General features: G+C 40.1%; 5 protein-coding genes and 1 long non-coding RNA gene across 9 annotated transcripts; 3 read left to right on the top strand and 3 right to left on the bottom strand.

The window, feature by feature from the left end:
- Nucleotides 1-2,632: 2,632 nt before the first annotated feature.
- Nucleotides 2,633-6,130, bottom strand: LOC141791880 (methyltransferase-like protein 27). Of its 4 annotated transcripts, none has more exons than XM_074672575.1 (7): nt 5,975-6,130; nt 5,722-5,816; nt 4,956-5,086; nt 4,234-4,362; nt 3,772-3,907; nt 3,469-3,561; nt 2,649-3,360 (listed from the first exon to the last, which is right to left on the bottom strand). In XM_074672575.1, exons 3-7 carry the CDS (start codon nt 5,073-5,075, stop codon nt 3,158-3,160), a joined length of 681 nt encoding a protein of 226 aa, XP_074528676.1. In that variant the 5' UTR covers nt 5,076-5,086; nt 5,722-5,816; nt 5,975-6,130; the 3' UTR covers nt 2,649-3,157. The 4 variants fall into 4 exon arrangements, with proteins under 4 accessions (XP_074528680.1, XP_074528676.1, XP_074528679.1 ...); XM_074672578.1 differs by having other exon boundaries at nt 5,722-5,813; XM_074672579.1 differs by lacking the exon at nt 5,722-5,816 and having other exon boundaries at nt 2,633-3,360.
- Nucleotides 6,131-7,264: 1,134 nt separating this feature from the next.
- Nucleotides 7,265-14,744, top strand: nf2b (NF2, moesin-ezrin-radixin like (MERLIN) tumor suppressor b). The gene is made up of 17 exons (XM_074671975.1): nt 7,265-7,624; nt 7,790-7,906; nt 8,502-8,627; nt 9,244-9,366; nt 9,490-9,573; nt 9,755-9,823; nt 10,007-10,089; nt 10,232-10,307; nt 10,391-10,528; nt 11,718-11,792; nt 11,893-12,006; nt 12,112-12,234; nt 12,484-12,701; nt 13,137-13,239; nt 13,369-13,508; nt 13,600-13,771; nt 13,912-14,744. Exons 2-17 carry the CDS (start codon nt 7,817-7,819, stop codon nt 13,957-13,959), a joined length of 1,782 nt encoding a protein of 593 aa, XP_074528076.1. The 5' UTR covers nt 7,265-7,624; nt 7,790-7,816; the 3' UTR covers nt 13,960-14,744.
- A 7,100-nt stretch (nt 14,745-21,844) lies between these two features.
- Nucleotides 21,845-64,623, bottom strand: LOC141791477 (uncharacterized). Its single transcript, XR_012598324.1, has 5 exons — nt 64,456-64,623; nt 30,192-30,373; nt 28,270-28,307; nt 25,913-26,094; nt 21,845-22,141 (listed from the first exon to the last, which is right to left on the bottom strand). It is a non-coding gene; the product is annotated as an uncharacterized LOC141791477 (long non-coding RNA).
- On the top strand, nt 64,320-100,049 carry caln2 (calneuron 2). Its single transcript, XM_074671985.1, has 6 exons — nt 64,320-65,189; nt 72,016-72,140; nt 81,111-81,254; nt 84,695-84,807; nt 92,888-93,041; nt 97,195-100,049. The coding sequence occupies exons 2-6, from the start codon at nt 72,023-72,025 to the stop codon at nt 97,320-97,322; spliced, it is 657 nt and encodes a 218-aa protein (XP_074528086.1). The 5' UTR covers nt 64,320-65,189; nt 72,016-72,022; the 3' UTR covers nt 97,323-100,049.
- Nucleotides 100,050-101,037: 988 nt separating this feature from the next.
- On the bottom strand, nt 101,038-104,215 carry sdf2 (stromal cell-derived factor 2). The gene is made up of 3 exons (XM_074672609.1): nt 103,975-104,215; nt 103,063-103,259; nt 101,038-102,164 (listed from the first exon to the last, which is right to left on the bottom strand). The coding sequence occupies exons 1-3, from the start codon at nt 104,156-104,158 to the stop codon at nt 101,865-101,867; spliced, it is 681 nt and encodes a 226-aa protein (XP_074528710.1). The 5' UTR covers nt 104,159-104,215; the 3' UTR covers nt 101,038-101,864.
- A 283-nt stretch (nt 104,216-104,498) lies between these two features.
- On the top strand, nt 104,499-117,213 carry supt6h (SPT6 homolog, histone chaperone and transcription elongation factor). The gene is made up of 37 exons (XM_074672042.1): nt 104,499-104,636; nt 105,738-105,848; nt 105,936-106,112; nt 106,433-106,506; nt 106,640-106,820; nt 106,954-107,035; nt 107,234-107,489; nt 107,649-107,750; nt 107,868-107,981; nt 108,086-108,175; nt 108,272-108,414; nt 108,525-108,670; nt 108,780-108,887; nt 109,004-109,284; nt 109,385-109,539; nt 110,033-110,228; nt 110,315-110,454; nt 110,629-110,746; nt 110,853-110,929; nt 111,049-111,184; nt 111,285-111,422; nt 112,175-112,342; nt 112,446-112,573; nt 112,713-112,920; nt 113,086-113,233; nt 113,356-113,498; nt 113,602-113,742; nt 113,873-114,068; nt 114,171-114,316; nt 114,523-114,615; nt 114,708-114,821; nt 114,931-115,055; nt 115,243-115,355; nt 115,448-115,525; nt 115,634-115,812; nt 115,972-116,255; nt 116,438-117,213. The coding sequence occupies exons 2-37, from the start codon at nt 105,749-105,751 to the stop codon at nt 116,628-116,630; spliced, it is 5,271 nt and encodes a 1,756-aa protein (XP_074528143.1). The 5' UTR covers nt 104,499-104,636; nt 105,738-105,748; the 3' UTR covers nt 116,631-117,213.
- The last annotated feature ends 665 nt before the right edge of the window (nt 117,214-117,878 follow it).

Below are 117,878 nucleotides of genomic sequence, written 5' to 3'. Positions count from 1 at the left end.
CCTACGTTAACACCTGTTTCCTGTGTTTTCCAGAAGAACCAGTCACCTGCCGCTCGTACGAGAAAAATGAGGAAATATAGCTTACATTGTCAGAGGCTTTACCTTCTTCAAAATCAGACAAAGAAAGAGAAACTTCTGTGCAAATACAGTCGTCTTCTGCGTTGAGTCTGTCTGATCAGTCTGGTTTTGTGGATCGCTGGATTTCACTTGATGATGTTTTCTCCTCCGTTTGGATAACTCCACCCACCCGTAAAACAAGTTACAACTCATATTTCAGATGCAAATGCTAGGAGGTTTAATCTACAGTCTGTTACATCACACCCAAAGCCCAAGGCTAATTTTTTTTTTCATTTTCAGAAACTGCTGCATTTGAATGTTGTAAGACTCTCTGTTCTGTTGGGTCTGGTTTGTAGCAGCTCTGTGCTTGTTTTCAGTTTCAGAGAGCAGAGGGGGGTGGGGGGTGCATCTCAGTATTTCAGTTATTCAAATGTAATCATCATATTTCAGTCAGGAATTCTGCTAAGTGATTGTGTATTTTTTATGTTTTTGGTCCTTAAACTTTTTCCAAAGGTTTAAAGTCAATTAAGAAAAAAGTCAAATTCAGGGAGAGATCTCAGGGTCCTATTTCTATAAATGACGACTAAATAAAAATTGGAGAGGCATAGAATTATATTACAGAATTCCTCATATTTGATTATTCCAACCCAATCTATGTCTTTTATTACAAATAAATCTGGAACTAATTGACTTTTTATCTTTCACAGCTGGTTCTTTCTGCATGTGTGCATACATGTGGCAGAGGCTGTGACAGTCAGGGACAGCAATTTGTTAACACTCCCTGAAAGTCTGCGAGTGGTTTGAAGCTTTTATCATTGTTTTGAAGTTCAGTGCTGCATTTATCTGTTTCCTGTCATCTAGTATTACTGTTGGGGAAATTTCAGGAATCTTGACCACTTGATGAAGAAGACTCAAAAGACTCAGATGGCTTAATTTGAAATTGTTATATATAAAGCTCGATTGAGGAGAAGTGACAGACAGTACACATGGGTGCACATGGGTATCCTCTCTTTTACTCTTCATTTATTTTTTATTCTTATTTTATTTCTGCTTTAATGCATATTCAATGTTTGGCTCTTTTATTCTTTTTTTATACTGTTTCTATTTTTATGACTGTTTTATTATCATTCCTGGGTTTTTAATATAAAGTGTATGAGAGATTATTTTGTGCCCCTGTACAGCACTTTGGTCAGCCAAGGTTGTTTTTAAACGTGCTCTACAAATAAACTTTGACTTGACTTGACTAAAGAAATGAAAGAGTGGAAATTGGAAGAGGGTGTTTCTGCTGCCATCGTTCCTGCTCTGACTGGACGACCTGTGTTGACTGCGGCAATAGCATCACCAGTAATTCAGTTGAAATTGGAATCGATATAAACGTCAAGTTATTCAAAATGATAAATTAGTTTGTTTTTATAATTACACACACACACCACAGACAATGAGCAACCACACAGTGATTACATCTTATTTTATTTCACTGTTTTATTTGTTCATGTATGTTCATGTCTGAGTTTGTGTTTGTGAGGGTTGTTCTGTGTGTTCGCGTGGCTTCCATTTCATGCTCTCATGACGCTATCACAAACTCTGGCATTATTATGATGCTGTTGAAGGTTCACTATAAAAGTGCAGAGATGGCACAGCTCTGCTCCAGCTTTTTTGCTGGAGACAAACAAAAACAGCTCCTGAATTTGGTCCAAGTGCTAAATGGTTTGGCATGTAGCATTGATGTTCTTGAGCTTTGCGTATACATCTGTAGATACAGTTGACTAAATTTCACTTTCTGAGACAGCATGGAAGTGACCCTCACACTCCTTTTTTGAGGTGAGCATGGAGTGATAAGATGATGTGTCTATTCAAAAAAATGCTTTCACATGTAAGGTAAAATCTGCTTCACACTGTTGTGTAATTTTCTAACACTATAGCTTCTTGTAAAGATAAACAGCACCTGGTATGTAGCCCTCCTCCTTCTCTGACACTGCCATCTCCCACTTGTCTACCTTAGTGACCTCAACACAGGACCAGAATCCGTCTTCCTCCATCTGCTTCAGCTCCTGTTCCAGAGCTGCTTTAAAGTCCAGATTGTCCTGGTTACCTCTGGTGGTCAAGCAGATGTAGCCACCTAGTGGAACCAGGGTGACAGAGCAGCATCATCAAACTGGTCCTGAGTTTGGGGATACTGGTATTCATAACAGTAGAGGAGACATCAAGCTAACAAAAAAAGTCTCACCTGACTTTGTGGACTTGTCCAAATCTCTGACAACACTAACCGGGACCTGACCAACACTGAGAGCTCCAACGATTACAACCACATCAAACAAACCTGAAGAAGATGAAATATAGCACAGTAAACTTTTTCCTTGATGAAAAGGACATTGTTGTCCCCGTGTAAAAAAATATGCTGCATAAATAAACTTTGACTTGACTTGACTAAAGAAATGAAAGAGTGGAAATTGGAAGAGGGTGTTTCTGCTGCCATCGTTCCTGCTCTGACTGGACGACCTGTGTTGACTGCGGCAATAGCATCACCAGTAATTCAGTTGAAATTGGAATCGATATAAACGTCAAGTTATTCAAAATGATAAATTAGTTTGTTTTTATAATTACACACACACACCACAGACAATGAGCAACCACACAGTGATTACATCTTATTTTATTTCACTGTTTTATTTGTTCATGTATGTTCATGTCTGAGTTTGTGTTTGTGAGGGTTGTTCTGTGTGTTCGCGTGGCTTCCATTTCATGCTCTCATGACGCTATCACAAACTCTGGCATTATTATGATGCTGTTGAAGGTTCACTATAAAAGTGCAGAGATGGCACAGCTCTGCTCCAGCTTTTTTGCTGGAGACAAACAAAAACAGCTCCTGAATTTGGTCCAAGTGCTAAATGGTTTGGCATGTGGCATTGATGTTCTTGAGCTTTGTGTATACATCTGTAGATACAGTTGACTAAATTTCACTTTCTGAGACAGCATGGAAGTGACCCTCACACTCCTTTTTTGAGGTGAGCATGGAGTGATAAGATGATGTGTCTATTCAAAAAAATGCTTTCACATGTAAGGTAAAATCTGCTTCACACTGTTGTGTAATTTTCTAACACTATAGCTTCTTGTAAAGATAAACAGCACCTGGTATGTAGCCCTCCTCCTTCTCTGACACTGCCATCTCCCACTTGTCTACCTTAGTGACCTCAACACAGGACCAGAATCCGTCTTCCTCCATCTGCTTCAGCTCCTGTTCCAGAGCTGCTTTAAAGTCCAGATTGTCCTGGTTACCTCTGGTGGTCAAGCAGATGTAGCCACCTAGTGGAACCAGGGTGACAGAGCAGCATCGTCAAACTGGTCCTGAGTTTGGGGATACTGGTATTCATAACAGTAGAGGAGACATCAAGCTAACAAAAAAAGTCTCACCTGACTTTGTGGACTTGTCCAAATCTCTGACAACACTAACCGGGACCTGACCAACACTGAGAGCTCCAACGATTACAACCACATCAAACAAACCTGAAGAAGATGAAATATAGCACAGTAAACTTTTTCCTTGATGAAAAGGACATTGTTGTCCCCGTGTAAAAAAATATGCAGCATAAATTAAATTTGGCTTGATTTGACTAAAATAAAAATTTACTGTAAAAATGTCATAATTGACTGCGTTAAAGACTGACTTCAAAACTTTCATCTAAAACCAAAAATGAGGAAATAATTAGTGGTTACCCCACTGGACAGGTAGTGCTTCCTCTCCAAGCATGCACATCTTCAGATCCTGGTACAGTTCAGTCTGTCTGGCCATATCTATCATCCTTTTGCTTCCATCAACACCCATAAAATGTCCAAACCCATGTCTCTTCATCTGTACAAGAAAGACACACTTGGTTATTGATCAGCATCTTGGAACAATTCAGAGTATGAAATGAGTAAAATGAAAAAAGTGAAAATAAAGAGTTTAAAATGATTGTGATGGTATTCACAGCACCAAGAAAACATGTTTACAATGCTTTATGAGCTCTTAGTGTAAAATGTTAGAGAGAAAAAGAATTGAAAAAGACTTCTCAAAAGTCACATTTTCCTCTTCTTACATTTAAATACTGCATGTTTGTATGTAATTACACTCATCAATGCATCCTTTTTTCTATTCATAGTAATGTAAAGAGTTTGTCCCATTTCCTGCAGATTTACCTGTCGAGCCATCAGTCCTGTCCCACAAGCAACATCCAACACTACAGCTGCTTCACGATCACCACTGAAATGAGATGAGATCCTGCTTGCTGCCACGCACGGTGCACTGTAGCCAAGAATAGCCAGGTCCTATTCAAACAGTTTTAAGAAAGGAAACAGAGAACAGATGAGGAAGCTCTGTAAGACCTTGACTTCTTTGATATGAAAGGACAAAAGGAAGAAAGTGCTGCTAGATGAATCAGCACACTTTTGGACATTGTACTTAATTTCTAAACAATACTATCTATGGGGATGGGTACCTTTCACATCTAAAATGACACAGTACCTGTGCCCTGTACCTGGCAATCGGTACTGGTACTCACTGGTGCCAATTCTCGGCACTTCTCTGTGTTTATATTTAATAAATATTTACTTGCTTAGTATTTGAATCTAAGTTACTCAGTTTAACATATCTATTTATCAATACATAAACGTGCAATACTGTGTTCATGTCCAGTATGGAAAAATGCCTTGTCTTCCACTCATTCACAGTCACATGGATGTGTTTAGGTAGTGAAACATGGTACCATTTAATTTACGTCGATCAGAACTCCAGACAGAATTAAGTTAGTACCTATAAAACTAACTAAATCCGTATCCTTGCCTAAGTATTGATCTTAGTATCCCTCCTAAAGTCTATAAGAGTAAGTAACATAGTCAGTAAAACTCTTCTGCTATCTCACCTGGTCGTAGTTCTCTGCCCAGGAGTCGTAAAATTTCATCTTATCTTGTAATGTACAATTCTCATGGCAAGATAGGACTGCTGCTCTGACATCCTCAAACGTCTTTCTGCTAGCTGACATTGTGGAAAAACCTGTTTGAAAAAAAGAGACCAAATGCAGACCAGTTATAAAAGTACCAGGTATCTGAATTTTACAGATTGTATATTGAAACAGCCATAAATGTGGATGAGACAAATGTTGGATATTAAAAAAAAAAAGACTTAATAAATATATAAATAAATAAAAATCAATAAATCAATCAGTCCATCTATATCTACACCTTAGTACTGCAGTCAAAAAAACAGTTTAAAATTAAATAAGCCATAGAAACATTACTTTCACCAGGTTCTGGGATGAAGAAGTGGTTTGACAGTTATTAGGTATTTCTTTATTGTCTTTTTACTGCTGACACAACCATTTGTAAATTCTAGCATGTATGTGCATTAGCAAGATATGTTCATAAATGTAATGTTAAGTTAAAATGACAAAGCAATATTAAGACAACATGGCACTTTACCAGGAATTGATGACAGGTGTTGAACTTTTCATAAATCCAGATAAGTTTTTATGTAACAGTATAAAGATAAAAGGTAACACGTGTATGTATCTAAGCTGAATACTCTCATCCTTCTAAAATACGTTTAAAAATCACATCAGTCCAAACAGCAGCATACATTTGATTATATGTTCTACACGTGTGTGGCAGGTATGTGTTCAGTAAACCCACCTGTACTTTCAGACAGTTTTTCTTCAACAAGGTCACCACCGGAGACCGTGTTTTTTGCTGCAACGCATTTACAATGGTACGGTTTCCCAGACCTGCTGCAGACACAATATTGAATGATAGAGACCACTGATCCAGTCTGCTATATAGTATGAACCAAATGTGATTAAAGGGTCCAATTAACCCTCAGCAAAGACTCTCAGGGAAACCGCACACGTTCCAACTTTCATGCTTCTCAGCAGCGCCAGGTTGTTACCTTATTTTTGTTCTTAAAAGTCATTGGTCCAACAAAACTTTCCGCTGCGGTGGTTTAACTCTTAGAGACTCCCTACCTACTCTGATAATTAAAAAGTCCATAGCACAATTGCTCCACAATCCACTGAAAGCGGCATTTGTGCTACAGTGATTCATGGGCATGCGCATTGTCGCTGGTAGTGATGAGATAGTCGCGAACGATCCATCCCGTAGAGCCGACTCTCTAAAGTGACCGACCGGATCCAGCTCATGATTTGGAGCTTTTTTCCCTGTGACTGGCCAAGGTGTCTGTGTCCAAACCATAGACTGGGTAATGAATGTAGTCACCATCTGTTTCTGAAACAGAGCCTATGCACTAGCAGCTATAAGGCCCTGCCTGTAGATCAGCTTAGCTATCCATACAGCGTGTGCCTTTAGAGAAAATTAGTAATGCATACAAGAGTCATATTTTGTACCTTTTCTTGTTGTGTTTGCAGTTTCCAGTACTTAAGGAGCCAGCCTCTACATTATAGAATTTCCACATTGCCTCATAAGTTTAGACTAGAGCTTGGAGCCTGGTCCAAATGAAGCAGTATGGATAGAGGGGCCACGAATAAACACACACACACAGGTGCACAGAACAGTAAGCACACCAACATTAGCACATACACAGGACAGTGAGCACATGAACAGGAGGGAAAGAGATGAGAGAGAACTTGTGATACTGAGAACGTGCTGTGAAGGAGAAAAAATTAGAAGCTGAAAATGACAGGACTTATACTTTTAATAGTTCAGATCTCTGTGTTGTTGCAATGTATGGACTCTCACACAGACAATCTTCTCCAGCACATGGTAGATGCACAAAGAATAATCAGGATGAACCTCTTGAAGATGAGGCACTTTGTTTATCTCAATGTCAATCTTCACTTGAGACTAGCTAAAATTGTTTACTGAGATTCTGTTTTTGGTTTTGTATTTCACATTCTAATTCATATTTTGTTGTGTGATTCACTGAGTTTTCCTGTGTTGTTTTACAGTAAATAGTTATAAATTGTACAGTCAGTGACCGGACCATTTTGTCTAATTTAGATGGGTCTTTGTTGTTTTGTACTTAAATTGTTCGCACTTTGCTCCATGTGGAGAATATAACTAAAGCCATTTTTTTAACATTGGTAATTCATTTCACATATAATTTTCCAGTACTATTGGTAATTAATCAACTCATGCAATAAAAACACGAGGAACCACTTTAGAGCCAAAAGAACCGGCTCCCTAAAATGAGTTTAAATCCCCATCCCCAGTCGCCATCCCAGGCTGCTGTTCATGTTCCCACCTGTAGAGTGTTGAGGAGTCAAAACAAACAAAAAATCTTCTGGAAAGACCTCCTGATATTGAACAGCACTGCTAACTAGCCAAAGTACTTAGCTCTCGATAACGTTTGCAAAGTTGTTTCCATGTGTTTTAAATACAACTTCGGCAGTTACAGAGTCTGTAGTTCGGTACATTTCAACATGGACAACTTCCCAAAGTTCCGCTCTTCCTACAACTTATTTTGGTCCGTTTTCGTGGCATAGTTGGCTAGCTAACAGTTAGCCCAGCATTGGTGTCTGTAACTAAAAGCCTGGCCTTCCTGAGCCTTGTTGGACGGCAGGAGTTTCAACATTTACCGCTGGTAACGGGCCTCACGTGTTTAACAGTTGCATGTCGCATTTTGTAAGAAATACTGTCCCAGAAAATCGCTTGATACAATGTTTTCTGTCTGATAACGCATAGTTGAAACGTCCACATTTTGTGCCACAGGAAGTCGTAAGTTTAAAAGCTGAGGTTTCTTTTACAGGTTTCCCTGAACAGCAACGCCCTCAAAATGTCTATCCTGGGACTGAAGAAGAAACAGCCAAAGACTTTTAAAGTCAAAGTTATTACAATGGATGCGGAGATGGAGTTCAGCTGTGAGGTATTACATTTTAAAGCATCGTGAATGTCAGCGTGTCTGATTTCTACCTTTAGTTCATTGTTCACTATATGTTGTATGCATGATCTTTTATGAATAACTTGATTTACTTATTGAAAAATGACTTAAAATATCCTTCAACATCATGGCACACCTTACAGTTTCCGTATATATTGTTTTCTCATTTTTGGCAGGTTTTGCTGCGTTAACTTTTCATCGTGACACTCTCACACAGATTACATGTTTCTTGAAAATGCTGTTGCTCAGCTTTTACCAAGGAAATGATTGCACATCAGAAGCTGCACCTCATCTTGTTGGTGTTTGTGGTTATAAATGATTCTAGATGCACTTTATCACAAAATTCTCTTTTGGTTTTTGACATTTTGTTTGACTAAATCGTTTATATATTTATGTCTTAATTAAGTTACTGTGACAGTAAATTTGTGGCATTAAGATTACACTGTAACCTTTCAGGGATATCATTGGATGGGTTTATTTTAATCCAACATCTGTTTGTTTTTTTCCTTTTTCTTTTCTTTCCTTCTTTTCTTTCATCCTGACTAACTGATTTCCTAATTGCTTGCTATTTTTTCCTCAGGTGAAGTGGAAAGGCAAAGACCTGTTTGACCTAGTGTGTCGCACTGTTGGACTGAGAGAGACCTGGTTCTTTGGACTCAGGTACACAGTGAAGGACACCTACGCTTGGCTGAAACTAGAGAAAAGGGTGAGTCAAGGACTGAAGTTGTGAGTGTCCAACTGGCTAATGTCTTTGAAAAGTACACATGGTTAAAATCCAATATCAAACAGTGTTATTAGAAAGTTTTGTACAGCGGAGATTGTCTGTATTTGTGTACAAAGTAAGGCTAATTTAGATTTCGGTAAAAGCAGCAAAATGTAACCATTTTACTCAGGGTTGCACACCACAGTATTAGCATCAACAGATAAAGTTCCTATAAAAGATGCTCCCTGATAGGTGGTTGGTTGGTTGGTTGGTTGGTTGGTGTTGCAGGTGTTGTTTGTCTTGTTTTTGTCTCTTTCTGAAACAAACAATGAGGAAATTTCAAGTACAAGGTTTAATCACGTTTTTATCAGATGTACAGGCCAGGGATATAAAATAAAAATAACCCCCATGTCTAAAGCGCCTGAATATACAAAAGATTGTGTCATTCCTGTTTGATAAATTATGTATTCATTATTTCTGTGTTGAGTTTTTCTTTCACTAGCAAATATACACATAGACACTGGTCATGCTATTTTATTCTAGGTCAGCTAAAGATTCTGTTTTAACCAATATATGACTGTGAAACCTTTTTTATTCTCTTCTCTTTTTTATCACCAAGGTCTTGGATCAAGAGGTTCCCAAGGACTCTCCCATAACATTTCATTTCTTGGCTAAATTTTTCCCAGAAAAAGTAGAAGAGGAGCTGGTCCAAGAAATTACTCAGCATCTCTTCTTCTTACAGGTAATTTAGCTTTTATCAAACAACTTAACACACTGTCATGAGACCTAGATGACATATTTCAACTGAATATCTGGGATATCATCGACAAAAATGTTTCATCTATGTGTAAAAACTGTTAAACAGGTGAAAAAACAGATCTTAGATGAAGAGATTTTCTGTTCCCCTGAAGCATCTGTTCTCCTGGCATCGTATGCCGTCCAAGCCAAGGTGAGAGACGCCTTTCATGCATATGCTCCGCCTTCAGTATGCTGAGCTTTATGTTTGAAGCATTGTGTACCTTTCATTTTCAGTTAAACTTAGCTTTCAGCTCTTCTGCCATAAAAAATGCAAACTCCCATTTCTTTCTGTCTTTTATTTCCAACCCTCTCCCCCGTGATCTCACTCACAGTACGGGGACTATGACCCAAATTTCCACAAGCCGGGTTTCTTAGCACAAGATGAGCTCTTGCCAAAAAGAGTGAGTTCACCAAACTATCTTTACAGCATATTTTTCTTCATAATGAAGTGGAATAAATGGTTTGTTGACTTGTTTTTATTTCCACTTGTCTGTTTTGTTTACTTAGTCACAGCAGTTGCCAATGTTTGTATGCGTACTCAAAGTATGTAACCTTTTTTCTGTGACCTTAAATCTGTTTCCCAGGTTTTAATGCAATACCAAATGACAGCTGATATGTGGGAGGAGAAGATTACAGCTTGGTATGCAGAGCACAGAGGCATCGCCAGGTAGGTCTAACCCAGTGGGGCTTCTGAAATGCAGCATGCAAACACAAAATAACACCTTAACAGAAGGTGCAATCCTAGATTCTTTGGTGCAGCTTCCTGGTTTGAAACACCTTCTCATCCTTATTTTTCACTGTTTACTCAGGGATGAGGCTGAGATGGAATACCTGAAAATTGCGCAGGACCTTGAGATGTACGGGGTCAGCTACTTTTCCATCACTGTAAGTGTAAATTACTTTGTCCTCATTCTGTCAAAGTTAGTTTAACATGTAACCTCAAATGTAACTTCATGTCACTTTAACAGCAAAATAAGAGGGACACAGACCTGTTGCTTGGAGTGGATGCTCAAGGTCTCCACATCTACAGCCCCACCAGCAAACTCAACCCCAACAAGTCCTTTCCCTGGAGTGGCATCCGCAACATCTCTTACAGTGAAAAAGAGGTAAAAGAAAAACAAACAAGCAGCACATGGTTTTTGGTCAATACTCAGCATTTTCTGTCATTTTGGAGGAATTTAAGCTCAAGCTGAGACTCTTGTGGTTTTCACTTAGCCAACACAGAGCTGGTCATGAAACCTGCAGCCCCCTCATGGTGCATTTTCTCTCAAACCAACTGTTATGCTTCGGCCACACTGGACGTGAATTGGCGAATTTAAACGCACGTCACGCCCGAGGCTGGACGCTGGACTATTTTAAAAAGCTGAGGGGCTGACATCTGTCACTGTGCAGGCGGAGTAGAGAGCCCGCTCATTTAAAGACGGAAAGCCCCAAAGAGCATCTGAAAAACAATGAGCTGTGGTTTCAAAAGTATGACAGGAGAGTGTGTGAAAACTTTGGAGATCACAGTCAAGGCCTGCTGCCTCTCCCTGGTAATCCACCTCCACTGGCTCTGCCTGGCTGTTCCCTGCGACCTCATCCTCGACCCCCAGACCCATGTTCCTGGAGGTCTCCTATGGGATAATGAAGGGGTCGAGGAAAGAGAGGACCGTTGAGAACTTCCATCTTTTCCCTGGCTCTGCCCCTGCCCTGCTCCTTCCTCCTCTCTATCAGGCTCTTCCATCTTTAACGACAAAACTCCACTAAGGAAAACACAGTCGGACTCAGTGATGACCCGTGCCGGCAAATCCAGCTGGAAACAAATATTTACAGAACTTACCTTTAAAACCTGTCACTTCAGCGACTTACACCCAAGCCTGCTCCTTTTTTTCCTGTCTCTGTAGAGTGCACATGTCGTATCCTATAACTCTGGATGATGACACCGCACAGATTATGTTCTGCCCCCCAGCGCCATCAAATCAATGACTTTGTGGGGTAATGTCATCGCTGATTGGCTGCCACGGCACAGCCTAAAGCAAATTTGCGTCGAAAGTTCAATATTTTCAAGTCTGACGCCCAAACGCGTCGATGCTCCAAATGTGCCGACGCCCCAAACGTGCTGCACCAAATGCGTCCAACGCCCCGTCTGGAGCAAATCGGCGTCCAAATTCGTCTTTGCATTGACTTTGTATGTAATCGTGACGCAAATTCTCGTCCGGTGTGGCCCTAACATTAGAGTTTTTGCTTTATTGTTAAAGAATTCCAGAAGTGAGTGTTTGGAGAATAAATTCATGTAGGAACTTTTCTGTCTTTCAGTTCACAATCAAACCCCTCGACAAGAAGAAAGATGTTTTCAAGTTCTACTCATCTCAGCTGCGTGTGAACAAACTGGTAGGTTTATTGTTTTGTCCAAGCAAATGTTCACCTGAAAGTGTAACAGGAGAGTTATATTAAGTGATAAGCCACTTGGTTGTGCTCTCTGTTTCTCTAGATCCTGCAGTTGTGCATTGGTAACCATGACCTGTTCATGAGGAGGAGGAAGGTTGACTCCATTGAAGTGCAGCAGATGAAGGCTCAAGCGAAAGAGGAGAAGGCGCGCAAAAAGGTCAGCATCCTCTCAGTAGTTATAAAAGAAGAGGAAGAATGGATGGACAAAGTGTGTACATTGAGGATTGAAAGTCATAAAATGTGGTTGATCATCACTGTCTAGATGGAGCGGCAAATCCTGGCTCGAGAAAAGCAGATGAGGGAGGAAGCAGAACGGGCAAAAGAAGAGATGGAACGGAGACTTTTCCAGCTGCAAGATGAGGCTCGGCTCGCCAACGAGGCACTGGTGAGCACTTCATATTCAAGTAGTTGTTAAAATTTCTCACACTTCTGTGAGCTCACTTCAGGATGACAACCTTAAAGCTCCACCTGTTTGTAAAATGACGACATTTGCGATTATGTAAATAGCAAACTATGAAGTCAATAAGTCAATCATGTCACTGAGCCGTAGACCCAACATCTTGCTAAGTCTTGGGCACACTGACGATGCATGTGTTGCAAAAAGCTCAAAGTTGTAAATATACTTTTGTTGCAGCTGCGATCGGAGGAGACAGCAGACCTCCTGGCTGAAAAAGCTCAGATTGCTGAGGAGGAGGCCAAACTTTTGGCCCACAAAGCTGCGGAAGCTGAGCAGGAGAGGCAGAGGTTAGAGGTCACAGCTATGAAAACCAAGGAGGAGAAAAGGCTGATGGAGCAGAAGATGAGGGAGGCCGAGCAGCTTGCTGTGAAGCTGGTGGAGCAGTCTGAGAGGAGGTAACACAGCCTTGGCGAATGGTGCATTTGTCTTATTTTTGAAATCAATGGAGAAATTATGGCATTGAATTTTCCAAAATTCGGTTAACAACAACATCTTGTTTTTCAGCAAAATGTTTTATTCCACACACTCTCTTTGTTTGTTCGTATGTCTTTGTGTGTTTTCTTCTTGAATCCAGTGGTAAAACCTGACAGATGAGTTGCTCCACAAGATGCAAAGAGGCAGTCAACTTTGAGTTTGGCTGTAGTTTAAAATTCAAATGAAGTTCAAATGAAATCGATGCATAGAAAAAGGCCAAAGTTTGCAATCGTTAAGCCATGTCTGGGGCCCTTCACTGATCTGCTTACTTACTCTTGTGAATGCACTGCATACTAATTTAGCAATATCATTAATACTTTCCACCAGCCCTGAACTTATCAAACTCATCTTTCCAGGCTGAAGGAGGCAGATCACCTGAAACAAGACCTGACTGAAGCAAAGGACGCTGAGCGCAGAGCTAAACAGAAGCTGCTGGAGATCACCAAAACAACATACCCTGTACGGTGATGATCATACCTGTCTTTAAGCGTACTGTGATGCCTTCTTTTGTTTTGTGAATGATTGCAGCCTCAAACTTTTTAGAGCCACATTTTATTACTTAAGATCAGCAATCTGTCTGTATTCCAGCTCATAGCAGCCTACTCCACACCCCCTGCTCCCCCTGCTCCGCCTGAAGCAATTGACTGTACCTATGAGTCTGCGTCAGCCCGCCTCGACTTCAAGGACTCTGACATGAAAAGATTGTCGATGGAGATTGAAAGGGAGAGGTGAGTTGAAGTAGTTAAAGTACTGGCATAATGCTCCTGTAAAACAGGTAAGCTTTGCTTGTTGACAGAATCTTGCCGTCTCGCCACGAAGGTTGGAGTACATGGAGAAGAGCAAACACCTGCAGGACCAGCTGAAGGAGCTGAAGACAGAGATCGAGTCCCTGAAGCTGGAGGAGCAGCAGCAGCAGGCTGGCCACTACAACCTCCGCAGTGAGGCGAGGGGATACGTCCCTGAGCCTCCTGTCTACATACCTCACAGCAATGTACGTATGATCACCTCACGTTATCTCCCTGTTCAGTAGCAGAAGAGCATCGCAAATAATCAAGTCCTGTTTTTTATCCCCATTCCCAATGATCTCACCCTCATGTGCTCCTCTCTGTGCTCGTTCATTTTGTTTTGCAGCGAAACTCTGCGTACATGTCTCAGATGGCCTTCTTTGAAGAAGTTTGACTCTACTCCAGCAAAATGAGGAAGGAGGGCATGAGCCGTCCTGACTCAGTGCTATGTCAAAATGTTTGGTTAATTCACCTGGATGTGAGTGATGGATGGACTGACAGATACACAGTAACAATGTGCTGTTGGAAAGACTTTGAATTCGTCAGCTTCCCCTTCTGGTGAGCTGTCCTGCTCAGCCAGTCCACCTGCTTCACTCCAGCACCTTCCACGTCACCACCTCAGCTAACACTTTAACACAGCACTATTTCATGATGCGGTGCCGTGGATGGCTGAATGAACAAGCTCTGATCAAATGGTGTTGTATATATTTGGTTTTAAGGGATGGTTAGCTCTAATGTGGTCAAATTTAGAATCATGCCTTTATAACAAGCAGTACAGTAGTACTTTAACAGCATTCTGCCAGTTTTTAGGTGAATGTCCAATACTGGCTGATATACAGTGGTTTAATTGTCCTTTCTTCCAAACCAGCAAAGGGATTCTCAAACTTGGCTTTTAAAAACAATACCTCAAAGAAAACCAAATGCCAAAAGTCACATGTTATCAGCCTTCTCTTCAAGTCAATCCAAACAAAAAAAAAATCCCTGATGAAATATGTCCTAATTGAATGTATTCACTTTGAAATGTACGCAGTTAACTCCCTGATTAAAGTTGACTTTTGTCCTTAAAGGGGAACAAATTAGATGGACAGACACAGGGACATTTCCTGAGAATGACACCTTAAAAACGTTAAATGCAGTGTTGACCTTTAATTTTGACATTTGTTCTATTTGCTTTGTGTTTGTTTTTAACATGCCTTCACTGAAACCACACCGGCGCCTTTTGTTGTTTCTACTAGTGCCTCATCATGACAGTTTTAGAAATGTAAACTAACTCTAACATTTCAACCTTTTGTATTTTGTGCTCCTGTTTTTTCAGTGCCTTAAGCTTTGTTTTATATTGTTATAATTTGAGCTTCTTGGGGTTTATTTTACATGCTGGTTTAATTTTTCCTCGCATTGGTTAGACTCATTCTGGGGTTACTGTCAGGTTCAGACTGAGTTTTTGTAATTTAAGTTATAGACTGATGGCCTGTCTTTTTGCTTTTCATCCTTAGCTCATGAACTTCTCAGGGTTAGTTGGAGACAATCACTGCAGCTAGAATTTCATTTTGTTTTTGTCCTGAGATATCAGCCTGATATCCACTGATGTTTACTTTTTAAAGGCTTCTGTTTTGCCAATTCGCATCAAGTCCAACACTAATTCATGCAGGAAAGAGTGTGTCCTCTTCATTTTACAAATTTTGTGACGAGCAAACTTTGGTTACACTCCTCATTTCATCCTCAAAAAGGTAGAGGCTAAACATCCTACAGATCTTTCATGCTTCCTTGTTTGACCCTGCTTATTAGACTGATGAAATAGACTGAACAGTAAAATGTAACCATAGGTTGATAAGTGAGAGGATGAAGATGATGCGCTAAACTGCCTTTTTCTTTGTTACAAATACAGTTAACATGTTTTCTTCGCATTTTCAACCTTATTTATTTGTGCTATAAGTCCCTGAATAGCATCGCCGTGCATATTCACTCCAGGTCAAACGTTTTGGGAGACTGGTTTGCGTTTTAACTTCTGTTTGATTTTTCTGAAATGCTTCTTTCATACCAAATTCAATATTCAGTAATTAGGGTGATTTTTCAATCTGAAACAGTGTTGTACCTTAAGGGATTTGGATTACTTTGATGTGACCCAAATATTCATGCTCATCTTGCTTCTTAAAAAATGTTTTGTAACCACGAGTTATTTTGTGTACGTCATTTCATTACATCGATCAAACATGTCTGTTATGGTCTTGTGTGGTGTTTGGGAGTTTTTTGGGATTGACGTGAAGACAGTTTCTTCACCAATTTAATGACATCAAGTCGGTCATCTTAACTTCAAAGGTTAAGGTCGCAGGGCGACAAAATTGACTGAATGGGATGTTTTGATTACACAGCAATTTTCAAATTTGCTCAATCAGCTTTTAAATGTCCAGTGTGTCTGATGAAATCTTGTTAAAAGTGTATTTTTCTACTACATTTTCCAGCATAGTTTTTGTACTAGAAGCGTTTTTAAAGAAACCTGCTGAAGACATACTTGTAGTGAGAGTATTGAGTGTACACAGTGTAAAACATGACAAAGCTTTTTTGCCATTTAGAGCTATTAATATGGTCAGTTGACCTAACATCCACCATTACTACACCTCCCCAACTGAGCAATTTATCAAACAAATGCGTTGTTGCTGTCAACACAGTTACGTGTTTTCAAAACAGTGGAACACAAAGAAAGAAAGCTGGCTGTTCAATATTTTTATAATTTGTAGATTGTGGCTATGTGCTCTGCTATAGTTCAGTATTTAGTGTACTTGGAGACACTGAATTTCTCAAACACACTCCTTCAAAATACAAACAATTAGGTGGGACTATTCAGAAAGCATAGTTACATTGACATACTTCGTTAAACAAACAAACCTGTCAAAATTAACTATTTCTGAGACATGTCCATTGGGTAAATGTACTGAAAGGAAAGATAAAAAGATTTTGCATTCTTGTATTACTTCTTCTTTTGGTTTTAACCCCCTGCAGAGTGTCAGTTCTATCTATCTGTGGTTTAGTGAACTGAAAATTATTTGGTTAGTTGGTCACCACCAGAGGGCTCAAGAGAGCTGACCTTAATCTTGACTCCATGCAGTCAACGGGTTAAAAATGTGGCAACCAGGGCTTGACATTAACACCGGCCAACCGGCCAAATGCTGGTGGATTTCGGCAGTGGCTGGTAACACCGCCGCTCCCACTGGCCACTTTGGCGGGTTGGATTTTATTTCAAACATGGAGCAGAGAGACAAGCAAAAAGATGACTCTGATGATGAAAGCTCTGAGGAAATTTAATTTACCTCTCCTTCATTGTCATTCTCATAAAAAAATAAATGATTTTCTTATTACAATTGTTAATAAATATTTAAGCAGACAGTGTCTCTTGCTGAGTTTTATCAGTTCAATTAATCCCCTTTACCATTTTATTATAAGCAATAACAAACTACTATTTTAATTACTATGTCTTAATAGACTGCATATTTTCATATGAAAGGAGCACAATGTTACACACAACTTTATCAGAGCTTAATACCTGATTAAGGACCTGTGGATTTTAACATTGATGTAGTCTTGTTTTGAGTGTGCATAGGGGTCATTTACATTTAGAGAGGTTGTAAATCTTTTTTAAGTAAACTTTAGCACGTCATCATCGGCTTTAATCATATTGAACATAATTATCCAACAACAAATTGTGGCCAGTGAAAATACTGAGTGGCTAGTAACTCAGGGATACCACTAGCCACAGTGGCTGGTGAGCAAAAAAGTTAACGTCAAGCCCTGGTGGCAACAGTCAAAATATTCCACAATGGGACATTTATAAGATGTAAGTAGGAGTGAATTAATGCAGTAAGGCAAAGCTGAAGCTTTTATCAACCTCATCAGAGTGTGTACCTGACTGTTGGTAACAGCATGTATTTTCTCACCAGCACAGAGTTGATATCAAATACTTGAAGGCCTTGAATCAAACTGCTGGAAACAGTTGTTGTATTTCCCATCCATCCTCATAGCTTGCCAAAGTTTAGACACGATATAAAAACAGGTTGACCCCTTCACTGTACCTTCTGTACTGACCTGTGGCTGGATGATGAGGGTTGTCTATGGTTTGCTGCTGTTGTTTCTTGGCCTGTGTGGCTCAGGAGCTCAGGGAGATGAGGGTGACACTGAGCAGACGTCAAAGCAAACCTCCACTGACCTCTGGTTGGAGGTGAGGGCACTGAGAGACATGGTGGTGGAGCTCAAGGTGCAGCTATATGCTATGGAGGAGAAAGTGAAAGACAGTGAAAGTCTGGTGGATGACCTAAGAGCTGAGCTGATCATCACCAATGTGCATGTGGAGCAACTGCAAACAGAGAATTCAGGTACGGGTGGTTCACTATTCTTAGGCTGACATCCTTTTGGATTTGATTTAAAGTATCTGACATATTGGAAATTGAGTTGCACCTTTTTAAAAAGTTTGACAGAGGTAACTTAAGGAATTTTTCAACTGACCAAAAAATCAAACTCACCCTTTTTCCAGCCAGAGCAGCAGAACTGAAATCTTTGGAAATGAGACTGACTGTAACAGAGAGCAGAACAAATGCACTTGAGGAAGAAAACGCAGGTGCTTCAATGACGCATGATCTTTTAGATGTAAAATTATAACTTCAAATGATATTTTATTGATTGTTGAGAGTGACATGTTCATGTCAGACTGTGATGGCTGTTTTTTTTTAATCCTAGTCATTGTCACTAACTTCAGATTTGCAGACCAGGCTGAGGAGCACTGAGTGTGAACTTCAGATTAGTAAATCCAGACTTGACCAGCTGGAGAGAGACAAAACAGGTGATGCACAGTCCACTGGGGTATTTATTGCTAGCTCAAGATTTAAACTTTAAAGCTCCTGTGAGAAACTTAATTTTTCCTCTCTCTTTGGTCGAAATGGGAGGATTTGTTGCCTGTAAGCAGTTTTATTCAATTGTGTCATTTCTTATTTTATTTTGAATTTCAAACATGCTACTCACAAGGAATCTCTGGCATGGAAATTTTTTTACAAAAGGATTTTTGTTCTCCCAGTACGATGCGGCCAACAACACTTGCCCCCCAAATTTTTGCCTATAAAATGAAGAAATAAGGGCATATATTTGGTCTCTAATGGCCTCATTTTTCTTTTTTCTTTACTCATCAGTATTTGTTTCAGACTGTTTCATTGCTGCCTAAATCGCATCACAGGAGCTTTAATGGTATTGAAAGCTTTGTTTTAAATGCAAATACTGGCAAGAAAATATGGCCCTACAATATGTAATACAATAACTCAAAAAAGAAGTCTCTGTGTGTTTGAAACTGTTGAATATTCAAAGAAAACTCAAATTCTTTTGTTTCAGCTCAGGCCGCAAAACTAGAATCTCTGGAGATGAGACTGACTGCCTCAGAGATCACAAACAAGAAACTAGAGGAAGAAACTGCAGGTATTTCGCTGAAAAACTTGTTGCTCATGTTTTTATTTTTTATTTTTAGAAATTGGCTTCTTATAAGAAAGATTTTAACTTAAACCTAACCCTAATCCTATTCTGACACTAACGCTAACCTAGCCTTAGCTTACCTAACCCAACTTAACCTGAACACTATCCTGAGTTTATAAATGATTAATCATTATATAATATATAAATGACCGATATATAAAATGATGTGGCTAAAGAAAAAAAAAAAGCAGTCAAAACCAAAGATCAAATAAAGATTACTTTTAATGGTATCCTAAACAGACCTATTGCAAATACAAGAGTCTAAAGCTTTTTATGTTGCAGAAGTTGTTGCAGTGTGACAAATCAAACATGGTTTGATCTTTTCATGCATGTTCACAGCAGTGCTTTTTTTTGTTTTCCCTGATAACCCCAGATAATGTGACCAGGGGGTTCAGTTATACTCTTGAAAAAGTGTTTATTTAGAAACTATTGTATTTCATGGTTTTTCTCTTTCAATGTTTTCAAATCAGACTTGCAGAGTGAACTTCTCATCAGCACGTCCAGGATTGACCAGCTGGAGAAAGAAAACACAGGTGACAGTGGTGATGATGCTCACACAGAAATCCTACAGTTTTACAGTTTCATTTAGCAGACACTTTTGTCCAAAGCAATGCACAACACAAGCAAGAGAAGTTATTTGGCTGCAGGTGCTGCCACTGAGTGTAAGAAGTGTTTTTTTTTCCTCATGTTGAATGACGTGGCCTAACCGCATTTAATTGCTGCAACAATACAATTCAACCTTCAATGATATTCAATAATCAGTGCTTAATATTCACTGAGAGCTAGCTCTGAGACCTTCTGACTCGTTTTACCCCTGAGGACAAAGAGGAGAAGGGTGAGCTTTCTCTGAACAGATGGGTTTTCAGACGACTCTTAAAAAAATACAAAGGGACTCTGCAGATTGTAAAGAGTAAATCATTCCACTGTTTGGGCACATCAGAGGAGAAGAGTCTGGCTAGAGATTTAGAGCTGCACTGGGCTGGAAGCGCCAGTTGCCTTTCACAAGCAGAGCATAATGGGCCAGAAGGAGTGTAGACCTGGCTAAGGGACTCCAGGAGCTGTTCTTGTCAGTGTTTTGTAATCCAGAAGAAGAGCTTTGAATTTGATCCAAGCTGCCACTAGAAGCCACTGAAGGGTGATTAACAGCAGAGTGACATGTGCTGTTTTGGGCTGGCTAAAGACCAGACGTGCTGCTGCATTCTGGATCATCTAAAGAGGTTTAAATGTACACACAGGGGTTCAATGTTGAGATCCAAATGACATTGTTAGTCCAGCCATATGTTAATGAGACAGCAAAACTGTATTTTCTTCTTTCATATTGCAGAGAAACCTCGGGTGGTTTTCTACACAGCTCTGACTGATTCAGGAATTGTTGGACCAAATGAGGCTGACGTCACCCTAAAGTACAGCAAGGTCTTCACCAACATTGGCAAGGCTTACAATCCAGTCACAGGTAGGTGAAATAAATATGTGTTGAGAACAGTCCACATAAATACAGAGTTCCTGTTTCAACCCATATTTCTTTCCTGCAGGTATCTTCACAGCACCAGTCAAAGGGGTCTACTATTTCCAGTTCACTGTGTCCGGTTACCAAGCAAGTGGCCCGATGGGTGTCTACATGTTTAAGAATAACCAGAGGATTCTCTACAATGTGGAGAATAATCAAGAAACATATCTTGAATACTTTACAAACTCTGTAGTCTTGGAGCTGAATGCAGGTGATGTAGTCTACCTGGTTCTTCCCTCTGGAAAAGGTGTCTATGACAATGCAAACAACCACTGCACCTTCAGTGGCTTCCTCCTCTTCCCACAGTAAGGATGTCAACACCACAGCATGCCTTCTCAATAAACTGGACCTATGTGAGAACATGCCTAGTTATGTTTCCTATCCAAACCAGTGAAGCTCTAAGTGGCAGTGATCAGGTAGGTTTAGAGTTTCTTTGACTGATGCTCTGTAAAGATTTATAAATCGTCATTACAGAAAAAAATAATAATACAGCCTTTTAACGACTTTTAATGGAAATATACTTCACAGGTCAATATGAGTAAGATTTTCTTAATTTATTTATTTTGTGTCTGCAAACAAATTTCTCCTCTGAAATTTGGTTTAGAAGGTGGAAATTTGGTCTGTTACATTTTTATTCTATTATTGTTGAAGTGAGCTTAGTGTTTTGTACAGTGCACCTATATGCCGCAAAAAAACAAAAAATAAATTCCCCTCTTTGGGATCAAAAAGTATTATCTTATCTTAATTTAAGTCTCAAATATATTGACTATTAAACCAGTAAGTTTGTGATAACATGAAAAAAGTTCTGTGAATTCCTTGAAAATGTGAAGTATTTTAAAGTGTTAATTTAGAAATTCAATTTCCTTTTTTTCAGCCTAACATTGGGATCATAGTGTTGTCCAATGAGTTCTTGTATTGATTGGAATTTTCAGCCCCTCTCCAGCACTGAGTGTTGCTGCTTTAACCTTCCATTGTCTTCTTTCCATTTTGAATCCTTGCATGTAAAGTTAGTGGCCACCACCAGAGGGCTTAAGAGTATATGATATTTACTTTCAACTGACTTCACCGACTTCAGTTCGTTAAAAAACAATGTTCAAAGAGGTGGTATTTATGATCCCTCATTTTTATCAGAGAGAATGATACAAGCAGTGACAGAAGACAGAACATGCTAAGTCAGGTTTCTGGTCATGTCTGAAGGCCTGGTGTTCCTGTCTCAGTGTTTGTAGCAGCTTGTATTTTCTCACCAGCACAGACAAGAATTGAGGGCCTTGAATCAAACTGCTGGAAACAGTTGTTGTATTTCCCATCAATTTTAACAGCCAGCAAAAAATTGGAGACTATATAAGACAAGCAAACTTTTCCACTGTACCTTCTGTACAGACCTGTGGCTGGATGATGAGGGCTGTCTATGGTTTGCTGCTGTTGTTTCTTGGCCTGTGTGGCTCAGGAGCTCAAGGAGATGAAGGCGACACTGAGCAGACGTCAAAGCAAACCTCCATTGACCTCTGGGAAGACGTGAAGGCACTGAGAGACACAGTTGGGAAGCTCATGATGCAGCTGAGTGCTATGGAGGAGATAGTGAAGGACAGTGAGATGCTGGTGCATGACCTAGGAGCTGAGCTGATGGTCACCAAGGTGCAAGTGGAGCAACTGCAAAAAGAGAATTCAGGTACACACCGTTTACTTTTCCTGTTTGATGCTGAAGTTGATAATGATTACAATTATCAAAAAATGCAACACTCTGTATGTAAGCTTGTGATGAACCTCATGTAGAAATACCTCTAACACAGAAATTGAATAGTGTGTTGTTGTTAGCATTCCAGTTCATTGAATATGTTCAGACAAATCAGTTGGTACAGTTATGTCCTTCATGTGCTTGTGAACCAAGGGGCAACCTCAGGTCTAAGGAAATGCAGAAGTACTTATATCTATTCGTCCAGTGTCCCCTTGAGACTAGCTCCTGAAGTACCAGAAACCGCATACACACCAAGCCAAAAAAATATATATATATATTCACGGCAGAACTAAACATGCATACAGCCTGGAGGAAAAAATAACTTCAGCCTGAACAGACAATTTCCCTAACGACACACACTGTTCTATATGAAGAAGATACTAAGGTGGCGAGTTTACCCAATCAGAGGCACAGCTCAGCTGACTGACAGGGAGGCGCCCTACCGCTGTTAGTGTGGAGGCTCAAAGCTCACATCATTTCCAATATGGCTCGGTCTGACTTATTGCTTAAGAACTCCAAATCAGAAACAGATGGGTGATGTCATGGGGACTATGTCCATTTATAAAACAGTCTGTGTTGTGACACACACATTTGGTACATGAACAAGAAGAACCTGTTGTGGGCCTTGTTTTAATACATAGGTTAAATATTAACTACCAGTCCTATGTAGTTATTATCAAAAGTTTTTAAACATGTATTTTACTTTTTACCTGCTCCTTACTAATTACAAATAAAATGGTGGCTCTTGTGAAGGAAATTTTAAAAAGAGGCTGTTAGGAGTTGCAAACATATTTGTTTGGCTTTATTTATGAGAACTTGACACAAGAGTTAGAAGTGGCTGCTTTAGAAAGCAGATTGAGAGACCAAGAAATAGAAGTAAGTCACACAAGTAGTTCTAATTATTTTATGGGGTATTATTATTTTTAATGGGATTGAGTATTATTGATGAACAGGGTTAAATTTTAAATTTCTTATGTACAAATTCCAAATGACATAAAATGAAAAGTAGAAAAAAAAGTGCAATCAAAAACAGCTACAATGTTAATCCAGGTTGTTCAGTATTTATCATGTATTGTGGTGTTGTTTTTGTTATAATGCAGGTGTTTTTTCTTTTCCTATCTCTATTTTGACTTATTTTTAAATGTAATTATTATGGTGTAGTAAACATAATTAAACAGCCATCAAAATTTTTATTTATAAAAAAGCCAGTTTGTGGTATAGTTATTGGTTTGATCTTGTCATTTATGTCTACAATGGCTTTTCTTTATTTTTCCCTGATTTTTCCAGATAGTGATGTGATCAGAAGTTCAGCCACTCTAAAATGCATTTTATATGTTAAAAGGTAAACTTCATGGTTTCTCTCTCATTGTTTTAAAATCAGACTTGCAGAGTGAACTTCTCATCAGCTCGTCCAGGATTGACCATCTGGAGAAAGTAAACACAGGTGACAGTGGTGATTAAACTCGCACAGACACATCTAAGTGACATCGATAGTACAGCCATTAATTAATGAGACAGCAAAACTATGATATCTACTTTTACATTACAGGAAAATCTCAGGTGGTTTTCTACACAGCTTTGACTGATTCAGGAATTGTTGGACCAAATGAAGCTGATGTCCCCCTGAAATACAACAAGGTCTTCACCAACATTGGCAAAGCTTACAATCCAGCTACAGGTAGTGTACAGCAGCCCTAGAGATATCAAACATTTGGCACAAAGTACATAAGATAAATCTTATTCTTTCTTTCTTTCTTTCTTTCTTTCTTTCTTTCTTTCTTTCTTTCTTTCTTTCTTTCTTTCTTTCTTTCTTTTTCTTTTAATTTTGTATCCATGCTCTATAGGTTTCTTCACAGCACCAGTCAAAGGAGTCTACTATCTCCAGTTCACTCTGTGTGGTCATGTTTCACACTACTCAGCTGTGTACATGTACAGGGGCAACCAAAGGATCATGTTGAATCATGTTCTGGGGCAAAGTCATATGGATTACTATACCAACTCTGTAGTGTTGGAGCTGAATGCAGGTGAAGAAATTCACCTGGACCTGCCTGCTGGATATGCTGTCTATGACGATGTCAACAACCAGAGCACCTTCAGCGGCTTCCTACTTTTTCAACACTAACTGCTGAGTGGTTGATTTGATATAAATGGCTAAACTGCGCGAGGACACAGTGAAATAATTTCAGATTTTGTCTGTCCCCTTTGGCGAGGAGTTGATTTACAAGCAGGCAGATTAACTGCATTATGTTCACTTATTGTAACACATGGTTACATTAAAATCAATAAATCAACTGTAAAGACTGGTTGTGGTTTCATTTATTCATCCCATATGGTGCCTTTAAAATTGGGCTTTGTTTAGTGTGCTTACAAGAGTTAAACATTTAAATGGCCCTCTAATCATAAACCTGAAAGCATTACGTTCAAGTGTTATAATTCTCCTACTGATGTTCTTCCCTCACATTAAGGGGATAGAACTGTTATTCATGCTTGGTGATGTTATACCGGCTGTGAGGAGTTTAAAGGGGCAGTCAAGCAGGACTGGATTGATTTGTAGTACTTCTGGGTTTCTATGATAACACCACCCCGGCTGACGAAGTTTAGATGTTAGAAAAGAGATCCGTGTTTTTCTCTGCTAAAAACCATTTCTGTGATTAATTTTGTAGTAATGGTGGACACTGGAGCCAAACTGTCAGACAGAAAAAGGACAGAAGAGCAGAAGAAAGCTAAACGGGAGAGCGATAGAGCACGGGCTAAAAGCTAACACAGGGGCTAAACCGTTTGTGATAATGTCCATTCCAACCAGCAGTTATTCTGAAGTGGTCTGTTCGAACTTGAGAGTCTATCAATAAAATTACCTCTTTGTTATGCCTGCTAACAAACTGATGCTCTGCAAGTTGGTGAGATAAGGTGGAAATTTAAGTCCAAGTACTCTGACTTTAGAGCCATTAAATTTGTGGTGAGATGATAAAAGTGATGTCACTTACTTGAAAATATGAAGTATTTAAAAGTGATGATTTATCAAAAAAGACAACCAGAGGCCATAATTTAAATCAGAAACTCAATGTCAGGTGAATATTTTAAAGATAAATGGTAAAGATAAACTCAGTTTTTACTTTTTACGGCCTCACCTTGGGATCATTAAGTGTTGTCACATGAGTTCTTATAATGATTGTAATTTTCAGTCCTTCTTCAGCACTTGCTGCTTGAGCCTTTTATTATCCTATTTATATTTTGAAGCTTTGCATGTAAAGTAAGAGGTCACCACCAGAGGACTTAAGAGTATAAAATACTAACTTCTTTGGACTTCACTGACTTTTTTTTAAAATTTGAAACTGGGAATGATACAAGTTGTGACAGAAGACAAAAAAAATGCTTGGTCAGTTTTCTGGTGTGGTCATGCTTGAAGGCCTGGTGTGTTTGTCTCAATGTTCGTAACAGCTTGTATTTTCTCAAAAGCACAGAGTTGATATCAAAGAATTTAGGGCCTTGAATCAAACTGCTGAAAACAGTTGTTGTATTTCCCATTACTTCTAAAAGCCAGCCAATATTTAGAGACTATATAAGACAAGCAAACTCTACCACTGTACCTGCTGTACTGACCTGTGGCTGGATGATGAGGGCTGTCTATGGTTTGCTGCTGTTGTTTCTTGGCCTGTGTGGCTCAGGAGCTCAAGGAGATGAGGGCGACACTGAGCAGACATCAAAGCAAACCTCCACTGACCTCTGGTCGGAGTTGAGAGCACTGAGAGACATGGTGGTGGAGCTCAAGGTGCAGCTGAGTGCTATGGAGGAGATAGTGAAAGACAGTGAGAACTTGGTGGATGACCTAAGAGCTGAACTGATCGTCACCAATGTGCATGTGGAGCAACTGCAAAAGGAGAATTCAGGTACACGCAGTTAACTTTTCCTGTTTGATTCTGTGGTCACTAATGATAATATCCCTATGATATTATATTATTATACTATATCATAACCAGTTCTATTATTATGAAACTCATGGAAATTCCTCTTATACAGAAATTGAATTTCTAATGTTTTTCAGCTCAAGCAGCAGAACTAGCATCTTTGGAAACGAGACTGAGTGTAACTGAGAGCACAACAAGAGAACTGAAGGAAGAAACTGCAGGTATGTCACAGTCACACATGAGTTTTTCAATGTAAAATTAACCACTTTAAATACCCACATCAAATCTTTACAGCACAGGAGAGTACACATCCCAAAAAACAAAAATTTGGCTCAGATTTCATGAAGAAAATCTCTTGTGTTCACAAGGAACACAGTTATTCAAAATTCTAACATTCATTGCCCTACTTTACCCACTGACTTATCACATGGGAAAACACCTGTGTGTGTGTGTGTGTGTGTGTGTGTGTGTGTGTGTGTGTGTGTGTGTGTGTGTGTGTGTGTGTGTGTGTGTGTGTGACATTTTTACAGTTTCTCTTGTTTGTTTATACACACATTCAAAATTATGATAATAATTATTATATAAAATACATATAAATTATTGTAAGGGGGAATCAGGGCAAAGGTTGACCAAAGGTTGATCACATCGTCAACCAAAGGGGTTCAGTTCTCATCAGAAATCAAAATCCTTGGCCTTCCTTGTCCTCCCGAGTTCACTCCTTTTACTCTCACTTCTCTGGCTCTGGCTCTGCCTTTGTTTCTAATGTTGCCATATGTCTCCAAAAAAAAAAAAAAAATCACCTTTTGCCCTTTTATGCCAAAGCTCTGATAACTACTTGTAAAAATGTGTGACCAGTGTTTGTCCATGTGATGAGTCAGTGTGCATAAAGGGGTAGTTGACTTTAAAATTTTGAATGGCAGTGTGTTCTTTGTGAAAAAAAGAGAAAAAATGAGTCTATCTCCATGAAATTTGTGCCAAAAGCAGAGAGAACTGTTTAGTGTTCTGGAAAAAATGTGTTTTAGTACAGCAAAGCAGGAAAGTGCAAAGCAGGAATTGTGCTTGTAGTATGGTGGGTTCATTGGTTCAGAGGGTTGGTGCATGGGTTACATGTTATGGTCATTGTGTCTTAAGTACTAGTACTTATTTGTAAATAATAGAGAAAAAACTGTAAAACATTAAACGGTGATTAGATGGAAGTCATGTGTATATCTACTGTGTTCTCAGGTATCTTTGTATATAAACTCAGCTAATGTGATGGGAAATATGCATACTGTAGGCTAGTGAAGCACTCAGTCCATTTTTCCTGTTTCATATTTTGTCAGCTGACTCTTGCTTCCTGTTATTACACCAATCTCAGACCTGCAGACCAGATTAGGAAGCACTGAGAGTGAACTTCTTGGAAGCAAATCCAAGATTGTCCAGCTGGAGGAAGATGCAGAAGGTGATGCCCCCCCCCCCCCCCCCCCCCCCCCATAAATAAATAAATAAAATACAAAAAAAACATATTGTTTTAGTTAGAAATTAGAGTTTAGTTTTCAGTTAGAAAAACAAACAAACAAACAAAAAACCCCAGAATATTTAAAGCAATGAAAATGTTACTGAGGAAGCCGCTCAGCAAACCCTGCTTTTTTTGTGATGGTAGGGCCACAGTTAGAATAAATAGAATTATGAGAAAAAAGTTGTCAAATGAAAATTAAGTTGTGAAAAAAAAAATTTCACCAGATTTTTAAGAAAACTATTTACCATGTTGATGAGATAGAAGTTTTTAAAACTTACATATCAACTATGATACGCTTGGCATTGAAAGGTTAAGTCCTGTGCTCTGCAGAGTTTCTATTTCATTGAAAAAAAAAAAAAGAACGTAGGTTTGTTGTGAAGTTATTGTACAGAAACGTGGTTTGATCTTGTCATGTATGTCTACAATGACATTTCTTTATTTTCCTTTGATTATTCCAGATAATGATGTGATAAGGAGGTCAGACTCAATGTTGAGCATATTAAAAAATTGAAACTTCATGGTTCCTCTCTTCATTGTTTTTAACTCAGACTTACAGAGTGAACTTCTCATCAGCACGTCCAGGATTGACCATCTGGAGAAAGAAAATGCAGGTGATGTTAGTGATACTCACATAGACACATCACAAACTATTGGTCCTGCAATAATTAGCTGAATAGTTTTTTCTTTTGTATTGACAGGAAAAATAGAGATAGCATTTTTCTCTGCTCTGGGTAATACTGGACTTGTTGGACCATACAACACAGACACCACCCTTAAATACAGCAAGGTCTTCACCAACATTGGCAACGCTTATAATCCAGCTACAGGTAGTGTACGGCAACCCTAGAGATATCAAACATTATGTACAAATCTAAACTATCAATTTTTGCGTTTTATTACATTTTTTAAACCCTTTCTCTTTAGGTTTCTTCACAGCACCGGTCAAAGGAGTCTACTATCTCCAGTTCAGTGTTTGTGGTTCTGTTCCAGAAAGTTCAGCTGTGTACTTGTATAGGGGCAACCAAAGGATCATGTTTAATCAGATACAGTATCAAAGTCATGCAGATTACTTTACCAACTCTGTAGTGTTGGAGCTGAATGCAGGTGAAGAAATTTACCTGGTTCTTCCCACTGGTTATGCTGTCTTTGACAGTGTCAATAACCACAGCACCTTTAGCGGCTTCCTGCTGTTTCAGCAGGACTAACTGCTGAGTGGTTTATTTGATATAAGTGGCTAAACTGCGCGAGGACACAGTGAAATAATTTCAGATTTTTTTCTGTCTCCTTTAGTAGGGGGTTATTTTACAGACATGCAGATGAACTGCATTATATTCACTTATTGTAACACATGGTTACATTGAAATAAATAGATTAACTGTAAAGACTGGCTGAGGTTTCATTCATTCATCACATATGGTGCCTTTAAAATTGGGCTTTGTTTGCTGTGTTTATCAGAGGTGAACATGTATAAATCGCTGTCCTATCACATTCACATCATAAACCTGAAAGCATTACGTTCAAGTGTTATGATGATTCTGATGATGTTCTTCCCTCATCTTAAAGGGATAAAACTTTTCTTCAAGCTTATTGATGTTGACCTGCTGGAGGGCGGTCTAATGCCAAGCATGAGGTGGGAGACAGCTATATTGTGGGTGATATTTGCGACAGGAAAATCACAGGATACAGATTTTTTTTTTTTTTTTACTATTTTCTCGATTGTTGCATGCCTCATGCTTTCAGAACTCTACACACAATTCCAAAAACACACACACATGATGGGAAGATTCCCTCAATTCTCCTGCAAAATGAAACTTTATATTCAAAACAATGTTATTTCTTAAAATGGTGTTCTGATTTAAAATGAGACACACAAACCACAATATGAATAGGCATTTATAAGAACCAGTTGAACACTAAAGCGCTCAAAACACAATGACGAATGAAAATCACTTCTTCTCCATTTGTCATAATGACTTAGGCCTTTACTATGTTCAGTGTGACACTTACGAAAAAAAAAAAGGATTTTCTTCACCTATCTCAAGCAACACTCACACCGTGCACTGTAAATAACAAGTACAAGGTGTAAACTAAACCAGTGAAGCCCCAAGTAGCAGTGACAGCAGTTACTTCTTTACATGTAAAGTTTAAGGTCACCACCAGAGGGCTTAAGGGTACAAATATTTACTGTCTTCAAACTCTACTGACTCTAGTTTGTTGAAATAATAAAATAGAATAAAATTAAGAAAAAAAGAAAAGCTATGTCAGGTTTCTAGTCATGCCTTAAGGCCTTGTGTTCTTGACTGAGTGTTTGTAGCAGCTTGTATTTTCTCACCAGCACAGACATGATAAAGAATTGAGGGCATTGAATCAAACCGCTGAAAACAGTTGTTGTATTTCCCGTCAATTCCAACAGCCAGGAACATTTTGGGGACTTTATAAGACAAGCAAACTCTTCCACTCTAGCTGCTGTACTGACCTGTGGCTGGATGATGAGGGCTGTCTATGGTTTGCTGCTGTTGTTTCTTGGCCTGTGTGGCTCAGGAGCTCAGGGAGATGAGGGCGACACTGAGCAGACGTCAAAGCAAACCTCCACTGACCTCTGGTCGGAGTTGAGAGCACTGAGAGACATGGTGGTGGAGCTCAAGGTGCAGCTGAGTGCTATGGAGGAGATAGTGAAAGACAGTGAGAGTTTGGTGGATGACCTAAGAGCTGAACTGATCGTCACCAATGTGCATGTGGAGCAACTGCAAAAGGAGAATTCAGGTACGCACAGTTTACTTTTCCTGTTTGATGCTGAAGTCAAAAATGATTACAATTATTAAAAAATGCAACAGTCTGTAAGCTTGTGATAAAACTCATGCAGAAATACCTCTTTTTAAGAAATTGAAACTTATGTTTTTCAGCTCAGGCCACAGAACTTTCATCTTTGGCAATGAGACTGAGTGTATCTGAGAGCACAACAAAAGAAATGAAGGAAGAAACTGCAGGTATGTCGCTGACACAAAAGATGTTTTAAATGCAAAAACCACTTTTGAATACCCACATCAAACCTGTAAAACACAAGTGTCTACACATCCCCTTATTAAGCCATTGAACAATGATTAGGTGGAAATCATGTGTGCATCTACTGTGGTTTCAGGTGTATTTCCAAATACACACTCGGCTAATGAAATGGGAAATATACATACTGTAGGCTTGTAAAACATTCAGTCCATGTTTACCATTTCATATTTTGACAGCTGATTGTTTGTCTCTGTAATTGCGCTACTCTCAGACTTGCAGACCAGATTGAGAAGCACTGAAAGTGACCTTAATGGAAGCAAATCCAGGATTGCCCAGCTGGAGGAAGATGCTGAAGGTGATGATATACCTAAATAAATAAGTGTATAAATAAATAAATAGATAAATAAATAAATAATATCAAATATATTATAAAACAGAATTTTCCCCCCCAAAAAATTACAAATAAAAAAATCTAAAGCAATGAAAATGTTACTAAAGGAAACAGCTCAGTTAACCTTGCTGTATTCACCTGTCATCAGGCTGATACTTGTGTGTGACGGTGAATCAGGGCCACAATGAAAAAATAATAATAATGAAGTAGATAAAGTTACAAAAGTTGCAATGTTATGACATTTTTATGATATTGATGTAATAATTTTACAGTGTTCAAATTGTAATGCAATAGGATTAAAGTCGTAATGTTATGCGATTAAAGTCATATGTTAGAAGACACTGAGACATAATGTTACAAGATATAGTTGCATTGTTGTGTTATTCAAGTCATTATGTTAGGAGATATTAGTTGTAATGCAAAGAGAAAACAAGGGTAATAATACAAGACATGATGTTGTCATGTTGTAAGGGATTAAATGGTTATGTTAGGAATTGATACAAGATATAATATTACGAGAAATAAGTCAGTTAACCCCTTCAGAATGACAAAGTGGCTAACTGTCGCTTTAACTTGCAACTTTTTGGTGTAATTTATGACTTAACTGCTCTAATGATACAATTTTATTTAACTTATATCACAACTTTATTCAAATAAAAATATAGCTATAATCTTGACATAGCATGATTTTGTTCTAATTACATTGAGACTTCAATCTTTTAACATTATGTTTGTTTGTTTGTTTGTTTGTTTGTTTGTTTGTTTGTTTGTTTGTTTTTGTACTTCAAATGCCTGATGTTTATGTTGTGCTCCATCTCTTAAAATCCCATAAACTGTATCTCAAATTTCAGGAAAAATAATTACTATACAAGATTGATGTGTGTTGGAATTCTTAGGTCATGTGGTTTATATCAAACTTACTCTATTTTACAGCCAAAGCAGCAGAACTAAAATCTTTGGAGTTGCGACTGACTGACACCGAGAGCAGAATAAGAGAGCTTGAAGAAGAAAATACAGGTATGAAGAATTATAGTCATTGTTGTTGTTGTTGTTGTTGTTGTTGTTGTTTTTTTTACTTTTTAAAAATTTATTTCTGTCTTTATTTTTGAGCATAATTAAACGATGTGTCCAGGGAAAATGTGCAAGGGCTTACATCTGCAGTTCAGTGTCCACATAAGACTGGCTCCTGAAGTACTAGACCACTTAAACACCAAACCAATATATAGTACGTATTTATATTTTCACAGCAGAAATAAACATGATTATAGCCTGGTTGAAAAAATAACTTCAAAATCTGCGTTTTTTCCTGAGTGTCCGCTTGAGGCTGGCTCTGGAAGTATTGGATGCCACAAACACACGGAGTCAAAATAAAAAACTGTTTTAAAAGCAGAAATAAACCTATTTACAGCCTGGTTCAAAAAAACATCTCCTGTCTGAATTGCTAATTATCACTGTTGGTACACATTGTACTGGGGGTGAATTTCCTCGGCAGTCTAGAGGATATAAAGATTGCAAGCCTGCCCAGTCAGAGGCACAGCTCAGGTCACATGACTGACGGGCACCCTATACCTGTTCTCAAAGCCCTTGCCACTTCAAATATGGCTGCGACAGCCGATTTGCTTCAAAAATCTGTTTCGGAAACAGACGGGAGACGTCGAGAAGACTACGTCCATCAATTGTACAGTCTGTGGTCCAAATAGACAATTTCCCTAACGACACACACTGTTCTATATGAAGAAGATACTAAGGTGACGAGTTTACCCGATCAGAGGCACAGCTCAGCTGACTGACAGGAAGGCTCTCTATAGCTGTTAGTGTGGAGGCTCAAAGCTCACACCATTTTCAATATGGCTCTGTCTGACATATTGCTTAAAAACTCCAAATCAGATAAAGATGGGTGATGTCACAGAGACTACGTTCATTTATTATAAAGTCCATGTTTTTTACACAATCTATTTATTTATTTATTCATTTTTTCAACTCCCAAATGATGCAAAAATGAAAAGATGTGCAAATAAGTGCAATTAAAAATTAACTACAATGTCAACCCAGGCTGTATAGTATTTATCATTTTTTATGGTGTAATCGTTTCATTTGTTAAGCCAAAGCCTTTTTTAACCTGTTTAATTCATAATGATGTGATTAGGATTTTAGATACTTTAAAGTGTGTTCTGTATGTTAAAAAGTGAACTTCATAGTTCTCCTCTTTCATTGTTTTAAACTCAGACTTGCAGAGTGAACTTCTCATCAGCACATCCAGGATTGACCAGCTGGAGAAAGAAAACGCAGGTGATGATAGTAATGCTCACACAGACACATAACAAATAACAATCATTGGTCCTGTCATAATTCACAAGTTGAATATTTTCTCCTTCTGCTTTGACAGAAAAAACAGAGATAGCATTTTACACAGCTCTGACTGATTCAGGACATGTTGGACCCTACAACACTCATATCACCCTTAAATACAGCAAGGTCTACACCAACATTGGCAACGCTTATAATCCAGCTACAGGTAGGGGAGGCAGCCCTGTAGATATCAAACATTTTGCACATTAGAGATGATACAAATCAAATTTTTTGGTTTTTATTTTCTATTCCTACTCTGTAGGTTTCTTCACAGCACCAGTCAAAGGCATCTACTATCTCCAGTTCACTGGGGGTGGTTATGGTTCAAAAGATTCAGCTGTGTACTTGTACAGGAACAACCAAAGGATCATGATGAATCATGTTTGGCAGCCTACTCCAATGGCTTACTATACCAACTCTGTAGTGTTGGAGCTGAATGCAGGTGAAGAAATTTACCTGGTTCTTCCTGCTGGATATGCTGTCTATGACGATGTCAACAACCAGAGCACCTTCAGTGGCTTCCTGCTCTTTCAACACTGACTGCTGAGTGGTTGATTTGATATGACTAAGATAAAATGAAATAATTTCAGATTTTGTCCCCTTTGGTGAGGAGTTGATTTACAAACAGGCAGATTAACTGCATTATGTTCACTTATTGTAACACATAGTTACATTTAAATCAATAAATCATCTGTAAAGACTGGCTCAGGTTTCATATATTCATCACATATGGTGCCTTTAAAATTGAGCTTTCTTCACTGTGTTTATGAGAGGCAAACTTATATAAACTGCTGTCCTATCACATTCAAAACATCATAAACCTGACAGCTTCATGCTTGAGTGTTATGATGCTTCTGATGATGTTCTTACCTCACCTAAAAAGGGGTAAATACAGTGGTCAGTCTTTGTCAGATGATTTGCAAAAGTGACAACATGAACACAGACATCAAAACACAATGAAAGTTCAGCCTCCAAGAAAGTTAAGAGGACAGCTATCTCAATGGGCTTGGAAATGTTGTAAAAGTATACAAATGATTGTTTGCTTTTCAACTTCAGCTTTTCAACTTCAGCTTTGATGAATATAACTATAATCCTTACAACATGACTGATATACACACACAAAAAAAAAAAAAACAAAAAAAAAACGAGAAGACCCATTATCAGTAAAATTGGGTTATATGTACTTTGAAGGATATCACAAGGTGAAGTTAAAAAACAAAACAAACTTTTCTGTGTCTTTTGGGATAAGTGACCTCTTTTAATTTCTGTTGTGGCTTTTGCATTCATGTTTTGGCTTTGCATTTGTGCTGCTCCGTTTGTATTTGTACAGTTGCTTTTTGCAAATCGTCTGACACCTACCGGCCACCGTAGATAAAACAGCTCTTCAAGCTTCTTGACGTTAACCTGTTGGAGGGAGGGCGGTCTAATGCCAAGCATGGGGGAAATGTGAATGATGTGGTGGGAGACGGCTGTATTACGGGTGATATTTAAACATATAGACACTAATAGGAAACAGGAAATTATTTTAAATAGAAATAGGTTAAAACACAATTATGACAATTAAATAAAATACCCAAATTACAGATTTTCTGTCTTTGCTCAGTGCACCTGCATTGAATTATATTTAAGATTATTAAATGACATATACTGTGGTCTCCAAAGGAGCAATAAACACATTTTCCCTCTGATCTTACATTTTCTCTTCTGTATAAACTGTCTCAAAGGCTATGTCTGTTCTCTCAAGACCAGATTGCATTTACACCTGGATACCTGGTGTCCAGCAGCTAGGGATTAAAGTTTGGGGAAAAAATTATACCAATAAATATTAAAAAATGATCAAAATAAGGACAAAAGCATCTGCTAAATGAAATCGTAGAATTGTAAAATTGTAAAAATTAATTTCACTCTCACATTGCAATATATTTGACTGTGGCTGTCTCCTTCTTCACATTTGTTGTAGCAGCAAACTGTCAGATGGCATATAGCACACAGATGAGAGTGATATGAAGGAAGGGGATGGGGAACATTTAGAGTCTTGATTGCATTTGAGGCAACGCTGACTGCTGAAATCATGTCCTACACGGAGAGAAGGAGAAGATGGGTTTTTGAAAGGGTTTTGCTGTGAAGGCGGTTAAAGGAGCGAAATAATTGGGTGCTGAAGGCCTTGTCTCAGCAAAAGCAAAAAACGCAGACCCTGTTCTGTCCGTGAGTGTGTGGCATGTTACAGGGGTGAAGTCAGGTGATGGGGGTCGTCATCCAGGAGAACAAAACCAAACAACTTTTAATCTTTTCTTCCACACTACACCTCACCCTCATTACAAACAGAATCAGTCTCTTTCTGCTTTGTATCTTGGGAAGAATCCAAGTTACACACAGGTACCTGGGGATCTACACTTCTTCAGAGATATTGATCCATTCATAGCTACTCTGCTCCACTGCAGATGAGAGCAAGCTGCGCCCCAGCTCGGGAATCACCCTGCTGAACAAAGCGAGGGATGAATGGAGGCCTTAGAAAGACATAAAAGCAGAACAGAGTGTAATCCTGACTTTCACTCCAAAGCAATTGGGCTACAGCTTAAAGAACAATAGAGGAGAACTGGACAAGCTTATCCTCATATATTCTCATTCAGTTTAGTAATTGACTGGAGCGCGGTTGAGATCATTTGACCAATATTTCATTTAAACATGGCAGTTACAGTCCTCTCCCCCTCTCAGCTAAAGAAACATGTCCAAATGTCTGAATTTGTCCAAATATAAAGGGCATGTCATATAAGATAACTATGACAGTAAACACTGTCTTCATGAATTTGGAGAATGAGTCTTACTGTGTTTTCATTGCTTGAAAGTGGCTGACTGAGACAACGAAGCTTGTTTAGGATAAAAAAATAATCTAGCTGTCAAGATAGAAGCTAACTGAGATATTTTGTGACACTTCTCTTTTTGATGAAGGGTAAAGTTAGAGCAGGCTCAGGCCTGGACCAGCTCTTGGTCATGCTGCTATCAACCCCATCATAGTTTAGGTGGATACCTGCCTAACAGGAGTCCAGAGGTTTCTGCTTTTGTTGCCACTGTAACTTGCTGAATGCTGCAAAGAGTTAGGCTCACAATGAGTTAAAATGACATAATACTCCCTATTCCGTCATAATGTGGGATCTTTCTTAAAAGGGAAAGTAAAAACAGCTCACAGTTCAGTCAAGGTCAAAGTTCAAACAGGATTTGGCCTCTGTCTGACAAACATGGTGTCATCAGACTCAAACTGCAGTTTTAATCTGTCTCTTTTCATCAAACCATTAATCCTTATCTCTAGTGTTTCTTACCTCTTCCTGTGTCTTATTCATGAAATCTGGTTTATTATGTGAGGGAATAAAACTGAGAGGCTTTAAATGATCCCTTAGGAATTGGTATCTGCTTGTTTTGGTCTTATCTCAAGGTTAAGGAGGAAATTTCACACAGGAAGTGAAATCGAGGTGTTAACCTTGGAGTGTGAAAAGCACATTCTGTGATTGGTCTACACCAAAGGGCAAGGAGAAGCTGGTGTCTTGTTTTAACCTGTATTTGATCTTTGATGCATTGTATGTTTGCACCGTAAACATAGTGACAATTATGCCAAGTTTTGTCATGAAAACAACAACAATTTCAAAAAGCAGTTTTGATTTCTGATGCACTGAACATGTCTTAGACTGAGCTCAGTGTGAATGTGTCAAACGTCTTGGATTATTTTCTGCTTTGTTTGATTTGTTGCTCACTTCCTCTTTGGAGCTGTGCATCTATACAGACCTATCAGCATCAAGCAGAGTCTTATAGAAGACAAAGGACAGGACAGTTAAGACTTAAAGGTCCCATATTACGCAAAAATCACTTTATTAAGTCTTTTAGTGAAATTTTCAGGTCTTTGGCTTTCCTCCCAGCTCACAAAATGTGATATTTAATGACAAAAGCTGTACTTAGTAGTGCTTGTGAATGTAAAATCCTGACCTAAAACGAGCTGTTTGGATATGGTGGATTGGATGACGTCAGTGATTCCCTTTTTTGACCAATCAGGAGCAAGTCTAACCAGATTGGCCCACCAGAGCAGATACCCCCTGACCCCCTCCCCGCCCACTCCTCTCCCCGCTGCTGGAGAGAAATCTCTCCAGAATGCCAAAGTTGAAGAGCCATCACTGCTCTGATTTGGGCTGTAAACAGTCACATAGTTCCATGCTCAAGCTTCCCATCTCGGAAGAAGACAAGACTAGTGGCTAGAGGTCATTTGTCAAGGAAATGTGCCAGCTACACTCAGTAAAACTGTGCATGTGTGTGCTAGTCACTTTACGGCCGACTGCTTTTCCAACTTTGGACAGTACAACAGAGGGCTAGGGAATAGACTGGTCCTAAATCCACGTGCATTACCAACCATCCACCAACAAACCCCGGACCCTGGAAATGTGAGTATTTTAAATGCTGTGTGCTGTGGAGCAGATGTAAGAGCTTTTCCTCAGTGTCCCCCCTGTCTCTGTGTTAGCTTCAGGATGCTAACTTTAGCTGCGGTTAGCCTGTTGTTTTAGCCTGTAATTTTATGGAAAACAAGCTTTGCTGTTTTCTAAACATTGTGCACTTGGAGCTCATGGCGCCGCTCTCAGTGAAGTGGAAGAGTGGGGCAGTATCAGCAGTGTCTCATTTACATATGAAGGTCACGCCCACTAAATCAGAGCGTTCTGAACAGAGGGGCTATGAGAGCCTGGAAACAATGCTGCTGTGCTTGATTTATTGGCTTTTTGGACCAAAACATGTTACTACCATTTCATGAAGACATCAATGATCCATATTAAACTGCAGAAAAGGAGCATAATATGGGACCTTAAACTGCCACACATCTCACACACACATGCAGATTCCCTCACATAGCACAGGCATGAGAATGTGTCCAATGAAGGATAATCCTGAGTCTGCTGGTAGGGGGTGCTACAGTATGCGTGTTGGCAGACAGGTAGAGTAGAAAATAGAAGGGAGATGTATTTATTTAAACTTTATACAGCTAGTCAAGGTGAAGATATTAAAGAGCCACCAGCACATTAAACTAATTCAAAGCTTTTCTGAAACAAACACTCACATCAACTCAGTAACTCCTGTGGACAAAGCTGCACTTCTCTTTGCTGATCCCCTCCTGTACATGTGTAAGCAGTCCTCTGTTGTGAAAAAAATCATCTCACTTCCTTTTAACTGTCAAAAGTGTCACTCACTGTGAGTCTGTGACTTGGATTATGTAAACAAAGTCTGTTTCAGCAGCGTGGCAGCAGTTCCAGGTAATAAAAATAACTACAGAGAACCTGTCAGTCTCCTCGCTGATTGTCTCGTTTGCTTTTGTAGGTCACGTAGAGGCATTAGGATTAAATTCAGGGTGTTTTATAACAAATATAAAACTCAAAAAAAGTTTTAAACGCTGCAGTATTATCATTCGTCTTTAGTCTTAGAAAATCACTTTTTGACCAGCAGTTGGTTTGGATGTTTAGATGAAACACAACTGTGTCTGTTTTTCTTGAGGGGAACATGTGGACTTTGAACCGCTAAATCAGAACCAGAATGAGATCCTCGTCCTCGGTTCAAATGGTACATCCAAAATCAACCCAAAATATGAGACGGATGGTCTTCACCTGACAGAAAATGAAGTATAAATCTGAACTCAGTTGCTTTCTACCACAGTTGATTTTGTTTTTCTGTCTCTGAGTGTTTTCATTAGCTTTTTATTTGTGTGTATGTGTCTGTGTGTGAGCTGTTTCCCTCTTCCTGCCAAGGTCAGTGCTTCACATCAGTCAAACCGGATGTTTGTGTCCCTAATGTGTCAAAACCTGATAACAGTTAACTGTAGGAAACAACAGATAAATACAGGCTGCCTGTTTTTTATCTACAGGGCTTGCTTCAGGGGGATTTGATGAGTTTAAATGTGTGTATGTCTGTGTGTGTGAACACAGACAGAAATATACATTTCTGCTTCTTGTGTTTCACTGTGAGCACTTCCCTGCTCCAGAGGGGTCTAACCAGGCAGCAAAGGGTTGGTTCAAACAGTCTGTTATTGAGGCGTTTGGTGCAAATCAAAGTGAGTTCTTCTGCTGATAAACTTTGTCAATTAGATGCAAATCCATGCAGCACTGAGGAGGGAAAGAGCCAACAGCGCTGGGCTACTGCATACACACACACACACACACACACACACACACACACACACACACACACACACACACACACACGCACACACACACACACACACACACACACACACACACACACACACACACACACACACACACACACACACACACACACACACACACACTCAAATACATATCATTAAAGCCCAACTTTCCCACTTTCTTCTTCAAACGCCTCAAACATGCATGCACTCGCTGAGACTCTGCACATTAAAAATGTCTCCCCTCTTGATCCATCACTGAGTGATTCACATACAGTCAGTGTCGGCTGCACCACACACAGCCGTGTGGGCAATCCTGGGCACAAATTGAATCAAGCCAATCATCCTCACAAAATCCAATCATTCTGTAATACAGGTATCCCACGTGGGCCCTTTATTCAATGACTGAAGAACTGCATTCCAAAACCTGATGTATCTATTTCAGCTTCAAAATACTTCAGGACTAAAAGTTTGCTCTTGGCTCAGCAGGAACGAGATAAATGGTATTAAATTGTTTATGTTATTCCCCAAAATCAATACTATATGATACCCAGAAACTATTTTATTGAGACTGAGAGAACCCTGATGGTTTTCACCGTCAAAGAGGCAGAAGTGTCTGTTTGCTCATTTTCATATGAGTCACTAAGCTATGATTATTTGTGGAAACATTTATTGTTATTTATTATTTACAGTCTATTTTTAAACATTTTACTTCCCCTGCTCTTTATATGTGACTGCATAAAAAATTACAGACAAGCACTTATTTAACTTTGCCCAGGACTTACTTTTCTATCCAGGCTGATATTCCCAAAATTAAATGTTTATTTTATCATGTTCTGCTGTAATATGCTATAGCAAATGCTGGCTTTTGAACAGAGCACTTCTGACAAACCAGGTAGATGGTGTCTCCAAAATTCCCAAAAAGGATGTCAAATTTTGATAAATCAGATCACCGGACAGTTTTCCACTCCACCTCGGTTCATCTTAGATCAGATCTGTCCCAGAGAAGTCTCAGCTGTCTATGAATAATATTCATATGTTTAATTATTTTAGCAGTATGCTGTAGCAGTAAGATTTTAACCTAAATTCGCAGATGCAGCGAAAAAATGATCAATAAATGCAGCACCGCCTGAGGTCAAGGCCACCACAGCCTTCCAGAGTCTTTTTTTTCCACAGGTTTTTTCTTGTTGAGTTTTAAAACATACGTATATATGTTCAGAAGGTTCTTCAGAATAATAAGGGAAGTTTCAGAGCTTACAAAAGAGAAAACAATAAGGAAGAAAACCAGAAGAAGATATCAACAAAGCTTAGCCATACAACAAGTTACAGAAAGAAGAAACACAAGTTTATGTTTGAGGTAGTGATCATGTGTGCTATTGGGGGGTTATAGGATCATATATAATTACAACTATACTAAACATATATGAATATGTATTAACATACAAACAGAAAAAAAATGTAGATATGTGATGTCATTATCTTTGCTGAAGAGAAAAACAAAAACAAAGCATATAATAACGTGAGGGGATACCAAACCGCTGGTGTGACTGCACACATTATGAGTCATCCATTAAATGGAGACTCTTAACATATTTGAAAAAAGAGCTCCATGTCTTATGAAATATTTTGATTGAACCTTTTGTTACACATCTTATCTCTTCAATTTTTAATGAAGTATAAAACATCTTTAAGACATGCTAAATGAGAGGGAGGAGTAGGTGATTTCCAACGCAGCAAAATCTGTCGTCTCGCTAAGAGTGTCACAAATGCCATTAGATCTGTCATATAACGTGGGAGCTGTAGGTTAACAGAGGGAACAGCAAAACAAGCTGTTACAGTAGAAGGGCCGATGAGAACCTCTAGACTCCTTCCAGTGTCTCTTTTTTGGCTTTGCCCAGATATTTACAGATGTACAGATATTTTTTGGCCGTTTTACTCAGCAACACATTTTTCCATTCCTGACTTTGCTTGATAGCTGCTACACTGACACTAACCAACCATCATTAATGGATAAGTCAGCAGTCTGATAAACCTCTTTATGTTTGATAGTTATGATGAGGTTTAAGCTTGCAATGGGAAGACAGACCACAGGACCAGCACCAGTGACTGCAGCCTAGGGTCAGAGGTCCCCCTGTGCTTTTCCTCGCTGATTAAGGTGACGGCTGTGTCAGATTACATATTGACTGAAGTGAAGGAGCTTATTTTTGGCTGCTATTTCTGCAACCCCTCTATGATCAATTTATCTAAAGGCTTTATAACATCAGTGAACTGCAGGTCAGACTTCAATATCAAGTTCCTCAGGGCATGTTGGCAATCAGTCAGCAGCTTGTTGAATATTAAATGTTGCCCCCTACTTCGTGTGTGTGTGTGTGTGTGTGTGTGTGTGTGTGTATGTGTGTGTGTGCGCGCGCGCGTGTGTGTGTGTGTGTGTGTGTGTGTGTGTTACATCTAGCTGCTATCAATCGATCACTTGTCATTTGTATTTTAAGACCATGATTGTGAAGGTTGAGTCCCCCTTTCATGTGCTATGTAGGTGATGCTGTTGGTGTAAGATTGGATCAATAAGACGAGAAGCTGTCAGTCCAAGAAACAGTGAACCTCGTGTGTTTGCCCATAAACACCTCTTATTTATTGTGTCCTAGTGTGTTGGGTTAGAAATAAAATCCTAAACTTGTTTTCCTTACAAAGACTTAATCAAATCAGTGATAGCATAACTATCTTATTTTGCAACTTAAATGTTGTGATTCATTTGGAGTGACAGCGCTTTTAAGAGTGGCAGCAGTGTTTTAAAAATCCCTGAGACATGGTGGCTCATTCCTGACCTATGCCAGAGCATCAGTCAAATTGCCTGCTTCAGGAGGGTCATTGTCTGCAGATATGCAATTTTATATGAATCCTGGAGGCTCAACAACCTCATCAAAACAGAGCAGAGCCATAGCTCAGCGGAGAAACACCTGCCCTGTGTGTCAAAGATAACACTCAGCTGCCAGTTTGACTCCAACCACTGCTAGAACATAAGTCAAATCGTTCATTTCAGACCCGTCGTTATCCATCACATCTGTGTTATGATGATATAAAACCCAAGCTCTTGGTAAAGAAAATGCAGGAGAAAGAGGCAGACACAGCAGACCGTCAGCTTTCTCACTGAAAATCCTCTGTGTTAGTCATAAATATGTTTTATGTGATCTCTTTAAGTCTCTCCACTTTTATAGTCTATTTGTTTCTGAACACAATCCGTACTGTGAAATAGATGCATAGGCTTTTACATCGTTCTTCTCAGGTGCAGTGGTGCAGGTTATTTCATTTATGGCCGCTTAGGCATTAGCAAGCTTGCTTACTTAATTTTACTGAGCTTTCCACACTGTAGTATGCTTTGAGTGGAGTGAAAATCAAGAGATGATATGAATTATGAACACTGTGGAACATTTAGCAGCAAAAGAGCCATATTTTAAAGTTTGCTGAGACCAAAGACAGAGCTTCAGGGGGTAAATATTAGGCATGCGTTGCCCAGATGTCCAGAAACACACTTCTGTTCCTCCATGTGGTCTAAATATGTACAAGCAACATCTTAATGCATCAGTGTGTTTAATAAATTGTGCTCCACAGATTTTTAGAAATTAATTGGCGGGGGAAAATGAATCTATTATAATGAGTTTAGTTACAAAGTCCTTAGAAGCCTATTGTCTTTAACTGGTGTTAACAAACTCTGAGCCCCACACACTGTGAGCTTATTACATTAATAGTGTGGAGGAGCCAATCCGAGCCACTCCATTAGCTCCAACTCTGCCACCAGAGTGTCAATCCCTCAGCTGTTCCACTTTGAAACATAAATTGGCATGAAAAAAAAAAAAACTTTCTGAAGGAGATGACTCAGCAGAGGAAACTGCACAGGGAGGAGTGATAGATGTCTGAACCAAACAACAAGCTGCAGCTCTGTCCTCTGTTGTTGTCTGACGCTGACGTGTGTGAAAGATATTTTCATCTGAGTTAGAAACGTTTTATATTTGTGTTCATTTCTGCTGCCAGAAGACACCTCATAAAACACACCTAGTTTTGGTACGAGAAATCAGGAAGCAGACTTCTACAAGTGTCAACTGTAAGTGTGCCACATTTTTTAAACATATGAATCAAAGCATGAAAATGTACTTGGGAAGAAGTTCCAGGCTGTAGTTTTATTTATGATTAGCTTTCAAAGAATTCAACTCAGTGACGGAGCAAAAAGGACTGTGTGTGAGTCTGTGTGATTTGGCTCAACCTTTAAAATCCTCAGGCTGTTCATCTTACCATCGAAGATTTGGCATCTTCTCCCTGTTTGTGTTTGTATATTTAGAAACTGAAAAAAGTGAGTGTGTCTGTGTAAGTGAATCAGAGACCTAATAAGGAATGATTCTTTTCTTTGTTCCCCTCTTTGTCTCTCATACACACAGCCCTGTCTTCACACTCTGCCAGTCTCCCCTGTTTCTCTGTTATGGCCTACTTCCTCTCTGGTCATGTGACCAGCTGGCAGCGACAGTGATTAAGTGGGGGAACCACAGGTCCAACAAAGCTTGAGGGCACTACAGGTCCCAAGGTGCCAAGGTGCACCTCTCTGTTTCCTTTGCCCCCTTGAGAATCCTCATGTCAGTAATTAGCAAACTATGCTTCTGGTGTATGCAGGTGGTGTGTGTGTGTGTGTGTGTGTGTGTGTGTGTGTGTGTGTGTGTGTGTGTGTGTGTGTGTGTGTGTGTGTGTGTGTGTGTGTGTGTGTGTGTGGTAGACACTTTGTTGTTTTTTTTCTGTAAGGAAAAAACCATCGACACTGCAGCAGCCTGCTGAGGCTCCTCTAAGGCAGTGTCTAGATATAACCTACAACACCTACAACAGCACCCATCAAGTCGCACCCAGCAGAAGTCCGTGGAGGTTCCTCTCAGGTCATATCTCTCTTGCTCCCAACTTGAACCCAGAACCTTCAGTCTGCGAGACCACAGTGCTGAACCGAACAACAATTAAAAACTTTGTTTAGTCTTCTTTGTTCTTCCATTCTTTCAAGATAACTTAAAGTTAAAAAGTAAGGCATAAAGTTAAGCACCCCTCACTCCCCCACCCCTACCCCTCTTTTTTTTTTTTTTTATACAAAGCATTTCATAAACCGTCATAATTTGAATGGAGTCGACAGGAAGCAAACATGCATTTGAAAGAGATGGTTCAATGAATGTTGTCCCTACGAAAGGTTTATTTTAAAAAAAATTTTCAAATGAGTCAGATTTACTTTATTTTTTGTATTATTAATGAAGCTGAATCCGACTCCCTTTGAATTAAAAAAAAAAAACAAAAAAAAACGTACATGGCGACAACGTTCATTGAACCAAGATCCTTGTGGGTGTGAGGAAAAGCTCTAATCAGAGCACTATCACTCACACAGTACTCATTTATAAATCTAACAGGCTCACTCATAAAACTTCATTAAAACACAGTGTTTGAATTGTACTTGAATTTAGTTCACTGAGCTAAACAAAGTAACTAAGAGCTAAAAAAGGATGTCATAAAATGAAGACTTTTCTTTAATTTTTTTTTTTTTTAAATATAGCTACAAAGAGGTATGGCCAAGAAACTTCAGGATTTGGATTGAGTCAACTTACAGTGATGAGTGTGAAGAAAACCAGAAACCATCCATCAAGGAGAAATCTACAAATATTGGTGACAAAATGTAAACATCACACCAAGATACACCTGCCTGGAAGTGAACTAGCAACCTTGTGACTCTGAGGCAACTGTGTTAACCACTATTTCACCCACACAGTACTGATACACCAATCCAGTAATCATTAAAACATACTGTTGAGTCTTTCAGTTGTTTCACCAAGTTAAGAGCAGAGGTTGCTGCTTGGTGTCAACCAAGAAGTGCTAAAATCTGCTGTTTCTCGAGTGTTCGCTTGAGACTGGCTCCAGGAGTATCGGAAGTCACATACACACCAAGCCAAAGAAAAGCTGTTTCTACAGCAGAAATAAACCTATATACGGCCTGGTTCAAAAAAAGTCTCCTGTCTGAGTTGCTAATTTTACTATCCCCACCCACTGTACGGGGGGTGAATAATTTTCCAACTCTGCCGTTCAGAGGATATTAAGATAGCGAGCTCGCCCAATCAGAGGCACAGCTCAGGGTCATGTGACCAACAGGCGCCCTATAGCTGTACGCAAAGCCCTTGCCACTACCAATATGGCCGCTGTAGCCAATGTGCTTCATTTTACGTTTCAGAAACAGACGGGTGATGTTGGGAAGACTACGTCCATGTTTTCAACCAGCAAAAGTTAAATGTGACAGAACTTTTCCCCTGATGACTGATTTGATATGAGGCGTGTGATCTGGTTGTCTCAGTGGTTGCTCTTGCTATTCAGAGTTAATAAGTACTATCAAAGGTGTTTTACATAACACAATCAAAAATTAAACATAGTGATGAGTAAAACTGGTATAGAAACAAAGAACAGATCTGATGTGATCATAGTTCATGCCCTTTCCTACCATAACATTTTTGACACTTTTATCCAATCTGACGACAGAGCTCGGTGTCTTGTTAAGTCGGTCTTTGGCAGAACCAAGGATACCTGGGACTGTGCAGGAACTGGAGTGTTGACCTTTGATTCACTGACTAGTCCCTGCCAATTTTCAGGCCCCTGTGAAGAGGATGAAGCAACTCTCCTCATAACCTCTCAAACATAGCAGAACTAAGACCGAAGCTCTGAGACTATAGCTCTACAACAGCAACTAAGTGAATGGTAACCATTCTGATTTTATTGTTGTACTTTCACCACAAAAAATACAACTTCTGGGGCACACTTCAAGGAAAACATTGTATTTATTACTCTCTGTAAATAAAACCCATGTAGTGATCTTCTACTTACTTCATATCCACTTAATTCTCACTTAGTGACTCTCAAAGGTCAGAACCATAAGATTAATAGGAGGGCTCCACCTACAGTATGGCAGGAGGTAGACTGAAAGTATTAGAGAGTGAAGGAAACTGGCTTCAGACCAACTCCCATCCTTCTCAGCAGCTCTCCAAAGCCCATCAACTCCTCTGAGACAGGTCCACCATCAAACCAGCTGTTTAATCTGCCCCTGATTCATAAGACAGCGGAGTGAAAGGAGGGTATTCAGGGATGAAAAGGAAGCGGGATGAAGTTCTTTATTGTCCTAAAGAAGATGAACCCAAAAAATGTGGCTAAATTGGCTTTTACAATATAATAACTGCAGGTAAAAGGCTTCAAAGATTGGTGACATCGCGTATAATGTGTCCATGTATTGGATAAAGGGAGCTGTCATTTCCAGAAATCAAACCTGTCCCCATCCCCACAAAGTGAGCTGTAACAGTTGGCTTATGTTACTTAGGAAAAAGTAAGACTCAAGGATGATTTAAAGGCATCACTTGAATATGTATGATAGCTTTGATTGTAATCCACTGTGAAATGTCAGGGAGAGGTTCAATGTAAACACAGTTTGACCAAAACCTCCAGGGAAAGTAAAGGTAGGCTGTCTCTCTTCATCTTCAGCAGCGGCTGATAAAATTTCTTTGACCTCAGCTTCACCAGAAAACCACATCACAGAGGTTGCACTGGGTAGCTGCTTACATTAACGATCCAGAAAGTCTCAGCTGGGAATCACTTGAAAAGAACAAAGGAGCAGAAATACTTCATTGTCTGTTTCTTGCTAAATAAAGATGGTTGTAAAAAAAATGATTTAAAAAGAAGCTCACAAGAGAAGTGCACTTTCAGGAATGAGATTTAAACTGAGAGGCGTTTGTGTGCTCTTATTTTGTTACAGTGCATTTAGCTGTCATGTTATTGGAGAGCACCTCTCCATATTAAGTGTGCCCTTGATCCCTGTGTCCTTCCTCTGATGTGGCCCCGAATCCCATTATACATACACTCAAACGCGCACACTTACACATACACACAGCACAGCACATGCACAACAATAAAACAACAAGAGCCCACATGGAGAGACGTATTTGCCCAGCCTGGTTTCACGTTTTCCAAAACCTAAACACCTCATTCTCTCAAACTAAATCATATCCTCACTCTTATCATTTCCAATCCTTGCCCCATTCTTTCTCTGGCCCACACTCCTCCCATGACCAAGCTAATAAGCACACAAAGACAGAGGAAATGAAGGGAAAAAAAAGAGTTGAGACGTAGCCCTCATTATGCCCATTCATAACACAGCGACACTGCATTTGTATGAAAACCTTGCCATTTCCTCTTCGCCATACTATGTGCAAGTCTGATGTAAGCGATTGATGTCTCTCTTCTTCATTTAATTCAGTCTTTTATGCTCTTCGTACATTTGTCCTCACGTGAAAAGGATGAATACTACAGAGAGCCAGCAAAAGAGAGGTAACATTTAAAAAGAGGGTGAAGCTGCTGTGTGACACACTCTAGCCTTTAATTGTTCACCAGACATCTTTCTCCCCGCTCGTCTTTGATCCTCTCGTTGAAGAATCAATACTGTGCGTAGAGATACACACATGACATGCACATGGACGCAAACACAGCCACAAACAAAGACACACACACACACGCACAGAGACACACACACTGTTATCCCCAGGCAATCGATTGAAGGATTCAGCCTTCTTATACCAATGTTTTACAGCAGCTACAAGGAGATTGTCGGTGTTTTATTTGACTTTCAAATGGATTAAAGCAAAAATATAAATCAGTTTGGGTTGCAGGTAATTTTTCATTCAGACTCATTGTAGATGAACTTAAGCTGCAGTGTGTGTATGGGTCATTATATGTGATGTGTTTCAAATGGATTAAAAGACCAAGAGACATTTCTTTGTCTCATTCTTCAGGTCATTGGTTTTACTCTTTCACTTTCCGGGCTGCTACAGACTTTTTATAGAGCTGCTTCACAGTGTGTGGGAAGACAACCCGGCCTCTGATTAGTTGTCTCATATCAAGGTGAGCTTGTCCCTGAATGTCCATCACGTACAACAGCTGCATCATCCTCACGTTGAGTGCATGGGAATAAAATGAGCTTTGAACAAAATCCTAATATGTGTTAATTTTTCCAGATCTGACTCTTGTCACTGATTCTGTTTGAGATTTTTTGATTATATTTCAGGGTGCAGCCAGTTTTGGGACCTTAAAGTTGTACTTTTTGCAGAGGATGTGGTGCTGTTGGCTTCAGTACAGTGATCTCTGGCAGGAATCAGGACAGTTTGCAGACCGAAATGGGACAATGCCCTTTACTCTTGAATCATGGTATCCAGCCAGAATGTTGTAGCTTGCTGCCTGTTTGAGTCTCAGTCTGATATGTTTAGGCAAAAACTTGGGGTCTTGTGTATGATGTAAGTAAAGGGCAAGGTCAGAGGTGAGAGGGCCTCAACCTGACCTGGAGGGCAAAGCTTTTGATTTACAAGTCAACCTGTTCCAGCACTCATCGATGGTCACGACTTTTAAGTAGTCATAGAATAAATGAGATCAGGATTACAAGCAGTCAAAATGAGTTGCCTCATCTAAGACAGAAGAGAAAAAAAAGTCCAATTTCCACCAGCTCATGAGGAAGATGTTTAAATGTGTTATTTCATGTTTTTTTAATTGCACGTTAAAGGCAAGCTGTTGTGTTAACGGGCCTCTGTGTGTGTGTTTACATTCAGAGGGGGGTTTCACACGTATGTTTGTCAAAGACTAACAAGCTATCAACAGATGGTGACGTGCAAAATGTTTCCAAGTTCATTTTCAAGTTGACATGCATGAAGGTACAAAAAGAAGGTTTTTTTGGGGGGTGTTTTGGCTTAACCCTTGAATGGGCAGGCACTAATATAATTTGGAGAATAACTTGATTGCTATTTTCTAATGTATCTAGGCTATAATAACACACTTCCATGATTTTTTTCCCCCAAATATGATCTTTATTTTCAATTTTACGCTCTGTATCCTCAGGGATACATTGTCTGTTTAGGGGTTTAAATTTTCCATTGTTTTAAAAACACATTTTTTAAAATTCTTTGAAAACATATTGAAAACAGTTATTTAGCTTCCCTTCAGATCTTGCAGAGCTTTTTGAAAGTTGGAAAAATTGAACAATTAATGATGTTTTACATACTTATTGAGCAATGGAAACAGGTTTATGCAATAAGTCCCCTTATGAAAGAAAAATATATTGCAGCATATTGGAAAATATCATGTCATAGATAAGGTAATATATTCCCATATGTGAGATTTAGTATTTATATTTTCCAATATATTGCAATATATGGAAAGCGGCAATCATTTGTATATTTTGCAATATATTGCAATATATTGCAAAATATTTCATAAATATATAATATATTGTATATGTGCCCTCAATATATTATTCCATGTATACCAGATATATAATATACTGGAAAATGTATTGGGAAAATAATGAATTATAATATATTACAGTACATGTCAAAAAATATATTGGTACATATATTTTTCTTTCGTAAAGGTCTATATACAATGACCATACTATACTATACTATACTATACTATACTATACTATACTATACTATACTATACTATACTGTTGCCTCTCATTTTCACGTGTTTTCTATACCATTTGCACAACAGAAACTAGAATTGATTCAAAATCTGTGTTGCTTCCTGACTGAACAGGGTGATACCCCAAAAGTGTGATTGACTTGGAGTTAAACTGTGACGATCATTTGTTTCCTCTATTTCTTGTGTGTGTGTGTATGTATATATATATATATATATATATATATATATATATATATATATATATATATATATATATATATATATATATATATATATATATATATATATATATATATATATATATATATATAAAACTTTAACTATACTTTTGGTAAAGTAATCAGTAATACACATTTTATAGTAAACTGAAGAGTAAACTATATTTCACAGCTTTATATGATTAAGGATCTAAAGATCATTATGGTTTTGGATGCTGGCATGAAGTCACATGACCTGGTAATTGACCCATCCCCCCTTATGTTTTTCCTAAAATAAAAAGTTCAAATACTTTATTCCCATCCCCCCAACAGCCTGCAAGATGTCTGTATCCCCCAGGATACAAAAACCATTATGACAACAAACATCTATCATAATCTGGCCTCCTGTGCAGCTGATATTACAGTTGAGCTCAGACGAAGAGACAGTTTAACTGTGTCTTGTTTGGTATGATATGGACCAATAAAAGTGGTGTATGAAGGTGCTGTTGACAGACAGGGTGGCGGGTTTATTATGGGGCATTAAACTAGTAACAGATGGGGACCTTTGGCCACTTCTCAACATCAAAGGATGGCAAATATAATTATTCTACATTGTTATCAGTCTATGACCTGCACCTGTTATGCCCCTTTAAATTTGTGTAAGAACTCTCACCGCTTTATTTATTACTGATAATGTATTATACACTTACTACATCCATTTATTATCAGTCTGCTGTTTTCAGTTTAAAGTAACAGAATACAAAAATATGAGGGGGATAATAAAAGTTAAAGACTACAGTAATAAGAGATCTCAAAATATAGATGTTATCTCTTTGACTATTTATGTGTATTACTGGTCAAATTCTCTTTGCTTCACACTGCCATCATGTTAGTTTTGGGATTTGTACATTACCATGTGCAGCATTGGGTGGATGAGTCAACAGCAACCACCTTACTTTGGTGTGATACTTCAATAAATTGTCGATCTAACTCAAAACAAAAGATCCTTAAAGTTTGACTGTCCTGTTGTAAAAATGAAGAATTGGCCAAATAATCACAGGTAAAACAAAAGATGTTCAGGTTGCTGTGGTGATAGTGATTTATTTATTTATTTATTTAATCTAGGTGCTCTCTGTGTTTCACATGAGTGGTTCTCTTCTTGTGTTTTCAGAGGCTAGGGGCGTTGCTTCCTGATGCTGGAGCTCTTCATTCACACACTCTGCCCCTCATTCACACTCATCAGTCACTGCTCAAAAACCCTGGTTGTATTTCCTCATGCTGCCAGACTGTCTTAACTCTCCATGTGGTGCCACTGGCTACTACAGTGCTTTTTTGATGTATGAACTTCTTACTTAAACCACAGCTTCTGTGTTTGTTTGTTTTTTTCCTTTCTGAATCCTCCCACCTGCGAGCTCGGGTGCCTTAGCCACATTCCCCAGCTCATACCTCAGCTTCAAGCCACACTGCTCTGCATTCCCCTCTGCCTCCTCAGTGTCACCAGCCACAGCAATCCATCAGTCTTCCAGTGTACATCCTAATTAGTGTTTTTAAATAAATCAACTTTCCCCTGATCTCTGTGTGCTTATTTTGCTTTTGGATCCTATTCAGAAAGAATGATTGGTGTCCTATCACACAACAAAACAAGAAACAGAGGTTATAATTAGAAAGCAATTACCTCCAAAGCTGGTGGTGACCAAAATGGAGCAAGAAGTAGTTAGAAGTGAAAAGCAAAATCATGCATTTTCTGAGCAGTACAACTGCCACTTACATTTATTGTCTGAGATTATTTCACATGCTGTTGTTCACTCCTATGCCGATGATTCAGTCAGTGTTGCACTCACAGCTTTCTTCCCCTCGAGTTGGTTCACAATGATAACTGAGCTTGAAGTCAGATTTACTTGACTTCTTTTACAATTTCAGCCCAATTCTCACAGTAAAATCTTAACCAGTAGCAGTATTTTCAGGATTTGTTCACCCCATTACTGCCTTCAGAAAGAAATCTCTTTGTTATTTCAAGTTCCTATTTCTCTGTATGTTGCAAAAAATCTCACACGTATAAAATTGTTTTGCTGTTCTGCTCTCTAACGGGATCTTTTTCTCTCCTTGTATCTTTTTCTTGGTAAAAGATGTCAGCTCTCTACCACTCCCCTCTGGACCAGCTAAACCCCCAAACCATCAATCCTGCATCCTGACTGCCTGAAAGCTGAAACGTGAACTTATGTTGTGACGAGGCTGACCTCCTTTCCTGTCTCTCTGGGGATTGTGCCAGCAGGAGGTGAGAAGAGAAGATGGGGGAGGGATACGGGAGTGAGGCATGGGTGATGAGAAAAAGCTACAGTTGACAAGGAACTGAGAAAATTGGGTTGGTTGGTGGGAGAGGTGAGGTAAGGGAGTTAAATGAAATCAAAAGTAGGAGAACTGGAACGAGATGATGAAGGTGAGGAAAATTGAAGTGGGGGTGTTTGGGTGAGAGAAAGGCCAGGAGCAAGGAAAGAGGAGAGAAAAGGGTGAATTGAGGGGGAAGAAAGGTCAGAGGATTGGGGTGAGTGAGACAGGTTACAGCCATGGGGGGAGGCACTGGTGTGGGTTTGAGGTTTTCCAGGTGGAGCTTCATCACTCTCTCTGGTTTCGGCCTCCTTGTGCCCCCCAGCAGGAGATGATTTACCGCCCATCACTGGATGAAGATCCCCTCCACGGTAGTCAGCCTCGTCTCAGCTTTAGTGCTCCCTCCCAGGGGGGATATTAAACCTGGGGAAACACAGCTCCTCTATTCACCTGCTGCAACTGGGACTTTATGGGACACTTCTCCGCCAGAGAGGTATTACTCACAAAAAAGAGTGAAGGGTGTTATAGCAGCTGCAAAATATTCTCTGCTTTGCATCAATGCCTGTGTGGCCCTTCAGCAGAACCTGAACGGAATGAAAAAACAGCTCTTACCAATTCTGCACACACTACAGCAATCCTGTGGCTGGTACATTTACTGTCAAACATTTGATTGTCCTCAAAGAGGTGCAGCTATGAGTTTAGTCCAATGAACATATGACTCAGAAAGCTAATATGTTGCCATGGCACCTCCCATGGAGGATGAGTTGAATATTTCTGTTGCTCGAGCCTCACAAGCTGGCCAGACATGAAACAACATGCATTTCCATCACATTATTTTCCTCTCAGATAAGGTTTACAAATTGAGATATGGGCTCATACAGATTTGGACACACACACACAGACACACACACACACAGCCCTCCTGGCTCCTCATCAAGTCTTTGTTTGCCTCTCTACTCATCCCCTTTCTTTACCCCTCCATCGCTCACTCTTTCTCCTTAACTTCACCTTCCCCTCCCCGCTCCTTTTCCTCACCTCTTCCTCTCCACAACCTCTCTTTCACCTTAAATCTACATAAACTCCTTTTTAAACCACCTCCTATTCCAGCTCTCATCTCCCTGACTCTCCTTGCACAACCCTTCCATCCTCTCGTCCCCATGCTCCTCAGCGATGTTTCATTTACTTTAATCTAATTTGATGTTATTTAATTTAGAGAGCCGTGACTTGTGATGGCTCAGCAGGGATTCAGGAGTGTAGCCACACTGTCGTCTATGTGTGTGTATGTGTGTGTACGCACAATCACTAGTCTGCAGAATACACATATGCACAGATGTGCCCTTGGGCAGAGCTGAAGTGTTTGATTTTTGCCGTCTGGGTTTTTCTCAGAGAAAACAAACCAACTTACAATCATGCCAAGATGGTCATCACTTATTTACACGCCTGAGTAAGAGTTGGGAGTTGGTAGGAAGAGCCAGATCGAGGGGAAGATGAGGGGGTGATGTTCATATAGCCGTAGCGGGGAAGAAATGAGGGCTGGCTGCAGGAGGCGAAACAGATGAGAGGAGGAAGGAGAGGAATAACCTTGGGGAGGCCAGATAAACAAACGTATTGTGATTTATATGACTTCATGCATTATTGACAAGGGAATTATTAACTGCTGGGAATGGTCTTCACTTGTAATAATCTCCAGACTGTTTTGACATGCTGCTATATATGCCGCCTATGAAGACCAAAGTGTATTGCCCATTTAAATTCAACCCAAAGGAGTCACCTGAGGCTTCAGAGGACAGATCCGAAAGTCTGAGATAAAGTAAAATCTTGTTCCTGCAGTATTATCTCTGATATGTATCTGATGGAATAAGATGCCTCGGGCACAGAGCAGCTTTAGACTTTCGTCGAACCTGTAGTTCCAGTTGTTTGAGAATATACCTGCAGTGAAAACAAAGTGCAGAAGTCTAAACTATTAGAGAAAAGAGTATTTCTTTTTATATGGCTGTTATCTGCACACCAAATGGATAGTTTATCAGACAGGGCATTGAAAAATTAAGATAATTAAATATTCATTCAGACCCCAGCAGCAGCGTGTACCTCTGAGCATTTATTCATCTGTTTATATTGTTGGAGAGTGAGTGTGAAGCATAATGGCCCCTTAACTCGCACTGTGCTCCTAATATTATAATTTGATTTTTAATTTTGCTGACTTAATTCCTCATGTGTTCAGGGGAAACGCACCCGATATATTCTAGTAGGCTCAATTGTGGTTGAAATGCGACTCAAACAGGCATGACAGGGCAGCTCAGGGGTCTTTAGGAGGCAGGTGATTAGCACTCGGACCAAGATGTACGTCAACATGTGGCAGAGGTGCTGCGCTCCTGTGCGACCAGGTGAGAAAAAGTGATAAAACAATGTCAAAACATACTGTCTTACGACGAGCGCGTAAAGTGACCTTTCAAGCGTGTAAATGTGATTTTACACGCTCGGATTCAAACTAGTATTCAACTGAACGATACGTCGGAGTTTTGCTAGCTCACCATTACACTTTGAAGATCTGCATCTGTCGCGTGCAGCCAACCAGGAAGTCGGTGGCGTGACTACCTGTAGCCTATCAGGAGATCCACGCGCATGTCACTGCATCCTATATAACAAGCCAGAATGTGATATAATTTAACACTACTTAGGACGAATGGTATTGAAATAGTGCAGGTGTGTGTCTGCATCTGGAGAAGTTGGGTGAATACAAAGACCTTTGGTTTCAATATACAGTAAACTTGTCATGGTTTATTTTTCATGCAGCACTTCCGGGACTTTGTTGTAGTTCCAGGTATGACTGTATGCTGTGTTTGGCTCTGATGAGCACAGGTGCATTGGTCTGAAGTAGATCACTTGCTCTTAGAAGATTTTGTAGAGTAATGCAGCAAGTCTGAATCTCAAATGAACTTTTAATCCTCTTAATTGTATCCCCCCGACTTAGTGATGCCATCTACATTAGCATATAATGAATTTAAAGCAATGTGATTGTGTTTTAATTAAATTTCATTTGAGTCAAGTATCAGCATGTGGTAGCATTTGATTTCATGGATGTGAATATTAAGTTTTTTTCTGTTTTTCTCTGCATTGGTCTGTTTTGTTGTATGCCTCCAGAGTAACGCTGTAAAGGTACCCCTCTTGCACACAAGCTGTTTGCTGCATTCTGAATTTTTATCACCTTTCATTGATTCAATAATTTGTTTTATCTTTTTTTTTATATATATATTTGTTGCTCACATCTTGCAGTGTTTTAATAATGTAAATGAAGTGTTGCTTAAAAAGTACACTTTTACTCTCACTTCCACACACTGAGACACAAATATGCACACAGAATTGCACAAGAAATGTGGATATCAGTTTATGAACTCCGTACACATGCTGGCCATAAATCCAGGCTGATTTAAACTGGCACTATTTAGAGTCAGACAGGGAAGAAGGAAAACTGGTGTCTGGAGGAGTGATGGACTAGCAGCTGCCTGGCTCTGAAGTGAAAACAGACTGAAACAGCTTAAACCTACCAAGGTGTGAGATTTATTCATGCTGTGTGAGTTGGAATCGTGTATGTGTGTGTAAAAGGTTCAGCTGATTTGGGTTTGTTGTGAGTGGATTCTCATGCGTGTGCAGTGATGGGTTTTAAAAAAAAGTATTTGTACACTGAATTTGAGCTTTTTGATTTAAAATTGACATGTTTTTTTATCTATCACCTTATTTTGTTTTCATTCTATGATGAAAAGGAGCCTCTAAAATACAGTGTGGCCATTGTGTTGCTCTAAAAGTTGCCTTGAAACCCATTAAAGTGGAAAATATTCCCAAAATGAGACTAGTGTAATCCCTTGGATAAATTGAGCATTAGACAAAGGCTGGATCAATAGATGCCACTGACAGTAGTGGGATGATGTTGTGTTTATGTGTGTTTATGTGTGTTAGTGTGTCGTTTATGTGATGTGTCCTGAGTGTTACTATCAGACAGGATGAGTCATGAAGTAATCTCCAAATGGAAGCAGTGATACATTTTTCCAAGGCTGCATCCATCATGTGTTGAACAGGTGCATACAGGTCATCGGGTTACAGTCTCGCTGCAGCTAACTTGTTAGCTCCTCCTACCAGCTCCTCGCTTTCCCCTGTCATTACTCAGGATTAGGCATTAATTCCTAATTTTATGGTCTGTGGACAGCAAGAGCAGCAAACTATGTTAACGTTACCGCAACTAATATCATTCCAGGCTGTCAAACAGTCTTTACTTTGGTTGTTAAGCTGACAGCTTACAAATAGTTAGCAGGTGATGCTTCATTGACTTTTTCAAAAGCACCCTCTGTGTCTGGGTTGCATGTTTTCTGAAGCAGACTTTGTGTTTTATTATGCAAACACAGCACATCCCTAGTGGACAAAAAGCTTAGATCCAATATGCTTACTAATGTAGTAGAGCTAGCTGCAATTTCTGTATTTTTGAGTGTGGTGCTGATGAAACACATTTCTTATGATTGGATCTGGAGGAGAAATGGAGGAGCTGCCAAGTAGCTCTGAAAAAAATTAATGGAAAAATCTGGGTGGCTTGTGGTGGTTTCTGGAAAGGGAAGATGCTGTTAAGTGTTTGTGATGAAAGATAAAACCAAATTAATCCTGAAAAAAATTACAATATCAACATTTACCTCAGAGGTGAAGTGTGATGCCTCGATCAACTTACATTTGGGCAGGGGCAGGGCTTTCAACTAAGATTTGTGTTTTTACCAACACTGACAAAAAATATCCTATTCCTGATCACAGAGTTTATGCAAAACAACTACTGTTTATCATTAATTTTGCTTTCAAGTTAAAACTCAAATATTTGTTCAATATTTAAAGGCACTGTGAGGAATTTTCATGTTGGTTGAAGATGAGCACCATCACAGTCATAGAGATGCAGCTCTTGCCAAAGTTAGGATTTATTGTGAAAGTGCATGAATGAATAAGGATCTCTTTTCCAATAAGACTTTACTTTGTTCTTTTTCCAGCATGAACAGATTTGTAGCTACGTAAAACTATTAATTATTACTAACTTGTCCTTTAACAACAACAAACTTTGACTACGCTAATATATGTTTTGTTAATTTACAAAAGGTGACTGGATATACTGTTGTAATCTCAACCCTGACAGCCCTGGTTTTTATTCAGGGCTACATTAACCCAGTAAATATGCTTAAACTTTTTTGTGTCCTTAAAGAGCAGTCAAGCATTCACGTTATGTAAAAAGCAAATAACCTCAGAGGAAAACTATCCTCCTGCCAGCAGACTTACCTCTACTGCCAAATGTTACGAGCTGAGGTTGAAACATTTACGCTTCTAGATAAGTGTCAACAATTGACTTGCTATAATTTTCCAAATTGATTCAAAATAAATAATCTTTCTGATTATCTTACTTTGCTGTGTAAGGCATGAAGAAGCAGAGGTGTAATAGTGACCTAATTTCAAACTCAGTTAAAAACCTCCCGCAGAGCCTTTGAACAATTTCCACAGTTTAGGCTCTTTTTTTTTTTTTGTTTTTATTAATGGTGTCATTTTAATTCATCCATACAGCCCATGTTCCTTGAAAGCAAATTTCAAGTTTAATGTGGAAGTCTCTGTCTTCATTGATGCTAAATGTAGTCAATTGAAGCAATAAATTCCTCAGTGCGTGCTTTATTGACCGAGAAAGCTGGCTTCTCCTGCATGTGCAGCCAAGCTGGCATTGCATACATAAACCAGGATGCAATGCACACAAGCAGCCAAGCTTGCTTTTCTACTCTGTTTTTTTGGCCAAAAACTCAGCTCAAATGAAAAGAGCAGACTATCTGTATAAGCATAATTTGTCTCTGTCCATAGCATCACCTGCACTCTTTTTTAGAGAGTTTGATTTTATACCACATCATACTTTTCTTAAATTTCATTTCTATTTTTTTTTCAATCCTCACACTAAACTTTAATTGAGAACAACAAACTTGGAAACTGGTGTACAATCCCTTTACACTAACTGTCGTAACAGTACTGCACATGTATGCACTTGGAATACTTAAATAGTAATCAAGTAATTACACATCCATGGACAGACTGCCTCTGGCCTTGTTCTCACTGACCACAGCAAACAAAAGGAAGAGATTTATTCAAATTTTGCACTGGGCATAAAGTTTTCAAGGTCTTATTTTTATGGTTTGAAGCAAAATGCCTTGAAATGTTCATTATCTTCTTTAATGTCACATCTGCAAGCAGGCGACCACTTCCCATCTCTCACACACATACACGTGTCTGCTTACACACGGGCTGAATGTTAAAGCTAGTCACAGTTGCATTATTCATGCGGTGTTGCAGCGTAACCTTCCTGAGGGGAACTTTAAGTTTTACCCCTGTGTCCTGGGGGCGTTGTATAAGTTAGAGGGCATGTGTGTATTCATTTCTGTGTGTGAGGAACAGCTTGCGACAGAGTTTTCTATTCAAGTTTATTGTTTAGCTGGGTGACCTTTCAGCAGTAATGCTGCTATTGTATATTTATGCCTGGTCCTGTTCCAGCACTCACCTGTTTATCCCAGAACCCTCTTGATCTTGTCGCTTACTCACTTGCTCACTCCCACTTAGTCTTTTAATTCATATCACTTCCTTATTCATGTATGCAAGCACATGTGCGCCTAAATGCACTTTATCACGCTTATGCTGATTATTTAAGCATCTGCTTACACTGGTGATGTGAATTACCCTCCGCTTTAGGGTTTTCAATGTGATTTTCTCTGATGCCCATGGTGCAAAACTGGGGCCGACAGGATCCTGTTTTTCCCCCAGTGGAAGGTCATCATTGCTACAAGACTTGGAATAAGCACGGCTGGCATGTGGAGTGGAATGGATGATGACAATATCTAAATGCTAATGAAAATGAGGTTGGATTTGGGGAGATGTGGAATGTATTACACAGTGGGGTTGTGATCTGAAACCATAATGTGCTTTCTCATGCTATCGGGTTTTTTCGCTGCGTGAAGGAGCAGGAAACAAGATCAATGGCTTGCTTGTCTGCCACTTGCAACTACACAAAGAAGACAGAAATAATATGAGGAGTATTTGAAGAAGCATCAGCATAGGTTACAGTGGAGCACTGAATCTTCCACAGCTTTAAACTGTGATATAAAGACACTTCATTCCCCATTATGTCCTTTTTGACTTTGATCTCCACAAGACACAACTGAAGTCACAAACGTCGGATCCCCTCGAGATAAGCTTTTCATTTTGATAAATACTACAGTCTGGAAGAGGCCATTAAAGCAGCACATTAACGTCACCTTTCACTGGCAGGAGGAAATAAATTGCCATATCTGAACATGAACTTTGAAATGCAAATGTTCTCTTTCAAAAGACAGCTGTGGTCTGACCTCAACAGACACTCTTTAAAACTAAAAACTCGCTCTGACCCATTTCTCTGTCCAATCAGATACAGCAGAGTTCTTCTTTTCTCAAATTTAGACATTTAATACCACGCTTTTTACTTATTTGTTGAATAAATTTGACCGGATTAAGGCCCTGGTGCCCTGAATGCCACCCGACTATTATAACTGCTCCGAGATTCAAACTCAATTCAGCCTTTTTAAGAGCTTTCATCGCTTGTCATCCCCTAAAATTTTCTTGGCACCCTACCCTGTCAACAATCTAATTTTAAAAAGCCAGATTGGTTAGTCCACCACTTCAGGCTACGTTTTCGTCACACTCTCATTTATGTAGTGATTAAAGCTCAGAAGGGAGGATAAAAGCATATCTTTATTAGCGAACAGTCAACGTCCCTAGCAAACATTACAGGCAGAAAAAGGGTAGCTACTTGGGGTTGCTGACATGACTTGTTGTGAGGTCAGAGTCCATGTTGAAGGGTCCCTGTAGTTCCTCTGTTTGTGTTTGTGAAGCCTGAGGTTTTGCCAAATGGGAATTCTCTTTGGTCTCTTGGTTGAATCCAGCTGTGTGTCAAATCCGTGTGAGACTTAGGATGAAGTGAATCACTCTGTCAGACAAATGGCTCTTGATATTTTATAGTTAAGTAAACAATTTAATGGCCCATACTGCTATAAATATATTTCTAACAGTAAACTCTTGACCAATCTTACCCCCCCCTCCCAAAAAGCAACAAATTGGATTTCTCAACACCTGTGAAAATTCTGCAAAACTCACCATGAGATTTTAGATTATCACCTCGCCTGATACTCGGTGCACAGCTGAGTCTATTTAGGACAGCAGATGGACTCCTGTAATATGATAAGGAAGTGGATGGAGCCCAGTTGTGGATTGAACTTAATGACTTCCAATTTAATGTTCCAGTATTTGTAATTTTATATTCCTTCAATAACTGCTGCAAGTGATGGAAAAGTCAAAGTCTACCCCTCCACAGCTATCGGTGGATGACAGTGAAGAGTATGAAATGATGTGAATCATGAGCTCTGCTCTCGAAAGACATGAAATTATTCTCAAACTGAAGGTCCCTGTCAGATTTTTGGCACACGTTTTCCCATCACCATTATCGGGAAACTGACTGTTTAATTTTCAAAGCCAATCTTTGGATATAGGAACATCATCATTGTTGTCCCTTGGCTGAACACTTTTGGAGAATAATGTAATTGTGACTTTTTGGACCAATATTGCAATTGAGATTTACAATGTGATTTTTTTGAGGGGGTGTTTATCTTCTGCATTATTCACTTAACAAAAGCAACAAGTCATTCTGTAGTATGGCCAACATGACAAAGCATACTGTCAACATATAAACTATTTTGTCCTGTAGGCCAGGCCTGCATCTAATAATAAAGTGAGATGAATTGATACAAATAACATATCTTTATTTAACTATTACAATCACAATAGAATAATGACTAATTGATTAGACTTAAAGCCTTGTAGATGTTTCATATAATAATCATTAATTACCTTAAATAAATTCAGAGAAAGGAACAAAGCACTGCAGAGAAACAGGACGGGTATGAACAATATTATCAAAAATAAAGATGAATCCCATCTTCTATGAGTCTAACACTAAATAAAATGCAGAAATGAGAATGAGACAAAATCTCTGGCTCAGCCACTAAATTATGTCAATGTGTGGAATGCACTTTTTTATAAAATGAAAAAGAAACACTGTGTGAAATGTATGATTTTTTTTACTGATCTCTCATCAGTAAGAAAACACAAAATAAAGAGAAAATATAAATAAAACCCAAGTTTTGGCTCAGCCACTGAAATATGTCAATGCGTGTGGATTTAAATTTTTAATTAAGAAAAGAAAAAAGGAAATTGTGAAGTTTTACAGACCTTCAGTCATCAGTTAGAGTAACAAACCATACAGATTAGAGTAAACAAGGTGTGGCTCTGCCAGCCACAATCATTCTATGGATCTCTGTAGCTCACAGGATGAAGAAAGAAAAAGTACAAGTTTCTATATTCTTTTCAGATATGTGTACATTAAACTATATCTATTGTTGTTTAATTGCAGCCTTTGCATTTAGAAAACTGCTTTCTATTATATTGGGATGTCAGTTTCAATTCGATTAATTGTTCAGCCCTACCTCTTGGGAGCCAAAACTCATACCAATGTGCCCTTATTGGAGCTTAAACGTGCACCATGGTGCCCTTAGTGGCCATAACATGTGCTTAAGTGCCTCACTCAGTGGTGAGAATGCACTGCACCTTTCTTTTCTTTTGGCACCTTCCCTTCAAAAAGTCTGTGCACCCCACTGGATAAAATGTTCATTAACAAATTTTAGATGGATTTTTAAATAATTGAAAGACAAAGATATTGGGTTACTATTGTTATTTATTTATTTATTTGGATGCCTAAGTGCTGCCTGCAGCTGAGTAAAGGCTTTTGCAGTTGGGACTTCCGTCGCTCATGCAGGGTTTCTTGTGCTTGCTGGTGTGTTTAGTTAATTTAGTCTTGGTTTATATTTGGTTGATTTGTTAATTTGTTGTGTTTTTACAAATCACAGAATTGAGAGTTGAACGTGACTCTGAATGTTTCATTTGGTCATCTTGTAGATTGTTATCAGCCCGCAAGGCCACCTTAGTGAGAAAGCAATATTTAACTGCAGTATGCAACACGTCAAACCAGAATATATACTGCACACAAATAATAAATGTTTTAGATATTATATTCTGTTATTAAGGATGAGGAAAAAAGATGCTGCCTTTTAGAAAAGATGATGTGGCTGTGGAAATTTATAGCAGAACGGCGCAGAATATGGAAAGCTGAATGAACATAAGGAAGAATTGCTGTTAATGGGACCAATTAATTGGTCCATCTTAATACTGCACAAACTCAAAGATTTAGAGAAAGGAGGAGAAAGTCAGAAAGTGGTCATTAGGGTGTGTGTGTGGGTGTGTGTGTGTGTGTGTGTGTGTGTGTGTGTGGGTGTGGGTGTGTGCGTGTTTGGATGATATAAGGGCTTATCAATCCTCCCTGAGTTGTATTTCACATGATTGATTGTCCTGTATTTAATGAATGGCAGCCATGGATTTATGAAAGAATAAGAGGTGAGCTATTGAAGGAAACACCCTCTATCTATCTATGAGGAAAGTCCTTGTGCCTTTGAACAAACTTAAATCTAATTTGAACCTTGCAGATATTGCAGTAGTGCAGGTCAGGCTGTTTGTAAATGCTGACATGAGGCTCATCACTTCACCTTCATTCGTCCTGCCTCTGCTTGAGAAAGCCCTTCAGCACCATGGACAGTGCCAAAAAAAAAAAATCTGCACCACAGATGAGTACAGCAGCCTTCCACCTCTTCAACCAGCATTATGGGGAAATTCACTGACTTTGTCTCAGATTGGCCTCATTTTCCCAGAGCAAATCTGTTCCAACCCTTTGTCAGGCTCATTAGATATGCCCAACATGCTGCTAGAGCACCAGGGTATAACATCCATGACTCAGTTGTGCTGTGTTTACTTTTCACTGATCCTTTCAGGTAAGAAAAAAAAAAGCAGCATTCAAAGAACCTCGGCTCTCTGTTGAAGCCTCGGGATGCACACATGATGTATTAACCCATTGCAATCTCCAGGAGGGGGTAGATTCAGGCTGTGAAATAAGTTGCTGCACCCACATTTAATTTGAGGAGCGCAGCAGTGCAGGAGACAGAGTTTTCCACCTCGAGGCTGCTGCTGAGGGGGAAACAGAAACTTCACTCAGGCTATTATATAATTGGGGGATGTAAATAGGATAGTGTGGGTGGGGGGGTCTACAGAGGCAGAGAGTGAAAACACCCAAAATAGGATGTGAGAGGACGTCTAATCACGGAGGCTCAAAGAGATTTAGGTGCGAATAAATCCCTCAAATTTTAACCCGTGAAGAAGAAAAAGATAGTTAAGATGTGATGGTGGCAAGGGATAAAAAAAAGAGGGGGTCAGACACTGCATCATTTAAGCACTGCGGCTGATGTCACTTCCTAAGCACCATAATTGGTCATCAAAGACTTGACGCTGTGAAGAATGGCTTAAATGAAAACACACCCAAAACGCATACACACTTCCCCAGGGGAGAGCTTCACTGATCCACTGAAACCTTAATTGCTCGGACTTCACACCCACACTCCTTGATACTCTCTCTCTCTCTCTCTCTCTCTCTCTCTCTCTCTCTCTCTCTCTCTCTCTCTCTCTATCTATCTATCTATCTCTCTCTCTCTCTCTCACACACACACACACACACACACACACACACACACACACACACACACACACACACACACACACACCTTTGAAGTGGGCATCTCTCGTCTGAAGAGAGCCACAGCGTCGCATATTTCCCGCTCACCTTTACTCACTCGCACCTCTGCCGCCGTGGCCCCCATGTGGCCCCTCCCTCGCCGGGCTGGACCGATAAATGGGTTAACTCTGTCACCGGGAGAAACCGAGATAAATGCAGAGGGAGCTTTGGGAGATCCCCCTCCGCTGTTTTACTACCGATCTACACCCAAAGACACCGTCCTCTCCACTGCGACGTGTTGATTCGACAGAGCAGATTGAATTTAAATCGTGATTTATGATTTGAGGAGGAGGGGACCGGCAATAATAGCAGCAGCGGCGGTTCCTAGACCCAGACCCGTGGGCGGCTGGGTGGCGTCCGTCTGGGTGAGCTGATAGGACGAAGACTTGGCACTCTACCTACCAACTGCTTCATCCCAAATTTTCAAGATATGGCGATGAGAAGTGAGATGTAGAAATCGGATGGGAGGCCATAAATGTGGGTTTGTGCTTCAGCTGAAACGGACAGATTTTCTAAATTTTCTTCCTCCTCACCTAGCCAGTTGTTCATTTGTCCTAAAAGTGTTCAGCTCATGACACCCCGGTGAATTACCGAGGCTGCTCCAACACTCAGACTGAATGAGTCCATTGCTGGCTGTCGGACGGACTCCTCCAGAGCGCAGGACGGATGCAAACAGATTAAACACATCTTGGCAAATCGGAACACCCTCAGCGTCTCCGGCGACGGTTTTGTAACCGAACGGGGTGAATCTGACACCGGAGGACCTGTCGTTTCACAGACAGGTAAGACTGTCACTGTCACCTCTGGGTGGGTGTGTTAAAGGTGGTTACTGATACCTGATCTGCCGCCCATGCGTCTGTGCCTCAGATGGCCGCAGAGCTGCGCGGGCGACTGCACCTGTTGTATTCAGTGTACATGTGCGGCGCGTGCTTGTGCGCGGGCGCATGAGTAAACAGACCTGCATGTATGTGCTGAAGTCTAGATGATCTCTATGTGTTGCTGACTGACAACACAATGATGTGTGTGTGTTTACATTGAGTCTCTTTCATATCCTGTAAACCTCTCTCCAGCTGTTTGTGCGCGCCGCGCGCGTCTCTGCGCTCTGCGTGGGTTTGATCGGTGTGATTAGAGGGTGATTACAGGTCCATCACGTGCTCTATAAGTCCAATCACAGTTTAATAGTTTCAACAGGCTGCGGGATGTAAAGCACTTCGTCGCCTACACGAGGCTTTGTATCGGCTGTCCTCGTGCTCACTCCGCTGAGCAGTTCTCTCACAGGTTTCTGATAAATGAGATTGGCTGCTGTCTGAAGCCACTTGTTTTCACTATCATCGAGTGATGCTGCGAAACTCTAAAGTCATAAAGAATGATGGCCAGATCTGTCACTTGTCTCACACACATTTATCATCTGAGTCTCCAGAGAGGACATGCCGGTGGAAGGTGGGTGGAGGGTGTTACGTGCCTGCTATCAGGAGGATTTGGACAAACATTTCAGCGAATAGAGCTCATGGATGTGTTTTCTCTTTGTGTTTATTTTATTCCTAGACACACAGTTCTTGGTACTGTGAAGCGAATGTGAATGTGGCTGCGTTTTTGAGCGTCCAGCTGTGCGTCCTCCCCTGCAGATGCGCGCCGTGTGGCTCAGCATAATGGGTGTGAAACTCTTATCCCCCTTATGTATAACTCTTAAAACATCCAAGCAGCGCCATCACAGACCACCTGTTAGAAAATTAAGTACACACACCTGAGCATCTCCTTTTCTTTGGGTGGTGTTGAAGCATCAGAAACTGATGCCGCAGCAGGTGATAGTTGGTGATGCTCAGATAGGGCATGTTGGGTGACCCAGTCCGGCCCATGGGGGAGGCCTCTGTGGGCCGGCACGGGTAGCAGTATTGTGTTTTTAAGTGCAGAATTGAAGGTTTGGGGAAACAACAGAGATCACTGACATGTTAAAGCTTCCTATCTGTGCTCAAGGTGACTTCAGAAGACACTGAAAATGTGACATTGATTAAGCAAAGAGGGCAAGGTGCTTATATTTAATTATTTTGTTATTGGTTTAGCAGCAAATCTAATAAGAAACTATTGTTGGGTGCCTGTTGAAGCAGCTCGTCACCCTTTTGTTTGATGAATCACAGGGGTTGGGTTTTACCTTTATCCTGCACTGATGCTTCAACTGATCAGCTGCGTTCTCTCATTATTTTTGACGGGTGGCAGGCGCTTTATCTCCAAAACTACAGAAGTCATTGAGTGTTGATGTTTTACTGGATTGAAGTAAAAAGAGAATAAAATGTTGATTTATTTAAAAGGCTGTCTGGCTAGCGTACAGATCTCACAGCCACAGGGGGGTCCACAGATGAAGCGAAATCACACCTTTTTGAATGTTCTGGTGTCTAATTGGTGTCCTCTGCTGCGGTTACATCCTGCTTTCCTTGATGTGGAGACTAAACCTGGGTTTGTTGTCTCTTTGCTGCTGTCTGTGTGTGAAGCCAGTGTTGTACATGTGCTCTCTTCCACCTCTCTGCTAATGCTCCTCTCCATTGGGGACAGAGGGAGGTGGGGGAAAAAAAACAGGCTGCTCCTGTCTCCACATTTTCAGGGTTTTTCTCAATCCCGGCAGCTCCTCTCCCTTGATCTCAGCACCTTTCCTCCCCTCTGAGCTTAAACTCGGTCTGATCACCACGCCGCAGACTTGAAACTTGGCTCCCTGGGGTGCAGGTGACCCCTCAGTTCAAACACCATCAGTCAGCCCCCTTTTCATTTGTCCCTTTTATCCCCCTCCTCTTCCTTTCTACCTGTCTGTCTGCCAATCTGTCTGTCTGCCACTCTTCTTTTCTCAGCCAGGCATTGAGGCTTATCAGATGGAGGTTCCTGCTAAAGCTTGTCCTTGTCAGCTCTCATGTCTGTCTCTGTGACAACAGCCCGTGTTTTCACGAGTAGAAAAACCACAACCCAAAAGTATATGAGAGGAAAAAGAGAGGAGAGAGGGAGGGATAAAAAGGGAAAGAATGAGTGTGCGGCTGAGTTTGATGTATGTGTTTGCGTGTCTGCTGGTTTTCCTGCCATGAGTGAGTGGGTGTTTCTGTCAGGGGGACAATCATGTGAGCAGATGGATTGTTAAAATATACTCTCAATTTTATTTCACATCATATGTCTTATTAATTTTTCCACATTTTATAATTGCTGCAATCCTGTTTCATTGAGGGGTTTCAGGGTTTAAAGACAAGCCATTAAATGTTTATCCGGCAAAGCTAAAAGCAAATGCAATATTAATGGAACATCTAATATACACGCATCTACATACTTATTACATGTACAGGTACTCACGTTAACCTGTCAGGGGAATTTCAACATGCAAAAACATCCTTGAATAAAAACAAACCTTTTATCTTCTGGAGTGTGCACATGAATAAACAAGATGCTTTATATTGTGCTGCAGAGACAAACACACAGTATAAGCAGCAATCAGACAAAAACAACATGTTGCCGTCAGGTGACGCAAAGGTGTAATTATCTTAGAGGAAGCAACCGAGGCTGAGTTACTCTGTATCTGTCAATTACAAGTTGCTGCACACTCACAAGGAAACCTGTTAAATTAATCAGCTTGATGTAAAGTATTTTTTTTAATCTGACACTGATGACTGATAATATTCTGCTCCTGATAGCTAATTCTGATAAAATTAAAGATACATTAAACATTGACATTTTCAAAATCATAAATTTGGAGTTCATGCACACTGAGCTCAAGAAAGGCTAAGATTTAGTAATCAAATGTGCATAAACGTTTACTTTCTGTACCCGATAATTATTTTCTTTTAAATTTCACTTTAAAGTTATATTTTGGGGAAATTTAGCCTTTATCTATAAGACAGCAAAAGAGAATATGAATATAGAAAGAGAAGACTCAGCAAAGCATCATGACTGGGAGTTGAGCTAGCAACTGCTGCACTGAGGACTGTGGCCCCTGTACACTATCGTTGACAGACAATAAAAATAAAAACACTTCTGTCTTTTAAGTTGTAATTTATTTTGCTGTTATGTCATCATCAGGCCATTACACAGAGGTCAAACTAAGCATAGCTTCTGCATCATATTTCTTTGGTGCATCTTTGCTCAGGTGACTTTAAAGACTCTTTTTTTGCGTTAAATACTTGTTTAACACCTTTTGCCAAATTTACGCTCTAATGAAGCCATTCTTATTCTCTGATGTTACTCTTCTCTGTGTGTAGTAGGGCTGGGACCATATGCTATTCTCGGGTAGGGATGGATATTGATAAGATTTTATCAATACCAATGCTCCTATCAATTCTGCTTATTGATCCAATTCTTTATCAATTCCCTTATAAATTTCTCTTTTGAATTTTCTCTGTAGAAAAATGAGCTTCACAGGTTTTCTAGGTCAACAACAGTAAATTGAGTTTATAAGCGAATAATTATGTAATTGGTCACTGGATCCGGATATCTCTGGACGTAAATATACAGAAATAAGTTAAAATAGTTTTTCATGTGATGTCAATGTAGTGTTTTATAATACATTATTGACTGAAGTAGACCATTTAATATCTCAAAGTGGTTAAAACATTATTTTAAGTTGTTTGGAACCTTGCCATAGTTATGAAGCCAGCCATGAGCCTGCACCAAACTTTTCTTTTTTTACTTTTTGTGGGTATTTTGCCTTTTGGGATTTTCAGTATTTCTTACAAAGAGTAACTGTGATATGTCTGTGTTGAAAGTTGAGATTCTATTCTGAAGCCAAAGTTATACCGATGTATGCTAACTGCTAGCATATCAGTGCAGTTTTCCATATATGCTAGCATCAAGCTAGCGCCAATTTGTTTATGGGAGATTTGTAACATGTTGACTGTAGTGAATAGGAATCTCTTGTGAGAGAGTAATGTACATTTCTTTGTGAGTCCAGTTCTTCAGTAAAATTCAAAATAAAAATCCTGTATCAGAGTTTTACTGGTAAAGTATTATCATCTGCTAAGCTAAGATAGCCGCAGCAGACTAGAGGACGTAAGGTCCTGCAGCTCTGCATAGTGTAAAGAATTGATAAAGGAATCGTTAAGCACAAGGGCTAATGATATCGATGAATTGAACCATTTCTTATCCATTCTCAACAGGAATTGATTCTCGATTCCCATACCTATTCTCGCGATTGGATTCTGTTTTGTGAATTGTGATACGCTATTTACGATTTTTGTGATTTTTTTGTTTGCTTTAAAAAAACAGACCATGAGAAAAAGTTAAACAGTGATAATGATGTCTACATACTATATCAGGAGCCATATTTTCCCCATAAAATTCACCCTTTGCTGGAGAAAAGTGGTAACTTTTTATTTCAATCCAGATTATAAACATAGACTCAAATGAAGAATTTGAATTTGGAAAAAAAACAACATTTTTTTTGACAAAGAATCCTGATTTTGGTGTTGTCAGAAAAAACATCCCGATAGATCAATTTTGACCCCCCGCTTGTGTGTAGAATCACATACCACCACCTACTGTATTAAAATATTGATTACTGATTTCAACATTTTGTTTTTTTCTCTATTTGTTTGTTGGATAAAATTGTCCACTTTGGTTGATATCTAACAACCAAATATTCCCTTCATTTGACCACTACATTCGTAACTTCATGGGTTGATTTTTTTTTTTTTCGGCAGCTTTGCACCTCTTCATGATGGAAAAAACATTGTGAGCACATATATGTCTCTTGGGAAGTGCTTGCAAAATTTTGGGAACTTTCAAGTCATTAATTTTTAACAGGGACTGTGGGAGTTAACTGGGAATTTATAACCAGGAACTCAGATATAGCCATGGTACGTAAATTGTAGTATATTTTTTGAATACCTGTGACAGGTTGGCAGGCCTTGTCCTGATGACCCTGTATATGGACTTTAAATTTACTAATTTGTCAAACAGCAAAAAAAATGGCTCAAGGGCAAACAAGCCAATTTGTAAGCTTGTACACTCCAACCTCTGAATCTGACACGTCCTCTCCCAGGAGACAGAGCTGCGTCACAAAAAATAAATTCACTTAATAAAATCTCCATTAATGAGACTTAGTGAAAGTTGGGCAGTGAAGCCCACCAAATTGCATGCCATGAGTGACATGATGGATTTATTCTCCGAAAAAAAACTGTTTGAAGGGGTCAACAATATTTCATCAGATCAGATATTATACAAATGTTACATTCTGAAGAGTTTATTGAGTTCCCTCTGAGGATGTAGAAGCGTGTTTGCATGTGGTTGAGTGTTTGCAGCTTGTTGGCTGAAACTTGCTTCAGTAGAAAAATACTCGTTAAGTAACCTTAATGTGCGGTTGGGACCAAAGAAGAACCAAGAGCAGATGGACTGAAGACTAAATTTCCTCCCAGCTCACGAACTATGCTCACTGACACACGCACACACTCACCCAAACCTTTCTGCACTCTCTGTTTGCTGTCTTTCTCTGTCTCATGCACTGATACACACAGCTATTTTCACTCCTGCTGTCCTCTACAGATCACCAGAGCAGACTCCCATGGCTCTTAACCTTTTACACCATCTTTGTTTTAATGCACAGCGAGTGTCCTTTTCCCCTCCCTTGGCACTGATTCCAGGATCCACAAAGGATTAGAGTTTCAAATATCAGTGGAGAGGAGAGGAGAGGAGAAGAGGAGAGACGAGAGGAAAGGAGAGGAGGGGAGAGCAGAGAGGATGTTTATACTTTGACAGTGTCTCCTGTGACAAAGACATCTCCACTTCTGTCTCTATCTCTCCTGTCTGGCAGCAGCACGCTCATGAAATACTCCTGGGATATCTCTTCCTCCTCCATCTCTTCCTCCTCCATCTCTTCCCCCCTCCATCTCCCCTTCTTCACCTCGACTAGCTTCACTTCACCCTGTACTTTTGGCAGGAATATTACATGAAGCATATTGCCAAAAGTGTCAAAACATTACACTGGGAAAACCCTCAGGGGGGTAGCTCTCATGAATCAAAGCGAAGTCACTATGATCATACGACAGCAGGGGCTGTGGCTGATTGATGCCCTGTCAAGCCCTGAAGTCCCTCGGTGAGGTGTTAGGTGACAGTGGGGATTATTTGGAGGAGGAAGAAGTCACAAGATCTGACGTGGCGGGGTTAGAAGAAACAACGCAGAATGACAGGACTTTACTTTTCCTCTGCGGACAGACGAGGCGACACAAAGAGCAAGCAGGAGGAAGACAGCCAGAGAATTATTGCAAGATAATACCGAGTTCCTGATTGTCCTCTGATGGTATTTATCAGAACAATAACAGTGGAATACTTTTCTTGTGACTCCATTGAATTATAATGAGATTACATAATTTGTCACTGTGATTGTGCATCGAGGAGACAGCGGTTTCTCCCTGGAAATGAGCATTAGAGGAGTGGAAGGAACAATGTGCCCTCCACAAGGAGACTCTGTTTCTAAAAAGGACTCCCGCCTGGACAGGGAGTAAGGGTTTCAACACATATGCACACAAATGTTTCTTACTGGTGTGTTTTCTTTTCCTCCATATACACACACACACACACACACACACACACACACACACACACACACAGAAGGTTTATTTAGACTCTGTGCATGTGTGTGCTCTGCAGGGAGAAGATGCCATTCCACCATGTGCGGGCGGGCCTGCTCTATCCAGACAACTACCTGAGCAGCTCCCTGACGGAGGGCAGCGAAGCCTTCCAGCTCACCAGCATCTCCACCGAGGAGTTGGGAGGTGAGTGTGCACACAGAGAGAAAAGGGGGGAAAAGTGGGGGAGCAAAGTAAAGTGTGGGGTATTCACAACTAATGTTTCAGCAGTGGAACAATGCAATTAAAACGCTTCGATTCTCCCGGGGGAAAGTTTTTCCATTTAGCCATTTTGTTGGAGCCTGACTGGATGCTTTGGTTTCCAATTATGCTGCTTGAGAAACAAATTCAGTAACTAGGATCAGTACGTAGCGGGCCCTGACAGAAAGATGTACGATCAGGTCTGAAACAGGCCACACGTGTGTTGATTTGGCATCTTGAACCAAATAATCAATCTTGTTGGAAAAGAAACTTCACAGATTTAACATACGCGTAAATAAATTAAAAAACACTCTTTAAGCCTGCACTTAAAACATTTTAGCTTTTGGCAATCCCATATGTTTTGTGTGTCAATAACCTAAAACACAGTTCTCAGCGTAGTCTTGTTGTGGTAGCCCTGAGCAGAAAAGCATCCTTATATTTTGTTGACTCAGTCTCCCCCAGATAATTTAAGCTGTTTTCTCATTATCTTGCCTGAACCTCAGATAATCATAACTTGCATCCCCAGAGTTGTAAAAGCACATAACAAACATAGAAATGGGCTTAGCTTGGGGTGTCAGTTTTGCTCACTTGATGGAGTGGATGCCTCGTGTACTGGTCCTATGATCCCACATCCCTCATGATACGGTTCAACATTCGCTGTTGTCCTGTCAGAGAAAGGACTAAGCTCCACAAATAAGCCTGATGGGCAAAACAGAAGCAGAAATTGAGAGAACTTACCTCATTAGCATGGACATGCTCTTGCCTATCACAGTCTGTTTTTGTCATCTAGATTGCCTGAAAATTATCCCGAGAAACAAGCTTAGTTATCTGAAGATTACGAGATAAATGAATGTGTTATAATGAGAAACTCAGCTGCGTTATCCTGAGATAATGAGAAAATAAGTCTAAGTGCTGTGCAACAACTGAAATTAACTCATTATCACAGGAAAGCCTGTGTTGTTATCTGAAGAAAGGGAGATAAATTATTTAAGATTGTGAGAAAACAACTGGAGAAAAGGAGGGGTTGGAGAAAACAAGTTCAGAAAACATGTCAACAGATTTTTAGGTTTGTTTGCTTATTTTCTTTTTTCATTTTGATTCACCTTTTAAAAAATGAGAGCAAACAAACAAGCAATTTAGAGGGATATTACTGAATGAAATGTGTGCATAGGTGTCAACTTAGTGCTTCCTTACCTCAGAAACATTTAACATACATCAACTTGAAGTTTTAAATGCAAGGTGAAGTTTTTTTTTTATTTTGGATTTTCAATTTTAGACTCAAAACTGTCTTTACCAAAAGTTGTGATCAAACCACTTAAACAGGAGTATTTTTTGGCGTTAGCCCTATAATAAAAGAACCAGAAGGTCTTATGGAGGATAATGTATAGTGAGCAGGTGGTTTTGTGATATTAAACTGCAAAGATTGCTGTTAAGAGGGATTCAATGTTGTTTTGGGGTTTTGACCAATCAGAAGCATAATTTTAACTCAGCTGGGTGGTTAATAAGAAATTGGTCTGATTACACAGCTAGGGATGGGTACCGAATTAGGTACTTTTATATGTACTGACGGAATTCCGTCAAAAGTACGGGGTACCTATTTGCGTAAAATGAAAAGGTACCATCTTTAGGTACCTGAATGCATCCTTATGACTGTGAGGGAGTGGAAGAGAAGGTGATTGTCCATGCTGGACATGAACACAGCATTGCAAGGTTATATAATGAAGAATAAACATGTGAAATTGGAAAGAGTTTACATTTTATTATTAACCAATTGATATTTTTTTAATCTCATAAACCAACAAAAGTACTAAAAATTGGTACCATTGAGAACCGATACCAATTGCCAGGTACCGGAAATCGGTACCACATTGTTTCAAATGTGAAAGATACCCATCCCTAAACACAGCATCCCTTTCAGGTTAGTGGTTGTATCATAATGGTGAGCTCACACAGGCAGCATGGTAAGTTTTTCCGTCAGACTTCCTGAGTCAGCTCTGACCTCAGCCATAACTGTGTGTGCTCACAGTTTTTCTTCTTCATTAGGATTCAAGCATCAGCCTTACGTCAAGTAATTATGAGTGCACCAAAATCAGCTGCTTCTTTTCCATTTGTATGATCATCTGTCTGCTCCTGCTCTCTGACTCACCAGACACACTGAAGAGTTTTGTTAGACGTCACAAATCTGTCATAAACTCTGGCCAGAGCTGAGAAAAGAAGACCCAAGAAGTTACGAACTGCACTTTTCCTTTAAATTGGCTTAAAGTGACACAGATAAGTTTACTTTCATGCTGTCTTTCTAGTGTGTGTTCAGTGAATGCCAGTGTGACTGCAGGCTCAGGGATCCTAAAGCTGTCATTATATTTGGGTTATTCTGATTTGAAGCCCTTTCATGACATAACCTGGTGTGTGCTAGTTTACCAGCTGCACAGAAAGCACATTGTCAACACAGTAAGTGCATATATTTTTGTGACATGTATGTTTTGGGTGGGAAACATGCAGCTAATCTTTTCCTGAAGTGAGAATCAAGTGTGTTTTCTTGCTGAATCGGTTTGTTAGTGTTTATACATGTGGCCTATTGTAGTTTGCTCGAATGAGCTTTGGTATGAACTACTTTGTCGCATAAATCTTTTAATCCAATGTCTCCTGTGCACAACTCGACTCAACCCAGTTCGCTGGAGCAGTTGCTTTGGTGTCGTGAAGGCAGAGCTCAGTGTGGAGGCTGAAACATCTTGTCATCTTTAGCCGTGCCGGCCTCTGTCTGCGTTCTGTTTGTGAAGGGCAACAGGAAGGGCAAAGCAGTTTAAACCTATATAGAGCTATTATATGAATTAAATTCAGACTCTTAGACTCCAGACATTGTGATAAAGCATTATCTATTCCCCGTCAGACTCAGATCCAACACAGCCAATGGGATTGTTTGATGTGGACAAAATATCCATGGTGTTTGCTGCCAGCATCTGAGGACTCCTAATCCCACTTCAGAGAGATGCTGAAGGTTCTTCTTGGATCATCTGTTAGTGCAGATAGAAGGCTAGTTAATCACCCCTGTGTTGGGCTCTGTATCCTTTTCTCTGGTTTTGAGGCATTTCATCAATCACACTGAGCACATGTACTGTCCTGGAGGGGGTCGACTTGGTAATACACAGGCGCAGACAGGCAGGCAGGGGCTGCATGCTCACACACACACACACACACACAACACACAGAGGCATTGCACAGTAATACATCACGGAGCTGCTCTATTGAAAATGTACTTTTCACTGTTGAGCTGCATACAAATACATCTCACTTTGTTTTGGGGGGTCGCACACACACATTATCACCCGCATTCCCAATCCCCCCCTGCTTCTGATTCTGACTTTATTCAGTGAGAAAGAGAAAAATGAGGCAGTGGCTTGGTGCTTGGGTTTAGTCATCAGCTGTAGGGGGTATTCACAGGCTTATATGGGGTGCCGCGACTGAACTTTGGGTCTCACGCAACTGACAGAGCAAAGACGGGCAACAGAGGCAGATCAGAGACGGACTCATTACGCCGAGGAAGGAAGGAGCGGCATGTCAGGACAAGAATATTAATGACACACAGCCTAAGAGACACAGAGAGAGATGAACTTCATGTAAAATTCATTGTTTAAGTTGGAGAAGGGATTAGTCTTGGGGAAGTTGTGATTTAAATTCCATCGTGCAGCAGACTATTACTTTTCCACCGATTGTGTTGCTGCTATGAAGATAAGCACAAACGCTAACTGAAATGACACCCTCACCCACCCCTGAAGTGTTAATATCCACAGAAAAATGGAGCACTCATCTGTGAAAAAAATGTTGAATAAAGTCTTTCTGTCTCTGCGGTCTTTATCAAGTCGATAACCAGCCTGAACCCGAAGCTCCGCCTCCTCCTGCTACCTCATGCCAAGTGATTGACAAGCAATTAACCGCAGATTGACCAGAGTATTTTCTACAAGAGTCCATGGAGGTTTGAGTAATTGTACTGCATGAACAGATACCTCAGGAGCTGTGTGCGTTTACTTACAATATCAAGTTAGAAGGAAGCTTTTCATGTGGGAGGGGAGAGTCGGAAATGCTGTTGGCAATGCTGCTGGTGATTGTGCTGCGTGGAGGGATTGGTGCAGGCCCGCTGGGGTTTTGAAAATACAATAAGTATAAAGATGTGAGAGAGACAAGGAAATAGAGGAGGAGGAGAGGGAAGGAGGAGGAAGGGAGCAGGAGGAGTGGGGGAGATCACCCTCACCTCAATTTTCCGGAGAGAAAGGCTGCGGCGCTTCCAGTTAATGTCAAATCCTGTTATCAGCACCAGGGAAGCACCTTTCAGCACCATCTACAGACCTGCTTAAGCTGTTAATCATTAATTTCATCTCAGGCATTACTACATCTCACTGACACCATCTGATGGTTCGCCGTTACAGTAGGAGATTAGGTTTTATGGAGACAAAGATCATTCAATTCAAACTGAAATGTTGAAAGCAATATTTCAGTAACGGCTTTGTAAGAAGTCCTCAGGAATAAAAAGGAGACGGGCTGTTTGTCGTTTGACTCTACTGGAAAAAGTAGTGGACACACATAAATGAATTCAATTTCTTTCCTTTTAACAAGAAAATTAGTGATTCCTAGTTGTTTTCTAAAGATATAAAATCGTTTATCTCATTATCTCGAGATAATAACACTTGTTTTCAGTAGTGAAAATTGTTGAGAAGCAGAATTTTATCATGTTTTAATGGCTGATAAAATCCCATTCCCCTTTGTAAGGAAACCATTTAACAAAGTTTAAATAAATGTGGTGGAGTTCAGTGTGGCCCAAAATGTTCCCCATGAGATATAATAGGCTCAGGTGTGGAGAGTGGTATGAAATTAAAAGACTTGAGTTCATTATCAGTATCCTATATTTGCACTTGGCAGGACACACAGTCCTTATCCCACCACTGGTGATAACAGTACTCCTCTGCCTCCCTGAAAACCCTCCTGCAGTGTTTTCTGGTGTACAGCGGGTGGTGCAGCAGGCGGTTAAAGCCACTTCTTTCAGTCTGTCTACAGCCTCACTGTGGCTCTCAGGGTGAGTCGTTAGAGGTGTTAAAGTCTGAAACAACTAGTGTGTGAGCTATAAGCAACTGCCTTTGCACAACTTGTGCATTAAGTAGTGTTTTTGTCTGTTTATCAAGAACAGCACCAACCTGCATTGTGCTTTAACTCTGCTGTAATCTTAAAGTTTGTTGAGGATGTGTTGTGAGATACACAGTAGTGTCAGAAAATGACTGAAAACAGACGGTAGAGAAGCAGTGAGAAAGGTTTTGTAAAATCACTCATTTGGGAGCCAGATCCTTTTAACGTAATCAATATCAAATGAATTCTTTGAGTCTGTTGATATCAATAAGCCCGTCTTGACTGCTAAGGGCTTTTGTAGACCCACAAATCAAAACTTGAGTATTTTCTGATTCAATGCACTGAGGGATATGTGCATCATTGTTATCTACATCAAACAGACAAAATTCAGTACAGAAATATTCCACTGCATACCTGCTGAGAAATGTGTTATCTGCACCCGCACTCCTCCATTTATATTGAAACTTTTCTTACACTACAGTACAACAGTGTGAACGAAGTCAGACTCATAATGGTTATGATGCAAAAAGCTTTTTTGCAACATTATTGTAAAGTTCAGTGTGATAAGTCACAGGAGCCTAATGCTATTGAGCATCAGTGTATTCAGAGGGTGGCCAGGGGTGGCCTGGACCCTCCTCAATTATCCACCTTGATAATCCTCTGTGGGTGCCTCCTCAAAAATCTGAACTATGATTGGCTTTTCGGCCTATTGGGGGCTGGACTTGTATCAACATCCTCTCTGGTTGTGTTTCAGCTAGAACACACTGCACAAACTTTCTGTGCACGTCACTGAAGCCTTTATTGCTACTTTCGATTGTGACTTAAGAAATTTTCTGGTTAAGATTAAAATGTTGTTTCCAGTTGTTGTGTCCTTTGAAAATTGACAATTATAAACAAAAGCTTATGATAGTGACAATGACATTAAAGCACATACTGTGTGATAAGTGGAGACTGAGCAGCAACCACCTGCTGTGAGGAATGAAGCCGATGCAGAAATGTTAAAGACTGCAGTTTCTTTGGTGTCCGTTTGGCTCCGGTTAATCATATCACATATAAGCTGATTCAAGAAAGCTGATTTTTAATGCAAAAATAGAAAAATTACAGCTTGGTACAATACGCTGCGTATTGATAGTGAAATCAGTGATTCAGACCGGAGACGTTTTTTGTACCAGGCTGCAAATGTGTTTATTTCTGCTGTGAAAACTTCTGTAATCTGTTGGCTTGGTGTGTATGTGGCTTCTGGTACTTCAGGAGCCAGCCTCAAGTGGACACTCAAGTAACAGCAGATTTAAGCATTTCCTTATTGTCTCACAGTTTTAGACTGGAGGTTGCCGCTTGGTCTGGATACACCCAAACCATTAAAGGTCCCATATTATGCTCCTTTTCTGCAGTTAAACATGGATCATTGATGTCTTCATGAAATGGTACTAACATGTTTTGGTCCAAAAGCCAAAAATCAAGCATAGCAGCATTGTTTCCAGGCTCTCATAGCCCCTCTGTTCAGAACGCTCTGATTTAGTGGGCGTGACCTTCATATGTAAATAAGCCACCGCTGAGAGTGCGCCACAAGCTCCAAGTGCACAATGTTTTGAAAACAGCGAAGCTCATTTACTGTAACATTGCAGGCTAAAACAACAGGCTAACCGCAGCTAAAGTAAGCATCCTGTAGCTAACACAGAGACAGGGAGAACACTGAGGAAAAGCTCTTACATCTGCTCCACAGCACACAGCATTTAAAATACTCACATTTCCAGGGTCCCAGATTTGTTGGTGGATGGTTGGTAATGTGCCTGGATTCAGGACCAGTATGTTTGCTAGCTGTCTGTTGTACTGTCCAAAGTTGGAAAAGCAGTCAGCCGTGAAGTGACTAGCACACACATGCACAGTTTTACTGAGTGCAGCTGGCACATTTCCTTCATAAATGAACCCTAGCCACTTAGTCTTGTCTTCTTCTGAGATGGGAAGCTTGTGCATGGAACCATGTGGCTGTTTACAGCCAAAAACAGAGCAGTGATGGCTCTTCAAGTTTGGCATTCTTGAGGGGAGTGGGCAGGGAGGGGGTTCGGGGGTTCAGGTGTATCTGCTCCGGTAGACCAATCAGGTCAGACTTGCTCCTGATTGGTCAAAAAAGGGAATCCCTGATGATGGCAAATCCCTAAAATCCAAACAGCTCGTTTTAGGTCAGGATTTTACATTCACAAGCACTACAAAGTAAAGCTTTTGTCATTAAATATCACATTTTGTGGGCTGGGAGGAAAGCCAAAGACCCACAAAATTCACTAAAAGACTAAATAAAGGGATTTTTGCACAATATGGGACCTTTAAATGTCTTGTTTGGGTTAGGTTGCACATCCTATCAGGATAGCCCTTTAGCGATTGGTCTGGGTTTGAATCCAATGTGTTGCACGCCCCTCATCATTCTCACTGTTCCCCTTCTCTAACCACTGTTATGTGCTCTCTAAACCAAAACATAAAAAGCTTGAAACAAGAAAAAAACAACAATTTTGAACTATGAACACCTTTTAATATGGCATGGATTTGGTGAGCATGTTGTTGCTATTATCAGTCTTGTGGAGCTTTGTAAAGTCAGTTTTCTCTTTAATCTCTGCTTTGGGTCTCTACCCCCAAGATGAATTTGCTTTTTTTTATAGCTGCAAATCTTGTCTTTGTGAACCAGCTAGTTGGAAGCTGTCTGTCTGTCTTGTTGCTTTTGGCAGAGTTTTAGAGCTTTATCACTGAAAACAGGATCCTGCTGCGTCTTAAAACATTTCTTTAAGAGCTGTGAGAGTAAAGCAAAGTTGTGAGCTGGGAAATGAAATCAAAGAGCTAAAACTCTGCACAACTAAAGGGATCTGCAGAATCAGAGGATAAATCTCTCTGTGTTTGTAACTTCTTGTTGCCTGCTTTAACAAACATGAAGTAATTGTAGTCATTACATAGCACAAATGTGTTGCTGTAGGAAAAGAGAATGATTGTGGTGATGAGTTACAGCACACCAGTGTAAAATGTGATGCAAACAGTGAGACACACAGTTTGATGCCCCAACCGTCCTCACAGACTGTTTCGCTAAGAGGTTTCGTGGTGCTATGACAACATAACGCTATTTCAGGCTTTCCTCCTGAGAGACAACAGTCATTATTCACACGACCACAAGATCTGTAGCGTTGTTACAAGCTGCAAAGACACAGATATGATAACAGACATCATGGAGGAAAGAAAAGCCAAACACAGAATGAGAAACTCAGGGAAACTACTCGCAAAGAAAACGGCAAAAAAGCAAAATGTTTTTGCACATGTACATGGAAATCAAAAAGCAATTGTTTACATAACATGAATGAAGCAGATATTCCCTCATAGCTTCACAGGAAAAAATGATATTAATTCGGAAAATACTCTTTTTTTTGGCACACACCCAAAAAGACAGCAAAAATCATTTCATCACCAGCCTTGGATTTTTATAAAAACCATAAAAAATGTTATGGACATATTTTTTCACCTGCAGCAATGAGACCTCGACCTTTCCAACAAGGTGGGGGAAATAAACAAGAGAAGTGTAGAGGTGGTGAAACACAAATCCATGTCTTACATCATGCACGCCAGCATTGTTTCAAATTACCAGAATCTGACACACAGGCAGCAACAAGATGCACTTATGTGTCATTTTTCAGTGAAAATAAATGAGTCCACTGCAATACAGGGAAAATCTTACATCATACAAGTTGATCTCTAAGAACAGACAGAGACGGTGAGTGAGCAGACAGGCAGACAGTAATGTACAGTGATGTGTTTTGTGTGATCCTGCAGAGATTCGTGAGGCGTTTCGTGTTTTGGATCGGGATGGGAATGGTTTCATCTCCAAACAGGAGCTGGGCATGGCCATGCGCTCCCTGGGTTACATGCCCAGTGAAGTGGAGCTGGCCATCATCATGCAGAGACTGGACATGGATGGTGAGCCGCTACATAAGGTCACACACTTGGGTGCATGCACAGTACAAGCCCACACACAGATGCAAACACACACAGAGCGATAAGTGTACGGCTGTTTATCATAATCAGCATCAGTGTAATGTTTGTTTATGTTTGTTGTGCCTGACAAGTTATTTTTCTTCCGAAGCAAGTGGGGATATTTTTGGTGGTGAATTATAATGTTATGATAATGAAAACCACTCTTTTCTGATGCCAAAAACACACAGTTTAAAGCCTCTTTCAAATGCTTTATGCAGATTGGCATTTTGAGTTATGGCTTCCCACAAAATGTCCCTGGAAAACTGTTTTTAAACTGCCTTGAGATCAGCAGCAGGTGGCCAATTGTCAAAAACAAATTCCCCCGAGACAATAAAAAGAAAAAAAGCTTCTAAAAAATCAGCTCTGCTTGGAAATTCACAAACGATGACAATTAGTCCCGAGTATCTCCTGCATCACAAACAAACTCGTCAATGTTTCTGCTGCTTCTCACCTGCATGCTCTTGACTCCACATCACAACAAATATCAAAGGTCAGAGCTAAAAGCTTTTTGCTTCTGCCTCCATGAGTAGTGTGGCCATCCGAGTGCAGAGCAGCCATTTGTTCTGAGGAGAGACAGCATTTCTCCGAAAATCCTTTACCTGTGACTTCTATGGTACCTGAGTTGTCACTGATAAAGCACTGAAATAAGGATGTTCATCATTTTAAGGGGTGAAGCAGTCCACAAGGTATCTTATTTAATAAATTCTCTCATATCTAATCCCTCCTCCAGAGATTTTAATTTGCTAATAACTGGCATTATCTTCCCCCATGGTACGGGAAGAGAAGTCTTAAATCTCTAAGATTGCATCTTACAAATTGAAATCAGCATTTTCAAAGGGGCTGTGAGGAGTTTGAAAGTGATCTTGAAAAAGTCTCTTTTCTAGATAAATGCCCAATCGTAATCCACACTTTCTCAGCGCCAATATTGCTGGTTACATGTTATTTTAAACTGCTACTTCTTAGCTTCCAGTTCAAGTCGACCAAGACCAGATTGAGTTGCGGCACGTCTAGGTCTCCATGACAACACCACACCAGCTGATGAAGTTTAGTAGAGAGAAGAGAGATCTGTATCGGCTGAAAACAATTTCTGTCATTAATTTTGTAGTGTTGGTGGACACAGGAGCCCGAGCTAAAGGCTAATTGGCTTTTAGCTCGGGCTGTGTCACTCTATGACACACGGGCTAAGCTTTCTGTAATTGTGTTCATTCCAACCCACAGTCAGCAGTTACTCTGCAGTGGTCTGTTCAAACTTGAGAGTCTATCAATAAAATAAACAGTCAGGTTACGTTAGCTCTGCTTGGTAGATGACTGCCAGGACATAGCAAACCAAGATTCACTAACGTTACACATTACAGCTGCTAAACTACAAACTGACAGTGTTGACTTGTTGTCACATTAGCCTACAGATACCTCAGAGCACCAGACTGCTGACAGCGCTACATATAGCTGGCTGCTACAACGTTTACTTGACGTCACGTTTGAAACGTAACTGTACAGATAAAGACCTTACCCCAGCGCGTTGTATCCAGTAAACAGTAAACAGTTGTCTTGAAAAAAGAAAATTTATTTCGATCCGATTGCCGTTTAATTACAAAACAAACACACGACTCGCTAAAAGTAATTAACGACAGTGTACTGAGACTCCGGGCCACAAGGTGGCGAGGGAGGGCAATTACAACAGATTCTCCTCATTATAACTTTAAGAAAATGCAGTCAGGTTTTTAGAATCAAACTAATATTTTCTACAACTGGTTATTTACATAATCACAGGTGAAGGCTGTAGGTTCTAGTGCTTCCTTATATGGTTCCTAGATGTGGGTTAAACAAACAATAAAACTGTGCACTAATTGAACGTGGTAAGGAATTTTATTGAAAGAATAACACAGTTTAGATCAAAATCATTTTCTAAAGTAAGAATTCAAATGATGATGGGACAAGTTTCTTTGTCATTCAGATGGAAAACCAAACAAATGCCTTGTTTGAGAAAAATGCCCAAAATGTAAAATTTATGAATGTTATTACATATCACAGCTAAACATGGGATTACACAGTCAACTTACTTTACCAAGTGTGGTGAAGATTCAGAGCTAGCACCACCAGCCATCAGTCCTCCTGAAAGGTTGACTTACACACGCAGATATCAAATCAGATGCAGTTTTACTACAACTTCATCTCTGTTCCCCTAGAAGTTCATCACGCTACAACATGCCATCAACTATCTGAGCTTATTTAGAGCTTATTTAGCATCATGGTGTCAGTTTAGCCCCAGCTAGTGGCAGGTGGTTGCGCTACAGCTGAAACACAACAGACAGACTTCCCTTCAGTCCTACCATTTTTGAAATATTCACATGTTAATATTAGCCACAAACTAGTGATGATAATGGTTTTTAATTGTTTAATTGTTGATCTCAGTAAACACACACATCCCTACTTGAAAGCTGCTCCTAAATGTGTGAACTCATCCCCACATGTTGACAAGGGTAACACTTTTGCATATTCAGCTGGCATGCTGTGCACTGACTAAAAGACGCCCTTCAGTACACAGCAATTGGCATTCATAGCACAAGAATAATAATAATTTAATACTATCGTTCTCTCTCTTTTAATTAGTGCCCAATTATATCCTTCTTTTAAGGGAACATCTTGAAAATTCTCAGAAATTACAGACCCATAAATTAAGCTTTATTCTTCCTCTAGTTTCAAAGCAGTTGCAGTGAGACAGGTGCAGATGACTGCTAATGCTTCCTAATGCTGCTCATTAGGACAAACAATCAAACAACATTAGATAACCCTGTTAAAACGTGCTCCTTTAATAAGTCAATCCAATAATCCAGTTGATTACCTCAGACACCCTATTGAATACATATGCACTGCAAAATGATTCCCGGACATACTGCCTGTTGATTTCTATCTGTAACAACCTGCAGCTGAATGATAAATAATGCAAACACTTACAGGTTATGTCCTTTGAATTTAGATTTGCAAAACGATTTCTGAATTCAGCGCAAGCAACCCTTCACATTCAGCCGCACAGACACTCACAGGCATGCACTACACAGGTGCATACACTTTGTTTGTGAAGGTGAATTAGTGCTGGAAATGCGCAGGAGTTTGTCTCAGATGAAGGCACATCCATCTGTTGATCTGTCTCAGGGCTCTTCTTTTTATTTCTGTAAGCAAATAAACTTCAGAAGAAAATGCATTATTCAGCTCCGGTCTGCCACTCTTCCTGTCTGTGTGCCTGATTTTTCTCCTCTGCGTGTGTGTGTGTGTGTGTGTGTGTGTGTGTGTGTGTGTGTGTGTGTGTGTGTGTGTGTGTGTGTGTGTGTGTGTGTGTGTGTGTGTGTGTGTGTGTGTGTGTGTGTGTGCGTGTGTGCCTTCAGGGGACGGCCAGGTGGACTTTGAGGAGTTCATGACGATACTGGGGCCCAAGCTGCTGTCGTCCGACAACAGGGAAGGATTCCTTGGCAACACCATCGACAACATCTTCTGGCAGGTAAGAGTCAAAGTCGCAGTGTGTTTTTCCTCTTCATTTATCAGTTGCATCCTCCATGTTTCCTCTAATTCACTCTCTCTCATTTCTGGCTGTGTGCTTCAGCAGCCGGAGTCAGTCTTACATCCTTAAGCACAGCCCTAGTTTCTGCAGGGACTCCGCACAAGCACACACCTACTTAAGAGCAAAAACACACTCTCAGGCCCCCCCACCTGCCTCTTCTGTTCTCAGACAATAACAGTTATTTTTTCTGCTGGCTCGAGGCCTTGGAGGAATTTAGTCCTGCAGAGACTTAAGTCTTACTTTATGCCAGTATGTGTTTTTAGGTCGGGTGCTGGTATGTTTTATCTTTCTTATTGTTGCAGGAGGTATTTCCATAATGGAGATTAGACGGTTTCTCCCCTGTTTTTAGAAAGTCCGAGCTTATGTGCTTTTGAGCATCCAAACTTGGCCAACAGGTAATTAAGGCTGAAGCTCATCTACATGCTTTGAACTTGTTTCCTTTCAGTTTTGAAGATTGTGGTGGACTAAAAATGTACTGCTCTCAGGGTGTTTGCTTCTTTCTGCCACTTAGCTAAGACATGCGACAATAATGGAAAGTGCAGGGTTTTTAAGTACGTGTGTGTATGTTCAGGGAGTTGGTTGGTTTGAGGACAGCTGGTTGAGCAGGGCCCCAGCTCAGAGGAAACCATTCTCTGCTTTCTTTGACTCAAACGAGAGGAGAATCATTTAGAGGGTGACTCACTGAAATGAGGAGGTGTGTGTGTGTTCCAGGTTACACACATTTGCATAGACCTTTTTTATCCTAGATTACATTGTGCAAGCACTTCAGAAAAAGTCTTGAAAACAGCAATCTATGCGGCAAGACATGAGAAACCCGGTAGAGTTGATGCAGAAGTCACTGATTTTTATATCAAGGTCAGTTTTTTCTGAGACACTAAGCGTCTTTTTTAAAATGAGATGTGTTGCATCTGTGAAGTAAGGATGGAGCAAGACAGACTACAGCTTTCCAGCAGGAAGGCTAAGGAGATGAGAGAATACAAAGGGGGCTGGACAATAAGAGAGGATGGAGAGGGTGCAGGGGCTGGGGAGGGGGTTGCCCCACATAGAGATACAGGAATATAAAAGAAAATCACAAAGGAAGAGAGGGGGAGAAAATGAAAGAAGAGGTATACGGAAGACTGTGATTCATGAAGGTCGCAGACAGTGTGCGTCTCAGGGGGGATTTTAAATGTTCGCCTCCCACAAAGAAATAAACAGAAAATGGGAAGATGGGATGGAAAAATGGGAGGCGAGAAAGGAAAAATCAGGAGAGGAGCAATGAGAGCAGAGAATATGGGAAGGGTGGGTGTGTGTGTGTGAAATGATAGGAGGAAGTGTGTCTCTGAGGACTTTGAGAGCAGCATTTTGTGTGTGTATTTGTGTGTGTATGTGTTTATATTTCACAGACCTCAGACGGAGACGGGCAGAGAGGAGAGTCATTGTATTGAGAAGTGGAAGATGGAGGAGAGGCAGGCACATCATGCCGGGCCATAATGACTCAGTTCAGTATGTTCAGATAATATCTTTGCATAGAGAGATGTAGAATGATTTACTTCACCGGGGAAGCTCCAGTTGGCAACTTGTGTGTGTAATTAGATTCTCCTCTGTGTGTGTTTGTGTTGAATAATTTTGGCTCGTCCTCGTGTTTACACCCTACTTGTTTGATTCAGTGCACCATTGAAATATCTGAAAAATACTCTCTGTTTTTCTGTTTATTTTACATCCTAGCAAGGTCTGAGCAAAACCTCTGGGAGATTTAAAACTCCTGACTCCAGTTACCACTTTTCTGCTGACAGTTGGTAAATTAGTTCTGAAAAAAGGAAGCACCCAGTCTTCCATTGCAAATTAAGCTCCTTGGCCCGAAGATATAAAACAACACAGTCTTTTAGCCAATATTATAACAATGTTTACAGTCTATAAAAATGTGTTTGCACCGAGCAAGTGCAGCCGAGACATCTGCAGAATCTTCTAGCCTTGAACGAAAGCACCAAAACATTTTTCAGTGTCATCTGTCTTCATTAGACAGATGCTTTTGCAGATGTTTCTTTGTCTCAAGGGGCTGCACACATCAGGAGCAGTTTTAGAGACATCTCTTTATAGACACTTAAGCTAAACCTGCACAGTCTGAGCTACTAGAACAGGTTAAAACACATTCACCACAATCATTTTTTTTTTTTAAAGGTACTGACCTTTCTCTAAAACCAGGGTAGAAGTTTAGGTGTCTGGGTTTGGACTCGAGCTGACCTCAAAAGAGATCATTTCTTACATCACACTCATTGATGACAGGCTGTGAAAACAGCTTCAAAGTGTTTTTTAAAGGCGCTGAAGGAAATTTTTTGGTTGTGTTGTGTCATTTTCAGGGATGAAGGCTGCTTTTCTCATGAGTCCCGTCATTTGTTTTCATAAAGATGCATCTCTTCTCATATGGATTAAGTAGAGAGATATGTTAAAGTGATTATTTTAAGAAGAGGAGCTCTAAAAATGCCCCTGTGATCTGGTGTCCCATTAAATTCCCAGACAATGTCAACGTGCTCACACTTTAAAGAGGGGGTATTCTGCTTTTTTTCTGGCTTTAAACTGGCCCTCTGGTACCACAGAGTAACTTTACACAATTTTCAGCTAGAAATCAAATCCCCATTTTTCTCACACTTTTAGAGGCCTGTCAGGGGCAGAGCTAACAGGAGACCTTCGTTTTTTAGGTCTAACCTCCAACATGTCATAAACAGAGATCCTTGAGTCATGACTTCATCATTTCAGGAAGTCTTGTAAAAGATCTCAGTGAGCAGTCCTGCTGTTTTTATAACAGACGGTTTTGAACAGACTGACAGATTTGGGGATTTGTTCAACATATGAATGTGAAGCAGTTTAAAAACCTGCATAGGTTAAGTCTGCCCATCCAGCATAGTTGTTTTTTAATTGTTATTTTAAAATATAGAAATGCATTATGACCCCATTTTTAATTTAGCCCTCAAAGATTGGATATTAAATTCTGGTCATTTTCCTCTTAAACAAGAGTTTCTCTGTCTGAAACAATCATTGGACAGAAAATGTACTAACTTTGTTTATGCTGCTCCAGTATCAGCCATTACTACAAATCTTGCATGCAAACTTACCTTGCTTGCCAATAAATCAAGCACAGCAGCATTGTTTCCAGGCTCTCATAGCCCCTCTGTTCAGAACGCTCTGATTTAGTGGGCGTGACCTTCATATGTAAATGAGACACCGCTGATACCGCCCCACTCTTCCGCGTCACTGAGAATGGCGCAACGAGCTCTGAGTGCACAATGTTTAGAAAATAGCGAAGCTTGTTTACTGTAACATTACAGGCTAAAACAACAAGATAACCACAGCTAAAGTTAGCATCCTGAAGCTAACACAGAGACAGGGGGACACTGAGGAAAAGCTCTTACATCAGCTCCACAGCACACAGCATTTAAAATACTCACATTTCCAGGGTCCGAGGTTTGTTGGTGGATGGTTGGTAATGCGCCTGGATTCAGGACCAGTCTATTTGCTAGCCCTCTGTTGTACTGTCCAAAGTTGGAAAAGCAGTCGGCCGTGAAGTGACTAGCACACACATGTACAGTTTTACTGAGTGTAGCTGGAACATTTCCTCGATAAATGAACTCTAGCCACTTAGTCTTGTCTTCTTCTGAGATGGGAAGCTTGTGCATGGAACTATGTGGCTGTTTACAGCCAAAAACAGAGCAGTGATGGCTCTTCAAGTTTGGCATTCTCCTCCCCACTGCTAGAGAGATTTCTCTCCAGCAGGGGGGAGGGGAGTGGGCGGGGAGGGGGTTCGGGTGTATCTGCTCCGGTGGACCAATCAGGTCAGACTTGCTCCTGATTGGTCAAAAAAGGGAATCGCTGACATCGGCAAATCCCCAAAATCCAAACAGCTTGTTTTAGGTCAGGATTTTATATTCACAAGCACTACTAAGTACAGGTTTTGTCATTAAATGTCACATTTTGTGGGCTGGGAGGAAAGCCAAAGACCCACAAATTTCACTAAAAGACTTAATAAAGTTATTTTTGCATAATATGGGACCTTTAAGACATACAAAATGATATTATTCACTTATATGGTACATTTATGTTGCAAATTCATTTTACAGAGCGAGATATTTTTCTCTTAGAAAACTTACATCATTTCATTAACTGTAACTCCATCTTAATGGTGTTCAGTTGAACTACAGTTGAGATAAGCATTGAACGCTTACTAGACACACATCAGAAGCTGTCCCCGCAGTCTTGATTTGCCTTCACCCAGATGGTATACTGTGTGAATTATTATTATTTTTTCAGTCTGTGCTGAGACAAGTCAGTGTTAAAATATCACTGATTTGAATTTGAAGATCGCTTCTACACGCCAAAAAAGAAAAAAGTAAACATAGATAGAGAATATAGAGTAATTTCCATACTGTGTCCTGCAAGGGAAATAATTTCCAGTGGCCTCCTGGTTGAAGGGCAAAACCCACATTTTTCATTCGAGTGCATGTCTGCATGTAGACAGAGCAAATCTCAACCACAGCTGATAATTTTTGTTTAATTGCATTTCATTTCCTTTGGTATGAAATTTAAATGGCACTCTCTTTAACTCATTATCAAACTCTTTTATTTTCAAGACCAATATCTTTTCCTCAAAGTTCTTGCCTATCATTTTCAAGCTCCACCTATTTGTGTTTTTGTCAATGAGGACACTCATGAGAGCGTGAGGAGCAGAAAGAAACTGTCGACTAGTGACGGGCTTATCACTGCTGTCTGCATCTGTTGAGACAGTCTGCAGTGCTCCTAGGATGATCAGTGGTGCCAAATATAGTCATTTAAAAAAAAAAAAAGGAAAAAAGAAACATGGCGTCTGTATTACATAAGAAGAACCATTTGGTGGATGTTTTCTTTACAAAGTGCAGTATGTGTAAGAGCAGTTATTTTAACACGGGTGTCTTCTAAGAAGTGACTGAGAAACAGCCTGTGGCATATTTTTCTTCCGACTGACAAAATCTGTTGGTATTTTTGGGACTCATTTTTCATTACAACCCCTACAACTGTGACTGATTCTGTCTATGTAGGTCTGGTTTATCTATTATTCATTTGTGGATGGTTTCAGCCTCTGCTGTCATTGTAAAAAATAGTATCTCACCGTTTTCACCTATAGTCTCAAACTAGCATATGTCATCTGTATGGGTACTAACTTTGAGTGTAGTGTTTGTGTATTTTTTCTTATAGATTTAATTGAACTCCAAGATGTCATGTTCACAGCGAGAAAGGAGGAAATGGTACAGAACGAAGGAAATAATTGTTTTTAACTTGAGGTGACTTTTTCTAGAAGGGTCAGGAGACGAAGCAGGTGGATGACGGGTGAAACAAGCTTTTGTGCTACAAGGGCAGGATGGACAAGAAGTGAGGGATGGTGTGTGAGCACCTGTTCTTCTGATTGATGTGTCCTGGCTCCGTCAGTATCTCACCGGTCACTGCTCACCGCCCCCTGCTGTTTTCCTGCCACGTGCACGCTCACGGGCACGTACACACACATCATAAGTTTGAGTTCATTCAGTGAAAGACTAAATTCTCTGACAGGTAAACACTCGAGCCTTTGCATCATTGTGTGTGTATGTGTGTCTGTCCTTCAAGGACCAGGCAGGAGGAGAAATCTCATCACTGTGTTGGTTTCTAACAGGTTACGGCTCCACTGTGGCTTTTCCCCCCTTCAGACAGACAGGCAGGAACATCGTACATTCTTCGTGCTGCTGCTCTTAGCTGTCATGTTGTCTATTCTGCGGCTGGACTCCAACAATTTTTTTTCCTCCAATTCCCAAAATCCATTCAAAGCAGAGACAGCTTTGGCAAAAAGGCAGAAATCAGGCCCTCCAACTGTTGCCGCCACTCCCTGTCTCTTGGCCGTGGTGTGCCCAAGGTTGAATGAGTCAGAACAGCTGAAGGAGCGATCCATAACTTGATTAAACAGATAAAAAGTTGATGTATTTTGAGATGTAACTCTTTTTTGGTGCAATTATAACAGATGGAAACACATCTTTAGAGGCACAAAAGCATTTCTACCTAAGATTTAGTTCAAACTTTTAACATCAGATAAACCTGACAGGTAGAACAGCTGCCAACTGTTCACATTCGCTTTTGTGTATATTCCATCTATTTTCACATAAGTAACCCTGACTTATGCTCCGGCACTTTTTAGTATCGTGGATGTTTTGTCAGACACTTTATCCTCAACAGTTCTTTGCTTTTCAAAAAAGCCTCAGTGAATAAATGAGCCCTGTCACAAAGAAGAAAGGTCATTTTGATTTGATCTCAGTTTTTAAAATTGTGAATGATATTGATTCATGGCTCTTTGTGACACCACAGCAAATAGATTATGCTGTGTTTGGGTCTGTGTGTGTGAGAGAGTGTGATTGGGAAAGACTGAGATCGAGACTGAATGATTTAAAGTGTTCATCTGCTTTCAAGCATGGTTTTATTGTTTTTGTCAGAATGTGTTAGGTATTTTTTAACAAACATTTTCTTTCTGTGTGTGCATTTATATGGCTCCTCGAAAAAGGTGACACAAACTGTTACATTTTTGATACTCATGTGCAGGGCTTTGGGGATACACCACAGAGCTGAAGCAGATGGGTAAACTTCATAAAGATATATGAGATTGATAAAATGTGTCGGTGCATATTTTATAACATTAATGCGAGTTTGAATGAAAGTAAAGCTCTGACATAAAGCATAACTGTTACATTGATGACTAATGTGGCAGCTGTGGTTCAGTAGTAAAGTTAGTCATCTGTCAATCTGATGGCTGGCAGTGTGATCCCACTTCCTGTCGTTAGCCAAGACACTGAACTCCATGTGACTCTTTTTGCCAAGCAGTGGAAGCAGGGGATTATGATTATTTAATAAAAATAGGGTTTTAAATGTAGTGTATAAATGTGGTTCAAATAAGTGCTTGTGAGTGATCAAACGTCTTGAAAAGGACTACATGTGATCAGTTTATGCATCATTCACTCTTTATTATCTACATCCAATGGTTGCTAAGGCGATAGGGCCGCCTTGTTAAGTGGTGTTGTGTTAGTGGAGCCAAGGCATTTGCTGGGCTGATATCACATCCCTTCAGCTGACCAAAACAAAAACCAGAAACTCTCCTGTCATATTTTGGTTGCTTACCTTGTCCAACCAATAATGCATGGTTTGAAATAAAAGCTGCTGTTGAACATATTTTGTGCACATTACGATAAGGCATCAGCAGTGTTAATGTCTCCAGATTAAAATGAGCATCAACTTTTCACCATCACAGCTCCTTTATGTCTCTACCACCATTGTCTGCCAGTTCTTTCCCTCCATCTGTGTCTCCCACTACTTCCTTCCTCTCAGTATGCTCCGACTTCACTATCATCTCTTTCCTGTTTTCTCATCGTGCAGCATCATGTTCCCTTCCTCTCTTGATCAGACCCCTGATTTCTTTCTTTTGCCTCATCTGCCACATGTCCATCTGTTGTGCTAAACCAAGCGACTGATTGTATTTGCAGCTGCCGGTGAAGTAAATAATCTGGAGGTTTTGAGGAGGGTGTTTGCTTGTTTGTCTATGGATTGTAGGGGAATCTGCTGTAAACATGAAGGATGTAATGTTTGGAAAGACAGACCAGACATTAGAACAGAGGCTAAGAGTTGGGATCGTATCACTGATTAGTTTGAACCTCATAAATCATTTTAAACACAACTTAGAGTGTAACCACCCACAAGGAAGTAATAGTGGAAGTGCAAAGCACGCACAGGTTTGCATACTGATTCAGGCTACCAAAAATAGCACCACTGATGCACAGGCAAACATGCTGCCATTACATTACAAATGACACTTTTCCTGACTTGCATGCTGTACCTGCACATTATACATTCAGGCAACAGAACATATATTCAGATATGCTGTCATTTCTTACAGCTTGTACATTTCACACCTCATTTTTATCTGCTATATTTATCCTGCCTCATGAAACGGGTCCATAGATGAATGTGTCTCTGAATTGATTGCCGTGTGCCTTTGCAGTTTGACATGCAGCAGCTGTCTCTGGATGAGCTGAAGCAGGTGCTGTTTCACGCCTTCCGGGACCACCTGACAATGAAGGACATAGAGAACATCATCATCACCGAGGAGGAGAGCCTCAATGAAACCTCAGGGAACTGCCCTGAGTATGAGGGAGGTGAGGAGCCTGTTCTTATGTGATACAAACACCTGTAGTTATAGACAAAGGTTAATTCAACCTGTGATTAATCAAAAACTTGGTCCATACAACCACATACTCACTAAAGAGTCACATCCAAATCAAAAACTACTACTAAGTACAAAAAGTACTTATCCCATACAGAGCATCAGTTATAACGGAAGTAAACTTAGTACACAACATGATCAAACAGAAATACTTTATAAGCTAGTTATTTCAAACAACAGTTTATACAGACTTATATATACTGTATTTTAACAACAGTAGCTAGCTTGGTAGCTTCTTTGAAATAATAATTCACGTGAAAAGATGAATAAAAAGCTTACTTTACAAAACAGAAAAAACCTTTGTCTTTTACAATGTAACTGTAATCAAAACATTTACCACTCTTAGCTTACTGACTTACTGAGGATCACATTAACTATGACTCCCTAAAATACTTGTTTCAGTTTACCTATATTGTTTTTAAAAATAGAGGCAAATACAGCTAATTTGATGTGTTTGATGGCTGGGCTGAACACGCCTGTCTCCCATCCTCACAGGTACCACCCACATCTTTTGTAAAACCTGGAAACCCCTTTTGTGGTTTTTACAAGAGAAAATCATCCAATCAAAGCAGCTTAAAGGATTGAAAACCAGGATGTTTTAAACTTTGCAAGCTAGCTACCTGAAACACATATCTAAACTTCCTGTGAGAAATGTTTGATTGGTCATGAAACAAATTGAAGTCAATAGCTTTGCTTATTTGTGTGATCAACAAAACTAGATAAGCTCGGTAAGGACGTGCTTGACAGTTCCTCTTCAGCAGTTTTCATAACCACTGTGAAAGGGTGTGTGCTGTCAGGCGGGATAGAAAGTATCCACAATGTGTGACACATACCAGCGATCAAAAAAGGTTTGATTTAATTTTTCTTTAAAAAAATACAGGCAAATATATTCTCTACCACAGATTTGAAAAGTGTGACTTTACCAAAAGTGGGCGCTAAAATCATCACTGACAACGTTTATTCCACAAAAGTTTAAAATGAATAAGAACAAAAATCTGTTTTATTCAAACCTTGGATTTGTTCAGTAAAGTGTAAATTTTACTGTTTCTTATTGTCAACACCAGATCTACTTGTTGCTGACAAGTGGTGGTGCCCTAGATTGCAGAATGTGAGTGTTAAAGATGTCTATCTATTTAACACAATAATGAAGTTAGTGTAAGTTCATGCAGGACATGGAAGTCATACACCCAGCTGTGATCAGCTGACAGGCTGATGTTCAATCTCTAACCCCTCACAACCAATCACAGCGTGTGTCTAATGATAAGGCGGCGCATTTAAATCACGTCTTCACTCTCTCTTATCCCTGCTACCTCTTTGCTACCCAGCTGCTGCTGTCTTAATAATTCCTCCTCCACCCCAGCCTCCTCCTATTAAGACTCTGTACGTATCCTATTGATCTGTATGCATCCTTTTAATCTGTATGTACGTAAAGGGGTTTGCTATGCACTCCCTGGAAAGCTCAAGCAGGCTGCTCGGCTGACTCAGGGAGTACTCTGTGAAGCAGAGCTTTAACGCCAATTGTAACTGCATCCATAGAAAATAGTTTTCTTAAAAACCTGCTCAAATATTAAACAAAAAAAAGTATTCCACCCCTTTGAGGATTATTTTAAAGCTATGGGCAGCTGAAGTTGTTGGCCCTTTTCAAAATGGCTGCTCTCGAGTATTCATCCATACATTTTTTCAGGAAAATCATTACTAACTTCCAAGACTTTGCATTACGAAAAACACCTTAATTGTTATTGCTGATTACTCATTGTTTTTTAAAAAACTATTTTCTGCATTGATAGAACGCATATTTACCAAAAACTTTTCTAAAAAGTTGCCAAAAGTGCCCATTTAATTAAATGTAAAATAAAAATCTATCATAAACAAAATGATTTAGTAATACTTTTTTTGTGTATTAATCAACATCTTAGTTTTTTTCTTTTCCTTTTTTTTTAAACAAACTATTTTTTTTGGAAATTTTTTGACGGATGAGACTTTTAGGGGTTAATGTTCTCAGACAAAACTCAACAAAAATTGGGTGGGTACGGGTGTATTTGAACTTCAGATGAAGCCAGGATAGCCTTTAGCAGCTGCCTTCAGTCTGCACAGCACAAGTCAGTTACCTGGCTGTAAAGCTCTGCATGGGGCACAAATATGATAATGGTTTTACTCTTCAATGATAGCAGCGAGAAAAGTGTTTGGCATGTTAACAAACTTTTTACTACTCTCTTAAAGGTAAGTTGTAGATGGACAAACAAATTGGCAAATGCTTTCTTCAGCAGTTTATACTGCACAGTTTAACATTAAGAGCACTCTACAGTCCACTATACAACTCGCTTTACCTCTCGTTAACAAATATACTAAAAGCGAGATTTGAAAACAGGAGGCGTGAAGAAAGCAACGCCAAGCAGGAATAAATATTTTGAGAAGTAGAGAAGAGAAAAGCGGAAACAGAGAGACACAGACGCACAGAGTGGTGGAGAAACCTGTTGTGAAGTCTTTGTTCAGCTGTAACAAAGCATAGATGACAGCACTGAGGGTTCTGAACAAAGCTAACACTTTCAACATACACTTCTGAAAGACTTTTTCATTTCTGTGCTGCCAAATTCAAAGTGAGAATTGTTACCAGTTGTTATGCCAAAATAGATATCCAGCAAGGTTCCTCTTTCAGGTGATGATACCGAGAAAAGGTCAAGGATGTCAAAACATATTCAGGAAACAAGATTTAATATTTACAGATTATTCAAATGATGTTTAAAGGTCAGGGTAATGCATAAAATTATTTGGGTCGTGAAAAGTAATGGCTTGTTAGGTTGATAGAGATTAAGTGCCCAACTGAAACACGGAGTACATTTTTCATGAGGCATGAGACCATTATATGTTCCTTTAGAGAGCAAAGAGAAACATAAAAAAAAACTAAACCTGACTCTTCGCTGAAAGTACAAAGCAAGAAATAGCCTCTCCGCTGTGAAACATCTAAAAAGCCAGACCAGGACAAAGGTGAAGACAGATCAAATGTGCTAGAAAACCAGGAGAGCCTTAATGAAGCCTCTGAGTGCTGGTCTACTGTCTCGCTGAGACCTCGGGAGGCAGCCGTGAAGAAACAGAGAAACTAAGCAAAAAAGGAGCGGTGAAGAGAGAGATAAGAGGCTAAGAAAAGGATCAGGAAACTGCAGGCCTTGCTCTCCTTTTTACAAAGTTCTCGTGTTGAGGGACGGGCGAGACATGGAGTTAGAGAGCCGAATAACATCAGTAAAAAAAAAAGAAGGAGGCAGGAAGAGAATAAAAAGATGAAGAATGGAAAAAAAGATACAAAGAGAGCCTCCTCTGTAAAAAGAACAGTCTTATGTCTCTCCACATTTAACCCTCTTCCCACATCCTCAACTTCCTTCTTTCGTGCCTGCCTTCTCCCAATCTGCTTCCTGTCCGATGGGACTCCAGCGCCTTTTAAGCATCTCTCTTTCTTAGATCCATGACTCACAGCTCTGACTTGATTTATTGATGCGGTGTGTGATTCTTATAAACTGAGACAGGGGGGCTGACAGAGAGGAAACTTTTAGTTGTAGCTCATGCTGCAAGGCCTGTTGGAGGACACATCTGCGTCTGCTCCTCTTCCTCGTTTAATCTCCAGGGATTATGTCTTTTGGGGAGAAAGCCTATAAGCCTAATTGTTAGTGAAACCAAAGATCCAGCACACTTCTATTGTCTGCAGAAAAATGAAAAACAGTTTTTGCCTCTCATATATTTATAATGTTTTACATTGGAGACATTCCTACTGATGATCTGGGTCACTTTGAAGCTGTGAAACACAGCAGCTCAAAATGTGGGAAATGAAACCTCGAGAAACAAACAGACATTTACCAGGATGAAAAGTCTGTCTCCTGTAATGGATACACATGATATATAGATATGTGTAAGCGCAAAGATCATAAATTTTGTTTTTGTGCCCCAGAACTTTATTAATTGATTGCCTTAACGTAAAATGTGCTTCAGGTAATTAGGAGATCATACATTAACTGGCTAACTCCCTCCAGTTCGAGGATATTGCCAGAGATAATTGCTCATCTCTTATTTATGTTTTCTCCTTTTTCGTTCCTCAGTCCATCCCAAGAAGAAAAACCGCCAGACGTGTGTGAGGAAAAGCCTGATCTGCGCTTTCGCTATGGCTTTCATTATCAGTGTCATGCTAATCGCAGCCAATCAGATGCTGAGAAACGGCATGGAGTAACCACTTGCACTGTGAGCATGGGGAGTGGACAGCACAGCCATGACCTCACATCTTTCTTGTCTTTGCAGCCAAAGCTGGACCAGCCACAAACCAAGCACTTCTCTAAACAATCAGTTCAGTTTTTCTTATTTTTGATGTTTATTTACTTTGTACTTTTTTTTTTAAATAGAAAGGGAATGTGTATTAAAGGATGTATGTGTTCTGCTCTGAAGATGTCTCTGTGTTATGTTATGGGACTTGCTGGAATCTAAACTGGGAAAGGATTATGTTTTTATAAAAATATTAACATAGTGAGTTTAATTTTGTTGTTTTCAAGACCAAGACCACCCTTTAAACTTTATTTTCCTTTTTCCCAAAAAAAGTTTTTCAGGTGCTTTGAGCCATTCTAATATAAAAATAAATTAAAGTTAGCCTGTAATCGACAACTACTTATTAAACCCAGAGAAGCTGCGTTGAATGTGAACTGAGTGAATGTGAGCACTGAATGTCAGCACAGTATATTTAAATGTATATCTCATATTGTAATGTACAAACATCAAACCTTTTGTCATTTTTTGACATCCTCAAATTGCCATTCATGAAGTCTTTATTTGTATCTACTGGGAGCACAAGTCAACACTCAGTTAGGGACCACCTGGAAATCACCACTGTCATGTCTGTCAAGTCCTTGACTGAAAGGTTGATTGTTTAACTGGTTTATTGATCAACAGATTGAAGACAGTGCTTTGTGAAATTTATGAAGCAGGAAAAAAGGGACATCAAATAAAGCGACAGAGAAGCTATGGTTTTATTAGAGAAAAATAAGACCATGCTGATTGATGTTATGTTGTTTTTAATAATGCGCTGTAAGAAAATGTTCCATTTGTTAATGTGTCAGCATATGTCATAGTAATACTGCCCAGCTGTGGTAAATAGAAACCACAGAAAGCATGCCAGTATGTACACTGCCATACCAAAACATTGCTCCATTTTCCCAGGACTTCACTGTATATAAAGTACTACTAAGCTTGTGTAATGTATTACTATGTCAACAGCAGAATGTATGGGGTAGAAACTCATGAGATAAATCAGGGATACACAGTAGAGCTGTGATGCAGCTGTTCTCCTAGGATAGGCTGCCCTCTAGTGGTTAGAAAAAGAACTGCAGTTATGCGCCTGAGCAGCAATTTAAGGTGTTGGTAAAAGGTGAACAACACCATTGATTGTGAGCTTTGATATGTGTCGTGTCGGTGTCACAGCAGCAGTATTGTCTGTATAAAATGGGACATTTTTTTAACTACTTGTGTTACTGCTGCAACTTCTGTTGCAGTTTCTTGGGTTGTAATTGTTTTGTGGTCCTGTTAGCACTGAAACAAAGTGAACTGATATGGGGAAAATGCAGAGGGGTTAGAGTACACTCCTCTTCTGTTATGGACCATATTTACATTTAGGAACTTAATGTGTTTCAGGGAGATGTAGAGATATGTCACAGTTTATCCGTTATCATTCCTTTCCTGTTAGTGTTTTCCAGAAATCAACTTTATTTTGTTATTTTCCTCTGTTTCACACAGCCCTGTGAAGTTGCATCTTTAAATTCACTACTTGGTGATAGTAGCTACAGAGTACAACATTAGACTCTTTAATTCAACATATGTGGATTCCTAAATTGCATGGTGCTCCCCTTGCACATCATTTGATTGTTTGTTTTTATATTCTTTGCAGGATGGATAAAAAGCAAAACAGATATTTCAATCAAACTAATGTGAAACATGTGAGTTTATACACTGTAAGAAGAAATATAAAAGAGAGAGGGCTTTGTTAAAGGAAAATAGCTTTGTGAGATCAAGTTTCACAGCAAAAATGTAATATACTGTAAATCAGTATGCATGTTGTTGTTCAGATTTTCACGTCTTTGACAGACTGGGAAATCCATTTAATCTTTCTTTGTGGTGGCACAGCCTTGGTTCAAATGTATGTACTACTGTAACATATTTGAATTTCCAGTTTCTACTGTAATAGCCATTTTTTCTAGTTTCTACCAGCTATTAATCAAATCAGAGAGCAGGAGAGGGCATTTCCATAAATATGCAAATTCAAGGTCACACCATCACCGTCATCATCATCTCTGTTTCACGTCATCTTGGGTAGAGTCCGTATAGGCCTCACTGTAGATGGTTAAAATTCTGTTTTTTCTTTTTTCTGAAATGTTCCCACCACCTCATTGTTCTGTATAAACTGCTGTATAATGTACGCTACACTTATCCCTGTGAGTCTGTCCATGTCTGTGATATTCTCAGCACACTGACATTTGACCAACGGACCATGTTTTCACCTCTGTCAAGAAGCATCATGGTCCTTTTGAAACCAGCATAGACCAGTTTATTTGAACAATTCTTTAACATTTGTGCCATTCCAATGACCTCGTGTTGTTATGCGAGGTGAAACTCATTTCAGATACCTTTCATCAACACTGATGTTTACATCATTACTGTACATCTGTGACAGGACAAAAATCAGATCATGACTGTCATGTTTTTGAAAGTTCCTTTGGAGATTTGTTTTTACCAAGACATGTTTTTACCTTGTAGATTGTAAAGAGATAAAATTAAACAAAGATATGTAATACAACCTTGGCATGCTGCTTAGAAAAAGGAGAAAGAAAACAGCAATAGTCAACTACTGAATTGATATTTAAAAATGCAAATAATGAGTTTAATCTGTTTAATCTAAAAAAAAAAAAATCTATATACCCATATATGTTTATGCAATAAAATCTTGTTTTGATATAAACTTAAGGCATCTGTGTTTTCTTGTGAAAAATGTGCCACGTTTTAAGAACAACATGTATGACTCAATGATGGAGGCAGAATGTGTACCAGCTTTAAAAAGAAGTAAAACATTTCTTATATAAGTAAGATGAATTACACATACCTCTCAGCTCTGAGGAAGCACATTTTTTTCACCCGATAAAGTTGGTTTGTTGCTGTACTTGTCACTTGGTATCATTGTTGCAGTGTCATTTGAAATACCAACCCTAAAAATAGAGTGACAAGCACAGCGTGGTTTTCACTGAGCGGCCCTGCTGTTTCTTCATGCGGGTAGAAAAGCACAAATAAAGATCACTGCCCTGACATCACCCTTGCACAGTACATACAGGTCTTGAAAGCACTGCTGTGCCAACACATCTACTTCAAAGGGACTGAGTCTGCACACAAAGGTTAAACTTCCACTGTTGAGTCCTGAATCTTTAAAACTGCATTCAGCCAAATAATGGCCTGAGGTGAATTAACATGTTTGTCAGCTCAGAGAGGAGTTTCCCCATGGAGCAGCGCTAACATCACTTTGAATCATGATAATGAGGGAGCAGAGGTCAAATAGAAGAGAGAACAACGTCAACAGATGCACCTGAACCCCATTAACTGTCAGGTAATGAACTAAACATTAAAAGACCATTAAGTGGACAAACAAGGCATTTAGCTGAGTCTAATGGTCCAGGTAGACATTAACAAACCCTCAAGTTTCATCTTTGTTGGTAAAGTTAATGGGTTAGACTTTACAGGGTCACCCCAAGTCTTTCAACTTCTGTTTGAATGAATCAAGAAGAGGGTCAAAGAAATCGTTGTAGTCCAATACCTACACTGAAGTTTGTTTTTCTCAATGTTGATGATAAAAGAAGATTTGATGGCACTGAACATCGAATACAAATGAAGCACTGACACTGATGTGCATAAAAAAACTTTAATATGAGGTATTCATTGCATGTTTGTCTGCTGATTTGAACCTCTGGAACACAGAGTTGATCCAACAAAAAATGCATGCACAGGCAGCATGAACGCAAAACACTGCACTTCTCCCAGCACTGCCAGGAAACTGATCAAATTATAACAAACAGCTTACAGTTCAGCAATCTACATTAAAACAACATACCTGTTTCTTGTGTTGGTATGTTCAGGATTAGACATCAAATTAACAATAAAAATAAATCAAAGTAACACTGCTTATCAAATGTTGAGTAGAGCTCACAAAAACATTCAAAACATTCACAATTTTATGTTTCCAAAAGTTTATAAAGCTCCACTGTTTGAACAACGGCTTCTTTTAAAAAAGGATAAAGGCACAAGTGTAACATTTGTCTTTAAATCCAACTAAACACAAGACTCACTTGCTGATGTTCTGAGTTGCAAAACTGTCCTGTGTAGTGTGACAGCTGATAGTAGTGATTCAAAATAAATTAAAGAAGAAGAGGATTGCAGAATGGCTTTTCTTTCTTTCATTTCTTTTCATACTTTTATGCAAACTATGATGCTCTACTAATAGTGTCAGCTCTCTGAGTGGCACAGCTGAACACAAGAGGTTGGTAATTTGAATTCATTGCACCCTGAATTGTGACAGACTTTTGGCACAGTCTCCTCTAAAGATGACAGTCAAGAGCAGGAAAAAAATGTGAGTGGAGGGCAGAAAAGAGAGGCTGCTGGTGCAGATGTAAATAGGTACAGAGGTAGGATCAGAGTGGCAGACGGAGAGAAATGCAGACATGACAGGAGCTGAGAAGAGCAGTCCTGTTCAGAACTCTGTGTGCTGGTGTGTGTAGGCTCGGCTGCCTGCGGGGGTCTCACTGGGCTTCATAAAGATTCCCTCCATGACCTTCCACAGGCTGTGCTGACTGGGGCTGGACATGGCATGAACCTCCCTCTGACCGCGGATGGGCTGTCCGTACTGCTCACCCGTCACTGACAGGAGGGCGTCTGTGGCTTTGTGACGAAAACGGACTGCCTCCTCACGTTTCCATATAGATCCTCCACACTGAACTGTCCACTCGTCAAGGTGGTCTCCTTCCCCTTCATCACCAAACGCACTCACCTCCTGTGACACATACGTACAGGAAGAGAAAGAAGTATCTTTTTTAAGCTTTCAGGTTTATTTTTCTGGTCCGTTAGAGATCTGGTATGCAAATCCTTAAGACTTCTGCCAAACTCAGAGAAGATGTCAACATAAATTTCCAAATCAGTTTGCCCTAAAAGCTCTGAATTTTTTACACAGCCTTGCTCTAAATCTAACCTACTATGATATTATTGCTGCTGTTGTTTTTTTTAGCTCATTTTAAGAGTTGTTTTCCTGAGTGACAATAAAAGTTGAGGCAGAGCTTCAGAAAGAGCAAGTATTATTCATTGAGTTGAGTTATTTTTACACAGTTATCATAGGACGTGGAATTAATCAATAGTAATATACTGTCACTCTCAGCATTACAGCATGAAAAATTTCAGTGCTTGTTTATTTACAGTGTTTAAATAAATCTCCTTCATTGTACATGTTTTTTACACTGCCACAGTAATAAAAACTACTCTTAATGTCCTAGAAATTCAGTAACAACAGCTAAAGATAAAATAACTAAACAAGAAAATTCATTTCAGAATGAATCTGCTGGATATCTTTGGTGTGATGAAACAACTTTCATGTTTCAAAACTATACTGTTTTTTACTCAACAACAAAGTTTTCTATCATCTGTTACACCCGGAGTTGTTCAGGAACAGCTTCACTGGTGCTTATGATATACCATAGTGACAGCTGATCATTTACTGTCATTTTACATTTCACATCTTTAAACCTGATAACACTTTGGGTGGACAGAATTTTAACAGATTAAAAGATGACACCATGTTATTTGAAACCCCTTGCTGTCTCTCTCTGGAAATTTGTGAATAATCTTTTACAAGCCAGGGAAAACTCCTTTTTTGAGCATGTAACCCTCACACCACCTACCTGGTTTGAGGACAGTGGTGAAGCAAAGTAGTGGCTGTGCAGGTTACGGCCTGTATTAACATGAGTGAGACGGATCGTTTGGCCACACTGGACCGGAGTGCCCCGATGGCACCAGGTGTCACTTGTCCCACGAATACTCCAGTAACTGTTACTGTCTTCCACAGCAGTCACCCCAGTTACAGACTGCTGCCCACTACCTGTGTCAGACACACAATTACATAGTAAGCAGATGTTTTACAAATCTGTGAGGAGTAAACATCAAAGAAAAGCTGATTTAATTTGCAAACAAAGAAGAAAAATGTCTTTCTTGATACTATTCTGCCTTTTCAATTGGTTCATGGTCTCAAAATTTGTTAAAACATCTTAAGATTTAAATCAATAATTGTGGTGCTGGGAGACTTTGACCCCTCTGACTTGGCAACCAGCATCTAATGTGGTTAATATTAATGGTCTGAACTATACAAACAAAACCAAGTGTCGTGGAACCTGAACCAGACCAGTTGGGTTGAATTCCACCAATCAACCTGAGAGTATATGGTTGATTAGTAATAAAACAGGTTTATAGGAATTGGCGTCAAAAAATCCTGTAACTAAGAAGTTGTTACAAGGAAAGAAGGATAGAGGGCGATTTTTCTCTGAGACAAATCTGAATGAATGCAATGCAATTCATTATCACTTGAGGGAATTATTTATCTATTAATGTCAAATCATCAGTTTTGAGAAAACGTTTTTATTTTAATATAAAAGCCAACTTCGGCTCTTATTCTCGATACGTACATAACTCAAAGCATTTTTATTCCTTAATAAAACCTTAAACCCGAAAAAGGGGTGACATGAGAGCTTAACTGTGGGTAATAACACATTGTTACAATAAGTTAATGCTTTTTAACAGCTAAATGAAAGAAAACTCACCAGAACCGTAGCGTACGTCGTGTGAGTGAAGTCTCACATTGTGCTTTATATTTAACAGTTTAATGACTGATCCGCATGTTACAAAACTCAGTTCCGTACCGCGTGATAGCCCAAGTATACAGGATGAAAATAATATAAAGGTTGGAAGAGATAGAGAGAGAATGGGACTGTTTAAGTGACCCATTCCTAATAAAAACCGAAGACACAGCTGCCGATACCTCTCTTAGGTCTGTATTATGTATTCTACGTCATGAAAGCGGCAACGTAAGTCAGTGTGAAGCTTCAGGGACAGCGCCCCTAGTGACTCGGAATGAAAACGCACGGATCCTGGACAGGGTTTAGTATAAAATATATTCAAATAAGACATATTGCCCCCCAAATATTTACTGATTTAATTTAAATGATAGTTTAAATTTTCTTTGACTTTAAATTAGTGGTTGTTGAATCGCCCAATCTTATTCTATGATTTTCAGTAATAACGACCAACAGGCGGCGACACTCAGTTACCCAAAAGGATAGAGGTCTCCTCACAGCATCCCGGAATTGTCCACACGCCACTCGTTCTCGGCCATTTTTCCAAGTACAAGCTCTCCGAGACAAAAACACAACACATCATTTTATTACTGTACACAAACCTGGAATTTGCCTCTGAAGTGTGACGTGTAAGTTTAATTTCACCGTGGTCTTTTGTCTGTACTAAACGTCCATCTATGCACAGCCGTTAAATGGTTTAGTCACTGATACAGTTTTCTGTTGTTGTCGTTTAGCTTACGCTAGGCTAACAAACTGATGTGCTAAAGCATGAACTGCTGTGCGACTACAACGTCGGCTTGAAGGCCTTGGTTTCTTACAACTAAGAATTCGATGTAGGGGACCCTTACTGATATGTGATTTGTTTTAGCACGCAATAAAAGTATCATGAACATGATGAGTAACTGTTTTAAACTGTATGTGAGAGCGTTCCGCGCTGGCTATCATCACTAAGCTAACCGACTTGGCAGTTGCTACCTCACCGGGATGTACGCTAACAGTCTCATCAAGAAATCCCAATGCAGCTTAAACAAGTGTTTTTTTTATGTGTCCGCTAATCAGCCAACTCAGGGATGTCGTGTGAATACCGTTAGTTATAGACACCAAGAAGCATGCATTTTGTTAGCTTTGTCGTGTACGTCGATGTTGCTTAAGCGCAATGCGACAACCTTGGACGTGGTTGTGTCCAAGCACACCACCCTGTCTGGCTGTATGTCCACTTTTTGACATCAAAACGCTGTTTGTTACATAAGAACCACCATCAGATCATGTACGAATATCAAGTGCACTTAGTCATTGTTTCTCAACAGCACCATCCATGATTGAAACCAGAGTGAATCTGGCAGAAAAGAATGATCAGTCGATACAGACGTATTTGTCAGTTAACTTCTATCATGAATTGTTTTTCCGTTGTTATAACGTGAACGTTAATAGTTCAACGGAGAAAACCATACATACCTGGTATTGAACCCTGGATGACAATCTAAGTTTTAGTGTTTGAGTTTGGTTCACACATGTACGCAGTTATGTGCGAGCTCATGAGGTGAACGTCTATTATCCGGAATTGTAAACAAATAATGAGGTTGATAATGGTCAAAATATTAAGCAACTTAAGTGTAATTACAGCAGAACGTGCAAGACCAAAATGGATTATGCACAAGTATATCTGTAATGTGTCTGAAAGAATTAATCAACGCTTGGATATTGGCTTCAATATCTTGCTCTTTCCTTAGGATTAGCAATCATGTCGGACTTCATCGAGAGTGAGGCAGAGGAGTCAGAGGAGGAGTTTGAGGAGAAAGACTTGAAGCCTCGCAAGACCCAGAGGTTTATGCAGGAAGATGGTGAGTTTAACTATTAATGTCTGCTTTTAGTCTTTGAAATAGAGTAGAGTGTGATGTGTGAATAACTCATTTATTAATGCTCAATAGATGAAGAGGACGAAGAGAACACTGAAGACCAGGATGAGCGTGGAAACTTGCGTGGACTCATTGATGATGGAGATGAGGAGGAGGGGGAAGAGGAGGATGAAGAAGCAGCCCAAAAGAGTGGAAGTGGAGGGGGGAGTGACTCTGAAGAGGAAGTGAAGCATCGGCGTAAAAAGCGCAGTGAGTTCATCAGGTGTTAAATGGTTGTTGCCTTCATACAGTGCAGGTTGTTAATGAAGTGTCACATAGTTGGTACCTGCATTGAGAAGTCAGAAAGTCTCAGGGGCAAGAACGTTTTCTCCTTAAGTGTTTTTAAAGTAGAAAGAATCAGAAAAAGACACAAAAATATAATGGTTTTTTTTTTTTTGCAAAGTCAGCATCCGGTTTCCAAAAACAAATAATCAGCTGTGTCATTGGGAACAAAAAAAAAGCTTTGACAGGCTGCTTTAAGACCTTCACATGAAGTTTTTTTCCCTTTACTGAGCTCTTCTTCTTTGCAGACTATGATGACTACCTGGATGATGATGATCTTGACCTGATTGAAGAAAACTTGGGTGTTAAAGTTAAAAGGAGGGTAAGAAAAATGTTATCCTCAAGAGTGTGATTTTTAACCTCTTAAATTGGGCTAAAGTCCAAATATTTTTGTCATATTTTGATTTTTTGAACTTAGTTTAATCAGCTGATGTTTTTCATATCTCATTTCACAGAAGAAGAAATATGACCGTGTGAAAACTCTTGATGACGATGAAGAGGATGATGACGAGAAGGACTTAATTGCTGATGAGATCTTTCATGGAGATGGGGACGGAGAGCTTGAGGAAGGCGAGGCTGTGGATGAGCCTCTTCACCATGCTGATGATGAGGAAGAAGGGGAGGATGAGGAGTCAGGTAAGCCAAGAGGAAAAGACTTTAGATCCCTTTTGATATGAAAGAAAGCAGAAATATTGTACAGAAATTCAGATGAAGTAAAATGTGATGAGTTAAACTGGATTACTTGTAAATCTCTGTATTTCTCCTACAGACATTGATGACTTCATTGTGGATGACGATGGCCAACCCATTACCAAAAAAAGGGGCAAGAAGTTCTCAGGATACACAGATGCGTGAGTGTTCACATGATACAACAAACTGAACAACATCTTTCCATTGAAAGATCATTTATGGATCAAAAGCTTATTTTACCTGAAGTTCTATGCTCATACTAATTCATCAAGTTCAAAGAAATAACCCAAGTCATCGATTAGAAACATAAGCAGCAAGACCATAAATCTCAATCACTGTCTCTTTCTTTCCTCTAACAGTGCCCTCCAGGAGGCCCAAGAAATTTTTGGTGGTGACTTTGACTTTGCAGACTTCGACGCAGACACGTACGACCAGGGCGAGGAGGAAGAAGAGGACCAGGATGAAGAGAGTTGGGACCGTCCTAAGAAGCAGACCAAGCGAAGACAGGGGAGGAAGAGCATCTTTGAGATCTATGAGCCCAGTGAGCTGGAGAGCAGTCACATGACCGACCAAGACAATGAGATCCGGACTACTGACATGCCTGAGAGGTTCCAGGTGTGTATTGATTTCATGTTAACCAGGTGTAAAGACTATTTTTACATTCGTAAAATAGGTCCTCAATGGTTTCTTTTTCATTGTACCCTGTGGAAGCTTCTTTGAAGTCAGAATGGTGATGCCTTTGTTGAGTTTTTGTTTCTGTATTAAAACTTATAGCTGAGATCAATCCCTGTTAAACCTGCTGAGGATGATGAGCTGGAAGAGGAGGCGGAGTGGATCTTTAGACATGGTTTCTCCACTCTTACCATATCCATGCAGGTATTGCTTTCTCTGACATACCTAGGAAAGCCAAAATATTGGTTTAAGTCTACCTTTTAGAAAAGATAGACTGACAGGCCTAAGTCAGTACCTGACTTCATCCTGTACCTTGAACAGGAGAGCACAGATTATCTGGATAGAGGAACAACCACGAACTTCAGCAGGAAAGGCCCCAGCACAATTGCAAAAATCAAAGAGGCTCTCAACTTCATGAGAAATCAACAGTTTGAAGTAAGAAAGGCTTATCTTATTTATGCACCACATTTCAATTATCCTTTTTTTTTTCTTAGTTTTATCTTTTGAGGTTAGTTCATCCACACGATATCTCTTTCCAGGTTCCTTTCATAGCTTTCTACAGGAAGGAATATGTGGAACCAGAGCTGAACATCAATGACCTGTGGAAGGTGTGGCAGTGGGATGAAAAGGTACAGTTGAGCAGTATGGATGCTTTTTGGGAGAAGAAATAAATTGATGCCACTTCTGTTCTTCCCACTCACATGTTTTTATTCTACACTTGCAAGTGGACACAGCTGAAGACCAGGAAGCAGAACCTGACCCGTCTGTTCCAGAAGATGCAGTCCTTCCAGTTCGAGCAGATCTCTGCTGACCCAGACAAACCTTTGGCTGATGGCATCCGTCCCCTGGACACAGCTGACATGGAGAGGTATGTCCTGATGATGCAGAAGGACAAGTCGACTTAATGACAGAATATGAACAGCACTCATCATTCTTATTTTCTGTTTATTTTGAGCCTTATTTTTCATTTCTCTCTAGATTGAAAGATGTGCAGACTCTTGAGGAGTTGGGGGATGTGTACAACCACTTTTTGCTCTACTATGGCCGAGACATCCCCAAGATGCAGAATGCTGCCAAGTCCAGCAAGAAGAGGCTCAAGAAGATTAAAGAAGTGTCAGAAGACGGTAGTGATTCATTTCATCAGTTAATGTCTAACAAGTTCTGCAAAATTAAAGAGTTCTGATTAAAATTATTTCAACATTTGTTGGTGAATTTGATTGTCTGCTTCTGTAGGTGAAGAAGAGGAGTTAGAGGTTGAAGAAGAAGAAGAGCAGAAAGGACCTGACCTCAAGCTGGCATCCCGTAGAGACATGTACAGCATCTGTCAGAGTGTAGGACTTGGTCAGTCCCCTTATTCACCATACACCCCATCATCGATCTGATAAAGTCATGACACCTTTTCTTTTTCCAATGATGGTAACTTTTAACATTTCTTTCCTATCCCTTCTTTACTGCAGATGGTCTGGCTAAAAAGTTTGGATTAACTCCTGAGCAGTTTGGAGAAAATCTGAGAGACAGCTACCAGCGTCACGAGACAGAGCAGTTTCCAGCTGAACCCATAGAGCTGGCCAAAGACTACGTGTGCAGTCAGTTCTCTACCCCTGAGGCCGTGCTGGAAGGAACCAGGTACATGGTGGCCATGCAGATTGCTCGTGAGCCTCTGGTGAGACACGTTCTCCGACAGACCTTTCAGGAGAGGGCCAAGATCAATATCAAGCCCACAAAGAAGGGCAAAAAGGTGACAACACATGGCCAACATGATGTCTTCAGAACTTGCTGAGTAACTTCAAGGCACTGTTCCAAACGGCTTTCTTTGCTTGTTTGCTTGTTTCCTGCAGGAGATAGATGAGGCTCATTTTGCCTACTCCTTTAAGTATCTGAAGAACAAGCCTGTCAAAGAGCTGAATGGAGATCAGTTCTTAAAGATGTGCCTGGCAGAGGACGAGGGCCTGCTTTCCATTGACATCTGCATCGACCTTATAGGGGTCAAAGGGTAAGCAAAGAGAAAATACTGACTACCAAGAAGGACAAGGACAGAGAACTCTGTTTAGGGTTGTTGGTACAACAGATGTGCAAAGGATGAACCTCCCTGTACCCTGTGTTTTGATACTTAACTTTTTTCAAAGTCACATAAAGTCGCTTTAATCAAACAGATGAGACAAATCCAAAGTAAACAGACACATCAGGGCTTATGGACCTCATCTGTTTTTATGTTCATGCACATCCCACAGCAATAAGACATTTCCCAAAAACAGGATCCAATGTGACTATCTTGTGCCATTTTTAGAATCTGCTTAGAATTCTGCTTAGATGTTGGAGGAAATGAGGGGTTGATAAGTAGGATAGCTCCCCTGAGTAATTTGGCAGCAAATAATTTCTCTACCCACGTTAGCGCACAGGGCTGCTGAATTATGACTCTGCTACAATTAAGGCTATCCTTTTCATGTCTCTTCTGCTCTCCCCGTCTTTTCTATGCATCTCCTCAGATATGCCGGAGACCAGACATACTTTGATGAGATCAAACAGTTCTACTACAGAGATGAGTTCAGCCACCAGGTGCAGGAATGGAACAGACAGCGAACTTTGGCCATCGAGAGGGCGCTCAGTCAGTTCCTCTACCCTCAGATGGCAAAAGAGCTTAAGAGCAAACTGATTGCTGAGGCCAAAGAGAGCATTGTCAGAGTAAGTAGTGGTGTTGTCTTTCAGCAGTGGATGGTTGATGAGAGTTTTTGACCTCAAACTCATCTTGAACTCTGTAATTCTTGCAGTCCTGCTGTCGTCGGTTGTATAACTGGCTGAAAGTGGCTCCTTACAGGCCGGATCAGCAGGTTGAGGAGGATGATGACCTGATGGATGAGAGTCAAGGCAAAGGCATTCGTGTGCTGGGTGTGGCCTATGCACCGAGCAGGTATGGGTCCCACAATATTTGTTTATTTACTTCAAAATAACTACAGCTAGAATTGAATTGAAAAGGGTAAAACATACTGCATGCTTAATCAGTAAAAGATGACCAGCATGTTTTCTACATGAATGACATGCTTATGAAATATAACAACATCTGATTTTTACTTTGCTTTTACAGAGACACGCCTGTTTTCTGTGCTCTGATCAACGGTGAAGGAGAGGTGGTTGACTTCTTACGGCTGCCCTACTTCATGAAGCGAAGAAACGCCTTCAGGGATGATGAGAGGGAGAAGAAGGTACAAGCAACAAACAGACCTTTGCTTTTGTGCTGTTGACAGCTGTTTTTTTTTTTTTTCATTTTTTCAAAGCATCCCCCATTTCTTACTTGTGTTTCATCCCCAGGCCCATGATATTGAAAATCTGAAGAAGTTTCTGTCCAGTAAGAAACCACATGTAGTGGCTGTTGCAGGGGAAACTCGGTAAATGCTGTACATATTTTTTTTTAATTTTTGTGTACTAAAACGCCACTAGGTAGACTTATCAAACTCCACTGGCAAGTTACCATGGTCTTTATATTGAAACCATTCTTTGTGTGCAGAGATGCTCAAATGATCATGGAGGACATAAAGAGGACCATCAGCGAGCTCGAGCAAGAGTCATCTCTGCCCGCAGTGGGAGTTGAGCTTGTTGACAATGAATTGGCCACATTGTACATGAACAGCAAGAAGTCGGAGGTGAATACTAAAAACATTCTTCTTACTGCTCATTTTCACTGTGGAGGAAATGATCCATTTGCCGTTTGTTTTCTCCTCACCCTGTTTTCTCTCTGGCCAGGTGGATTATAGAGATTATCCTCCGCTGCTTCGACAGGCCGTGTCGATAGCCAGGAAAATCCAGGATCCCTTGATAGAGTATGCTCAGGTTTGCAGCACAGATGATGATATCCTCTGCCTCAAACTGCACCCGTTACAGGTGAGCAACCGAGAGTAAGACACACAGGTTAATTCTTCAATCTGAGTATCTTGCTGTGTGCTGTTGGAGTAGTTTTTTTGTACATGAGGACACACAATAAGCTTCCTGTATTTTCTGATCTCAGTTTAGTAACCTGCAATATCACACAGATTCTTCACACATTTCCTTTGAGATTGAAGCCAGGAAAGCTCAACCCAGTAATAATGCCAGCCTAGTCTGATACACAACATGTCAGCCAATCATTAAACAGTAGGATGATGATTCTTCAGACTCTGGAGTAGCAGTTACTAGGGCTGGGCGATTATGGTAAAAATAAGAATCCCGATTATTTTAAGTGATATTGAAATCACAATTAATATACACAATCATTAGTTTATTCAAAAAACTTCAGCACTGATTTAAACACAACTTTAAAGAACCAGCAAGTGGCACATACAGCATTATTGATATACATAAGTCACACACACTCGCTGTGGCTGCACATGGAACACAGAAGAGCTATGAAGCACAGGAACTTGCATACATCTACACTGTATGGCATATTAATTGTTTTTCTTCGATTATATTGTTTTTATGATTGTCAGATGGCAAAATTGAAATCACGATTAGAATCCGATTAATTGTCCAGCCCTAGCAGTAACTGACATGAAAAATAGAAAACTGTGGACCTAAAATCAATCATGGCTTTAGCTGCACACAGTGCTGATTTTTCAAACCTTTGTTGTATTTTTCTTCCCTTCTTTTAATCTCAGGAGCATGTGGTGAAGGAGGATTTATTGAGCGCTCTTTACTGTGAATTCATCAATCGTGTCAATGAGGTTGGAGTGGATGTGAACAAAGCCATTGCACATCCTCACACTCAGAGCCTGGTCCAGTATGTCTGTGGTCTAGGACCCAGAAAGGGCTCCCATCTGCTCAAGGTAAACTTTTACACTGCTGTTATTCTATGATATGCATTTAACATCTTTACTCAACACTTTCTCTGGTGACCTGCTAACTATCTGGGTTTTTGCATTTGAGCAGATTCTGAAGCAGAACAACACGCGGTTGGAAAACAGAACTCAGCTGGTCACGATGTGTCACATGGGACCCAAAGTTTTTATCAACTGTGCTGGTTTCATTAAGATCGACACTGCATCCCTTGGGGACAGGTTGGTACCTTGAACGGGTCTTTCACAAACTCCACATTGTCCAAATATTCCCTGAAACGCTAAAGCAACCACTGAGCCGTCAACCCTGAGGTGATTTCACACAAGTCTTTGTTCTTCCTCTCTTAAACTTTAAACACAGTACCGACTCCTACATCGAGGTTCTTGATGGATCTCGTGTCCACCCTGAGACGTACGAGTGGGCTCGTAAGATGGCTGTGGATGCCCTTGAGTACGATGAGTCAGCAGAAGATGCTAACCCAGCAGGAGCTCTGGAGGAGATTTTGGAAAATCCAGAACGTCTCAAAGATCTGGACTTGGATGCATTCGCTGAAGAGCTTGAGAGACAGGTCAGTGTGTGCGTGCACGTGTTGAACACCTTGTACAGTGCAACACTTACTGTAACTAGTCTGAAACTGTTGTTTGTTTCTGTACACCCAAAACGAACCTTAGTCATGGTTCACATTCCTCTTACTTGGCCCTTTGCATGATTTTTTCTTTGTTTCTTTCTTTAGGGCTACGGCAACAAGGGGATTACTCTCTACGATATCCGGGCTGAGCTGAGCTGCAGGTACAAAGACCTGAGAGTTGCCTACAGAGTCCCTAACACAGAGGAGGTGTTCAACATGCTCACCAAGGAGACTCCAGAGACCTTTTATATTGGTAACACACAGTGCACCAAAGTACACCTCCAGTATTTATGAACTAAAATCAACCAAAATAACTTTGATCGTCACCATCAGCACTTGGCAGATTCTTAAGAGCTTCCTCTCCTTCTTTTACAGGTAAGCTGATCACCAGTGTGGTAACAGGTATCGCTCACCGGCGGCCTCAAGGAGAGAGCTACGACCAAGCCATCCGTAATGACTCCACGGGGCTGTGGCAGTGTCCCTTCTGCCAACAGGACAACTTTCCTGAACTCAGCGAGGTACTGCTGAGGCACCCAATTCTTCTCTTTTAACGCCATAAACCAGCAGGGCTCAAGTGTCCCATGTTTGATCATCACTTTGGTGTTTGTGTCCTCTCTTTAGGTGTGGAATCACTTTGACAGCGGCTCATGTCCTGGTCAGGCTATTGGAGTGCGTTCCAGATTAGATAATGGTGTACAGGGATTCATTCCCACCAAGTTTCTCAGTGATAAAGTGGTTAAACACCCAGAGGAGAGAGTGAAGGTAAAGAATGTTTGTTGAACTTTAAACCAAATTAAATTTGTCTTTTTGTTTATTTGTAATCATTGCCTCTTTTGATTTCAGTAATCTTCTTTTATACTTAATAAATGACCTTTACTCTTTTCTCCATCAGGTGGGCATGACAGTTCACTGCCGCATCATGAAAATTGACATAGAGAAATTCAGTGTTGACCTCACATGCCGCACATCGGATTTGATGGACAAAGCCAATGAGTGGAAGCTCCCAAAGGACAGCTACTATGACTTTGACACAGAGTCTGAAGACCAAAAACTGGAAGAGGAGCTTAAAAAGAAACAGCAGAGAACACGTTAGTATACAACCGCCCAAAGAAGGCTTTTAGAACCCTGAGACCTTACACTTCCTGGTTTTTAACCCATGTGTTTGGTCATTTGCTCTCCTTCTCTCACAGCATATATCAAGCGTGTCATTGCTCATCCAAACTTCCACAACATCAGTTTCAACCAGGCAGAGAAGATGATGGAAACCCTGGATCAGGGAGACTTGATCATCAGACCCAGCAGCAAGGGAGAGAACCACCTCACAGTGACCTGGAAGGTAAGAAACCCAAAGAGGAAAAACAGGCTGATGATAGGAAAAATGTGAAGGTACTTTTCAAAGTGAAGGTGAGGAGCAAAATCTTCACAACATGATGCAGTTTGAGTATTTCTTTGCAAAACTTAAGCATGCCAGGATTGAAGTGAAATGTCAGGAGTGTGTCTAATTCCACACACTCAGAGCTGACTCAGTGTGTTGTTTCAAAGGTGGCTGATGGCATCTACCAGCATGTGGACGTGAGAGAAGAAGGAAAAGAAAATGCCTTCAGTTTAGGGCACACTCTCTGGATCAATACGGAAGTAAGCAGTCTCCCCTTCTTCTCTGTTAGTGCACATATATCAATTTCTGCTGCCTGTTCTTAATGTGTGTGTCATTTTCCTGCTGTCTGCAGGAGTTTGAAGACCTGGATGAAATCACTGCTCGATACATCCAGCCTATGGCTTCATTTGCACGAGATCTTCTGGGGCACAAGTACTTCCAGGAGTGCCATGGTGGATCAAAGGAGGTAAGTACTCTCCTGAGTGGATAGTTTGGACATCTTCACACCTATAAATCTCTGGTTTTGTTTTGAGTTTTACCTCTCACGATGCCCATGTCTTGCTCTCCTCTGATAGAAAATGGAGGAGCTATTGATCAGGACAAAGAGGGAGAAACCCACTTTTATTCCATATTTCATCTCAGCATGTAAAGAACTTCCAGGAAAGTTCATACTGGGCTACCAGCCTCGTGGAAAACCAAGGTGAGAAAAAATCCTCTTTCTCTGTTTTCTTGAATACTCTGTTTCCACTTAGTCGATAAACACCCTGTATCTACGAGTTGGGGAGGATATCTTTTGATCAAATCAGCTAAAGCTCATTTAAAAGAAAGAGCAAGGTCAGTACACTGAACCTACACAACTGAATGTCTGGTGGTGTTTTTTTTTCCAGAGTTGAGTTTGTGACCATCACCCCGGATGGCTTCCGCTACCGTTCCCAGATATTTCCCACAGTTAATGGACTATTCCGTTGGTTCAAGGACCATTACCAAGAGCCTGTGCCAGGTACAGTTTCACTCTGTCTGAATTCTGTGTGGGTCACAACAGTGAAAAAAAATTTTATTTTATTTTTCTTAACACGTTCTGCCCATCTACAGGCATCACTCCCAGCAACAGCAGCCGAACGAGGACTCCTGCGTCCCTAAATGCCACCCCGGCTAACATCAACATTGCAGGTCTCTTAAGCTCTCTAATTCACATGCACATACACACACATCCTCTTATCTCTTTCCGCTCTCCCTTCAGTAGTAACATTTACAATTCTTCAATTCCTTCCTCTCTAGATTTGACGCGAGCTGTCAACGCTCTCCCTCGCAACATGACCTCTCAGATGTTCAACGCCATCGCTGCCGTCACAGGCCAGGGCCAGAACCCCAACACCACCCCTGCTCAGTGGAGCTCCAGCCAGTACGGCTACGGAGGCAGCACAGGAGGAGGAGGAGGAGGCTCCTCAGCTTATCATGTGAGTCTAGCTCTGAAGGTTGAAATAAGCAAGCTTAATATAGTTTTAGCTTAAGAGCATAAATCTCCTAAACTGTACATTTGGGACATACCTGCCACTTAAAGCAGAATCAACTTTACTTTTGTGTGCCAGATTTATGACATGATTCCTCTTTTGTAGGTATTTGCCACCCCTCAGCAGCCAATCGCAACACCGATGATGACACCGAGCTACTCCTACACCACACCGAGCCAGCAGGCCCTTGGTACACCCCAGTATCCGGGCTCCACACCGCAGTCTTCCCACTCTCATGCACATGCCCACCCTCATGGAAGCCATGTGTCACACCACAGCCACCACGGCCATCACAGCAGTCACCATGGCCACTCGTCCGGCACTCCTTCATCCTCTACATCATCCAGAGGGAGGACGCCACAGCAGCAGCCACCGCCACAGCAGCCAAAGTATGTGTGACACTTTTGACATGTTTGTGTGATGAACTACAGAAACGTTGAGTACAGATTGTCCCTGTAATTGTACCGTTTTGGCCAATAGATGGTGCTAAAACAACATCAGTCGTCAATTAAGGCTTAGAAGCAACACACACTAACTTAAGCCTTACCCTTCCCTCCCTCTCTCCCCACAGGGCCAGCAGCAGCAACTCCTCAGCTGTGGACTGGGGCAAGATGGCGGAGCAGTGGCTAAAGGAGAAGGAAGCAGAGGGCCGGAAGAAAGCTCAGAGGATGACACCACGACCATCGCCCAGCCCCATGATCGAGAGCACACCCATGTCCATCGCTGGAGACGCCACACCCCTTCTGGATGAAATGGACCGATAGGACATGCAGGGGGGCGTCACTTCAACCCCCCCCTTTTCCCTCCCACCCAAACCTGTCATCCTTCATTCTGTTCCATCTGGATAACCTTCCTCCTCATGTTTTTCTCATCCTCGTCAGACCATTTCATCCAGGTGGAGCTCATGGGATAAAGCTGGCTGTCCATCCACCCAGTACATCCATCATGGTGCATCTCAGCTCTTTCCTGCTGTTCTCCTCACCAATCACATCTTAAACATCCCTCCCACTTCAGCCTCCTCCTCTGGCTGATTAGTATTTTGTAAAGTATGAATAACACTGTATATGTCATGCAGAAAGTCAGAACAATGACAAAAAACACTTGAATATCTGACAGCAGTTACATATAGGATATGGACCTACTCAGAATATGTCAGAGTGCTGTTCTAACATCTTTATTTTTTATGATCACTCTTAGCTTGATCCATTAATGGTCACGATAGAGGGGCATGGTTACAGTTCTTCTGCAAGATGGATGCCAAAAGAACGCTTTGCCAAGCCAATCAAGAAACTGAATTTTTTTGTATGCGTCAGAATGAATAAAGACTGTTTATTTTCTGTTTAAACACATCGACTCTGCTCTTCACATCTGTCAAAGAAAACCTCTGTGACCCTGCAGACATGCACACGTGCACACTGAATGTGGGACAGGTATTTTTTTTCCATGAGCTGTATTATAGTCAGCTGACTGTGGTCTGGCCTCTGTAGATAGCCTCTTATGTATTATGGACTCCCTCTGAGCATACTGTGGACATGGACAGTGTTCACGTTAAGGGGGAGTAACGTGATGACTTGATCTGCATGAATGTCAGGGTGCAGAGCAGAAGTTATTTTATGTTTTAAAGGGTTTGACTTTAGTAAAAGTATCAAAGGCACAGGCAAAGTGACAGCATCCTGGTCATTTTTTAAGAGTGAGAACTATTTCACTCTCCTATCTTAACTGTTTGTGATTTAAGAGTATTTTACTCTGATGTGGGATTTTAGAGTTTTCCACCTTGCAAGGTGCAACCTCGTTTTATGCTGCTGTTGCAACTCAGTCCAGGGTGGTATAATCAACAAAATTTAAGTGAAAAAGTTCCATTTTCTTTTCTTACGTCTGCACATCAAACTGACTTCCCACTGTTTATATTTCTAGCTCTGGATAATATTTAAAATGCACGCAGCTGTTTGAATAGATGAAATTATTGTTCAGAACACAAATTTTCTTGTAATCGTTGTGCAACTGTTCCAGCC

Source organism: Halichoeres trimaculatus, unplaced genomic scaffold (assembly GCF_033239565.1).
Source record: "Halichoeres trimaculatus isolate MK-OKI-2021-1 unplaced genomic scaffold, fHalTri1.1 fHalTri1_scaffold_6, whole genome shotgun sequence".
NCBI lineage: Eukaryota > Metazoa > Chordata > Actinopteri > Labriformes > Labridae > Halichoeres > Halichoeres trimaculatus.
Note: the sequence above shows the minus strand (reverse complement) of the source record. Positions and strands in the feature narration are given on the sequence as shown.

Coding starts and splice junctions, on each gene's coding strand:
- LOC141791880 (XM_074672579.1), bottom strand. CDS start 5,075: ATGTCAGCTAGCAGAAAGACGTTTGAGGATGTCAGAGCAGCAGTCCTA. Junction 4,363..4,955: donor GGGCAGAGAACTACGACCAG/GTGAGATAGCAG, acceptor CTGTTTGAATAG/GACCTGGCTATTCTTGGCTA. Junction 3,562..3,771: donor AGCACTACCTGTCCAGTGGG/GTAACCACTAAT, acceptor CATCTTCTTCAG/GTTTGTTTGATGTGGTTGTA.
- nf2b (XM_074671975.1), top strand. CDS start 7,817: ATGTCTATCCTGGGACTGAAGAAGAAACAGCCAAAGACTTTTAAAGTC. Junction 9,367..9,489: donor AGCATCTCTTCTTCTTACAG/GTAATTTAGCTT, acceptor ACTGTTAAACAG/GTGAAAAAACAGATCTTAGA. Junction 9,574..9,754: donor CGTATGCCGTCCAAGCCAAG/GTGAGAGACGCC, acceptor TCTCACTCACAG/TACGGGGACTATGACCCAAA.
- caln2 (XM_074671985.1), top strand. CDS start 72,023: ATGCCATTCCACCATGTGCGGGCGGGCCTGCTCTATCCAGACAACTAC. Junction 81,255..84,694: donor GCAGAGACTGGACATGGATG/GTGAGCCGCTAC, acceptor GTGTGCCTTCAG/GGGACGGCCAGGTGGACTTT. Junction 84,808..92,887: donor TCGACAACATCTTCTGGCAG/GTAAGAGTCAAA, acceptor GTGCCTTTGCAG/TTTGACATGCAGCAGCTGTC.
- sdf2 (XM_074672609.1), bottom strand. CDS start 104,158: ATGGGTCACTTAAACAGTCCCATTCTCTCTCTATCTCTTCCAACCTTT. Junction 103,260..103,974: donor CGACGTACGCTACGGTTCTG/GTGAGTTTTCTT, acceptor TGTCTGACACAG/GTAGTGGGCAGCAGTCTGTA. Junction 102,165..103,062: donor CACCACTGTCCTCAAACCAG/GTAGGTGGTGTG, acceptor TATGTGTCACAG/GAGGTGAGTGCGTTTGGTGA.
- supt6h (XM_074672042.1), top strand. CDS start 105,749: ATGTCGGACTTCATCGAGAGTGAGGCAGAGGAGTCAGAGGAGGAGTTT. Junction 109,285..109,384: donor CCACAAAGAAGGGCAAAAAG/GTGACAACACAT, acceptor TGTTTCCTGCAG/GAGATAGATGAGGCTCATTT. Junction 115,526..115,633: donor GGCTAACATCAACATTGCAG/GTCTCTTAAGCT, acceptor CTTCCTCTCTAG/ATTTGACGCGAGCTGTCAAC.